This window comes from Euprymna scolopes, chromosome 35 (genome assembly GCF_053919585.1).
Source record: "Euprymna scolopes isolate OS-2025 chromosome 35, ASM5391958v1, whole genome shotgun sequence".
Taxonomy (NCBI): domain Eukaryota; kingdom Metazoa; phylum Mollusca; class Cephalopoda; order Sepiida; family Sepiolidae; genus Euprymna; species Euprymna scolopes.
In genome coordinates this window covers 53,329,831-53,474,009 of record NC_136516.1, presented here as the reverse complement: position 1 = coordinate 53,474,009, position 144,179 = coordinate 53,329,831, and positions in this window count along the sequence as shown.

The window sequence follows — 144,179 nt, the reverse complement described above, 5'->3', positions numbered from 1 at the left end:
AAAAAATTCTAACGATAAGTGTTAGATGGAATAGATTCTGATTTAGAAAACAGCAAATCTTCAGAAACATTGCACCTGAAGTGTCGGGATCTAAGGATAAAAACACAAGAAGGAGTAAAATTAATTCTTCGTAGAGTTTTGCATCAGTTTTATGTCATATTACGAGGCTGACAATTAATACATACTAACACTAAACCTTATGTCTAGAATCATTATTCTAATTTTGATCAGCATCTTTTTGTATGATGTAATTCTTGAAAAGCTCCCGTGGTCACCAATGGGAATTAAAATGTAGGGATGTTGCTATTCTTGAATAATATGAGTGGATCATATTCAGGGCAAATCTGAAATATTTTAATTTTCAAACTGCATGCGGCGTAAATAGTTGAGATACATATAAAAAACTCAAATTTCGTAAATATATTTATAAATTACTATTTAATACTTATTGTTAAACTTGCACTGAATTTTGGCGATTGAGTTAATTCCCTTTTTACCTTTACTTATGTTGAATTAAACTAAATTAAACGAAATATACACCTTAGATCTCGTAACTGTGTTTGAAAATTCAAAATGATCGGTTAATTAGTTTTGAGTGAATCCTGTACATATAAATATATAAACATATATATATATATATATATATATATATATATATATATATATATATGTATGTATATATATATATATATATATATATATATAGAGAGAGAGAGAGAGAGAGAGATATGTATATATATGTTTATATAGACGTATAGGTAGGTGTGTGTAATATTATTATTATTATTATTATTATTATTATTATTATTATTATTTTTAAAATAAAATTATCCACTGACACGTGTTTCGTCGTCTACGACTCACCAGAGTGGCTGAATCATGCGATATATATATATATGTATATATATATATATATATATATATATATATATATATGTGTGTGTGTGTGTGTGTGTGTGTGTGTGTTAATGGTTTCCATATATATATATATATATGTGTGTGTGTGTGTGTGTGTGTATGTGTGCGTGCGTATGTGGTTGTATATGAGCGTATGTCTATTATTTAAAACCAATGCATTAAAAAGTGTCCTGGGTGTACTTGGGTTTCATCGATCTAACCAGTGATTTGTGTTTTTTTTTCTGCTTTCTCATAGTGTTCACTTAACGAACGATACTGAAGAATCGGTCTGCCACTGTAAGTCGATTAATATAACACACGCGCTATGGTTAGTTCGACGAAACCACTGTAACGGATAAGTTTTGAACGAAATATTTTATATTACCTCTTGTACAATAGATCACTATTTTAAACTAATGTATATGTGTGTGAACATCATGTTTCCATAAGGTCAGAAGTTTAGGTCAACCGATGATGCCCATTATTTGACTGAAACAATAACTTTATTATTGTCGTGACCATGTAATTTGTTTACCCAAAATGAAAGAAAAACATATTTGCTCTTTACATTGAGCACTCTCAGTAACCTCGTTAAATTCATTGCTTATGTGATTTTAAATACGTTTAACCTGGAATAATTATATCTATCTCTGTCTTTTTTCTGTCTGTCTGTTTGTTTATCTGTTTTCATATATATATATATATATATATATATATATATATATATATATATATATATATATATATATATATAGAGAGAGAGAGAGAGAGAGAGAGAGAGAGAGACGTTGTTTGTTTTGCTTTTAGCGATATGTGTTGAATGAATTCAATTATTTACGAAAGTGCATTTTTTTTTACCTAAATGCGTGTTGGGAATAATTTTCCCTTTAACCAATTTAGTACACCCACATGGGGAGCGGTATGTACACCATTTTAAAAATATAATTATCCACTGACACGTGTTTCGTCGCCCACAACCCACCAGAGATGCCGAATCCAGCGAGTCTGGCCGTGGGGTCCCGATTTCGAGTCTCGCTGGATTCGGCCATTCTGGTGGGTCGTGGACGACGAAACACGTGTCAGTTGATAATTATATTTAAAAAATGGTATATATATACATATATATATATATATATATATATATATATATATATATATATATATATATATATATATATATATTAATATTTACAATTGGGAATACAAATTCCATAAATTAAAAAAAGAATATGACAAATTTATTATTTGACAAGAGAAACGCAAATTTATTGTATTCCTTATCGAATAATAAAGTTGTCGAAAATATTTTAAGGTTTATTGAATTTAATTCTAAATTTTAACTTATAATATTGCTCTTTTCGTATATTGAGCTTCGATATGTGAATTGGATTTCTTTAGAAGTATTTTACAAATACTTATATGCCCTTTAATTTTACAGTATTATACAAGCTGTAATCTGAAAATATTTCAAAATTTCACATGCACATGCGCACATACATTTTTATACATTAAATTTTAACGTTTTCTTATCTATCGGACGATGGCTCAAAGTATAACAACTAAAGCTGGAGCGCTAAATCCTTTAGTTTCGATTCTAACCGATGGCAATCAAGTTTGTGATTTTTTTTTTTAACTTTTGGGTACAATATAATAATCAATAGAGTATTGTTTCTATGATTAGGAAAGCTGAATGAATTAATTGTCATATTTAAGCTGCATGAATTAAAATATCATATTTAAGCGTATTTTTCACCGAGATACACCTCGAGGGAGGGCATTACTATATATTGGGTACAATAGAAAATTGGATTAATTATAATAACGAAATCCTAAGAAATTAAAATATCATATGCGTATTTTACGATCGGGCAACGCAAGGTCGCCTGTTAATATGTAAATGAAGAACGAACACACACACACACACACACACACACACATATATATTTTGTCAATAACGAGATTATTAATGCATGATTGGGAAACACATTGTAAATTAAATTCATGTTTCGAATCTCTCTCGGTATATTTACATATATATATATGTATATATATATATATATATATTATATATATATATATTATATATATACACGCACACACACATATTTAAATATGTGTATATGTATATAATATGTATAAATGTATATGCATGCATATGTTCATATATATGTATATATTTATATAAAGACATGTATATATGTATATATATTCTACGTATATAAATGTGTATATCTGCATATGTATGTCTACTATGTATATATATATATATTAAAAAATATACATATATATATGTGTGTGTGTGTGTGTGTGTGTGTTTGTGTGTCTAGACGTGGTCTGTGGTTCACTATTACATTGAAACTTACCTGATTAGTCAGCAGTAGTGACTTATCAATCATATGCCATTAACCTTAAAATGTATAATTACAAAGTCTATAATATATGTGTACATTTTGCATTAGCGATTGCTTAGAGATAACAGTCAGATATACCTCAAAGTTACATGTTGAAACAAGGGCTTTTTGGCTATGAAGAAGTGTATTATCTGTTCCGATACCACGCTCTATCTTTTCTGCCCTTCGTTAGAAATATAGAAATCTTTCTAAACTGAAACCATTTTTATTTTTGTCTCGATCCTGAGTGCTCCATTTCTAGGAAGTTGGATTATCTCTCATTAAAAAAAAAACAAAAAAAAAAAACAGTAAAATAAAAAAAAACAAAAAAAAAACATGCCTTTGTGGAGAAGCAAATAAATTATAACCATCTATACACGTAATTTCCTTTTTTTTTCAGTGTATGTGTGTTTGTATGACTCTCTCTTTCTCTCTCTCTCTCTCCGTGCTTCTCTCTCTCTCTCTCTCTCTCTCTTTCTGTTTGTTTATATCTGTCAATCTAGTCTGTTTATCTTTAAGTTTCTAGCTCTCCTCCCTCATCTTTATTCTCTTCCCAGCACTTTCAGTCTATCTATCTATCTATCTATCTATCTATCTATCTATCTATCTACCTACCTACCTATCTATCTATCTACCTACTTACCTACCTACCTACATATCTATCTATCTATTAGTTAATTTCTTTCTATTAATTCTTAGCAATCTATCTATCGATCGATCTATCGATCTATCATTTCGTTCATATCTCTCAATATATATTTATACTTTCCATACCACTCCCCGCCCCATCTCTAAATGTTTTTACAGCAATTGGTCAAGTTATGTGTCCCCACCCACAAAGAACACTTACATTACGCCCGCTCGCACCAATAATATAGATTTATGCGCGAGCAGACATACAGGCAAATGTCGATCCGATTCCGTTTCCATTGTGAGAGACAAGCCTCGATAGGCAGATACCATTAGGCCCTCCCCTTCCACGCGTTCACCATTCCATATTTGCAGATGAATTTACTCCCCGACCCTTCTTTTTTATTATGACGTCAGGAAATCCTCCTCTCTCTTTCTTTTCTAAACATCTGATTCTATTCTGTCTCCCTTTTAATCTGTTAGCCTCTCTTTAAACTGTTTGTCTCTCTAGAAAAGCCCCCCCGTCTCTCTCATTTTGGCCTTGCTATGATACTTTCTGTTTGATATATGTTTATCCTTGATACAGAATGTTCTGTCTTTCTTTTTCTATCGCTTAGTTGCGCTTTCTTTTTCTCTCTCTTCGTTTCTAAATGTCTGCCTTCATCCACATCTTTTACTCTCACTTTAACTGCTACTCCTATAAATATCAAACTCTTTCTTCTCACCATCTATATCTCTGTCTTTGTTATTCTCTGGTTAACATATTTTACATATTACAGAATATTTCTTTCTCATTCGCCTTCTTAGTCTCTCTCTCCCTCTTTCTCCATCTTCCCTCCATCTTTCCTTATCTTCATCTATGAAATACTGTTACTATCCTCTACATAAAAGTATAGACATTACTCTTTAATCTTATGATTTAGTCCCTACCCTTTCTAATTTAGTCATCTGTTCATAGTTACTTGCTTCCCCACAAGGGCATGTCAGACACAAGTCAGTTTTAATACTAGGAAAATATAGCATCCCATAAGGGGCACTCTGGGGTGAAGCAAAATTAAAAATTGCTCAGTAGAATTTTTCCTTCACTGAAAAAGACAGAATAAACTAAGTGCAATATCAAAACACTTTGTTCTGATCAAATTGCTTAACTGTTGGACCATTTCATCTCTTTCTTTACGCTCTCTGTCTCTTTGCTCCTTCTCTTTTTGGACTTCTTCATCACCATTTATCACCCCCTTTTTATATCTGCTGTGTTATTTCTTGTAAGTATTGTCTTATCCCCCTCTCTCTCTCTCTTGTCTCATCCCCCTCTCTCTCTGTCTCTGTCTCTGTCTGTCTGTCTGTCTGTCTCTCTCTCTCTCTCTCTATATATATATATATATATCATACACACATTCTCTTTTATTTCTCTTTCTCTCTTTATTATGCCGTTTCCTAGTCCACTGGAACGAACTCACACAAAGTTCCTTATATATATATGTGTGTGTGTGTTTGTGTGAGTTCGTTCCCAATGGACTAGGAAACGGCTTAACCGATTTTTTAAAAGTTTTGTACGAAGGCACTTTATGTGTCTGGGAGTGTTCTTATGTAGGCTTCGTATCGGAATACATCCGATAAGTATTGAAAATCTATAATCGAAAATATCCGATTAAAGAGGGACGTCCGATTTTGATGAATAGTGACACTTTTATACAACCTAACATCACAAACACATTTGAGAAATTTTATCACCACACAAGAAGACCAATCTATAAAATCAATTGTACATTCTTTTATAATACAGGGGTGCGTTCGAAATGAACGTTATATTAACCAAATTGTGAACAAATAAACAGACATGAATACGAATTTATATATATATATATATATATATATATATATATATATATATATATATATATATATATATATATATATAGTTAATGTTTCTAGCGAGAGAATTGTTTTAAGTGTTCTATTTAAAATTGTTATTTAATAGATTTTAAACAATAATTATATTGATAACATATTTAATCAAATTTATTTGGAATTATTATTCCAACATCGATCCTTTTAAAATCTTTGTTTTAGAGTTATTTGCCCCTTCGGAATATAAACAAACAAAAAAACTATCACTAAATAAAATAATTTGGTAATCTCAATAAATTTCTAGCTTAAAAAAATAGTTCAGTGTAGATAGAAAAATGTTTGGCTTTGATTGTTTTTTAAATATTTAAAAAAACACTTACGAAAACTGTAGAAAAGATTTCATGTGTTTTTTTTTATTCTATAAACGGCTATACAGAAATCGGTAGATTTTTGACGATATGACCCACTTAAAAAATAAAGATCTACTTTTTTGGGGCCTAATACGTTAAAATAGACTTTATAAATAATATGAAAGACATTTTGTAAAGAAAGAAAAGTAACATTGTAGGGAGGGGGATCATTTTTCCATATTAATTTTTGGCCACCAAGCGTTTAACGAGATATGTCACCCCTAGCATTTTTCCAAATTTGGCGATTGAGGGGGGGGCGACAAAATATGACAAATACAATTTCTTTTTTTTGTTTTGTTTTTTGGTGGTGGGGTGCGGGAATTACATTTAAAACATAAAATAACGATAAATTTAATTAATTTTTATGAGACCACTTTGTACTGTGACCTAACAATTTCATAAACAAAACGAACCCCAAAATATGACAAATTATATGGGGTAGGGCATTACAATGACGAAAAATTTCATTTGATTGTTTTTGGAATTAATTTTTGGTAGATCTACATTTTTTTTAGGGGTTCTGCCTACTTGACTTTTTTTCTTTTTTTTTTTTTTTGTAATCGCACGGGCATTCGCTGATATTTTTATTGAAAAAAAAATTGTAATGATTTATTTTTAATTATTTATTTTTTGGGAGGGGAAGTTTTCTTTCCGGTGCTCAATATCCGGAGAACAGTTTCTTCTCTTTGTATCCCTTCTGCGAAAATATCTGGTGGAGAGGTATCACATACTTCTTTTTTGGGGCGATTACATTTACATGTTTTTATCCGTTCTTTTATGTTTGGAATTGTTGTGGGTGTATCCACGTTGCCAATGATGGTGTGTTCCAAACGGAACTTCATGTCAACCCAGACAACGCCAGGTACCCATGCTAGTATATATATATATATATATATATATATATATATATATATATTACTAAAATTCTCAGTTGCACTTTCGCCAAGCGATTTCATGCCTCGCTCGTAAAAGTTCGGAGCCCATTTTGTCAATGGCATCTCTGTCGCTAAAAAATCTAAAATTTACGGACCCATCTCCTAACTGTGCTGTCATTAACTGTTTCCGCTTCGTAAACTATTAATAGGTGCTTGTTAATGTTAATCAGTTCAATGTTTACTGCATGGAGAAAATTTAATTACGTATCTCTGTCCATGACAGAAGTTGTTTTTTATTATTATTAATATCTGCAGCAGAAAGATAAAACTTTCATGTCTTGAATGCATACGTACTGTCAGCATAACGCAATTTGGCAATCCTGCCCGATTCATTTGGGGGGAATAAAAATAGGCGGTATAGCTTTTAGAACACCCGTCCTACCTTATTAATATTTATATACATATATAATTAAATATTTAATATTATTATTCTCTTATACCCACAGAAACTAGTGTACCATGCTTACGCAATCATCAGTTTTGGTCATAAGATTCGAATTAAGCAAAGAAACCACCTCTTTAGCCCCAAACTATTGCTACAGGAATGAAGAGAATTAAAAACTATTAAACACCGAATCCGGTCGAATATATTAGTCAATCTAGAGTGTTTGAAGGCGCGAAAGTCGAAAAGATTGCATAAACGCTAGTTTATTGCCTTTTAATTAATATTTCGCAGATAATGCCCATCCTTAAATAATCTTAAAGGAGGCTTGATAATTATAATTAAACAATGTTTATTCTTTATATCTGCAGACACTAGTGATTCATGCTTACGCAGTCATTAGTGTAAAAGGTTTTAATGTTTGGCGATTCGAATCTTACTACGAAGCCACCTTTTGCTCCGTTTTCTTAGTTTTTATATTAGGTTCACCAAACAATTACCACTGGAATGAAGAGAATTTCAAAAAAGTATTAAATACTGACTTCTATATATACTCGCACGCCGTCCAGTGTTGTCCGACCATTAAAAAGAAACGCTTAAATATAATATATTTTACGTTATGCAGATTTCGTACTTATTAATATAGAACCAATTTAATATAAAGTACTATTCCTGTCTGTTGTTTGTTTGTTCACAACTTGATTAATATATATAAAAACTAGCATTTTAGCCGGCTTTGGCCGGGTGTTTTGAGGTGTACGCTTAGCAAAACAAAAAAAAGTCAATTTTTTTTTAATTTGACCCCTATTATGACCCCTTAAAATTTATAGTTTCGGGCTCAAATCACTTTATTAAGTTAGATCCAGGTTCAAGGAACCTATATCTAAAATTTCAAGTGTCTAGACCCAAAATTGTCGGAGGAGTTTGGTAGAGTTCTTAAAGGTCAAATCGTTGAAATTTGACCCCTTAAAAGCAAAATTTCTGGCTGACACCCGTCACATCGATTTTCCCAAATCTCAGTACCCGGTATTTCAAATTTCGAGTCTATAGACTAAAAATTGACAGAGTTATTGCGTAGGGAAATGTACACAGACAGACAGACAGACAGACACGTTCACTTTTATAGATATATAGATAGACTGCAATTTCGATACTGAAAACATATTGTATTCATTTTTATTCTCCCATGATGTATATATATATATATTTATTTTTTTATTTTTTTGCAAAGAAAATGTAAACCATTTAAGAAAGGAGTTTAGTAGAAACTTTCCGCACACACAGAGACAAGGACACTTTATATATATATATATATATATATATATATATATATATATATATATATATATATATATATATATATATATATATATATACTAGCAAAAGTACCCGTCGTTGACTGGGTTCAAAAACAGCCTACAGAAAATGGACTCTGATTTATGAAAGGTTATGAAATGGAAGGATTGTAAAGAGATAACATCGAATTTGAGGGTATCAAAACCAAAGCAAAATGTGATGAAAGTAAAAATAAAATTGATAAACCCTATAATTTATTATACCATATATGTTCACACTGAAACACTTATCACAATATTCTGTGGATCTATATTAAAAAAAAAACTTGTTAAACTTTGTGACATATTTCCATTCTATGGAGGTCAGGTGCGAACGAACACTCCATAATTTTATCATACCATATTTCTTAAAACTGAAACATAATTATCAAAGTATACTTACGCAGATAGATATGAAAAGTCTTTATTAAAGTTTGTGCCTATTTCCATTCTATGGAGGCCAGGCGCGAACGCAGACCCCACAATTTTATTATACCATCCCTATTTAAGTTAAAACATACTTATCAAAGTATTCTTATGTACAACTATATCAAAAACACTTGTAAACGTTTTTTTTTTTAATTTTTAAATTTTTTATTTCCATACTTTGTGGACCAGGCGCGAACACAGACCCTACAATTTTAATGAACCACCGTTCTTCCAGATCAAACATACCCATTCCTGTTTCTCGATACATCTTCTATAATTATATGTAATCAGTTTTATAAAATAGTCAACCATATAGGAGCCTATTCGTGACCACACACACACACACACACACACACACACACACACACACACACACACACACACACACACACACATTCAGCTTTATATATATATATAGCCTGTTTAAATCACCGTTAAATGTCCATATAAAGGTAAAATTATTAAAGACAATGCAGCAGCGTAACGGATGAACACGGATGGAATCCAATTAAGACTTATAACAGTGGAATTAATTTTCAACTTTGAGAGTTTTATGAAAATATTTTTATTAAAACCCTAAATGTAGGTCCCACACGAAATATATTTCGTGAAAAAATCCCTGTTCTTAGATGTGTCTACAACCAAAATTCAAACGTGCATAAACGTTGCCAGTGGGGAAAGTATTTTTCATTGATCATTCTTCTATTTACATCAAAATGGATTTTTTAAATTGCATTTTCACCCCCAAAAAGACACAGTACCATTTTGATGTAGGGGCTATTGTCTAGAACATAATTTGTAGGGGTACTATGTCGGGAGCTGAGCAGCAAGATGTCTGTTTGCATTACACATGGAATTCTACATGTCAGTACAGTTGTGGAAACAGAAACCCCGGAAGGGAATTCCAAAGTATAGCAGTCCTAGAAAAGAGACTATTACAGTAGAACGCTCTCTTACATCTAGGGATTCTACTGTGTAGTGGGTTAGGGTTTTGCTGCTTGTTGAATTTGCCGAGGGTATTTACGTCGAAGTTGTATAATGACCTGTAGTTCGTTGAAGTATCTATCATTAAAATACATGTAAAATATGTAGAGGGATGCAACATTTCGTCGATGGGACAGAGGTTGAAGCCTAGGATCTATTAAGTTGGCGAACCTTTTTCGAACCCTGTCTAAGAGGGAAAAACTGGCAGCAGATGCATCGGTCCAAATGTGGCAGCAATACTCCATACATAGGCAAATAGTGGCCTTGTAAATGTATAGGATACTATCAGGCATAACTGATCATTTTTATTTGAATCAATACAACATAATCTTATTTATAAAACTCACTATGTCTGTCTGTCTGCATATGTTCAAACTCTATCTTTTCCGGAACTAAAAGTCGCAGAGCGGAGCCAGGCGCCTCAAATTATTGGACTTTTTCAGCCCGTTTTTGTATGGGTCTTTAACTAGTTTACATAGTTTTTAAGGGTTCAAAATTGTAAAAATCGTTATACATTTAGTACATTCATCTTAATTTATTTTTAATCAGTTCTCTCCCGTTAGCGATGTCTTTTCTTTTATTGAAAATGTGCCGGATCGCAGAAGCATTTTAGAAAAAAATAAAAAATAAAGAATATAAAAAAACAAAACAAAAAAAAACAACAACAGATAAATAGAGATGCAAAAACAATTTTCTTTTCTTTTTTTTTTTCATGAGTTGAGATAGTTATTAATTTTGGATGTAAAATCCTTAATCAGATATTAAAAGAGTTCAGTTTTTTTTTTTGCTACGTTTTTTGCCTCAGATGTAAAAAGTTTGTGTTTGAAAATGCAATGATTGTTTTGATACGTAGGCAAAACATTTTCCTATTTGTGCTCAAGCGTTTTTTTTGTGATTTTGGGAGGGAGGGGGGTTCTGGCTTTATTTTCACCAGGTTGACATCTGTTTTTTTTTTAAAAGGTCCAATCTACGCAAAAGTGAATTGATTTCTTTAACATGACGGTTTTATTTAAAAAATGAATAAATGCTTTCCAACATTATCAAAATAAAAATATAAGAAATGAACTTTTGAAATTTGGTATATAGGGTATTCAGACATTGAATAATGTTTAATCGATTTCATTCATGAAAAAAAAAAAGGCTGGTCAAATTGAAAAGTTAATACTTGGGGGTCGTTGGATTTTATCTGTTTGTTAACTGTTTCACGATATTTGAAAACACTTTTTAAAGATCTTGGCAAGCTAATCTAATGGGTATTTGTACTTGACTAACTGTCTTTATGTTTTAGTTTCGATCTCAGCTCGAGTGCTTTTGTCTACTTACAAGAAATGAACTGTCTAGAAAAAACACAATACTCGCATGCACATGTCGCTTTCTTTCCATTTATTTTACTTAATTGTACGTGAAATGAATTTAATGTTACGTTTAATACCGAGCAACACCGGGTACATCTTTTTTTCTACAAAAATGAGAATGTGCATGAGGACAATTATCAACCTATATACTCAACGAATATTCGATCTAAAGACTTGAAATTGTGTATATAGGGTATTCAGACATGTGGCAAAATTTTTAATCGGTTTTCATCCAGAAAAAAAGTGCTGTTACGAGGTCAACATGGAAAAATTGGTACTTGGCGGTAATCGGATTTTATCTGTTTGTCAACTGTTCAACAACTGCGCATGTGCAAATCGATCACATGACAGCTCTCTTGTGTTAAGAATAAGTAGGTTTGAAAATAATCTTAAAGAACGTGACAGGCTTGCCTAATGGTTATTGTAACTGATTCACTGTCAGGTTTTGGTTTCGATCTCGGTTCGAGTTTTTTTTTTTTTTACATACCAGAGAAAACATAATACTCGCATGCACATATCTTAATTTCTACATGAATTAAAATATAATATTATATTCATGCGTATTCCACGACCGGGCAACGCTGGGTGGTGTGTTAGTAATAAATAAATTAATAAATGCGTGAGTGTTAGTTTGGTTTTATGACTTCAGGTTCAAATGACCAGCTACAACAGGAATTGGAATGCACTATACTAAAGCCCGATTGTCAGAGCTGGTGAATTTCAAAAATTAAATCTGGACGTGAAGACACTTTAGAAGAACTGTATGCTATACAATTCTGTTTTAAAGTTAGAAAAATGCCACACAAATATATGGAATGCTTCTTGCATGAATCGATCATCAGTTTTCAGTGGCATAAGAGATTCAAGGAAGGTAGGGAGTCTGTTAGGCTGTTGAAAGGTGGGGGAGGAATAAGGAATCAGAACACCAGAGTTGTTTGGTCAAATAAAGATGTCCGTGGATAAGGACCGTCGTTTGTCTATAGGGTCAATAAGTACACTGTTTTATGTCAGTGTGGGAACTGTACACACAATTATTTGCGAGAAACTGAAAATGCGAAAGATTTACGCAAAGTTTATCTAAAGAGTGCTCAGAGAAGATGAGACTATTTGGCCAAGATGGGCATCAAGACATTTCCTCACCCTCCCTATAGTCCAGACTTGCTCCTTATGATTTTGGTTACTACTTAAGATCCAGGAAACCCTTGGAGGCTATCGTTATGCAACAATTGAGGAGATGAAAGGGGCTATAACGAGGGTCATTGACACGCTTACACAAGAGAATTTCTATGGAGCCTTCCAGAAGCTGTTGTAACGGTAAAATAGATGCATTGCAGCTGGAGGAGATTACTTCGAAGTGGAAGTTTCATGTGTGTACTATAAATAAAAGTAGCCATACGAAAAAAAGTCTAGAAACTTATTTAAAGAACTTCGGATCTATCTATCTATCTAGCTAGCTAGCTTGCTAGCTATTTGTTTTAATTCAGTTTAATGGGGGAAGCGAAAGATATTTGTGAAATTTTAAAATAGGAATGAGACATCAAAGCATGTTTCCCACATTTTAAGTTCTATGAAGTATTACACACGCACACACACACATATGTATATATATATATATATATATATATATATATATATATATATATATATATATATATGCACAATTAAAATCTATTTCCAACAATATTTTAGCGAACTAAATGGATTGTTTGTTTAGAAATTTACACCGGTTATTTCACACACACACACACACACACACATACACACACATACACATACACACACACACACACACACACACATATATATATATATATATATACGTACACATGTGGTTTGTGTTCGTGTATGTTATTTATTTTAAAGAAATATAATTAAATTAATTTTTTCGAAGTATTATTAGCATGCTTACTTATATATGTAACAAATCGATGTAGCACTTTTCATAAAAATAACTTTGGATATTTTCCTCAAAAAACACACATAAATTAAATTCATAAATGATTATATTTGACGAACATACGAACACACACACACAGCACACACGCGCGCATGCGCACCAATCACATAAATATATAATATTTTCTATAAAAAAATAAACATACACTGCGTGAGCATAAACCTTTTTAAGCACATTCAGTTACATGCACATGTTTTATTTTCATCGATATATGTATTTTTTTCACTCTTTCTCTTTTATGAATTTACACATGCGTATTCATAGGCATACACACACAAGCATGACATACGCTTATAACTATTAACACATAAACAAATACGTAAATAAGGGGTACTTTTAAACACACACACACACACACCCTACCCCTCTATCGCTATTTATATAGAACTAACTATATGTATATGGTTATATTTATTTATAAGATTAATTCTGAAACAAAATAATCGATTATTATTAATATTGGAACACAGCCGCTATGCGTAATGGTAAGTAATGTAGGTTATATTAAGTTTTATTTAGTTTTGTTCAAAGAGGACAAAAACATGGTGAAAATCCAACGTGAAAACCTAAGATTTATGTGAAAATTTTAATATAAGGCATTAGACACCAACATTTTAATGCTTTTAAAGGTAATAATATCGACACAACTTCCCATTAAAAAAGTTAAATATTCCAAATCTGCATGAAATATTATCCAATCATTAGCCACACATTAAAATGTCTTAATTTTAATGTCTTTTGAAGTGCCCTAATTCCCAATTAAGCTTAAGCATTTAATTTGAGTAGCTTTGCAAACAAAATCATGCTATGGATTTTGATCAAAATTGGAATAAGTATTCTAGTTTACTTTTTTTATTTTAATCTTCATAAAATGATTCAACTCGTCTTTTCTAGGAATTAATTTACCCGTCATGAGACAGATATTCTTCTTCATATATATATATATATATATATATATATATATATATATATATATATATATACATATATATATATATATATATATATATATATATATATATATGTATATGTGTGTGTGTGTGTGTGTGTTAATCATTTACTTGAACCGTATTCGGTTTGTATTTACCAATTGTAATCAATTAACAATATTTCTCATAAATAAAGTTTGTTATAATAAAAAAGATATTTTCTTGTATAAATTTTGTAAATTAACAAAAAGTCGAGGCTCAATGAATACCTTTTTATTGAGCTCTAGAGCATATATAGTGTAGTTTAAATATAATTCTCCAAGTTCCAAATTTTCAGTTTTCTCAGTCATGTATAAATCTTCGAAAGGTACCCAGTACAATATTGTTTCGTATTTCGACCAGTGTTCAAAATTATGTTATTACTGCATATTTAGTCACATACTTATCATAAAAAAACCTACAAAAAACACCATTATGGACAAATTAAATGATTTATGTAACACTCTGCTGTTTCTTCTCAGTTACGAAGCCTATGGTCATGCTGAATTTATTTTAACTTCTCTTCTTAATTTCTACTAATATATATATATATATATATATGTATATATATATGTATATATATATATATATATATATATATATATATATATATATATATATATATATATATAGTAGTAAAACTTTCCGTGATGCATTAGTTCCAAACTACTACCAGTATTCTACTTTGATTTATTCTAAAATTGATAATTTATTTGATATACCCCTTGCATATATATATATATATATATATATATATATATATATATAGAGAGAGAGAGAGAGAGAGAGAGAGAGAGAGAGAGACAGAGAGAGGGGGGGGAGAGAGACAGAGAGAGAGGGAGAGAGGATAGAAAGAGAAAGAGAGTGAGTGAGAGAGAAAAGAGAGAGAGAGAGAAAGGGAGGAGAAAGAAAGAAATACGGAGAGAGGATATAGGCTATATATATCCCCTCTCTGTATAAATTTACTGTCCTCATGGCTCATCAGTATATCTTTTTTCTCACTAACAACACATTTTCGTTTCAATTTAACTGATGTTCCTTGAACATTGATGAAAATTTGTAGAACGATTTTTAGTAATTTATGGATATTCATTAAACTAATTCTGTTAGTTAACATAAGTTTATTAGGTCATTATACTTGCAAAATTGTTCTTTGACCTTAGCGCGTTGAGAGATTAGCATGTATGAATAAAGGAGTAACTAATTGGTATTTTTTTATTATTTCAACTACTATTCTCATCTTGAGTATAATTCTCACGTTTCGGTCGATGTAACCTTCGATTGTCGTCGAGAAATCTTCCTGTCAAAATCGAGAATGTTCTCATCCCGTCAGCCATTACCGGGTAGACGTCTTAAGTAATTCACAATTGTATTCGTAGTACTGCCTACACTGAGAATTGAACTTTAACTCTTTCAAATATTGTCACTACTTATTGTAGACTGTATTTTCTTCATAATTAAAAAAAAAATGCCTAAAATACATGGAAATGAGAAGAATCGTTGTTTAATTAGAAAGTACACATTTTTGTATTTGTTACATATACACAAATGGGAATGTCTATATTTCAATATGCCGGTGCTAAATCGTTGTTCGTAAAGAAATAGGAAGGTCCCTTATATTCTTAAATCACACGATTCAAAATAATTTACTTCCTGTGCATCTAATTAATGGAAATTAGAAGAGAAAAGTTACCTTTTATTAGCGTAAGGAATGTATAGTTTACCGTTTATTATAAACATACATAATTAATTATATGATAGCCGAAGTATGAAGAGAAACTTGTGAAATGATTATTTGTTATAAAAGACTCCAGCTCTGCTAAGGTCAGGAAAATGTGTTCACCTTAACATTATTCGTATGCTGCTAAAGTATTATAAGAAAAAAAAACAAAACAAAACAAAAACCAAAAATCAAAAGCAACAAAGAACCACAATTATATTCCTTCAATTAAGTATAGTAAACAAAAAATGAAAAGCATAAAAAATGGGTTGCTTTTAAGGTCTATGCATCGTGATTAAAGCAATTTTGAAATGAATATGCGCCACTTAAATTTATTAGAAACTGAGAAATTTTGTGATACACACATTTGATGAATATGCAAATGCAGACATAAAATAATACATCCCTGATTATCCCATCTACCCGGAAACTGTATTAAAGTTTAAAAAATAATTTGAATGATTTATCACACACACACACACACACACACACACACACACACACACACACACACACACACACACACACACACAAACACACGAATATATATATATATATATATATATATATATATATATATATATATTCTTGGGAGTTTTTTTAACCTTTAAAACTATATAAAAAAGCTTATTTAATTGTTATATATTTTATCATTCGTTGGAAAACTATTTAGCCAGTAAGTTGTTTAATCACCCGCAATCACTGCATGAACTTGCTCTCTCGAATTCACAATAGTCCTAATGTTTTTTTAAGGGATCATCAGTTGTTTACCATGAAACACTGTTTCGGGGATTTCAAAACAAAACAGTATAATAAATAATGGCTCCCCAGCAGTGTTGATCAAACACCACCTCCTATAATCAAAAGAACAAAAAATGGTACTTGTGCATAATTTGAACCAGACGTAACTCAACGTCCGATCGGAGTTGATCGGAACACGACGTTAACCGCCGAGCTTAACGCCGAGCGTAACAAACGCTGCTAAAATAAAATGAAGGAAACGTAAATATAATAATTTTTACAGAAGAAATAAGCAAAACAAAAAATAAACCAAGCAACACCGACATACACTAACACGTTTTTTGTTGTATTTTTTGTAATATAAGAAGTTTTTTTTTACTGTAATTTGTTTTTTGTTTTTTTTGTCCAACGCAAAAGTTCAAAACAAACCAGATAAGCAAAGAGTTTTTTTTGTGTGTGTAGCAATTAAAGAAACTTTTTTCTCAAGAAAAAGATTAATAAATTATGTTTTTGTTTTTCGTTAATAGTGGTTCTTAATGTGTGTGGGGGGGTCTATTCCGAAAGCCGTTCTTAACATGGGGAGATTGGGGAGGGGTGTCTATTCCGAAAGCCGTTATATATATATATATATATATATATATATATATATATATATATATATTATATTATAACACCATTGAATACAACAGAAAAAAATACTGTTGTTTAGAGTTAAAATTTGTGTGAAAAAGAAAAAACAAACAACAAAAAAAAGAAATTTATTTCTTTTGTTTTCATTTAATTTTACTCTATATAAAAAAAAAATCTCGCATTGTTCTTGGCTTTTAATTTTACCTTATTATATATATATATATATATATATATATATATATATATATATATATATATATATATATACACACCTTTTTTGTATAATACGTTTTATACATTACTAATATAGTTTTGGATTTCCTTTATTAATACATTTTGGTTAATTTTGTACGATATAAAAGCATCAGGTTAACGAGCAAATACTGTATTTAACTTTTTAAATGTTTTAGTTTAATCCCCACATTGTTTAATCATCCTTATTACTAAGCTAAAAACTGTGAGAAAAAATCTATAAATTTTAAAGTAACGCGAGCCATTCTCAAAAACTCGGACCTAATGGTTCCATAAAACAAAAAAACAAGGCAGGTACTATCTTTGTGCGGCATACGAACTATTTGAAAGGGGCAAAAGTTTCTTTTATTAAATATTTTATAAACAAAAACACCATCCTCAATTTTTATATCTAAATCCAAAAATATAGCTTGTGTTACTCTCTGTTTACAATTTACTTGTAACACCTTTGAATATATTGGATGTTTATTTTTTTTTCAAATTATTCGTTATCGTTTATAGATACAGAAAAAAGTATATAGAATGTATTAATAAAGGTCGTCAAAAATGTCCTACAACTATGATAACTATATGTTCTGCATATATCATTTTGGTCTCCTGATTTATAGGAGAAGACCTATGTTTTCAGTGGCGTCCGTGCTTCCGTGCGTCTGTGCGTCTGTGCGTCTGTTAGTTCGTACTATTGGAAGATAACCGTCCATTAGTTTTTCCTGAAATTTTGCCACAAATTGCATTTCATTAAATAGATGTGCACGGTAAAAAAAAAATTCACAGAAATTACAGTTGAGTCCCCAGAGGCTCAAAAAAGGTCAAAAATGCCCCCAAAATGACCAAAAATGACACATTTTTCCCATAACATTTGATCCATCCATTAGATTTTTTTAAAACTTGGCCAACATGTGGAGCCCATTGTTATTAATAGAAATCCAGTGTAGGTGACTCTGGTAAAATTCTGGTTCGCGTCCCCGGGGACTTTCAGTGCTAAAAACACCTCTTTTTGTGTCTCTTTTTCCATATTTCTAAACAAAAACTTGACTTGTCTGACTATATAGTGTTTTTTTCACGGTGGTCCAAACAAATATACATGTGTTAAGGCCTAGAACTGCACCGTTATCTATTTACACTGTGATTCGGCGTTCTCAGGGGCTCAAAAAAGGTCACAAATGCCCCAAAATGGCCAAATTACACTTTTTGCCCATAGCGTTTGATTCATCAATAAGCTTTTCCTGAAACTTGGCTAAAATGTGGAGGCTATTGTTCTTGATATAAATTCAGTATGGGTGACCCTGGCAAAATTCTTGTTTGCATCCCTCTGGGACTTTTAGGGCTAAAAGAAAACATGCCTTTTTGAGCTCTTTTTTCATATTACTAAGAACTTGATATATATACCTATATAGTAGTTTTCCATGGTGCTGAATTCAAATATACATGTCTTAAGGCGTGAAACTGCATCGTTTATCCGTTTTCACTGCGATTCAGTGTTCCAGGAGCTCAAAAAAGAATCACAAATGCGCCAAAAATTGCAAACAAATGACACTTTTTACCCTATAACTTTTGCTCCATGCATTAGATTTTTCTGAAACTTGGCGAAAATGTGAAGGCAACGTTGGCCCTTCATACTTCTCACATGCATCATTTTTTCACTATTTTTTGTGGCATCATGTAGCACAAGAGGGGGAGCACGCACGTGCGGCTTGTTTTATTTGTGACGACATATATATATATATATATATATATATATATTTGTTATCCACATAAAGTACTGTTTCGTTGTATCACAACTTATCAGTGCAGCTAGACAAACACCATTTCCCAGCCAGGGATCGAACCTACAACCGTCGCTTTGACAATCGACAGCTCTAACCATCGGGCTACGGATCAGTGCCGTACATATCTCCCCTCGAGTGTGTATTAAGTCCACGCTCGCCCGTCGCAGAAAGTGCTCCAGTCTATGTAAATAAAGATTTGCCCCAAATCGTGCAGGATCTAACACTATTGAAATGTCCGTAGTTTGAAGTAATATTTTGTTTCCTGTTAGAAAATAACTTCCTTTAATAAGATGACTTATAAGTATTTTTAAAATGCCTTTGGAAACATTAGTTTTGCTGTTTTCATTTTTACACCAGATGGCTTTAGAGTTTTAAAAGTCTATATATTTACCTTTACAATCTTCAAACGCTAGATCTACAGTATCATTTGATTCTTTTATAAGTTTTTCGTGAGGAATTTTAGTGTATAACGTACTAAAATGATAAGTCGTTATAGATTTTGCTTTTATTAAAGAATTAATGTTATCAAATTTTCTTTTCTGGTGGAAATTACTTATTTGACTTATAATTAATTTAGATATAGCTTTAATTATTTGCCGCTTTATCATATATATATATATATATATATATATATATATGTATGTATATATGTATGTATGTATGTATGTATGTATGTATGTATGTATGGTCGATTTTGTTGACTGGATTTGTATTTCCAGATCAGCTGTAGTTAATAACTACGCATAAAATTTAATGCAAATTTGGTATATATGAATATTCAAATAGGAGAGTGTACGCATATAATGCTCCCTAAAATTTCGTTTGAAAAAAAACTTACATTTAATGACAATTATTAATTGGTACCTGATATTTGTTGTCATAATTTCACATAAATCCAGTGTATCTCATTTTAATAAGGGTTTCCGGTCCCTTTTTGCCAATTTGCATTAAACTAAGTATATCCTACATTATCCACCCTTGCATTTAGCAACTGTATTCCAAATTTAATAATGATTGGTTAATTATTTCAGAAGTTCATCCTATATTTAGAAACGTATAAACATGTACCTATCTTGTGATATTCATCTTGCAGAACTAAAGATAATGTATCTTTACTTATTATCTTTATCAATACCATTTATACTCTTGCCCAGTAACCTCTAAATCAAAATGAAGAAAAATTAAACATCAGAAGCTTCTACAAATGCTAAATATCTTATTATTTATAAGTATAAAACATAGAAAACATTTATTTAATTAATAACAAGAAATAAAAGTTAATTAATATGTCTTTCCTCAAAACTTTTGAAAGGCTTCTAGGTCTGATCTTTACTCCTGATCTGAAATGGAACAAATTCCATTTCGGTTGTTGGAAAAATGATGGGGTCGTTCTACCGCTTCAGTAGATATCTCACTGCTGATGCAACTATCTACCGGCATAAGAGCCAGGTACGTCCAAGGATGGAGTACTGTTGCCACATCTGAACAGGAACTCCTAGAAGCAGCTTATCTCGCCTTGACAGAGTTCAAAATAGACTTCGTAGCCTAGTGGGGAATGCTCTTTTCTCCTCCCTGTAATCTCTTTCCCACAGTAAAAACGTTGGTCCCCCTGTTCTGACTTTCGCAAAAAACACTCGTTTAGTTGAAATCACTGTCAATAAGTTTATACACTCTTTCTCTGTGCCTAAACCTGAACGTTGATTCAATGAACAAAGCATCTTTCTTAGAAATGCACGACAGTGGAATTCTGTTCCGTTTTCCTGCTTTCCAACTCACTACACTATGGTTGTCTTCAAGTCGAACGTGAACAATTTCTTGATGAGCCATCACCTTAAATAATCCAATGTACCAAATTTCCACTACGAACGATTACTACGACATGTTCCTTTTGGCTACTGTACACACAAAGGCTTTTGTAAGAAAAATAAAATTCGAATCTTCGTAAAAAAGTGGAAAAATGGTTACTTTTGATAATTAATTTAACCCATCCTAGGACAAGTATTATTCTTATATATATATATATATATATATATATATATATATATATATATATATATATATATATATATAATTAAAGATAATAATTTTTTATACCTAGAGATATTATTTTTTCATGCTTTCGCAATCATCAGTGCAAGAAGCGACGATTGCCGCTGGTCGTAGGATACGAACGCAGCCACAAAGCCACTTTCCATTAGCAAGAAATGTTATTTCTAGACAATCGTTAACCGCCATGAGAATTAAGAAAAAATTTAACATTTATAAAGCCAAATACAGGCATTTGATTTAGATTTATAAAGCCAATACAGGCATTTGATTTAGATTGAGACGATCTAAAGCGATCGAGCAAACGGAAATCGCGATCGCGCACACCACACTGCGTTTTATTTCCCAGACAGTGCTGTAATTTTAAGAACTTACTTATTATAGGCATGAAATAATTATAAATTATTAATAAATAATAATTTTTTTACCGACATGCATTAGTGTATCATGCTTTCGCAATCATCATTGAAGAAAGTGATGACTGCCGTCGCTGTCCGAAAGATTAAAACCCCGCCACAAAGCCAGATTTGATTCCATTATATATATATATATATATATATATATATATATATATATATATATATATATATATATATGTATATATATATATATATGTATGTGTGTGTGTGTGTGTGTGTGTGTGTTATTATATACTCCTATAGATTTGGGATTTTTGTGTATTGAAATTTATAACAAAACCCCTTTTTTCTATTTTTTAAAAAAGAAAATGCAACTTTGTTAAACATGGGTCGTGGAATTGCATTCATCTGCAAAAGATCTTGCGAATTTGCTTATTCTTTTAAACATTCATTATAATTAATTCCCTATTAGTTTTTTTTCAGTTTTCTTATGGTTAACATTAACGTGCAATTATATTAATGTGGATATTCTCTATGATATATACTTGCGTAATATTTGCGTAAATACAACTCTTTCTCTATTAATAATTATGCATGAGAATATATATATATATATATATATATATATATATATACATATAATTATATATATGTGTGTGTGTGTTTTAAAAAGTTTGCCTACTAAAATCCTATGTCAGTTTTAGGTCTGCTGACATGAAACTTAATATATAGGGTATTCAAATCCATGTATAATTTTATATTTAAGTTTTAGCCGGGGAAAATCGGGGTAAAAGTGTGAATATTTAATCAATGGAATTGACAGGTGATGGTCGAACGATGGAATTACGAATATGCATGCGTAACGTAATAGCAATTAGTCCTGGTTTTAATTGTTAGCTTTGCAGCAAACATGTTTTCATAACTCGGTTGTATGCGTGTTATGTTTTGTGTTCCATACAAAAAGTGTATGGAATTTGCATAAATTTTAAAAGAGTATTCCTACGTAATATTTACAGAGGAAGACAATGGAACTGTTACTAAATTTCTAGGTGCACCTTTAAGAAGACTATGAAGGCATAACGGCATAAAAAAATTAAAATATATCTTATTTTTATGAAATTTTAATTATCGCAATACAATTTTTTGGGAAAGCATTCAAAGTATCCTAAATTTGTAATTTGGCCCTTGACTGAAATCAATTATGCAGCTCGAACCTTCTTTAAAACTTAAAATATATCCTATATCATATTTATCAAATTCACAGTAAAAGATAACGAAAGTATTCCCAAATTTCTACGTAATCTTCTATGTATTCTCGAGGCACACCAAATGTTTCTTCGGTCCTCGATATGACCTAAAACTATATCCAATGGTGATGCCCCACCTTGCGGGCTTTCGGGAGTGTGGAGCCACCCTTTAATTGCCATTACTCTCAGGTCCACTCTGACCCGGAGTGGTAGTACCTGTTAGGGTCCCAACTATGGGTTAAATAGAATCTGACTTAAAAAAAAAATATACTCCATTAAAAATCGTTCCTCAAAATAACTAGAATCGGCATTAAATAACCTGAAAAAGGTTGATAGCCGTAAAACAAAAACAACCAACCAACCAACCAACCAAATGTTTCTGAAGGATTATTAATAATCTCTCTGAATTTCAAATAAAATCCTTGAACCCCGGTCTATTCCTGTAATTTCCAAATTATTAAAAAATAAAGTAAACATTAAACCATTTTCATAAATGTAAAGACCTAACGGATGCCACGCGATAAGTTCACACTTTTTTGATTAAAATGTAATACACACATCCAAGGAATTTAACTAAGTTAAATAATGAGTATATGAACTCATAGTGTTCCAAAATCTAGGTGTTTGTGAACAAGCTAACAAGCAGACATACAAACATAAAGTATAACTTTATATATAGACGTGTATTCACTATGCCTTTTGTAAACAGTGTACGTAACATGGCATTCAAAAACGAAATGGCTGAATTCAAGTTGGGTTATTTACGTCAAATTCAACGACTGCCAGTTTTCAGAACAATAAACTTTCCCGCTCGAAAATTGAAAAGAGTGCAAAAAAATATTTCGCCGACTGTTTTTGAAACTATATTTCTTTTGTACTTTCGAGCGTTATTTAGCCATTCGAAATGACCATTATCGAATTGTGCAAATTTACCTGCCATTTAAGTTGTCATTAACGTCCTTAGCGCAAAATACCAGGTGAGCTCTAATGGAATTGGCGCGTAAGCTTTCAGTTTTCCGCCGCGCCTTTTTTTTTTCTTCTTCTTCAAAAGCCGCGTTTGGAAACAAGGTAATGAAATTTTCTAGAAATAGAAATACAACGAAAAGAGTGAGGAAGAGTGAGAAGGAGAGAGAGAAAGAGAGAGATAGAGAGAAAGAGAGAGAGAGAGAGAGAAATGAGTGAGAGGGGGTGTAAAGGGCATTTGCGTGCGTTTAGTTTAAGGTAAGGTGTGTATGGAGGAGGGGTAAAGGGAGAGGAGAAAAGATAGAAACGCAGAATGTAATGAAGGTGCAAAATAAAGGGCGGGAGATGAAAAGAAAGATGAAAAGATGTCGGCTATTCGGGCTGGAGCATTTGCATCTGTCATAAAGAGATAGTTTTGAGATTACTTGCGCTTGTTCGTCCCTTTTATAAACCCTTTATAATAATAATAATAATAATAATAATAATAATAATAATAAAGAAGACTTAATGTTCATTTTCTCTTTATTTTGGTAGTAGTATTAAGCCGAGAGGTCGGCTCCTTATAAAGAGAAAAACGGTATATGTCCGATATTTTTGACGGTTGTTATAAAGACTGAAATTGATGTGTGTTTGCCTGGTTGACGTGAACTTACAATATAGAAACTTTGTCACATACTTGAGAACATTATTTCGTAAGTTTAATTTGAAAATTTAAAAATTTAGTTAATTTTAAAAATTAAACTTAGGAAATAATGATGTTCTGTTTATCCGCCCCATTACGAGTAAACATAACACTGTTGTCCAATTCCGATTATCAAAATTACAATATCTATCAATAAACAATAACGATGCTAAATCTGATTTATTATACACTTATTTCAGTTTTTTTACCAAAATTCATTGCATTATTTGGATTCAAGCAAATGTCGAATGTACAAAGCTGATGCTTAAGGGATCTTAAGAAGGAATTAAAATCAGTTTGCATGTAGTGTCCAATGACTACGAATCAAATCGAAGTCAAACCTTAAATATTTTAATTTGAAAATAAAAGGTGTACATATCATGCCCTCTAAAACTGTTTAAAATCTTCTAAAGAAACTGGAATTCGAGGAATATGCATTAAATAATGTCTAATAGATATTATTCAAATGAGACAAATAATTGAAGGCGATTATATTTTCGCAAAGAGATATGCCATCTCTTTAATCCCTCCCTTGCATGAGACTAAATTAACTTAAATATAGCCTACATTAAATATTTTACGCATAGCATCTATATTCCCCAGTTTTTATGACAAGTTATATTAGTTTAGGAGTAAATCCTACACGTACAGTATATGAATAGAGCTATGTAAACTTAGTGATAGATTCTTTACATTCCCTGACGCAAATGTCTCTCTCTCCTTCTCTCTCTCGCTCTGTCTGTCTGTCTGTCTGCCCCCCTCTCTCTCTCTCTCTCTCTCTCTCTATATATATATATATATATATATATATATATATATATATATATATATATATATACCAGGTTAAATGTACTCAAGAGTGATAACTAATGAATTTAACGAGGTTATTAAGAGTGCTCAATAAAAGAAGGCCAATATATATTTTTATTAATATAAACACATTTACATGGTCGTGAGAATGGACATGCTAATATTTGGGACAAATGCTCGGTTAAACGCAGAAGTTCTCGTCCGGCGACTTAATAAATTGTGAGTTTCCACATAAGAAACCAGTTCTCAAATGTCGAGACACTATTTCTTACAAATCATTGCGTTTAGTATGATTGCATTCATGTTTAAACATATATACATTTTCCAATGGTGTTGAACCCGTTAGAAAGCTACAGCTTCGTGTAATCATTATAATCCAAGTGAATAGGCACAGATGTTTATTTATATTTTTGCGGTCAGATATTAAATCATCCTAACTTCCAGTTAATTAGCCGCCGTATGGATTATTGGCGACTGATTAACCTCTATATAATTAACAGATTATCTACTTTGTAATTCGTGGAGACTAAATATTAGGCTTAATCCGTATTTTACTTAGATTCAACGTGTCAAACTTATTTTTAGTAATAAGTACTAAACGATCTTGCAAACACACACACACACACACATATATATATATACATATATACATATGCATACATATCCAATATTATATATATATATATATATATATATACAAAGGGAGAGAGAGATGAAAGGAGAACAAAGCAAGGTACATGTCCATCAACGTTTCGTCTTTATTGTCAGATTCTTCTGAATGAATAAATTAAGGAAAATAAAATACCAGTACAATGTCTGAAAATATATTTGTTGTGATAAGTATAATTTTGTTGTGAGAAGGGTAAGATTTATTTGTTAAACGTCATATAGCCGTTGGTAAATTTTAAAAAGATGTGATGTAATTTATATACTTCTATTTGACTTCACACAAGAAAAATAGTAAAATTTATTTCAAATAAAACGCGACAGACACTTCTTGAATCAGCGCTCATCGCAAATTCAACCACAATTAAACAACGTGAAAGTTTCTCTAATTTATCACCATTAATAAATAAAATCATATTAAAAGAACATAATTGTAGAAACAGGTTTCTCCCTCAAACCATAGAAAAAACACCTCCTACAATGATTAATAGATATAATCAGTCAATAAATTCCACAACAAAAGTACACTCAGTTCATTACAGTTAACCTCCATATTTATACTAAAATAAATATATAAATTACATCACATATTTTTAAATATATTAACGACTATATAACGCAAAAGAACGTCTTACACCCTTTACAACGCAATAATTGTTTTGATTTTCCTAAGACTTTTTCCGTTCTAAAATAAAACAAAGTCATTGTTTTCAAAATAAGTATAATTTCAACGAGATTTTTCGTTCTGAAATAGAACAAAGTTATACATTCCACAACAAATATATTTTCAACTATTGTACTCGATATTTTATTTTCTTCAATTTATTAATCCAGATGAAGTCCGATCATTAAAGACGAAACGTTGATGGATATATAATTGGTTTGCTCCTTTTTCATCTCTCCATCTCGTCAAAATACTATTTCTATTATTTTCATCATATCTCTGTCTCTCTTTCGCTGTCACTCCCTCTTTCTCTTTATATATATATATATATATATATATATATATATATATATATATATATATATATATATATATATATATAAAATAAAAAGCACGGATTTCCGAAACGATCGTACAGATAATTGACTTTGTTGTTGTTCCTTCTTATGAAACTGATTTTTAATTTAATTAAATTTTGATTTTTAAATTTTAAAATTTTTTTAAAATTTTTAAATTATAAATCACATTATTTAATATTGAATTAGCTCTAGGACATTTAACTATCGAGCTTATTATATATCTAAATTACAACGAGCATTTCCTGTATTTTAATTAAACTAGTAATTTCACTATTACATTAAAATACACTTAGCTCTTTAGACTATTATTCTAATCTCCTTTAAATTATATATATATATATATATATATATATATATATATATATATATATATATATATATATATATATACTCGTAGCCAAATTGAATATGGGTTCGATGGGGCAAACGAAAATACATAAAAATTGCAGGCTTTTTATAAGATTATAATACTATTCTAAGGTTAAATTTTATGAAAATTGTTAAAAAAGAACCTGTATTCAAAACCAATAAAATATGCCTAAATTTGCCTAAATTTGCCTACGTTTGTATGTTTAGTGTCCTGGCGGGCATATTTAGTTTTATTGCTTCGGTTGACTTTCCTGTGGCCTTGCTAAGTCACTAATATTTTCATTGAGAAAGAAAGTCATTAAATTCGAATGTTTTTATTTAATATCAATATTTTGCTTCTTCCTATGATATATTCATATATAACTTGTTTAATACATAAAATATATATTCAACTTCTGTTAATATGCATATATGTACACGCATGCAAATATAAATATATAAACACTTCTTGACATATATACTAACGCATTATATTTTTTGTATAATTTTAAATATATATCGCATTATATTTATATATGTATATGTAAATGATTGCGCTATAAAAATATTCATATATCTATCTATATATCTATAAAAGTGAAGGTGTCTGTGTATCTGTGTATCTGTGTGTCTGTGTACATTTCTCTACGCAATAACTCTGTCAATTTTTAGTCTACAGACTCGAAATTTGATATACAGGTTACTGAGATTTGGGAAAATCGATGTGATCGGTTTTTGGCCAGAAATTTGGTGATTAAGGGGTCAAAGTTCAACGATTTGACCTTTGAGGACTCTACCAAGCTCCTCCGACAAGTTTGGGTCTACGCACTTCAAATTTTAGATATAGGTTCCTTGGACATGGATCTAACTTAATAACAAAATATATATAAATTTTAAGGGGTTATAATAGGGGTCAAAGTTAAAAAACAATTGACCTCTGCGGTCTCTTCCAAATTACTCAAACAATTTCTGGTCTAAATATTTGAAATTTTACATAAAGGATATTCAGAGATAGGGCAAGCTTTTTCATTAGTTTGGATCGAAATTTGAAGTTGCCAATATATAAATGTATGTATGTATGTTTGCATGTTTGCCTTAAACTTTCAATAGAGGCGACGGATTTTACATAGATCAGTATCGTTTTAAAGTTCGATCTTTCATACGACAAATATCGAAAAATTGGCTAAAAACATTAATATCTTCCCCTTCAACTAGGCACTTTTCTACAGGGGGTGAATCACTTTTTTCACCGATATTTTTGAAAGTTATCCTCTCCTTTAGATTGTCTAGCCTAAATTTTAAAAAATGTCGCTTCCGGTTTGGCGGTGGTCGTAACAGCATAAACGTTAGGTTTTACCCCGTTCTTTTCCTCCTTTGTGGTACGGGTTCGAGCCTGCCTTCCTACTACAACTTTTATTTTTGCTCAACATTAGTATATATATATATATATATATATATATATATATATATATATATATATATATATATTAGTTGCATGGCAAAGAAACCGGAGGGACAACAGAATCAACAAAACTAAAGCTGACTTGCTAAGACAAAATGTATGCAAATTTTGGCATATTTTATTGATTTGAAAATATAGGTTCTTTTACCAATTGTCATAAAATTTTAACCATCAAATAGTATTATGATCTTCAAAAAGCCAGCAAATTTTTATGTATTTTCGTTCCAAAGAACTAGAGATATGAGCATTTAAATATTTAATATGGCCCAGAGCGTGGAGATATCTATCTATATATCTATCTATCTATTTGTCTATCTAACTATATATATACATACATATATATATATATATATACATATATATATATATATATATATATATATATATATATATATATATACTATAGTTTCAAATGAAATTAAATAACAGCAAGGGAAGACTTAATTCTAAATATTTCTTATATGATGTAGCTCCCCCACTTCGGTTTCATACATAAAGTAAATTTCACAGTGTATAAAAATTAGTTGATACTGGAGATATTCATAATTGTGCCCTTTTTTCAAAAGAAAGATATATAACCTATGAGGAATATTTTAAATATTGTTTCCCCTTGCTGTTATCTCAGATTATTTGAAACCATAGCCACAAGTTTTAGTCTCCCCTCCATCAAAGCAAAAGGTTTTGCGGATATATATATATATATATATATATTAAGTTTTTTATATTAAAATATACATGTGTTTTATTAAGTATTTTATATATTAAAATATACAAATGTTTTGTTAAGTTTTTTATATTAAAATATACAAGTGTTTTGTTAAGTTTTTATATTAAAATATACATGTGTTTTATTAAGTTTTTTTTATATTAAAATATACAAATGTTTTGTTAAGTTTTTTATATCAAAATATACAAGTGTTTTATTAATTTTTTTTTTATATTAAAATATACAAATGTTTTGTTAAGTTTTTTATATCAAAATATACAAGTGTTTTATTAAGTTTTTTTATATTAAATACAGAAGTGTTTTATAATGTTTTTTATATTAAAATATACAAGTTTTTTATTAAGTTTTTTTATTAAAATATACAGGTGTTTTATTGAATTTTGTATATTAAAATATACAAGTGTTTTATTAACATTTTTATATTAAAATATACAAGTGCTTTATTAAGTTTTTTTATATAAAAATATACAAGTGTTTTATTAAGTTTTTTATATAAAAATATACAAGTGTTTTATTAAGTTTTTTATATTAAAATATACAAGTGTTTTATTAAGTTTTTTATATTAAAATATACAAGTGTTTTATTAAGTTTTTTATATTAAAATATAAAATGTTTTATTACGTCTTTTTATATTAAAATATACAAGTGTTTTATTAAGTCTTTTTTATATTAAAATATACAAGTGTTTTATTAAGTTTTTTAATATTAAAATATACAAGTGTGTAATTAAGACTTTTTTATATTAAAATATACAAGTGTTTTATTAAGTTTTTTAATATTAAAATATACAAGTGTTTTATTAAGTTTTTTATATTAAAATATACAAGTGTCTTATTAAGTTTTTTAATATTAAAATATACAAGTGTTTAATTAAGACTTTTTATATTAAAATATACAAGTGTTTTATTACGTCTTTTTATATTAAAATATGCAGGTGTTTTATTAAGTTTTTTAACATTAAAATATACAAGTGTTTTATTAACTTGTTTATATTATAATATACAAGGGTTTATTAAGTTTTTTAATATTAAAATATGCAAGTGTTTTATTAAGTTTTTTTTATTAAAATATACATGTGTTTTATTAAGTCTTTTCATATTAAAATATACAAATGTTTTATTACGTCTTTTTATATAAAAATATACAAGTGTTTTATTAAGTTTTTTATATTAAAATATACAAGTGTTTTATTAAGTTTTTTATATTAAAATATACAAGTGTTTTATTAAGTCTTTTTTATATTAAAATATACAAGTGTTTTATTAAGTTTTTTATATTAAAATATACAAGGAAGTGGAATAAAAGCATTGATTAAACCAGGTTTAGTGAAATAATAGTACAACACACTTTTCTGTTTTAATTTCGGTCTGTGTGTGTCTCGACAGAAACGTTTAAGAATCTAAATAAAAAGTAAAAGTTCATTAACTCGTAAAATGTATAAAACAGTATGGATTTATACTGCCAGGACGAACATAAGAAGTTCTTATTTACTACCATACCCCATTACTAACAATTTAATATTGCTAAACCTCATGTCTAGAATCTTTATCTAAATTTTAAACTAAATACAGCGCACGTTTGAGTCCTTTATACCTTGCAACTATGTTCTAACATTCATAATGATCGATTTTTAAAGAATGAATCCGGTATATATAAATACGTAAAAATATAAACGTATCTTATTTTATGAACTTATATAAATATATAAAATATCTCATTGGTATATTTATATTTGCAGGGAGACCCGACGTTGTCCGGGATTGAATGAGAATCAACAAATGTGTCACACTACTATATTTAATTGTCATAGAAATCGGTGAAACCGTCGGTTTTTCAATCAAATCGATTACTTGCCTGCTCTAGTTGGGGACCCATCGCGGTGCATCAGGAGGGAGCTTCACATGCCTTCCTGCAGTGACATAATCCACAATACATTGTAGTTTACATTGTATTGTAAAGAGGCGACTGTTGATTTTATAAAAAAAATGTTATATACTGGCTTGAATTAAAGTTTAAAAGTCAAGTACCATATTTCAATTGGGTTCTAAACAGACACATTCATTTCGAACGCGCACCTTTCACATATAAAACCCACTATTGCTTTTATATGCCGGACTTTTCTACTTGTGTGCTGATAATATCTTGAATTATAGTTTAAAATGCAACAGTCAAGTATCATGGTTCACTTGTTCTCTAAACAAAAACATTCATTTCGAACACGCCCTTGTCATATCAAACAAAACTTCTGGTGATTATACATGCCAAGCCTTTCTGCTTAGTCGATAATAAAATTTCTCAAATGCAGTTGTGATGTAAGGTTGTATAAGGTGTTTACGTAAGTTAAAATCGTCCGTTTCTCCTTTCATCGGATTTTTTCGATTATCGATCATCGATATTTCTCGAAGACATTCCGATACCAAACCTATCTAACAACACTACCATGTACATAAAGTACATTTGCATTTATTGCATTTATGCATTTATGCATTTATTGCATTTATGCATTTATTACATTTATGCATTTATTGCATTTATGCATTTATTACATTTATGCATTTATTGCATTTATGCATTTATTGCATTTATTGCATTTATGTATTTATTGCTTTTATGCATTTATTGCTTTCATGCATTTATGCATTTATGTATTTATTACATTTAATGCTTTTATGCATTTATTGAATTTATGCACTTATTGCTTTTATTGTATTTATGCAGTTATTGCATTTATGCATTTATTGCATTTATTACATTTATGCATTTATTGCATTTATGCATTTATTACATTTATGCATTTATTACATTTATTACATTTATGCATTTATTGCATTTATGCATTTATTGCATTCATGCATTTATGCATGTATTGCAGTTATTGCTTTCATGCATTTATGCATTTATGTATTTATTGCTTTAATGCATTTATTGAATTTATGCATTTATTGCCTTTATTGTATTTATGCATTTATTGCATCTATTATATTTATGCATTTATTGCATTTATTACATTTATGCATTTATTGCATTTATGCATTCATTGCATTTATTGCATTTATGTATTTATTGCTTTTATGCATTTATTGCTTTCATGCATTTAATCATTTATGTATTTATTACATTTATTGCTTTTATTGTATTTATGTATTTATTGAATTTATGTATTTATTGAATTTATCGTATTTATGCATTTATTGCATTTATTACATTTATGCATTTATTGCATTTATGTATTTATACTATTTATTACGTTAATTACATTTATGTATTTATTGCATTTATTACATTTATGCATTTATTGCATTTATGCATTTATTACATTTATTACATTTATTGCATGTATGCATTTATTGCATTTATGCATTTATTACATTTATGCATTTATTACATTTATGCATTTATTGCATTTATGCATTTATTACATTTATGCATTTATTGCATTTCTGCATTTATTGCATTTCTGCATTTATTGCATTTATTACATTTATGCATTTTTTGCATTTATGTATTTATTGCATTTATGCATTTCTTACATTTATGCATATATTGCATTTATGCATTTATGCCTTTATTGCATTTATTGCTTTTATGAATTTATGCATTCATGCATTTATTTATTTATTGCATTCATTGCTATTATGTATTTATTGAATTTATGCATTTATCGCTTTTATTCTATTTATGCATTTATTGCATTTATTGTATTTATGCATTTATTGCATTTATGCATTTATGCATCAATGTATTTATTGCATTTATGCATGTATTCCATTTATTGCATTTATGCATTGTTTTGCATTTATTACATTTATTACCTTTATTGCATTTATGAATTTATTGCATTTATGCATTTATTACATTATGCATTTATTACATTCATGCATTTATTGCATTTATGCATTTATTGCATTTATTGCATTTATGCATTCATGCATTTATTACATTCATGCATTTATTGCATTTATGCATTTATTGCATTTATTGCATTTATGCATTCATGCATTTATTACATTTATGCATTTATTACATTCATTACATTTATGCATTTATTACATTCATTACATTTATGCATTTATTACAGTTATGAATTTATTGCATTTATTACATTTATTGCATTCATGCATTCATTGCATTCATGCATTTATTGCATTTATTATACTGATGCATTTATTACATTCATTATATTTATTACATTTATGAATTTATTACATTTATTACATTTCATTTATGTATTTATTGCGTTTATTACATCTATGCATTTATTACATTTATTACGTTTATGCATTTATTGCATTTATTACATTTATTGCATTTATGCATTTATTACATTTATTACATTTATGCATTTATTGCATTTATTACATTTATTGCATTTATGCATTTATTGCATTTATGCATTTATTGCATTTATTTCATTTATGCATTTATTACATTCATGCATTTATTACATTTATGCATATATTGCATTTATGCATTTATGCATTTACTGCATTTATTGTATTTATTTATTTATTGCATTCATTGCTTTTATGCATTTATTCAATTTATGCACTTATTGCTTTTATTGTATTTATGCATTTATTGTATTTATGCATTTATTGCATTTATGCATTTATTGCATTTATGCATTTTTTGCATTTATTACATTTATGCATTTATTGCATTTATGCATGTATTTCATTTATTGCATTTATGCATTTTTTTCATTTATTGCATTTATTGCTTGTATTGCATTTATTATATTTATGCATTTATTGCATTTATTGCATTTATTTCTTTTATTGTATTTATTACATTTATGCATTTATTGTATTTATGCATTTATTGTATTTATGCATTTATTGCATTCATGCATTTATTGCATTTATGCATTAATGTATTTATTGCATTTATTGTATTTATGCATTTATTGCATTTATGCATTTACTGCATTTATTTTATTTATGCATTTATTGTATTTATGCATTTATTGCATTTATTGTATTTATTCATTCATGCATTTATTGCATTTATTATATTTATTGCATTTATGCATTTATTGTATTTATTGCATCTTTTGCATTTATGCATTTATTGCATTTATTGCTTTTATTGCATTTATTATATTTATGCATTTATTGCATTTATGCATTTATTGCATTTATTTCTTTTATTGTATTTATTGCATTTATGCATTTATTACATTTATGCATTCATTGCATTTATGCATTTTTTGCATTTATGCATTTATTGCATTTATTGTATTTATGCATTTATTGCATTTATTTTATTTATGCATTTATTGAATTTATGCATTTATTGCATTTATTGTATTTATTGCATTTATGCATTTATTGTATTTATTGCATTTATGCATTTATTGTATTTATTGCATTTTTTGCATAACTGCCTATTAGAAAAGTGAGTAAATGTAACCCAATACTCGTTAATATTTTTAGTTAGAATAGTTTTTTTTCTTTATGGAAATTGCTCCAGACAAGGCATGAAAGTACTTTATTTAAGGAGCTAAGAAATATTACTTCAAAGCCAAACACTAACCACCAATATGTGTTAGATGGATAAATTTCAACCCAGAAATAAGCAATTCTTCCCGCTTTGTCAGAAATATCGCTCATGGAGCATGAGGACTGAAGAAGAAAATAAGGAAAGCGAAAGTTACGATGCTACCAAAACTATACCTTAAGGTCCATCTTAATCTCTCACTCATTATGCTTAATAATAAAAAAGAAAAACTAAAACAAAAAAAATTTCCGATACAATTAGTTCAAATAATATCTTCGGTATTTATTGCACGGCTTTTTGTAAGAACCATGTGCAATTAAAAGATATTCCTTAGTCGTGAATATCTTGTGTTAGAATAGCTTCATAAAAAAACGTATTTCCCAATACAGCCAAACGTTTAATTGTTAAGGTAGAAAGAGATGACGTGCGCGCTCGTGCGTCAAGACGTGTCTGCGTATTTGTACATGTGAGTGTTTCTCTATTTTTGATACAAATAGTTTTGTAATATTTTTTGGCAATATTTACACGTTTGTCATCAAAATATGACAAAAACATATAATTCGTTAGTGTTCGGAATAATTATATTGAATCATAGAATTGCGTCATTAATAAAATTCTTTCGGATATAAATTATTTTTGCATTTCTGATGACCTAGACAATAAATACATACTATGGAATGTTTTTGTATTCAGAGTGAATGAGTTGTTTCCGAATTTATTTCAGATGATGAGGCTTGTCTGACTTTATATTTGCTTTCAAAGTTACGTTGTTTTTAATGATGTTTCTTAATGAAATAGAAACTATTGTGAATTGAAACAAAAAACAATTCATTTCTGATGATCCAAAAGAAAAAAAATACCAATCTTGATTAATAAATAGATTTATGTTCTCTATTAGTTGTGCCGATTTTTTGTGTAACTCTAACAGTGCTCATCCGGGGTAAGCCTGCACTGATGATTCCCGAAAAGATGAAACACTAGTGTCTGTAGGTATTTAATAATTATTATTGTAAATAATAATGTCAGCCCCTTTAAGAAACTTGTTTCTTATCGTTGAGCACTTTCAATTGAAATAAAGTCGGTGAACTTAGCTAATACGCGCAGATCGTTATATAATGATAAGATCACTTTGACCGACGTTAAAAGCATTTAATAAGAATAAATGTTTAATTTCAACTGAATATCTCACGCTTTGCGGTAGCCTAATGGTTCAGTTTCTTGCTAATGAAGCCAGACATGACTTCTGTTGCCGGCGTTCGAGTCTCTCGACTGACGTTAATCGTGACACCCTGCACTGATGATTCCCGAAAGGATGAAACACTAGTGTCTGTAAGTATTTAATAATTATTATAGCAAATAATATATATACACACATATATATATATATATATATATATATATATATATATATATATATTGTCTCAAAAATGTTCAAATTTTACTCATAATTCAAATAACGATAAACCTTTAATTGATAACATGCAGTTAACTGGAGTAGTTCCTTATAGAGAACACAAATGTAATTGAAGAAGTATGTTCGATAAATGTTTAAATTGATGAACATTATTGTTCAAACAACACTGATAGCAATTAAAGTGTGAGTTCATTTTTAAATCACCCATATATATGTGTGTGCGTGCGTGTTTGTGTACATATATATATACATATATATATATATATATATATATATATATATAGCGAGAGAGGGAAAGAGAGAGAGATTCATATAGTTAGATTCTATTTTTTATTATTGCAAAAGGGCGTTATGTGGAGTAAAAGAAACCTACCAATTTAAAGTTGCGCGTTTAAGCTTGAGAAACTAATAAACAGTCGTACCAGCGGTTAGAGTCGTATGTACCTCGAATGAGATGCGTACATTCAGTCTGTGTATTTAGCGTTGAAATTGATAGGTTTTTATAGAAGAGTCCGCAATTCCAATGACCCCTTCTCCAAAACAGACACAATGTGTAAATATTACTTTCGAAGGCGAATGGAATTCACGCGTGTTATTGATTATTTGCATGAAGCAAAATCGTTTCCTGTACCACGGAGAGTGCTCAGCTGAACTCTAATCTTTGGTGCCTAGCATACCTGAAATGTCCACGGATAGAGATATTTTGCCAGATTTTCCAGCCTGTGGCAAATATTACCGTGGGGTTGCTTCTCTTCTGATCATAACTTAGTCATCTTCAAATCGCATATCAACAAATTCGTGCTAATAAAACCCCCATAAATAACCACACACAGTTCATACAATTAATTAATATTAATATTCAAATAATGTACATCAATTAGTTCCGGCTAATTTACTCTAGCCTGTATGAATACTGAGTCAGATATCTAAAATAACATATACTCATATAGATAAATGTCCATTATTCCGTGATGCGTTCGAAGTTGGCGTTTATTCTGATTTAATACACCCGAGCCTTAACCCAAACTCTAACCTAACAAGAGGCATTATAGACAGGACTCACAAAATAAGTCAACAGGATTGCAGAACAAAATGCGCGTTAGTGGTGAGAGTATATTTCGCTGAAATTATTTCTGCTATAGTGGCGGACTAATCTACAAATATTCAAATTTTTATTTACAGTTTTATTGCAATACAATAAAGGCAAGACAGAACGAAAGACCGATCGAGATGCAATAACGTATATAAAATTGCAAGAAAATTAATTTTTTATTTCTTAATCAAAACAAAAGCAAAAACAAAAAATCTTAACCCTAACTCTAATACTTCTCGCTAACGAATCAGTTGTCGTCAAATTTTTCGATGGTAAAAAGATTTATTCAAATTAATTCTGTTCCAACCAATTAAATGTAAATTATTAACCTGTCCTCTTAATATATATATATATATATATATATATATATATATATATATATGCATACGTATCGCGCATATATATATGTGTATATATGTATATATATATACGTGAATATATGCATATAAAAATACATATATATACCCATATAATTATACAGATGTACATGTAGACACAAATACATAAATAAACATATATATTTACATACATATATACGCATGTGCATATATGTATTTACATATATATTTCTGTATTTATTACAGAGTGATGTATAAAGAGAGACACACATATATGTGTGTGTATTTTTAATATAGGAACTTTACACACACATACACCCACATATATATATATATATATATATATATATATATATATATATGCATATAAGCTTGTACACCTATATATGCTTATATATATATATGTATATATATATATATGTATGTATGTATGTATGCACAATAAATATGTGTGTGTGCATGTATTAAACATATTTACTCAAATTAATTTTATTCTAGGAATTAAACAAAGATAATAAACCCGTCTTCTAGTTTATATATATATATATATATATATATATATATATATATATATATATATATATATATAACTAGAGGAGAGGGTAATAACTTATGTTTAATTCTTCAGAATTTGAATAAATCTGTTTGATAAATGCACACACACACACGCATAAATATATATCCCTGTGCACTCTGGATTTGAAATACATCATACCTCCCTTCCCTCATCTTTGTAAGAAGGGTAAAATAATGACGCGAGCCATTTATCTTCATCTAATTTAAATGATCGACAAATCATTTATGCTTTTTGAACAATAGTCCACACACAGTTGATGCAACACAAGGCGGCATTTCACTACGCTGGTTTGATCCGAGCTTGCTACACACCCACCATATTTGCGCTTGTCCGAAGCGATTGATACAAAATCCTGCGTCACGAATGATTTAACTCGATGCGTTGATTTATTTTCATGTGATCAAAACGAAGTTTGATTGATTATGACACAGCTGAAAATCACTCTGCAACTGATCATTATGAAATTTTATAAATCATTTTTGATAATACTCTTTTATCAGTCGTAAATGACTAAGATGACTGTCTTTTTTCGGACAAAATAATTTAATCCACGAAAAAATATACATCCGAATAACATTTTAGATCAACATATTATTTATTGTCACTTAAATATAAACACTTAACCAAAATTAGCTTTGTTTCAATGGCATTTATACATATATTATCTCTCCACACGTTTTTTAATATTATATGTACGCACACTCGACCGACGTAAATATACATTCAGACATGTTCAATGAAAAATGACGTCATGCCTGAAGTCCTAGCAAACATGATCTGCCGATCAGTCTGTTGATAATGAATGAAGTTCTTTTTTACAAAAAAAAACCCAACATATTATAAAATTTAAAACAATACAGTAAACATATTTAATAGTTAACGGCCTATCCTGCCTTGACAGAGTACAAAATAGACTTCGTGGCTTAGTGGGGGATGACTTTTTCTCTTCCCTGCAATCTCTCTCCCACAGAAGAGACGTTGTGAGCCTGTCTTTGTTTTATCGTTACTTCCATGGCATGTGCTCGTCTGAGCTCCAATCCCTGCCCCCCCTTGCCAATTTTTCATGATAAACACCAGTCTAGCTGAAACATCTGTCAAAACTTTTCCCCACTCTTTATCTGTGCCAAAACCAAAACGTAGATTCCATGAACAAAGCTTCTTTCGTAGAAGTGCACGACAGTGGCACTATCTTCCGTCTGCCTGTTTCCCACCTGACTACAACTTGGATGTTTTCAAGTCCAACATAAACAAATTCCTGGTGAATTTCCTTAAGTAAGATACTTTATCAAATCTCCAATACTAACGATTACTATGATACTATCCCACTGATTACTGTACACGCAATAACCCCTATCCCCGAGTGGCTTCCGTGCCTTGATAAATGGTGACTTCCATGTAAAAAAAAAGTATAAAAAGGAAAATAAGGAACACGCTTTATACTGAAACTTAATTTATTCAATACTAATTTAAAAAAATAAAAACAAGAATTCAAAAGAAAATGTTGCGTGTTTATGCGTAAAAAAGAAATACAATTTCGTTGTTTCATGGATTTTAAAGAATAAAATGCGTTTATTGTTTACTAGCCTGTGTGCCAGCCTTGTCCCGGTGTTTGAAAGTCTGTGTTGAACAAAATGTGGTAGTAGGCAGGCAGGCAGACTCGAACCCGTACCGAAAGGAACGTAAAAAAAAATGACATCTTTGCCGTTGCGTCCATTGCCATATCGGAAGTGGCGTAGGTTTAAATAAGGGGATGATTTTCGAAAATATCGGTGAAAAAAGCGACCCCTCCTTGTAGAAAAGTGTCCAGTTGAGAGTGAAGGAATTAATGTTTGCAACCAATTTTTCGATATTTGTCGTCCGATGGGCCGAGCTTCAAGACGATACCGATCTAGTGAAAACAGTAGCCTCTGTGGACAGTTTTAGGCAGACATACATACATATATACATACATACATACATTGAAACAGACAGGTTAGATTTATATAATAGATTTAAAAATTGCATTTAAATATAGAAGGGAACACGATTCGATTTTTACTGAAACTGAACTTAATTCAAAATAAATGAAAAAGGGATTACGCATGTAAAATGACATAAGTTTGAAGCTGGAGCCAATCAAATACTTTGAAACCTAAATTATGAATTTAGGTAATAAACCATTATAAAACAAATAAAAATTGATTTCTTATAAATCAAAACGAATGATAAATAATAAACTTATTTAATGTCATTAGTTTATGAATTTAACTAAACTGCTCAGATGACTCATGTTGCACTAAGAATAGAAATTAGAAGATTAATTTTTATGCAAAAATTACATTTTTAAGTTTTGATATGCGGTTTTCTACGTCCATTTTTTGTCATATTTTCCATCAGAAACTTTAGAGCACACGGTGTATACTGAACTTATTCAATATTTATTTTAAAGAAAAGTAAAAAAAAAAAACGATTAATTCAAATGAGAAAGTTGTGTGGTGTCAACAACATTCTGTATATATATATATATATATATATATATATATATATATATATACATACATTTCGTTGTTTCGTGGATTTTGAAGACTAAAATTCGTTTATTATTTACTTAAAAATTGCATTTAAAATATAAAACACGATTTGATTCATACTGAAACTGAAATTTATTCAGTGTAAGTTATAAAAACAAGAATTGTGGATGTAAATTACGCATATTATTAGATAATTACGTATAATGTAAGACAAAATCAAATACAGCAATGAATTTATGGAACAAAACAAACAATTTAAAATCAAACGAAAATAATCGTTAAATACCTAAACAAACAATAAACAGTTGTATTAATTGAAATTGATTTAAATCCAGAAAAATAATTTAAACATAAGTTACTAATACAAAAGTATTTTTTGATCACACTTATTTTAAAAATTCGTCGGATCATTTTAAGAATGGGTTTCGAAATAATAACGGTCCATATATATATAAAACAATTAAAGAAATGTGTAAGTGCTATAAAAATTGTTGATGCAAAGAAATTAAAAACTATTTTGAAATAAAAATATAAACACTTTTAGTTTACACAGTTCTCTTATGGTTGTGTTTCTTGACTTATGTTTTGAAACGGCATAATCACGCTGACACACCGGCTCTCATCAGATCACCAAATGTAAGCAACGTTGAGCCTGGTTAGTACCAGATGGGTGACCATTTGGGAATTCTTAGCGCTGTGTATGTTTTCCGCTTATCTAAGTATTGTTTCCAGTCATACTGAACCTTAACTTGCCACTGGTATTGAACAATGTCGAGCCAGGATAGGTGTGGTTGGACATTGTGCAACTCTTGCCATAAAAAATTTTATGCGCAGCACCTTTATAGCGGGTGTTCATAGTCTGTCAGGACTGAAGGAAGCCATGCTTGTGAGTGAGCATAAATATTACTTTTTAAAAATATTATTATACAAAAAACTTCCTAACAGTAAGAATAAACTTGAAACTTTCTCATTGAATAAAGTGGTACTGGCTCAGCTTTCTTCTTCATGAGATCATACCATCTCTGGGGCACCCGAGTTGAGCCTACCAGCAAGGTTAAAATTTGAAGTGAGCAGTACCATATCCACAGACAGCTTACAGTATCCAACCTCTGCCTAATGAGCATTTCGGTGGCTACCTTAATGGGCACCCTAGTCTTGCTTGCCAGTGTGTCTGATATCCAGTGGTATGCAAGTAAGTCATATAGCCACACAAGGCAAACAATACATTAAAAAGAAAGAAATGAACTTTTAATATTTATTGTAATGTAGCAGTCGAAACTAAACGTTTGCAACGATTAACTTTCAGTATCGAATATCAAACGCATATCACCATCAAATATATAAATAATACCGTGAACAATATTGGTTATTAGAGAAAAGATCGGAAGAGAACCTCATGTAAAAATTATTTATTTGACAGTTTAAAAAATTAAAAACAAAAACAAACGATTTTGAACTTTCGGACTTGATATTCACTTTTCTGGATTTTTATGAGAAAATATACAGTTAAAAGAAAAATAATGCAACATTATATTTACTGTATTATATACAAAATAAAAGGATTGTAAAACAATCACATTTAAAAATTATTCGAAACCTGGTGACTTTTTAACTTCAAATTAACTTCACGTATGATGTAGTAATTGAAGAAATATTAAACTTCATAATAGTTTCTTTGCAAAAATACCTCTTTAATTGCTGATTTTTTTTTTGAGTAAAAATAAAACAGTTCATGCACATATTATTGGAAAAAACAATAAAAAAATGTATAAAAAACAGTTCATAAATATTTATTAATATTTTTATAACAGTGATATTACTAACACCTGATGTTTAATAAAAAAAAACAGTACATCAATATATTTTTTATTATAAAGCTTATAACTTTGTAAGAAAATTACAGAAAAAGTGAAAAGACTGAAAAAAATTCTATTATTACATTTGCTTTAAAATGTTGGTCATCTATACCTTAAAATCTGTCTGACGTCACTTCCGCCAAATCGTCTTGCAAAAAAGAAGTGCGAATCTTAAGGCAAGCCGCCATACTTATAAAGCAATGTGGTATTGTGGTGACTGATCCGTATTAATTCGTAACTGTGCATCGAACGGATACCATAATACTTAGTTCGCTGAACGTTATAAAAAATAATAAAATATCGTAAAATATGAATTTTTTTTATTATGTATATAAAATCTAGTGAAGATAATCACAAATGTATAGTGAGGGTATAATTAGGTTTATTGTTGTAACGATTCAGAGAAATCTACCTATCTATATTTTTTTCATTTTAATATACTTTCACACGAATGTAACACACACAAACACACACACACACACACACACACAAACACACACACACACACACACACACACACACACACACACACACACATATATATATATATATATATATATATTCTGCATCCATTTACGTAATTGTTATAAATATTTTATACGCACTATTCCATTAGCTAGCTATAACATATACTGACCAAACTGGTCACATGTAGTCTAGAACACACACACACACACACACACACACACACACACACACACACACACACACACACACACACACACAAACACACACGCACACACACATGCATATATATATATGTGTGTGTGTGTGTGTGTGTGCGCGTGTGAATATATGAGTGCATTTGTAATTCCCCTTAACGAAAATAATCCTGACTCACCCAATTAGCAGAACATTCTTACCTTCTTTTTAAAGGTCTCGAAATGCCAGCAGGTTTTAAACTTTTATAGCTTCTTTACTCAGACTGCTGTCTTTAGAGTTCCCTGCCTGTTCCTAGTTTCCAGACCGTACCAATATGCAGAAATGTTAATGTATCATAAACAAACATCTTGCTTTAAACTCTCGAATAATGTAGTAGTTTATAAATTTGGGCCATATCACAGCAGCAATTTCCTGTGATATATTCATAATATTTTTGTATGAAATATATGGATACTGTAAAGAACACAGATGCATTTCCTTTACTAGATGTCCTCTGCGCATGTAAACCTATAGAAGTACTTGGTAATTTTTTAATTCTTATTTATTTTTATGCATTGCTATTTAGTATTCCTTTGTTGGATTAACCCTTTATTATCATGGCGTGTGTGTTTTTAATTTCTAGTTGGAAGTGGAGTGCTGTGAAACTTATTCCATCAATTCTTTTCTAATAAAAAATGCGAATAAAAAATCGATTCGCAAATTAAAAAAAAACGTAAAACTTGAGAAATGCTCCTTGTGAAAGGAGTGACAAAAAATGATTGAAATGAATTAATTGGATTAGAAATTTAAAAACCATTTTGTTTGGTTATTTTTTTTCCTTTTTATTTTACCATTTTTATTCATTAAGTTTTTTGTTTGTTTCTTCCATTCTTCTTGTAATTCTATCGATTAGTTTTCCTTATTTTCTTTCATTTTTTTATTTTCTACTCTTTCCTTCTATAAATTGTTTAGTTTCCTTTGTATTTTCGTTTTCGTCTTTTTTTCTTTCTTTAATTTTCCTTACACGATCTATTATTCTGTTAGTCGATTTTTTCATTCCTTTTTTATATAATTTGCTTTCATTTTTATTCTACAAATTTGTTCTTTTCTTTTTTCTTTTGTTCATCCTACCATTGCCCTGTTTCGTTCTTATACGATTTTCCCTTCCTTTTTTTTCCTTCTTTCATTCCGTGTAAGTTATTTTTATTTGGAGTTTTCTTTTGGATTTTTCTTTCTTCATTTTATTCTTATTTATTTACTATTCCTCTTTCTTTCTTTCCCTTTTTGCTTCTTGTTGCCTTTCCCCACTTTACTTTCTTATACTCTTGTTTTTACTTCCTTTTCCTATTCTTTAGTGTCTTTATTTCTTTGTTTTCCTTTGGTATTGCTTTCAATTTGCTTTCTTTCTTCCTTTAATCGTTTTCTTTTCCATTTACTTTTCCTCTTTCTCCCTTATTTATGAACGTTGTCGTTTTTCTTTAATCGTTTTCTTTGTGCTTTATTTTCCATTTTACTTTGCTTATCTTTCTTACAGGCTTTCATTTTTTCTTAGCTTTTTCTCTTTGCTTTTTTCTCTATTTTTGTTCTTTATTTAATCATCCTTTCCTTTTTCTCTTTTTTCGTTCTCTCTAATTATTTACAGCCTTAATTTTTCCGCTTTCTTTCTTTAAGCACTTTTCTTTTTCATTTCCCTTCTTTCCTTTACTTGTTATTTTCATTATATTAATCAGTTTATATTTTTCCCTCTCTTTTTTACTCTCTTCATTCACATTAGTTCATATCCTGAACCATTTTCCGATTCTTTAAATTTCATAGAAAAAAACAAAACAATTATCTTTCCATCTTCCCCAGTCGTCCCCATTCTTACCAACTGTGTGTTGATTGATTTGCTAAAATTATGATCGTCCCTTTTCATTAGATAATGACATTGGAGGAGCGAAACAGCTGTAAATACAAAATGATTGAAATATCTGCGTTTTTCTTGACAATTTTGGGGGTGAAATTATCAACAAAAAAATTAGAAATTCAAAGAGAAAAACACGGAAAATGAATTGTAAAAAATCAATTAAGCAAAGGAAAAAAATTAAATTAACAAATGAATAAAACAAACAACTGAGAAATTACAGACTATTAAAAATCCCAACAGAACAGACGGGCAAACACATAATACAAAAAAAAAACAAAAAAAAAACAACAAAAAAACAAAATAAAGCAAAAAAACAAACAAACAAAAAACACACACAATAAAACACAACAAATAAATAATTCTTAACCTGTTCGGTTTTGATTAAAAAACAAGGTCGTGTGACTGTGTAATAAAGATGCAGATAATAATTGATAATAGATAGATTAAACTTGCAGACATATAATCGGCCATGCGGTGTTCAAACCTGAATCTCTTTTCTAGCATAGTAGAGTGTTCACTAACGAGAGTGACCGAGGTTCAAATCTCGATCGAGTTTTATCAAAGAATTTATGGCCGCATGCTAAACACACAGTGTTATGAGGTGAAAAATCAAGGATTAGTTGCGTAACCCTGGAAATCAACTAGTGCCATCGTCTCCAATTAGGTGCAGTAGTATATGAAAAGAGAGCCTTCGGGTTGCCTACGACTATGGTCGACCACTTTTTTTTTTTACTTCTTTCAAGAAAAGTATCACCCCTAGAATTGGTGACAAAAATTAACAATCCTTTCTGCAATCAAACCATATTTGATACAAATAAACTTCTATCTATTTCTTTCTTATCCACAACGCTCTTTTTATGTGACCTATTTTCAACTACGTCCGCTCATTAAAGCAACTTTACCACACAAAAATAGATTCCTTTCTAAAAAGTGATTGTAACAAATAAAGAAGTAACAAGGGAAGTGAACTGAGAGTAGTCACAAAGGCCGATTAAAAGATTGAACACATTGCTCTCTCCCCTGCTCTATAAGGCATGTAAGGCAATGAAAAAAATACCACATTTTTAATTCGATGCTCCACATATTAACGCACTTATTATGCATTAATGTCTGTTCTTAACTCTTTGCAAACAAACATTTCAAATTATGAACATCAAAAACTCATTCGAGTAACTTTCAGATCTTGTACTTTTTTAACTACAAGGTGTACCAGAAATACTCTGCACACTTTCAACTGTCAATTACATGTTTCTAATGCAATTTTCGTTTACGGTGATTTCACTTGTGATTTATCCACAAACAATATAAAACGTATCGTTCTTTTAATGTAGAATTGTGTTTAAAGAATGGTCATCTGCAACTGAATCACTGAATTGCGAGTTAATTACATGACAGATCAAAATTATGTTTACGATAGGAAACCAATACTTGGTCTTGCTTATGTCAGAGTAACATTTTCAACACTTAAAAGAAATGGACCTGGAAGAACTTGACAACTCGAACTCCAGACTCTGTGAGGCTTTACGTTACGTAGCCTGTTAGACGTTGAGTTATCTTTATGATTCTCTGATTCAACAGTCTAAAACAATCTATACAATAATATTTTATATGAATTAAATATTGATCTAAAATGGAATTAACGGATTCCATGTTATATCGTGAGACAGTTCTTCAAACCGATCATGTAAGTATTCTTCAAGTGATGAAAAATTACAGAAATTGTATTGTACATAGGGGCCACTATTTACAGAATATAATTAAAAGAACACAAAATAAGCCAAACTAAGATCATAGTTTGATAAACATTAACTTTATTTTTTCATAAATCAGGTTTCTTCTTGTACCAACTTTTCCAAAGTGGACAACATTTCTGTCATAGCTTGTATATAAATATGTACTGTGTTTCTACTATAAACGATGTCCTGCTGTGAAGTAAGCCACACTAAACGGCCTAATATGAAGATGGGGACGCAAATTTACGTCAACACATAAGAACATCTAAAACCTGATTGCTTTTATTGAAATATATTTACTTGCAGAATTTTTTTAAAATATAATAAATTAAGAGAAAAAAAATGTTTATTTACCGAAAATATTGATATTGCCAAAAAAACTTTGTTTTCAGTCTAGGTGAGACCGTTTAGTGCAGAACTCTTTCAAAGCAGGAAGTTGTTTTCCTGAATATGGCCTGAATATGGCCTGTACGGTGTTGTTTCATCCTGTGTTTACAGTATTCCTGTCTCTTCTTAGGAGTTAGATCCATTTTACATTCATACTTTTAAGCGTTAGTTTTCGTACACACCCAGAACATCTCTAATATTCATGCCAGGAATTAAGCCATACACTTTGATAAGTCTTTATTGATTGAAAAAGGTATTTGAATATTTTGTTTCTCACTTAATATAAATTACTTTTTTGTTTATTAATTCTAGTAAATAATATTTGTTGTTACTTTTGAATTTATTAATTTCCTTTTATTTTTTTTCGGACGGATCATACTTTTTAACTATCTTTCCAATTCAAACCGTAAATTGATTTTACACCATTAATTCGTTATTAAATTCCGTTACATATATCAACTGGTAGTTCTCCAAAACGTCTGTTTAATTTCAGTTTTAGAATTATTTAACACTTTTCCCAATTTCTTACATGTAATCGATTAATTGAACACAAATCACTACTTATTCATCAACAAGAAAAAGGGAGAGAAAATACTATTAATACGATATCAATAATGAAAATATTAATACGATATCAATATTGAAAATATTAAAACGATATCAATAATAAATTCTATTATATATTTTACTTAATAGTTTCCAAAAATTACTCTGTAATTCTCTTTTTATAATTATTTGATTCCCTTTCTAAATAATTTTTGTATACGATTAGTTGAACACAAGTCACTAGTTAATATACAGAGAGAGCGAGAAAGACAGAGAAACGAGATAGAGGGGGAGAAAGAGAGAATGAAAGAGAAATGGGGAGAAAAACTAAGAAGAGAGAAACAAAAGGAGTGAGAGAGAGAAATACATAATTATAGGGACCAAATAAATAGAAGAGAGCCGAGAGAGGGAATTAAAGTATTTTTTTCTAATTTTCCATTGATCCAAATTAAAAAAAATAAATAAATGGATGAAAACAAAACATACAATCATTCAAAAAGTATAATCACAATTAAGACTGAGACGGGGAAGACAAGCACTCATTTGTTATTTTTTAAATATTTTTTTCATTTATTTCGCGTTAAAACGTATAAACAGAATAAATGTAAAATGCTCTCCCTATTCGTCATTTCGACTAATATATTTGTCTTTTCTTTAAACTTTTGTGGGGATGAGTGTTAAAAAAAAAATGATGAAGATGGCTCGCGTTTTTTCTTTCAATTCCATTTTAAGCGTGTTCTCAAATAGTTATGGAAGGTATTGTCGCTCTATTTGTAACGCTTACATTTTTGTTGCACTAAAATATATTGAATTTATTCAAACATTTATGTTGTAATATTTGCATCATTCAGATTATCACTCGTCTCTTCGACCAATGTAGTTTTCGATCTTCTTCAGGTGCATCTTTCCGAACTTAGTAACTTTCTATTCGAACTCCGCAATATTTATGTCAAAGTCGAGAACCTGTACGAATTTTCGAACTGAATTCTTTATTTCATCTATCCAATACATAATCCTTATTATATCCACCCTGATGGGATAGGAGTGTTCATTAATTAGTATGTTACTCTTAGTTACTTTCTGCTGTAGTAACAATTTAGTGAATGGAGGAGGTGCCATCAGTCAAAATGTCATGAAAATACCAACTAACACGACAATAATGGTTCCAATAAACAATCCCGATATAAAATTCCAAAACATTTTCTGAAAATGCGATTGAAATATAACTATGACTGTTTTAAAAAGTACATCACAAATCTTATAGAAAGTAAAACGTGCAAATAGTTCTAAAATGGGACTAATGTTTTGATTAGATCGACTAAACATTTTATTTTATTATGCTTTAGTTTTAAGTTTTTTTTTTGATCTGTAATAACATTCTTTTTAGTCTATCACACACGTCAGTTTGAAATGATATTTGCATTGGTCTGTCATCTATGTCTGAAATAACATTTTGCTAGTCTGTCACGCTGAAGTCTGCAATAACATACTAATTTATCTGTCATCCATAATTTTTCAAATAGATTTTTTATTGGCCACGTTTAAGCCTGAATTATCGTTTTCGTCGGGCTAGCGCCATTATGGCTGCAATTCATTAGTCTGTCACGTTCGAATTAAATTTTTTTTATTACATTGCCACTTTGGTGTAGGGGCTACAATCAGGGACATAAGCTACTGGGGTACTATGTAGGGAGTTGGGTAGCAAGATGTCGGTTCTTCGTTCTGTCATTCATAATATTTTAAATAGCATTTTCATTGGTCTGTCACGTTTACCTCTGATATGCCATTTTTTCGGCCTGTCACGCTTATTTCTGAAATAACATTTTCTTTGGTCCTTGGAACTTTTTAATTGTGTCGTTACAGTTCAAACTTCTCGGACCTACACGTTTTCTGTTACCGTCAAACAGGAAAAAACAAATAAAAAAAGGGCAGAAATAAAAATCCGACTTAGCATTTTTTGTAATGGAAAATGCAATGAATTTATTCGTGGTTCCTTCAAAACAACTCATTTCATTATTTTCCAAAGCCTTTGGCACACACGTGTGATTTTTAAAAGTCTCTGTTGCCGCCACCTCACGATGGCGCTAGCCAGCGCTTTTCGTCCTCGGCTTTCACACGTCCACCTGTTTTTCGTGTACTTTTCTTTTCTTGTGACTCAACCTTGCGCACACCTGCTAATTTGCATGCCTGGTTTAACGGCTGTTGCTGCTCATATCTTCGCTAGCCAGAGATCTATCGGTTGCTGGTGATCCTCTTAGACGCGCTCATATGCGCTCTGTTACAACTTTTCAGTTGGCAATACAATGTTCATCTATGTGTCATGATTGTCTGAAATAATACGTTCATTGGTCTGTCATGTTCAAGTTTGAAATACAATTTTCGTCAGTTTGTCACATTCAAGTCAGAGGTAACAGTTTTGTTGGTAATTATACTTAAGTTGTTTTAAACTAGGAAATCGTCAGTTATCAAAGCCGAAAGCCCACCCGAGGATAAGCGTTAATTAAGTATCAAACTGACGATTAGGAAACACCGCGATATTTATTAATTGTGTTGGTGATTCTGTAAAATTGAATTATTTACCAGCAGCTCCACGGTATTGTGTTCCACAGACGGCCAGTTATAGGAAGGAAATAGAAGATCCATTTAGTTTTACGTGGAAAAAGAGAAGGAGAGATAGAGGAAAACTATCGACAATGGTTTAACATGAAAATGTTTTGTTACGAATGTTTACAGGGGAGACTCAATCGAGCACCTGTTATAAAAATCGGCATATAGTAAAGAAAGACTAGCAATATCTCTTCTATGAGAAAGAGTAAAGAGGAGAAAAGATTATCACGTTCTATAGTTCGTTATAGTTCTGTTTTTTGTAAAAGCAGAAATGGCTTCCATACATATTTTTCATTTAAATTTAACAGTTTTGTTGGCCCTTACACTTAAGTCGCATACATATTTTCTATTTAAGTTTGATCCGACATGCTGAAGTTTGAAATGCCATTTTCGTTGCCATGTTTACGTTTTAATATGCAGAATGAATGGTGCATCTAAGGAGTAGACAGATTCGTGTTTGTTAATTCTTAATACGATTGAAACTTCTTAAGAAACAATGTCGAATCTTTCGCCTAATTCTTCCTTTATTTAATTAAAAATGGGGAAGATATAGAAGATTATGAAAACAACGGCACATTTCTCTTGTAATCCCGGATGGTTCAGAAAATAAAGAGACTGGTTCTAATTGGATCTATGTCAATCGGCAAATCCATTTTATCCCATAAAAAGAAACATGGAAATGATCTTTAATAGGCACTAATCAAGACGAATCGCTAATTACATTTCCTTCTCCATTAGCGTTATTTATGCGACCACCTCCTACCTATGCAACAAATCAAAAATTCAGCTTGTAACTAGAAGAAAGTTATTGTTGTTGTCTTCTATACGTGTTAATTGTCTACTCCATTTTCTAATATGTCATATATCTATCTATCTATCTATCTATCTATCGATCTATCTATCTATCTATCTATCTATCTATCTATCGAGCTATCTATCTATCTATCTATCTATCTATCTATCTAGCTAGCTAGCTAGCTAGCTCTCATTTTCTCTCTCATTCTCTCTATTTTTATATAGGGTTAGGTCGTTAAAAATCATTCACTCGAATCTAAGAGGAAATGTTGTGCAAATTCAGTTGTTTATAGTATATGTTGGTGTTTTAGGGTGTTTATACAACCGCTTTAGTGGCTTCTTTTTTAGAGTTAACAGTAAAACATACAAATCACAATTTAAAATAATGCTTTTATTTAACAAACCTTTTCTGGTCGATTGTTGTGACGAGAATTTACTTAGTGAACATCTACCTCGCTGATGTATGTGTTTGTGCTGACTGTAGGTGCGGTAGATCGCTCAAAGGCAAGTGTGTGGCTGACAATGAATATTTTCCCATGATTTGACAACGTAATTCTTTTCTGTAATGATCAAACTCCGTTCGAAAACTTCGGGTAAGGTTCACTAACTCTAAAATTAATTTCGGTAGAATTTTATTTTCAAATACGTAGTTTTTAAACTTCTATTGACCAACATTAATATTATATTTGAAACCGTTATTTTATTTTTTTTTTGTTTATCATGCATTTCAATGTAAGGGGCTCGTAGTTCCGCTTTTTCGTATTAAAGAAAAGGGTGAAGATCTCTTAACACCTTGCATCTGATGACCTACATTGCCACAAATTCGAAAGCCTTTGAAGCAGCCGTTTTTCCAGGCACTAACAAAAAGGTGGTATTGTCAGTGGTCTGCAAACGATATCTATGTAATATCCTCGTTATATGCCAACACTCGGGACCTACGTTGTATGCAGACAGTCGCAAAGAAATGAAGAGAAGGGAAGAATTCGACAGACACTTATTTACAGGTACTTTTAGAATAACGCATTGTTTCTTAATCAAACGTCTTCTCGTACTCCAATGTGCAGAAGAAGACTTTGCCGTGTCGAACACGTGGTATTCTATCTTTGTCCGGCCATGTTTAGGAAGCGTCTCGGATCATGTGTGTAACATGTCAATTTCTGTCCTTCTCAGACTACGTTTGTCTTTTTTATCATATTTTTCTTTTCGTCTTCCTCGCTCTCACAACTCGCTCATTTGCATACGTTCGCTGATGTACAACTTCTGCTTCTGCCATACGCGCGTCTGAGCTCTGTTATATCTAAACAGGCTCGGACATACGCTCAGATTGGCCCCAAAAAGAATTGATAAGTGATTCAGTAAATTCCTGATGAGGGAAAAAAGAGAAAAGCTGAGCTTGAACTGGAAGCAAGCAACCAAGCGAGATTTGGTCACTGCAGGAAGAATCTGGAGGGACGTTGTGGATCTGGCTTAATTACAAAAAATAAAACGAGTGTTTATTTTGATTGCCTGCTGTTTCAAAAGATGTATTTTTAATGTTTTAAAGTTATTGAAATTAGTCTTCCTATGTGGTATATTTATTTTTGATTATTTAAATCGCATCGATACATGTACTGTTGTCATTGATTAAAAGAAATAACAGTTTATACACGAGAAAGAAAGACTAGTAATGTCGTAACTAATTAGTTAACTATCTTATTCAACGTAATTTGGTAGATACCGCCAACAGATATCTTAGGAGGCATTTCGCTTTCAGTAATTACAAAATTATTAGCGACCTGTCTCGCACAACGTCTAATTAGTAGACTGTTGTAAAAGCTCTTTTCAACCGCGATGTCTGTATTTTAATTTACTTAACCTATTACAACATAGCGAACATTCGTCACTACTTCGTGTTATTTTTCATGCGAACTGATTTATTTTCCAAACTTCATGTTACTTCCATCTGTACTTGGTTCTACCTTTGTCAAGTTTTACACTAGCTCTTGAATTGGAAACCATATTTAATTTCAGAAGAGTTTCCGATGAGTAGTTATTCTGCACGAGTCCTGGATATGAAGAATTCTCAGTAGGCAGCTGTTCTCTACAGGTTCCAGACTTTATAATTTTGCAGCTAAAGAGCAAAATATTCTTCTCGTGTTGGCACGAAAAAATTATGTGCTGGAATGCTAAAAAATTTAATTTTAATGGAGCAATTCTGGTTTCTGATTGGTTGATAGCAGAACGTGAATTAATTTAATTCGTCAGTTTCTATCAGCAGCGTTTAAAAATAGAATCTCCCAACTTTGAGCGAGCATATCCCATTAAATATAAAAATATTGCAACACTAGTTGAAGTAATTGCTATCATTCATTAATAAATTCTAGAATGCGATGTTGCTCACTGCAGCACGTTTTGCTATATAAGACCATCTGCAAATCAAACAAAAGATCTTCCACTTCCTCCAACTTTTCTTCCATCTAAGTTCTGTATGTCCGCCAAATGTACATAGGTGAATTCTGTATAAGATCCATTTTCTAATCAGTGCTCTATGTTTATTATACGAGTACCAATAAAGTTAATAATAATGCAAACAACCGTTCATCGTCTGATCTGCAGATTCGCAGAGTTAGATATTAAATTAATTAAATCCTCGCATTTAAATAGTTTCGATCTCACTTTGAGGTTTATTGCGCAGCTGTATTTGTCATAAACAACTTAATGGATTTGCTTGGGCGTTGTCAATGATAAGCTCATATACATTTAAGACACGGTATCTGATAGTGTAACCGTTTCCCAATGGGGAAAAAAAGAAATCCATACCGGCAAAACAGGACCCAGTTTCTTGCACCGACATAGAAATACATATTGTCTAAATGGAACTTATTTTTAACATGTCGATGACTTCATCTATCTTGGCAGTAAACTTGTAGAGGAAAAGTATGTAATAGATTGTTTCCCCATGGAAATAAAGATATAGAGAGACAAGGATAGAGAACATCGTCCTATTCTCTGAAAACGAGGTTACAGGGAAATGAAGAGATTACTCCATTGTTTTGTCAAGTACGATCACAGGGGAGATAATGCATGCTTTGTTTATTTAATAGAATAAAATAAGTAAAACAAAAAATAAAATAAATAAGTTAAGTAAAACAGAAAAAAATCTACTGATCGCTTTTGTGTCAATCTTTTTCCAAGTATAATTATGACATTTTGATTAAAGCTTATTTCACAAAACGGAGCGAAAGAAGAAGAAAAATAACGACGACAACAACAACAACAACAACAACAACAATAATAATAGTAATAATAACAATAATAATACTAATAACAATAATAATACTAATAACAAAAATAATAATAATAACAATAATAATAACAACAACAATACTAATATTAATTACAATAATAATAATAATAACAATAATAATAACAATAATAATAATAACAATAATAATACTAATAACAATAATAATAATAATGACAATAATAATAATAATAATAATGATATTAATAATAACAATAATAACAATAATAATAACAACAATAATAACAACAACAATAATAATAATAATAGTAATAATAACAACACTAACAATAATAATGATACTAATTACGATAATAATAACAACAACAACAATAATAACAATAATAATAATAACAATAATAATAACAATAATAATAACAACAACAATAATAATATCAACAATAACAATAATAATAATAACAATAATAATAATGACAATAATAATAATGATAATAATAATAATCACAACAATAATAATAATAACAACATCCCCCACCCCTCTTACCCTTACCCTATACTGACCTACGACCTGGCATTAAACTCATGACAGGAGCCCAAATAGGGAAGTTTAGCACGCTCGTGACAGAAAACTCTTTTAAAGAAACCAACGAAATATAAGTTTACGTCTTAAAAAAAAAAAGTTAAATGTTACTTCGAATTTATTTAAGAAAACAGTCTTTGTTTCGATATAAACGCATAATTCTGTTTGTCAATGCAGATTTAATGAAAATCCTCTAAAAATGAATGCAAAAATAACCAGACGGGCACTGGCGAATTATCTAGTTAAATGTTAGTTCGAATTTATAACAGAAACCAGTCCTTTTACTGACACAGACGTAGAAATTTGCCCCGTCTCTAAACGAGGGAATTAAATACTACCACAGCGATCAGGAAAATTGCCTTCCTCTTTTCCCATCAAGCATTTTCAGCGGCTAAGCAGTATTGTGTAAGGTAGACCTATCTTTCAACACCCTCTTTCAGAGCATTACTTTAGACTTGGAATACTTAGTTGGAATTTCAATTTTTTTATTTTATTTTATTTTAGTTATTATTTTATCTATTTTTTATATATTTATTTATTTTATTTATTTTACTTATTTATTTATTTTTTGTTCATGTCCCATATGTGTGTGTGGTAGTGCACGATAACTCTTGCATACATGGGGGCTTTACACTATTCCTGCGTCAGAACCACAGGTAAAACTATTCTGGGCTCGGTGCTGCCACAAACACCAAAATATGAAAAAATGTCAATTACAAATCATCCAAACTATGGGACCCAGAAGAAAGATCTGGGTGACATGATCGGCAGGTGCTCCGTCGGTTGGGAACTTGGTCGTCATCCTACGAATGTTGGCCAACTTTCTAGTTTCAGAAACTCAAATAACATGGACGCTGAACAGGTAAGTATAACCTCTAATTTCAGGGAACATAACGATACCGAACAAACACAGCACAGCCATGATAACCATCAAAATGAAAAAAAAAAAAACGACGAAAGAAATGAACAAAAAAAGAGAATAGACTCGTAATGGAATGCTATTATAGAAGTTATCCTAAATATAGATATGTAGGTTATCGGAAACAAATGAAAGAACAATGGGACCTATGCAGTGACTACCATACGACACAACAAAGAATTGCGGACCAAGCAAGACTGATATTCAAGAAAGGTTGGCTCTCTAAACTAGAACTAACAGAAATTCAGCAAAAAATAAATGATGAAACTGAACAAGAAGAATCCCCCAACGGAACCGCACGTAGAGAAACCCCACAAGGTGAAGTCTCACAAGTAAAAACACCAAAGGTCGAGGACCAACAAAGAACGAAGTCCACAAACGTGGAAACGAGAACAATGAAACAGAACTAAGAGAGGATGAAGCAAATGAAAAAAAATAAAATAATACAGCTGATGAACGAGGAAAAAACAAAGCTCCCATCGTTAAGGAACCAAGAGCAGAAGAAACTAAAAACAGAAACAGAGAAGGTTAACTCGCACACATCCCAACAAATACAATCACATACTTAAACAACCTCATTTACGCAGGCACCAAAATGGTAAGTATGAATCTCAAATCAGAAAAACAACCGGGGACAAGCGGACCGGCAAAATCTGGATGGGAAATAAGACTAGAAACTCAAATACACAAACATAAAAAAGAAACCAAAATGATCAACACGAAGAAAGCAATGTGGAGAAAACGGAATATTGGAAATGTAAATGGCAGGGAGAGGCTAAACAAGAAACATGAAGAAATGGACCAAAAATAAAAGCAAAAGAAGCGAGATTGAGACGATATAGATATAAATCTGAACAATGCAAACAAAACAGAACATTTGAAACTAATGAAAGCCAATTCTACCAAAATGTGAACGGAGAAAAAACAAAAAAACAGAACAACCAAATCCGACAGAAACAAAGCTCTACTGGAGTAAAATATGGGAAGAGCGATGAGATCACAATAAAAATGCCGAATGGCCGAAAGACATTAAAGAAGAGTTACAAAAAATAGAAGAAGGAACAGCGAATGAATTCAGCAAGGAAATCCTAAAGAAAACCATAGGAAAAATGGCAAACTGGAGAGCACCAGGGCACGACGGTATACATGCATACTGGTTCAAAAAATTCATAACCTTACACGAAAGGCTAGGCCAAAACCTGAGATGTATACAGGAAGCAAGCGTTCCAGACTGGATGACAAAAGGTAGAACTACACTGCTACAGAAAGATACGGAGAAAGGAACCGTCCCTAGCAACTATAGGCCAATCACGTGCTTACCAACTATGTGGAAGATACTCACAGCACAACTGAGGGAACAAAACCACCACTCCCTGAATAACCGTGGACTCATCCCCGAGGAGCAGAAAGGATGCCAAAAAGGAAAAAGAGGAACATGGCCTGCTATATATAGATCAAAAGATCCTAAAGGAGGAGAAAGAATTTAGCCATGGCATGGATCGACTACAAAAAAGCGTACGACAGGATCCCCCATACATGGATAACAGAATGCCTAAAAATGTATAAAATACCAAGAGGGATCACCAATGTAATAGAAAATGCAATAAAAACATGGAGACTGGAATTGACAGCTGATGGACAACACATAACAGAAATTAACATACAAAGAGGCATCTTCCAAGGAGACTCACTATCACCACTACTGTTCGCCATAGCCATGATGCCCTTGAACAGTATTCTTAGAACGTGCCCAGCCGGATGCAAGTTCTCCAATAGAGAGGAAAAAATGAACCACCTGATGTACATGGACGATTTGAAACTTTTTGCAAGGACCGAAAAGGAGCTAGATACAGTAATTAACACTACCAGGATCTTCAACCAAGATATCCAAATGAAATTTGGAATAGAAAAGTGCGCACAACTAGTTATAAGAAAGGGAAAACTGGAAACGACATTAGGCATGGAACTACTCAACCAAACAGAAATGAGGGCACTAGGGGAACAAGACGACTATAAATACTTGGGAATTCTGGAAGCGGACACCATCAGAAGAACAGAAATCAAAGAGAAAATTAGAAAGGAATACCTCAGGAGAACAACAAAACTCCTGGAAACGAAATTATATTGCAGAAACCTAATAAAAGGTATAAATACATGGGCAGTATCACAAGTAAGATACTCTGGACCGTTTATAGGGTGGACAAAAGAAGAACTGAGACAACTCTACCAGAAAACCAGGAAACTCATGACTATGAGTAATGCACTACACCCAAAGGACGATATTGACAGGCTCTACGTGAAAAGGAAAGACGGCGGGAGAGGACTGATCTGTATAGAAGACATAGAAAAATACATAATGCAAAACACTGAAAGGATAATTATGGCAGCGAGAGACACTGAACCCCCCCCCCCCCAACAAAACAGAAAACAGAGAGATAAATGATAAATCGAGAAAAGAAAAGTGGGAAGAGAAACAACTCCACGGATTCATAAGAATGACAAAAGATGAGAATAACGAAAACACCTGGACATGGATGCGAAAAGGACATATAAACCGAGAAACTGAATCACTAATAACTGCAGCATAAGATAACTCATAACCAACCATATCAAAGCAAGAATCGATAAAACACAAAGAGACGAAACGATAAACCATATAGTAAGTGAATGCAGCAAACTTGCCCAAAAGGAATACAAAAACAGGCATGACCAAGTGAGAGGGCGGTGCACTGCGAATTGTGTAAAGGACTGCATTTTGAGCATACAGACAAATGGTACAAGCATAAACACGCAACAACACTCGAAAACGAGAACCACAAAATCCTATGAGACATGGACATACAGACGGACAAACCCATCCAAGCAAGAAGACCAGATGTCGTAATAATTAACAAGAAAGAAAAATCCTATCAAATCGTAGACTTTGCTGTCCCAGCTGACCATAGGGTGAGTATGAAAGAAAAGGAGAAACGAAGCAAATACACAGAGCTAGCCAGAGAGTTAAAAGGGATTTGGATGATAATAGTAGGGGCACTAGGAACAATTTCGAAAAACTTCGAAAAAAGAATAGCAGAAATTGGAATCAGAGGAATAACTGCAAAAGTACAACGACTAACGATAATGAAAACGACTGAAATATTAAGGAAAACCCTTGAATGCGGAGAATAATACAATACAATATAACGAATAAGCGTTACAGGGAATGAAGAACACCGAAACTGCATATCATAGTTCTATACCCTCATCATGCATCCCCCCATAGTTTCATCACCGTTCCCCCAATAGAAAAGTGACACCAAAGAGCTGAGGAGGGTCAAGAAGGACTGAAAGACCGAGGAAAGAGTGCTGGACAAGCGCAACGAGAACTGGGACCTCGTGGAGGCTTAGTGCCACTCAAATTCCAGTATAAACCAATGGCCACTGCCGGCGGGAAATCAATGGTAAGAAGCTGTTGCGATGATGCAAATTCATTTACAAATGCTATCGAAGGAGATAGAGAGAACTGGGCGTCTGGGGAGACTTGTTGTCATCCAGCCTCCAGAGAACACCACAGGTTTCCACTCAGATCGTTTGTTGACTTGTGTGAAAGCTCCATGTGAGCCAATAATAGTAGTAGTAATAATAATAATAATAATAATAATAATAATAATAATAATAATAATGATGATGATGATGATGATGATGATGGTGGTGGTGGTGGTGGTGGTGGTGGTGGTGGTGGTGGTGGTGATGATGATGATGATGATGATGATGCGAAATAATGTAATGTATTTTACAAGGAAGTTTTCTCATGTCGTTCTTCTTTTCTTTATTGATTATATATAATAATTATTTGTTTGCTAAAATATTAATCACTTTTATATAGAGGAAATTATGAAAAATGTATAACATTTCTGAAAATATAAACAATAATTACGTAGTACATTTACTAATAAAACAATCGCAATGATTGATGTAATAACGATAAACACACACGATTAATGAAATTTCAATATGTGTGATGCTTTAGTGATTTTAGGTTATTACGATTATTACGATTATTACGATAGGGATATAAGAAAAAAGACAAGATTCTTCTACTTGGAATGCCTCGTGTCTAATTATCTAAATTTTATTTCCATCTAAAGCATAATGACAATGACAGACCAAACAAAATGTTATTTATAGCATTAACATCGAAAGACAAAACGAAAATGCTATTTAAAACACCCACAATAACCTAACTAATGCGCTATTTAAAGCGTAAGCGTCACACACAAACGAAAATGCTATTTCAAATTTACCTATAACAAGCCAAACAAAGAAATCTAACTATGATAGACCAATGAAAAATGCAATTATAAACAATTTATAATTGCAATAGTTAACCAACAAATATATAAATGTATAAACTATGTTCGCTTTTTAATCTGACCTAATTCAAATTACGATGCACAAAACTGCTTAAAAACACATGGCTTGATACACATTAACGGATGGAAGTAAGCCAGGTCACGATAATATATTTTATTCCGAAAACAGAATCGAATTCTCTGATAAAAAAAGATCATTGCAAATCAGCACGGTATCTTTCTATTGCATTCTGTCAGCAAGCAATATGACATGGATGACTAGGACGTTGGAGTTTCAGTGTCAGTGGGAACAAAACGTGTATATTTGCCAGGTAATACAATCTCTATTTATATTAACAATATATTTAGTGGATAATACAAATAAGTACTTTATTCATGTAAAAGCATCTTCATTTGACTCATGTTTAATGTTAACGTATATTTTATGTTTTATCTTTATTGTTATCATGATATTTAACACAGATTATCATTAAAGACGGCTCACTGACGACAACAACCAGCGGTATTCCCTGGAATCTGGATGAAAACAAGTCTCCCCAGATATCCAGTATTTTCAAAGTCTTTCGAAAAACTTTGCAAATGAATTTGCATCATCGCAACAGCCACTTTCCATCTCGCTGGCAATGACCATTGGTTATCACTGGAATTTAGGTTGCCATAAGCGACACCAAGATTTCAGTTCTCTTCGCATTCATCCAGTGGAAATGTGTGTATTGCTTTCCCTCCTTGGTCTTTCCATCCTCCTCGGTTCGTATTATTTCGAAGTACTGTAACAGCATTTAAGAATACACTTAAATATAAAAACAAGCATTTATTTCGTAAGAATTCGCAAAAACCAATAAAAAATAAATTAAGTGTGTGCGATTTGTTGCATTAAGGTTCGCCAGTCTCGGAAGTTTAAACTTCGAATTGATTATGTAACTACTAAAACTAGCAAAAATACCCACGATACGCGCTGGAATTTGCTGTTCGCTCGGGTATCCGCTTGATGCTATAAGAGCAATTATTGCTTAAGCTGTTTAAAAAAATTTTAGCTACCACCTAAGGTGACTGAAAAGCAAATTGATTATGTGACAGTATACACTTATATTGTTACGCATAGAAATTGAAACAATTACAAAGAATCACAATGGTTAGCGGTGGTTTACTATCACAAAATCATTTTTATCAAAGATATAACAAAGATACTCGCACTTCGCACGGGATTTTACTGTTAACTATGGTACCTGCTTCGGGGGCACCATTGCAAAGAGTGGATGTTGTAAGAGCAACCATTGTTGGCCGGTGCTATGGTAGCGGCCCCCGGAAAGATGGCGAACCCCAACTTGGCATGAACAATCCCTAGGTGGAAGGTTTATGAAGAGCAAACAAAATATGACTTTAATCTTTGACCTTAACCTTGAAAACGGTGTGCGCAATCCTTAGGTCGGAGACCATCATTATTTCAAGTTTGGTGAGTATTTGTTCAGTGGGGTGAGCTGTAGGAAAGTATATATACACAGGCTAATATATATATATATATATATATATATATATATATATATATATATATATATATATATATGTGTGTGTATGTGTGTGTGTGTGTGAATAGAGTGGTTTTAAGGCAATACTAATGCAGTTTGTAGGAAACACCGTGGACACGAGTAAAAAATATGACAACAAATAAAAGCTACAATAATTCCCAATGATACGTAATATTCCTCACTACCCGTCAGTATGAAAGCCTTCTAGACATTTTCCTCACAACTTCCCCTGAGCTATGTTCATGTTCCGTTCTATCTCCTTTGGGATCTTCCGACCACTCAGTTGTATCAGTGAAGATAAAAATGAAATGTAATTAGTCCTCAGACGTACCTCTCCAACGTACAGTATATCATTACCCTATTGCTGATTGGGATAGCTTCCGTACATTTATATTAGATCTAGCTCTGCATTCCATGTTTAAAAAGAATGTGTCCTCTATAGTATCAGATCTGACCGAATAGTTAATCGTCGGTATATACCGATTCATGCCATCGAAAAAATTCCAATAAAAACCTAAAGCCAGCGACGGTTCTCTCCAGAAGGTGCTGTTGCCATCGCGCACAGAAATCACTTTTTCCATAGCTACCAACGTGAAAGCTACTTTCAGGACTGCAGCAACCACTGTAAAAGAGTAATGAAAAATGTAGTCCGTTAATTCCAAAGTAGCTGAGCAGCGGCTTGGTTCCCACCAGTTTTAGCAAATAGCAAACAGGACCTTGAACAGAAGCTTGCGTTCTATCCCAACCATCATCAATGGCCCTGAGGTCATCTCGTCAGCATCAGACAAGGCCAAATTATTTGCCAAGAACTTTGCAGCTAATTCTACCCTATGCGACGAAGGCCATCAACTCACTATGCAACATACAAATATATGTGCGTGAGGTCGGCCGGCTAATCAAGAACCTTGATTCCAGTAAAGCATTCCAATTATAGGTCATCCTCCTCTCATGGTAAAATCAAAAGTGAATGTCTTTGATAGCAGTGAGGTAATGTGATCCAATCTGTATTTTGAGTAATACACATCACACCGTAATATTCCGAAGTAGGCATTTTCCTGAATTTTTCTTAGTTTATGAAATGAGTCCGGTAAATAAATTATGTCCGGTGGATCTGTTTAATAATAAATAAATAATAATAAATCTCTTTAATAATAAATAAATAATTATAAAAATAATGCCAATAAAGACATTCACTTCGGATTTTACCATGCAATTTGGATGTGAATTTCTATATTCTTTTCATTAACTTCCCTTACTCTATGATATTTAAATACTTAAAAACTTTTAATTGTGATTTTCCATGTCTCACTGACTTTAGCAAATAAGGTGTAAACCATTATAACTATTTGCTAATATTTTCTTCTCTGAAGAGATGGTAGACATCGAAATCCTATAGGATAAGGAGTTATAATATTTCAAATATATTCTTTGTCTTACATAGAATAATAAAATCTTTTGATTTGAAATTTAGCCATTTCACGTCATAAATTTAAAAATTTTATTGAATGACTAAAATATGATATATATATATATATATGTATATATATATGTACTAAATATGAATGTATAAGAGACGTTGAACTTGATCAGTACTAAATAGGTTACCATGTGGGAATATCACGTGCTGCATGTGCTCTCCGTTTACCCCGGCATTACTTTTAGTCGTTGTAGATGTCGCTTTGCAACTGGATTAAAACAGTGTAGATTCAGGAAAAATGTTGTTAGATTTGCGCAACCAATTCTCCACAATTGCATATGTAATAATACTTTACAGGGAATATCCATTGTCTCTCATGTGTTAGTACATATGCATAGTGCTTAGTGAAAACTCTTGATCATGTTTAGATGTGTGTGTGTGCGTGCGTGTCTGGCCACGAATAGGCTCATATATAGTTGACTATTTTAAAAAACTGATTACATATAATGATAGAAGATGTATCGACACACAGAAATGGGTATGTTTGATCTGGTAGAACGGTGGTTCATTAAAATTGTGGGGTCTGCGTTCGCGTCTGGTCCACAAAGTATGGAAATAAAAATAAAAAAAATTAAAAAAAAAACGTTTACAAGTGTTTTTGATATAGATGTACATAATAATACTTTGATAAGTATGTTTTAACTTTAATAAGGATGATATAATAAAATTGTGGGATCTGCGTTCGCGCCTGGCCTCCATAAAATGGAAATAGGAACACACTTTAATAAAGACTTTTCATATCTATCTGCGTAAGTATACTTTGATAATTATGTTTCAGTTTGAAGAAATATGGTATAATAAAATTATGGGGTGTTCGTTCGCGCCTGACCTCCATAGAATGGAAATATGTCACAAAGTTTAACAAGGGTTTTTAATATAGATCGACAGAATATTGTGATAAGTGTTTCAGTGTGAACAGGTATGGTATAATAAATTATGGGGTTTATCTATTTTATTTTTACTTTCATCATATTTTGCTTTGGTTTTTATACCCCCAAATTCGAAGCTATCTCTTTACATCCTCTCCTTTTCATAACCTATCATACTTTCATAAATCAGAGTCCATTTTCTATAGGCTGTTTTTGAACCTAGTCAACGACGGGTACTTTTGCTAGTATATATATATGTATATATATATATATATATATATATATATCACACACACACACGCACACACATACATACATACATATATATATATATATATATATATATATATATATATATATATATATATATATATACTAAGTTTCCGGACTCCACGTTTTCTTCAAATAAGAATAAAACTTTTTAAAACGTATTCGTATTCGGATTAAACAAAGATGTCTGTATGAAACTCCCGGATAAAACATAAGAGAAACCATTATTCAAAATAAACGATCATTGCAGATATAATATTTTTATTCTCACGTCACAATCTATCTGTTTGTGACGTAGACAAACGCGTTTTTTAGTGGGGTGTTAGGGTCGAACTTTGATGGCAAGTTTAATGGCGACTTAATCCGTTGACCACTGCATTGCCTTCGCTCGCTCTGTTGTCAAATGTTCCACCGATGTTTTGCCGGATCCTCATTAGTGCTATGATTATAGTCATTAGACTTTTTCTACCCATCTTTATCATTGCTAGATACAGGAAGGGGATTTACGTTTGCCATTTTCATTTATGGAGGCCACCGTAGAGACATAAATATCTCGTTGAAAGAAGAAGAGCACAGGTCATAAGATAGATGGCGGTGCAACGCGTTGGGAAGGTCAGCTATTAGAGAGGTTAAGTCTGGCGCGGAAAAGCATGGGTCCGGATGGTGTGTTTGGAAATGGGAAGCAAGGACGTTGGGTGCAGTGTTTTGGTTGGGGTGCAGTAGACAAGGACAACGAAGACAGAATGACAGAAAATATTTAATTGAGATACAGCGCGATAGGAATGGGCAGTTCTGATCATATAATCCTTCAAGATATTTTCAGAAATTGACGGACTGCACTTTTGAGGTGCGTCCTCTTACAGCTAAAACAAGCCCCGTCCGTTGGCCGTTCGTTTACGCGGAACGCAGGTATTGAATAGACACATTTGATTTTAGATACGTCCAAAACTCCCTCTTACGTTCATTACCGTTAAGATGGGATTCAGTTAGGAATAGAATATTAATAGACGCTTAAGTTTGAAATAGCATTTCAGTGTTCTGTAATGCTTGAATATTGATAGTATGTTGTTAGTTTGTCAGGCTTAAATTTGAAATAGAAATTACAGAAATCATAATTAAATGACATTATAGAAATTAGTACGCCAAATAACGATATATGTGTTTTCTCCAAAATAAATAATTTATTTATCTTAAAGAATAAACAATATTTCGAGTTATAAAAAGTCTTTCCCAGGGCGTTATTTGACTTTCTCATTTCCATAATATAATTCAAATACGAAACGATGTTTTGACTTTCTCATTTCCATAATATAATTCAAATACGAAACGATGTTTTGACTTTCTCATTTCCATAATATAATTCAAATACGAAACGGTGTTTTCCAATTGGAAATATTCTTCTTATACATGACTCATGTTTAAATGCGAAGTTACATTTGGAGAAGCTATTTTGTCTGCTATGTTCAAGCTTGAAATAGTATTTTCGTCAGCCTCTCGCGTTTAAGCATTTCTAATATTTTTTCCTCTCTGTTATATTAAAATCTGAAATAGTATTTTCATCGACCTATCAAGCTTAAGCGTTAATATCATTTTATTTTGTCTGTCACGATCAATTCTGAAATAATATTATCTCCATCTTCTCACGCTTAAGCATTAATCGCGTGTTTTATTCTTTTTTTTAAGTTAAATATAAAATGATATTTGTGTCTTTTGTTTTTGAAATAACATTTGCTTATAAAGTCCGAAGATATGAACAGTATCTTAAAAAAATTCGATTACAATTAATGTATAGACGATATATGTATATAGATATTTAAAACATTAAGAACGTTTTAGAGTTTAAATCAATTTAGTATTACATAGCAATAGATGAAAAAGATGTTTTAATACTTTTTATATCTTGATAGATATCAAAACGTACATGGCGACATCAACTAATACGCTACTACCGATTCCTTTTACTAAAATCGCGATGATTCAAGCATATGTACAGATTCCAAACGTTTTTTCTTCAGATTATATGCAACATGCTAAAAATGTTTAACTCCGAATGGTTTGTCATTCAGTTATATTAAAAATATAACAGATAAGGAGCTTTATCAGCTATACATAATTTATATCGCATTTTATTCATACATTCGAACTAATCATTTGTTACATTTATTTGATTTGTGACGTCACAAAATACATTTTCATTCGTCTCTAATTCTATTTTCTCATCTGTCACGTTTAAATGAAAAATATAATTTCCTTTAGTATGCCGCACTTAAATTAAATGTACGCACTTTCTTTAGTGTGTACGGTTTACATTGTTGAAACTACTTTCATTCGTTTGTAGGCATGATTTCCAAAATATTTCATTTGATTTCTCAAAGATACATTTGGAATAGTATTTGCAACGATTTGTTACATTTGTGTTTTAAATAGAAAATTCATTAATGTATTCTTATTCTGAAATCGCATTGTCGTTTACCTGTTATGCATGAGTTTGAAAGCATATTTTTCTGGTTTATCACAGGTTCCACATAGTATTTTGGCTGGTCTATCGTGCGTAAGCATAACACAAAGTTTTCTTTAGTCTCTCATTCTTAAAGGTTATATAATATATATATATATATTTTTATCTGTGACAGAAAATTTTTGAAATGCATTTTTTGGTCATCTTTACATTTGAATTAGCATTTACTTTTATGTGTAACTTTTACATTTTAAAGAACATCTGTGATTGATAATTTTTAAAAATTATTTTGTTTGATATGACAGCTTTAAATTTGAACTAACATATGAAAAAAACATTTTATTTTGCGCTGTCACGGTTTAGTTTAATTTTTTACAGTTTTTGAGGGCGGAAAAATACTGCAACATTACCAATGATTTAACCATAATCATCTGTTTTACTAGTTTTGCATAGGAATTACAAAATATCCGATAAATTCTTTGATTTTAATACATAAAGTAATTTTCAGAGTGTATAAGGGTTATTTCATACCGGAGATATTCATAATTGTACACTCTTTCTGAAATAGGGGCGATATAACATATGAGAAATATTTGGAATCAAGTCTCTTCTTTGCTGTTATTTCAGATAATTTGAAACTATAGAAGCAAGTTTTAGTTTCTCCTCCATCAAGGCCAGAGGTTTCGAACATATATATATATATATATATATATATATATATATATATATATATATATATATATATATATATATATGCAGGGTCAGTCAAATCAAACTAACCTGCTCAGTTCGTAACTTGTGAGTTATGCGGCTTGTTTTGTAGGAGCAGACTTGGTCTTGTGCCACACATGCGGCGAAAACATTGAAAGCAGAGTAAAACAGGGTGGATTTATGGCCCTACTTCGTCGAATACGACGAGAGCGTCTATCATACATACACGCACGCGCACACATACACTCGCAGATACACACACACACACACATATATATACATATATATATATACATATATATGTGTGTGTGTGTGTGCGTGTGTGTGTGTGTTGGGCGAGTGATTATGCTGTTTTTTTTTTCTCCCATATTAGGTGACATTTATGGCAAGACAGATGTTATGTTGCTATGGATTCATTGGTGCTGAAACACTCAGTGTCCGGCCTTTCAAATGTTTTCTACTTTGTTGTAAAATGTTGACAGCACTAAGACCAAATGGCTCGCATACAAGGAGTCCAAATAATGATAATAATACGCTTCAATGAAAATATGTCTTGCTGCTTCCCGTAAAGATGATGTTTTCTTCTTCGCCTTATTTTTTATCCTATCCGAATATCATCCTTTTCTTCTTCATTTTTTTGTCCGGCATTATTTTCTTTGTTAACACTCGACCATCCCCTAATCCATCCCTATCTTCTTCTTACCTATTTAAAAGGTTTCCTCCGCCTACTATTCTTCCCAACCCTGTTATCAACTATTCGAGCTCTCCCAAGCCGAACTCGCTCCTTGATATGACCTTAACTTACATCCGCTGGGGAGGATCAACTTTGGGTGATTTTGGGAATGTAGAATGGCGCGTTAGTTTCCATCACTCCCTGTTCCAATCCAACCTTAAGTGGTAGTACCTGACAGGGTTTCATTAATAGGTTAAACGTAACCTATCCTTTGCAAAACATATACCTGGAAATCAAATAAATTGTAGATATTTTTAGGTAATAAGAACGCGAGTCATTAAATGTTTTACGGGCATTACTGAATCAACATTAAATAACTCAAAGGGGGTGGATACGTCTTAAATGCATCCAATTCTTGTTTCCCTCTCTTTTTTAAAATTGGTAATACTAAGTTAACAGGCATCATCACCATCACCATCGCAGTTGGCATCATCATCATCATCGTCATCATCATCATCATCGTATTCATCATCGTCGTAATCATCATCTTTATCATTGTTGTGGTTGTCATCACGACGACGACGACGACGACGACGACGACGACGACGACGACGACGACGACGACGACAACAACAACAACAACAACATAATAATTATCAGTATCTATATCGTCACCATGATCATCATCAGAATCCGGAGTAACATCATAATAATCAGCATCATGATCATAGGTCAGTATAATAATCAACCTCCTTCTCCTCCTCTGCATCATCATAATCATCATTGCTTCATTTTTATTATCAGATTTGGAATTAGTTGTCTTATGTCCGTCTACACGCATCAAGAAATAACTATATGATTGTTGTTCAGAAAGTACTAAAGGAATAAAAGTACGTTCTCATCCTCCCATCACCCACATTTTTTTTTCGTTTTAATATATTTATGAACCTTTATATCGTTCTGCTTTTTTGCTTGCCAACGCCTCCCTCGTATTGGGCGAGACTGAATCTATAATTAGACTTCCTTACCGTTTGTCTCATTTCGTTTTGATTTGGCAATTATTTCTTTATTTCTCGAGTGCATGATTTAACAGAAAGTTGCTTTTTTTAGTATGGAGTTTCAGAAAACATGGAAACTCTGCATTAGGACAAAATAAAATTTTGCTCACTGTAGAAAGATTTCTCAGTTTAGAAGGACTTCATTGCCCGAGGACCGAACAAACGCAGTGTAATATAAGATCAAATACTACATAAAAGGCTAAATCGTGTTTTTAGTTTTTCGCTCACATTTACAACTATAACATCAGGAAAGATATAGTTATGTATTGTTAACATATCTTCATGCATCCAAAGATTGAAAGTGTTGCAAGAATCTAGATCAAATAAAATAATACACATTAAGAGAAAATCACATGGGAGAGGAGCCACTAAAATCATTTTTATTGAGTGATCAGTCTGAAGGGAACTTCTGTGGTTTACAAAATTTTTATAATCTCTTTTTAACAAGGAAGAGACAAGAGGAAGCCTAATAATCTGCAGTTGTCGATGTATAATAAAATCAATATTGATAAAATGAAAACAACAAAAGACTTTGAAAAGCAGAACCAAATACTGTTAATGGTTTTAATTGCTTAAACTATTGCAGAAACTATTTCACAAAAAAGTTAGGTCTAATCTACAAACTGCCACTACTTCTACAATTAATATTTCGACTACGAATAGTCACTATTGCTAAACGTGTCATTCACAACACGGCTACAATGCCGGCTTTTCTCCACGTTAAAAAACGACCCTGGTGTCTAACTCTGTCTCGTGGGGAGGCATAGTAAATAGGTACAATGCCGGCTTTTCTAGAGTCGATCCATCTCTGATTTTAATTACAATTTCTTCTAATTTTTTCTGTAATTGTCACAATAGTTTCTACTGCTTTTACAATTATTAGCATTGCAGTAATTTTCTTCATTTTCATATTCCTTTCAAATTCACGTTTCGTGTTTTTGTTAGTTGTTTTTTCTACTTTATTAATCTCGTTAAACCAGTTCTATTTGTTTTTGGATTACTTTTAGGTTAGTTTATTGCATTCACTCATCAATATTTCGTATCTTTGTCCACAGGGTTATCATTGACCGTTTTTCCTGGTGTTTACTAAGGTAGCTTTTATGTAGTTTGTTCTAATTGCGCCTGTAGACAGCGATTTCGTTTTATTCATCTATTATTCTTTTTCCTAAGATGTCCACGTGTTTCTGTGTGCCATTTCTGTGATCAGTCAGAGGAATTGTACATATAGCTGCCTCCCTTCCCATTTCTTATTCTCAATATTTTGTGCCGTATTTCGCTGTTTTCTGCACTATTTCCCTTGGCGTTGCTTTTTGACATCGATAAGCAACAACTCTTAATTTTACATATTTTAATCATGTTGGTACATTGTTCACGCAATGTTAAATACTTACCTGGCATCGCTCTCCTTTCTTTTCTGCATAAAATCACTCAGTATGAGCCTTTGGGTGCAACGTGTTGTGCACGGTCGTTAGTTTTATGGTCAATCAATAAATCCAAGTATTTGATCTTTTCTTTTGTACAGAAAGGTCGAAAGCATTTCTTACAATTAATACTGTCAACGCAGTAGACATTTTATTAGATTTTTGATACATGATTTCATTTCCAGAAGCTTTATTGTTTCTCACAGAAATTAATTTTTTACTCCATTTTCCGTATCTAGTAACCTGTGTTCCTTTCCAAAATGCATCGGTATTTTTAGGTCTTGCTTTCATCGAGTTTATTATTAGACAAGCGCCAAGAAAACTAGAGTCAAGTGAAATAATGCCGAGCGATGGTGAGTGTATTTGCGCCTAAATACATACAAAAAGAGAAAGAGAGAGAGAGAGGAGGAGGAAGAGAGGTAGAACGAGAAAGGGAGAGAAAGAGAGAGAGAGAGGGGAAACACACGCACACACACACACGCACACACACAGACACACACACACACATATATATATATATATATATATAACTAGCAGGACCCGTGAACTAAACTACGGTTGATGTTGGTGGCCACTGAATCCCTCCAAAATAGAGGACACTATCGGGCATTGTTTTCCAGTGACAGCTAGTGGAAACCAGTGTCTGTGATTGTCAGCACTGCTGGTTACTGGCGATTCGTGCTGATTTGGGGCGATAATCTGCAGGTACTGGCTGATTCTAAAAAAAAAACATTATTACGTACTTATTTGCCATGTGCAAATCAGTATAACGTAAAAATACAATAAATGGTCTATTTAAATGATAATAATATAAAGTAAAAAAAAGAAGTTTTCGAAGTAAGGAATTCTCACTGTATATTAACTCCTTGGAGTGATCAAAATCAGTGGTAGATAACTACCTTCTACCAATGACAGTATCATTCAAGACAGCAATCGGTTTTCTTCTCGGTATACTACAAGAATTTTTTTCTCTAAAAGTAGCTCTAGCACACCTTCTTACTGGTCAATTTTTAGAGCATCCATTGTCTACATTAAGACTATGAAGGAAAAAGTAGTTCTGGCCTGTCCGTTTGTTGTTCAATGTTCCTCTTCTTTTTGGAGATTGGGGGGAAGCAAAGTTTCCACAAACAGGTTTACAATAAGTTCCAGTTTTTCGTCATCATTTTTAACTTGTAAGGTGATAGAACAGAATAATTATAAAGCACCTTCTCTTCTGCGTGTGAAAAATGTATTTTCTAAATAATCCCGCTATAATTCCAGCAAAACAATAACGTATAAGAAGCAAAAACTTAAAGATAACGCCTGTGAGATTCGGACAGAAAAAGATGATTAAATCAAGTCTACCCTGAACCATTCCACGCCATAGAAAAAAAAAATGACTGCGTTCTTAAAAAAAAAAAAAAAACTATAAAAGTTGCAACCTTTATAGTTTCTTTTGAAGAGTTCAGTCTTTTCTTTTTCTATGGCGTTGAATAGGTCAGGATCGTCTGACGATGTCTCATTGATTGAAACAGATTGCTGTTTGTAGCGCCCAAATATAACTGTTTACCCTCGAATAAATTATATATATATATATAAGATTTAATTTATAACAACAGGTAAAAATATCCGGTGAATGTCTAATGTGCTTATATAATATTACTCAGTAATAAATAGAATTATTTATTTATACTAATAAATAGCTAACCGTCCGGCGTTACCCGGTCGTACAGTCGTAAACATAATATTTTAATTTATGCAGATTGCGTAAGTATTATTACAGAATCAATTTTTTAATGATTATTATATATTACGAGGATTAATTTACTTGGGTAACTAATTTGCAAAAAAAAAAAAAAAAAGGAAATAATTATGATAATGTCGTTCATCAAATTCCGTCCGTGTTTGTTAATAATATCAGATCATCTAATATTTGTGCTGGGCGATGAATGCCCTGGAAAAGTCGCTTCTGATTAATGTTTAGTTTGAAAATATACAAACGAAAAATGATTTGCGACTATTTTAAATGCTACCTTTTCTTTCATCATAAATTGAACTCATTAATAAGAAAAAAAAATCACATAAAATGGTGAGGTACACCTGGGTTTGAACAGTGAAGCATTCGATCTGAAGTGGAATGCTTTACCACTGAACTATATCTCCAGATGACAACAAATTTGTTTTTTAAGAATAAATGGTTTGGCACGATTTTATTATTATTTTATTATTTCCCTTGTAACGTAAAATATTCTCCTGTAAGAATTTTTCTCTTACACAGAGAACAAAAACTATTTTTAAGATCGGATTTTTTCGATTTTCGATACTTGTCGGATGAATTTCTCTGCAAAACATATCTTAGAACACTGGCAGATAAATAAAGTACTTTCATGTGAAATTTACAAAATATAGGTTCAGCCATTTCAGAACGTGTAAGGAATGAACTCACACATACGCAAAGTGACTCTTATATAATATTAACGATTTTATTTACGCAAACATAGAAAACCCATATTTCCATTTGTAATGTTTAGATCTTAGCTTTTATGAGCAACGCCTTTGAACATTTTATGTTTCTTAATACATTGTAAAAATAAAACTATGAGATAATAAATTGTCACTAACGTCTAATGCGATCATCTGTGCAAATAAATAGAGCTTTAGGCATTCGAACAATATCGATCATTCGCAATATTTGGATTCATCGTGTTACACAGCAGGGGACTCATATTGGGGACATATATAACGGGCATGCATAACGGGGTACATCTAATACACGAATGACGATGGTGATTACAATTCTGATGGGTGACATATATATTACATCATGACGACGAATGTGACAATTCTTGGAGATTTCATATTAATATGAAAACAAGTTCTTAAACCAGAGGAGGGGGCACATTTCTGTTGATGGAGGATGGGGACATATAATCTTAGAAGAGATTACAATGTTCGTTATAAGATGATGATAAAATACATCTACCTTTTCTGTTGTAAGGAATGACGACACGAGACAAACAGTTACAAACATAGTTGGTGTCTTTATTCTTCAATCGGCCGATCGTTGATGTAAGGAATTCAAACTTGGATCTACATGGTTTACTCTTCTACCCATCGCCTCTAAGGGGCTCCCACTTTCCAGCTGACTTTCTCTCATCAACTCTTGATTCATCAACTTTAACTCATCAATTATTGGCTGATCTACTGACTTCTAACTTCGAACCCTTAGATTCCTATATTGAGACATCTTTGTTTATGACGTCAGAAGTGTGGTTTTCAAACGTGACTAATTTTCACATGGTTTTACATATGCTAGTCCAAACACACTTTTGGCAAACAAAAGACTCCTCAATTCTAAGTCAAACGTATTTAATATTCAAATGTCTAAAAGTATGGACAATCGACTCTTTTTCCGACATAAACAATATTTAACTATTTTTAATAGAATAAATAATGGACTTAATTTCTAACATTCCATTTCGGTCGATGTAACCTCCAACCTTTTCAGGTGTATCTTGTCGAACACTGGAATTTTTCTGTCGAATTCGGGGATTTGGATGAAATTTAAATACACCTAAAAATAGTCGGAGGTTACATCGACCGAAACGTTGTAAAAATCTCACTGAAGATGAGAACAGAAGTCCGATGAATTCAAATAATACGTATAACCAATCCTCATCTAAAAAATTCAGAAACGTCAAATATTGATTGTAATTTCACTTAGCTACTAAGCAACAGCCAAAATAACGGAATGGCTAGAATCGCCGACTGTTGTCTAGGCGGTCGATTTTCGACCCTATCTTCAGGCAGATGCTTGTCTAGCTACACAGAAGAGCTGTAATACATCGAAACAGTCTATCGATAATCATATGTATATATATACATATACATGTATATATACATATATATGTGCGTGTATGTGTGCGTATATGTGTGTGTATGGACTTAAAAATTGAATTCTTTCTTTATGTTTATTTTTATACAACTATATAGTTTCAATCAAGCTACAACTGTCAATTCACAATTTTAATTTCTCTCTTTCAACAGATATAAAACTCTCCATTTCTCATGGTTAAGATGGTGCAAATTACACTAGCTTCTCTTTCCCGTCGTCTCAGATATTTTGATGTATTGTTAATTCATTCTGGGGAGGGTACTTAACTTCAAGACTCAGTCAAACGGATGTTTAATGCATAAGAAACAATTTGACAGCTACATATGATGTCGCCGAAGTCGTGAAGGCGACGACCTACGTGAATCTGTGAGATCCCGAACCGGTCAGATATTTTCGATTTCTACTCCTCAGATTTACATTTATAATCGAGACATGGCTCGGAACTTATATTTTTAACTGAAATTTGACTAATCGTCGGCGTTCTTGTAACATGATTGAAATATCTTGAACCATTCTGTGGTTATTGTGTTCTGAACAACCGCGCGTTCATATTTCGCACAATAAATGTTTTGGGTTACATTCAATATGTTAGGGTCTACTTCAAACCTATACAGCATGCAAGAATATGAGATTGTGCAACAAGCGGATCCTTGCTGCATTTGAATCACACCGTGAGTGCAAGAATGCGCAACTAGTCAACGCACATGTTACTATCAACTACGACGGATAGTTTTGGACTGCTATTTTAATATTTCGTTTTAATGTTTCGACCGATGCAACACCGAAATTTTTTTTGATGGATAGCTTTCACATCTTGAATTACTCCAATCACCTAATCTGCAAACACTGATAAACATTTTGCCACCACTTGTAAAATATGTATTGTTTGCATTCTTCGGACTATTATTTGATGCTATTCTCATAGCGTTTCAGCCTATGTAATTCTGAACTTTTTCAAATGTCTGTTTTCAACTCGGGAATCTTCATGACGAATTATTTAATCTATGCATACAGTCGTCCACTCAGACGTTATGAAGATACAAAATTGACAAGAATCTTTAAAACAAACCTTAAAAAATGGCTCATGAGAATATAAGGCGCACAGCAATTTATCATCTATTGGTGAGTTCATACGATCATATCTCACAACGTTTAAGCCGATGCAACTTCCTTCATTTTTTCAGGTGAATTTTGTCTAATTAGGAAATCTTTATATCGTATTGTAAATATGTTTTGAAATAATATTGTCCAAAGATATTCAAGTTAAAACCTTCAAATAAAAAAGCAAGCCAGACAGCAACAACTTCTATTGGAGCAGTGGGATGCAACTCTTACATACGGTCGATTAATAATTAATTATACCTACATAAATTTAGGAAATAACGTAAGGATTTTAGTCAAAGGCCATTCATTTGGCTCTATCTATTCATTTGTGGTCCACATGCGTTTAAAATGTAATATTTAATATCTAAAATTTGTAAGTCAAATACATACTGCACATCAAATAGTGTTATGATATATAATCCGTGTCGAGTCATTTTTTTTATCTGAGGAGAGGAATTAAATACAGCCACATCTAATTTAATATTCTGAAAATGCGGATGATTGGTTATATATTAACTTTCCCTCCATAGCTAAAAATCGGCTGGGGATTGCAAACCTAAACACTATTTACGATACAGTCAATGAGTTTAAAATTATTTTAAATGTTAAATGTTTTTAAATATAGGTAACTAAGTAAAATAAAGCGTTTTCGACAAGTTTCTCAACGGTAATTTCTTTAAAATAATTTGTGTCTTTATTAGAATGACTACACCTTGATTCTCTCAGAAGCGCCAAGGTAACATTTATACAAAACCAGATTCGGTCAATTCATGGAGTATTGTTGCGACATCTGAACTGGTGTTTCTACCACTAATGTATCACTCTTAGATATAGTCCAAAAAAGGATCTCCAACCTAATCTATCCCGCACTATCGGCCGAGATGTATTCACTGCCTCATCACCGTAATGCTGCATCCTCTGTCTGTGTTAGTAGTAGTTTAATGGAATGAGCTTTTTGATGAACTTGAAGCACTTGTGACCCCTCGACATACATACACTCGCATCAAAATTACATCCATTCAATATTGAAGTTCCTAGATGTCGGAAATATTCTATTTTAATAATTTCTTCCCTTTGACTGCTAATATTTGGAATTCCCTCCCTCTTTCCTGCTTTCCCGACTGTAATAACCGGCAGAAGTATATATGTAATGTGAACAGCAATCTTGCTGTTCAATTTCTCACAATCCTTTGCTAGACATGATCCGAGATAATAGCCTCTACGCCAGTATTTAGCACAGAAAAGAGTTTAAAAACCATCGGAGAAAGACATGTTTGTTAGGTTCAGTCATTCCGGCAATCATCTGTTTATTTCTTGGAACTTTATTATCCGTTTTGTGGATGCTTCAGCAACATCCATCCAGATATTCTATCGTAAAGTAAATACAGATAAAACAAATGCGGTATGTTTTAAATCAAATTTATTTAATGCAAACCCAAAAGAGGCTCGCTCCCAGTTGGATTACGGGTGCAAAAATGTGTACATAAACCCTGTGTCGCTTTAGTGCAGGTCAATATATTTTTTAAATTTTGAAATTGCTATAAAACACAGAGACGTGAAATTTGCTACACTGGGGGAGCATAACAAAGCGCCTTATTTCTTTGATTTTTGTAGAATTTGAACAAATATTTTGACAATTCTGCTAATTTTTCTATTGTCTAATAAGTTTAAGTGTGTATCAGTTTATTGCAAGTCTCGCAAAATACATAGAAGAGATCGATTGCCAACTAGTGAAAACGATCGTATTTTTGCAGGTCGTGCAGAAGATATATCTCTCGTAGATTTAGCCAAGGAGCTTGGAATAGATTGAAGAACATCGTCTTCAGTCGTTGAAAATCCAAACATCGAACTAAGGAAGATCAAAAACACAAGAAAGTTTCTGCTCGTGATGTTAGAAAAATTCACCGTCAATTAATCAAGCAGCCGGGTAGAAACAGCGCTGCTCTATTTGACAAAACTCAAGGCTGGAATACCTTCCTTGTCCAAATAGATACACTGCAATGTCTTAAACGAAATTGCAAGAAACATTAAGCCCATAGCAAGACCTGTTTTTAACTACTCATAAGAAACACTTTTGGGCTCAGAAATATATGAAAACCAGATTTGAAAATGTTCTTTTCACTGATGAGTCCAGAGCAATCCTTGATGGATCAGATGGTGAGCCAAAGTTGGAGTTCTCTTGAACTCCCTACCCCTCCTCGACTCCGTCGTCAAAAAGGAGGTGGAGGTATCATATTTTTTGTTGGAATAATCTGCGATGAACAAATTGGACCATTTCGAGTGCCAGAAGGTGTCAGCCATATTTTATGTTTAAATGAGCATTTACTATGATGGCTTGGTGACATTCCATTGGACCATTTCACCGCAAATTGATTTTTATGCACAGCAATGCGCCATTCTACTCAGCCAAGGCTACAACATCTTATCTTAAGTTATTAGACATAAGTGGAGAAAATTTGATGACATGGCCACCTTGTTCTCCAGATATAAACCCAATTGAGCAGCTCTGGTCAGTAATAAAGATGAAAGTTTTTGAAGGATTCCAATTTTCGTCGAAGGATAAATTTTGGAGGAAGATTTTAGAAGTTTATTATAGCATAACATCATCTCAAATCCACCAATTGACATCATCAGTTGACAAGAGGCTATTCAAAGTGATTTTGAAGCATGGGAGTTATATTGATAAATAAATATTTCTCTAAACAAAATAATGTGAAATCCTTGTTTTTGGTTAATATTGGATATGTTCTTTATTTCATATAAATAGAAATATGAAGTTATTATATTGTTTTATTACTGAGAAGATATTTTTAGACATTTGCAATGAAATGATACAAACTTAAAATTACTAGAAAATAGAAAAATTAGCATAACTTTCAAAATATTTGTTCAGATTCCACAGAGATCAGGCAAATAAGGCATCTTGTTAAGCTCCCCCAGTGTACCAAATGTCACTTTTCTGTGTTTCATAGCAATTTCAAAATTTAAGAAATATTGACTTGCAATAAAGCGATACACAGGGTTCAAGTTGAATGCAGTTCAAAACACATGTCCGTATTCGAATGAAGAAGTTGAGAATATACTTTGTATTATTTTCATATGTTCGTGTATTCAACTAATCAAGAAAGAGGAATACTGGAGAATCCTCTTGTGTTTCGACTTTTATAGTTCGCGTTTATGTTTCCCTAGCTGGGCGAAAAGAAAGGTATCTAGGTCTCCTTTTATGATATACGTGCCTAAAAGTCTATGCATGATCCTAGGATTCACCGTAGAATACACTTTTTTTAAGTTTTGTGAATTGTTCATGGCAACATCTCAGAATTTCGGTGATCAATTACCGAATTAAACTTCGTTGCGCGTTAATCTGTGCAATGATCACATTACAGATAAGTAAAGAATACATTTCATAGTTTGGTTACTTTTCACACTAGCAGTATGGCATTCACATCACACACAGCATAAATCCAAACACAGCATATCTTACATAATTTTAGTTTAATGCATAATGCATAATATCCAAAATACCTTTGTGAACTTTCTGGATGCACAATTCTTTCGTTTACATGATTTAGATTCACATATATCCGTATGAAACATATTCGAAACATATTTTTAAAATCCAAACAGATATTGGAAATGCAGTTTTGCTAATATTTTCATTATTACCTAAAGGAGGTCTACATCTCTTTTGAGCTTATCACTCTACTGCTCGGAAGATCTACCACAAGTTATTTGAACCAAAAATTCATTTAATGCTATTTATATTCTCTGCTTCAATAATCTTCCATCTTTTAATCTTTTCAAAAGGAACTTTTAAACTACGGCGGATCTGATCAGTAGAGAGCTTTGAAGCCTAACACAAACTACTATACCTGGCTCGGTATATGTTACTTTCTTGAACTCTCCTGGCGACGTGGCCAACCCAATGTGTCACCATACCGAAAACGTTGATACTTTCGACTACAGTTTGTCCTGCTTCGATCACATATACTCGTTATCAGAAACCTACACAGAGGAATACTGTAAAACGTTTGGCCAACATTGCTATAAGCTTCAGTGTTGATCCACTGTAACATTCTCTATAGCTATTGATAGTCTAACATTAATATGGGCGAAGATTTAAGATGGCGAACGTTTAACGTCTCTTTTCATTTGCGCCCGCGAGCCGCACTTTTGTCGCTGCCACGAACGTAACAACGTTGTTCATACTTCTCTGACGTTTTGACAGAAAACACTGGCTTTTTGACCCTGTTATGGCGGCAATAGAGGAAGAAAAGGTCAATTGCTTATTGATACAAGTAGAGGGGGCGGCTTTTTGATTATGGAGAAATAACGGGGGCCAGTGGGCAAGGTTTATTGTTCGTCTGTTTCATAAAAGGATGGTTTAGTGATATGGAAGCGAAAAGGCGCTCGGAGAGGAGGAAATGAGGGTCGACGGAGAGGAATGGGGCCAAGAAGGAAAAAAGAAGAAGAATACAACGAAAAAAGCGGCGACAAAGAAGAAAAAGAAGAAGAAGAAGTAAAAGAATGAGAAGAAAGCATCGAAACGAATCAAGGAAGAGTTACTTCCACTTTGCTCTAAACAACGCAAGATGAAGATAATATTGACTACGATGGTGAGGGGGTCTTTTGGGTGTATATTGGGAAACGTGGCAGGAAAAAACCAGTGAAATAGACAGCCCTGGAGGAGGATGACCGATGAAGGGTTATTATTGGGGGAGGGGGCAGCTTTCTTTACGAAGAACGGGGTAAGGGTCCTGCTTCGAATGAAGCTAAATATAGAAGACGTATAAATGTTGCATTTTATCGGCCCCTGTATCAGTTTAACTGACGTACAAGCGCGAGGATTGCACATCACGTCTAAGCAAGAAAGGAAAGTTTGCGTGTGTGTTATCTGTGTTAGGAACGTCTGCAAGCGTGTTTGTTCATCGTAGTAAACAGGATTCTATACGCACTTTAAAACTTGTTCCAGTAATACAACGCTCTTCGTTTCCCGCGAGTAAACGTAAAGATTGGCATGGAACTTTTTCTCTCTGCTTGTTTTAATCATTCACTTCATGTGGTACCAATCGAAACTATTATTTTCAAATCGCTAGGAGTCCTTACACAAGTCATTATTTGTGATTGCTCACGGATAATGACCGGTGGTATTCCTTGTAGTCTAAGTGACAACAAGTCTCTTCAGATGTAAAACGATCATATGAGTCTTAGTTACTGTCCACGCATTTTGTATAATCATTGCACATTATTTTGCGTTATCGCTACCCTTGCTTATCATTGGTTTCTTACTGGCAACGACGTGTGTTTTTTTTTTTCTGGGATTTGGGTCGCAATAAGCTTCACTTAAGTACCACTACTCTCAGCACCATCTCAGCGGAAGTTTAGCTAGTATTTTTCCTCCTCAGTCTTTCGATCTCACTTGATTTCTTACGACTATTTGATGTGTTATCAGCCGAGATGGTGCTGACAATTTTTAGAAGGGAAGTTTATGGGAAAGAGAAAAGATACTTATACTTATAGCATTAGATAAATATCAATGTTTTGTCCCCATTTTCAGGAGACTTCTTCATGATAAAATGACTCAGGAAAATGAAGTTAAAACCATGATAAGCCAAAGGATTTCTTTAAAGGTGATCAGTTATAATGTGAGGAATATATATATATATATATATATATATATATATATAATTTATGAAAATTAATTATTTTGTAGTTTCAGTTCCGTTTGTTTCATTTGTGGCATTCTTTATGATTTTATTATCATTCCATTTGCACTTCCATATGACTTTTTAGCGTTCACAGTAAACTTACAATTTTACAATTTCAATTTTTCTTGGCCCCATGTCATGATCCACTATTTCTTTTATTTCTGTTGTAGTTTCCACATGGTCTGCCAAAGTTTGCAGCTTATGTGGGTTCGTTTTCACATTCGAGGGGTTTCCTTAATATGTTAGCTGTTTTCATCATTGCTAATCGTTTTATTTTCTCAACTTTCCCCTGATTCTAAGTTTACCCATTTTTTTTCGAGGTTTTCGGGATTATTCCTAGTGCTACAACGATTGCTCGTGACATCTGGACTTTTTTAATGCTCCAAATCCCTTTCAACTGTTTAGCCAGTCCCGTATATTTGATTCACTTCTCCATGATGTCCACACTGTGATCTGCTAACACAGCGAAATCTACGATCTGGCACGATTTTTCAAGTTATTTTTTCTTAAAGATACAACATTAAAAGAAATAGACACGCAAGTACTTACTCATTTTAAAATACTGTTCTTTTATTGGGAACACCGTGTGTACAATTGTTTTAACAACCGTTGTTGTCATACAGTTATATACAGTTCATCAATTATAATTTTGAACAAATGGGCTCCATCAGCGCGTAGAAAAAAACAATTAAAAAAAAAAAAGCTTGACAGTCCCCGAATAGGCCTTTTCTTATTTACAAGCAGGTATTTATATTTTATCCACACACACATATACATATATATATATATATATATATATATATATATATATATATATATATATTAGCATTTAAGCCCGGGTGTTTCGAAGTGTGTGTTGAGCAAAAAAATAAGAAGTTGTAGTAGAAAGGCAGGCTGGAATCCGTACAACGAAGGAGGAAGAGAACGGAAAAACATGACGTCTTTGCTGTTACGACCACCGTTAAACCGGAAGTGACGTAGGTTAAAATTAAGACTAGACAATCGAAAAGAAGGTATGACTTTCGAAAATATCGGCGAGAAAAGCGACCCTTTCCTGTTGAAAAGTTCGCAGTTGAGGGTGAAGAAATTAATGTTTTTATCCACTTTTTCGGTATTTGTCGTCAAAGTTTTGAAACTTTGACCTCTATTATGACCCCTTAACATTTATTGTTTTATGCTCAAATCAAGTTTGATCCATGTCCAAAAAAACCTATATCTAAAATTTCAAGTTTTTTTACCCAAAATTGACGGAGGAGTTTGGTAGATTTTTCAAAGGTCAAATCGTTGAACATTGACCCTTTAACAACCAAATTTCTGGCCGAAAATGGATGACAAAGATTTTCCCAAATCGCAGTACCTTGTATATCAAGAAAATATATAGAAAAAACGTTTATTTTTATGCTATAAATACTTCTAACAATTAAACACTATCAAGCTTAAACAAATATTTTATTCATTGCATTTTACAATTAAATGCGTTTTTAAGTTCTCAAAATTGAAACTTCTGCGGTTGTCTGCTAAAACGGTCTTATACTGGGAAAAAATTCGTTCCACGTCGCATGAGACTACTGGGGCATATTTCAAGCTGGCCATTTCTTTGGCACTTAAACTTTTAAATGATCTATTTCATCTAAATTTCCTTCGTTTTCAAAAGCCTTCCCACGAATAAGTGCATCGAGACGTTTTAAAGTAGCAAAACCTTTGTTCTTTGAAATGACATTCTTCAGCTTTTTACGAAATTGGGAGTCATCCATCTCCTCAAGTGTCATTTCGACCTCTCTAATTAATTCAATAGATTTTGAAAGACTCAGCCCTTTAGTCTCCAACTTTGCAATATGTTTTGTTAAAATGGAAAAACTGTTGGCGATAAAGCCGAGATCAAATGGCAGTATTCCTCATCCAACAGTTTTTTGGACTCCAATATACTTTGGGCCTCTGTTGAATCTAGAGACATTATGACAGGAGTAATTTCGGGCAAATGTTTGGCGTAATAATGCGCTGCATCTAACCATGTACCCCATCTTGATACAATGGGACTCGGTGGAAGGGGCACTCCTGGGGCTAGTTCCCTGAACTTTTCGATCCGATTGGGTGCTTTTAAAAATATACTTTTTACAGTTGAAATCAGTTTATTTACTTTTGGGTGCGCCTGCCTGACTAATTCCGCAACCCTGTGCAAGCCATGGGCTAAACAAGTAACGTGCACCATTTTCGGGTATAAAACCTGAAGAGCATTCATAGCTTTGGACATATATGCAGCTGCATCAGTGGTTACAAGGAGCACATTATTATAAAGGACTTGCTGCGGCCACAAAAACTGCAACGAATCGTTAAAAAAAGCAGCAATTGTAGAATGATTAACTTTTGGCAGACATGCAATAGTTCCCAAATAGCACTTGCTGCGTTCCTCTTCTACCCCAAGAATGCCAAACAAAAAGCAAGCAATAAAACGCTGCTCTACATCAGTGGTTTCATCAATCGAGACCCACAGTTTCATTCCAGCAGCTTTTTCTCTGAGTGACTTCACTTTTGCTTCGTACACTTCACTAACGTAATATTTTCTTAGTGTAGTCTGATTTGGAATATTTCTATGTGTGTACCTATGAAGAAAGTCTTTGAACACATTATTGCTCAGTTTATGAAACGGAATATCCGCTGCAATCAACGCTTTGCATAAGTCAGCGTTGAACAAATTATTCGTACTGGCTCCTAAATCAGTTGCTGCAGTAGGAACTTCGCCTAACGTTGCCGTGTAGGTCTTTTTTGCCAGATGTGCGTTGGTTTTTAAATGCTGGTTTATTAGAGATTTTTTACAACTTTTGATTTGTAAAAATAAAAATCAATTATTTAATGGTAATATATACATTTAAAGGAAGGGTGGAAAAAGTTATTTGAAGCCGATTAACATTTATTAATTAACGTAAAAAGTAGATAAAATAAATTGTAAATTTCGACTTTTAATCAAAGTTTAATACAGCTAGATTTACCGTTATAGAATTTCAAAAACAAAACTGCTATAACAACGCCAATCTATTAGTCAACTATATTGCAAATTTTATGTATTAAAGTTTGTTCCCACCTGGATATTGCAGTATTTGCAGGTTAAGCAATTGCCAGTTAACTGGTAATCTTCAAATTCATCGGCATATCTTGTCATCCGTTCAGCAGGAGTGCTAATTATTTTCGGCATTTTTTGTTTAGTTTTTTTAGATATTGTAAATCCGTCCTGGGTACTAACACGCTTTGAGTATCTGCAAGGACGAGATGTCTGTTCATATTTATATATATGCCTATAATATCACTCTTTTTCAACAGACCAACTTTTAGACCCTTTTTTATGTAAATTCACATCTGTTAGGGTTATACCACGTTTAATTCATCTAAAAAAATGAATAAATTAAAAACTCTTATCCAAATCTTTTTTTTCAGCATATTTTTGGCAAAACGAAACTTATTCCATAAATATTTTGCATATTCTTTTTTTAAAAAGCATATTCTTTTTTTTAAGGAACGTGCTTTTTATCAAAAGAATATTCTCTAACCCAATATATGTAAAGAATTGTTTTTTTATTAAAGAATATTCTTGACATTGCCCTACTCATTAATGTATATACTGTTTATATACTATGAACAATTGAACACTCTATGGAACTTAAATATTTTATTTATTGCATTTTATAATTAAATTAGTCTTTAAATTATCAAAATTAAAGCTTCTTTGGTTGTCCGCTAAAATAGCCTTATAATGAAAAAAAAACTCGTTCCAATCGTAGGAGATTACTGGACCATATTTAAACCTGGCTATTTTTTTCGATACAAATTGTAGTTACAATCCTTTGAACACTACGGGGCCAATATATCGGCCCTGGAGACCTAGGGCAAAAAGGATACGCGGATATTTCGTCCCTAATATAATCCTCTAATATAATGGCTCTCATTAGGAACCAAAGGTTATTGTAAATTCACAACTAAAAAGGTTTTACCATGTTTAATTTAATTTATATAAAAAAGAAAACTTCGTAAAATTAAGACTCGTATGCAAATATTTTTATTTCAACATATTTTTGGCACAACTTATTCCATAAATATTTTGCATATTCTTTTTTTTTAAGAGAATAGGCTTTTTGTTAAAGGAATATTCTTAAAAAAAAAGAATATGCTTTTTGTTAAAAGAATATTCTCTAATGAAATATATGCAAAAGCATATGCTTGTCACAGCCCTAGTAATTGCTATCTCAGTTAATTTAATTACATATACACATATAAGCTATAAATATATATATATATATATATATATATATATATATACATACATATATATATATGTGTGTAGGCATATATAGTGATTTACAGTTATGAGGGTTTTTTGAAGCATGAAAAACGATGTTATTTTTTGTATTTAATATTTTTATTGTTATTTTTATATTTCAAGCGGACCTCCGCTCTTGGTCAAAAATGTATCGAAATGAAAAAGAAAACCGTTGAAAGAATTGCAGATTTGTAGTGTGGACAGCGTTCATTCCTAGCAAAGTTCACGAAAAGTTCACGTGAATTATTTTAGCCGTTTGTGGAAGAAGATTGTACTTTTTAATGTTTTTTGTAAATGTTGCAACATAAAAGCATTTAATTGAGACAGCAAAAATGAGACGCAATTGATTTCAATATGTATAATGGAGTAGAAATGAATTTGTTAAACGGTAAAAATAATGTAATTATTAGTCATGAATAATAATAATAATAAAACTACTGAAGAGGGCAGAGTTAGAGACAATGTCGGCTTTTATAATAGTGAGTAAATTCCGTCTCTCCCTCAATAAAGATGGGACGAACATAGATAAATAAATAAATAAATAAATGAATAATAATAATAATAATAATAATAATAATAATAATAATAATAATAATACTAATAATAATAATAACAATAGTACATAATTAAATGAGAATACAAATAGTATCGGACCTGAAGGAAAATTTTCTCAGCCCCGAAGGAATTTTCATACACAGACCGAGGATAATATCAGAGCAGGTACTTAAATGTATGTGCTTTTGGCTCGAAAGTCACTCTGTGTGTATTGATAATGATGACAATATTTATAAAATATTAATAATAATAATAATAATAAAAATAATAATAATAATATAAATAATATTTATATTTAGACCATAGATCAATAGTAGCTTTTACATAAAAACATGTGCATAAGTGTACATATATATATATATATATATATATATATATATATATATATATATATGCATGCACAATTAACACCCATATATACGCATACATACTAATACATAGTCATATTCAACGACCATATGGATATAATACATGCACCTCCTATACATATAATGCATATATAAATAATAATATTTATAAACAGATATGCACGCATGCACACACATACACGCATATATATCCATACACATGTATTTGCATACAATGACATGTACAGGTCCAGGCATGCATACGTGCACCTATACGCATACATATATGCATGCACACATACCCATATACGCACATGTACACAAATACAATATATACACTTAAACACATACATAAATATATATATATACATACATATAGAATATACAAATACACATACACATAAATACACACATATATATATATATGTATATGCATACATATACCAATATATAAGCATACAACAAAATACAAGAGCATGTAAGGCAGCACAAAGATGTGCACATCAACATAATTATGCATTACATGCGCAGGAATGTATATACACATATACACACACGCACACACACACGCACATATATATATAAACAATATACAACCATATATATACAGATATATGTATTCACATTCCCATATAAACACATACATACATATATAGGTGCATATGCACATACTTATATAGTCAAACACAAATATCAATTACTATTTAAAGACATGTATAAAATAAAGTGAGTGAATAAGTAGGGATATGAAATTAACGATGTAAACATAGATGTAAATATATATATATATATATATATATATATATATATATATATATATATATATATATATATATAGGAAAATGGTGCAGATAGAAGTTTAGGTATAACCAAAATAATAGTAGTAATAATGATGATGATGATAATAATAATAATAATAATAATAATAATGACATTAATAATAAAAATAATAATGAAGATAAATAAAGTAATAATAAGAATAACAAGAGAATAATGCATGTGTTAGCTATAAAACGAAAAGATGTAATATACATATTGAAATCAATATAGAACAAGAACAGGTTAATACATGCGAATAAGTATATATGTATGAGTAAGTGATTGTGTTACTTAATTATTTTTTGAAGTATTTGTAGAATTTAAGTTGGCCAAGGTCTGTGTTTAAGACATGTCGTATGAGTGTGTAGTTGGATGATCCATTTCTTTTTGTTTTCGTATTTTTGTTGGTGGGAAATTTGAGTCTATTAGAAGGCATCTAACATTGTCTATAGTGTGTCCAGGTAAATTGGAGTGGTTTGCTAGTGGGATGGGGAATTTTTGTCTTATTGTCGCCTTATGATTGTTTAGGCAGATTCGAAAACGTGTCAGAGTTTCGCCAATATATACTCCATTATTGCAAATGGAGCAGTATATGTAATATATCACATTAGAACTGTCACATGTTAGACGCGGCGGTTTTATGTGAGTGTTATATTCAGGTATATTGAATAGTGATGTGGTATTTAGGTGTATGCATATAAGGCATCGCGGTTTATTGCATCTATAATTGCCATTTTGTTGTGTGTCCTATGTGCGTTTGCAGGTGAGTATGGCTGAGAGATTGGGTGGTTGTTTGATCGCATTAATTGGTGGACGGTGAAATATAGACTTAATAGTGGGGTTATTTTTTTTAGGTGCGTTGTAATTTTATGCATGTGTTGGCCGTGGTTGAAAACCATTGGGATGCGTTTGTTAATGTTTTTTTTTGTTTGTACTGGAGACGACGGGATCTGTCAATTTTATTAGTTTTTTATGGCTTGTTTAATATACTTAATGGGATATTGATTATTGATGAATTTTTGCGTAAGCTTTGTGATATGGTGTATGTAGTCTAGGGAGTCGGAGCAGAAGCGTTTTATTCGTATGCAGTAACTGTAAATGATAGATTGAGGAATGTCTGATTGTCAGTGGGTTTAAAATAGAGGGACGTATATAGTCTATTGTTATGGGATATGATAGTGGCGTCCAAGAATGGGATGGAGTTGTATGAGCGTTTCATGGTAAATGCTATATTGTTATGTGTATTATTGATGTATTCGTGGAAATTCTTTAGGTTGGTTAGTCCATGTGGCCATATGAAACATATATCATCAATGTATCGGCAATAATGGGACGGTTTGAGGGGGAACTTTTCAACGAGTTTGGTTTCTAGCATATGCATAAAAATATTGGCATAGCTAGGGCCCATTTTTGTGCCCAAGGCGGCTCCTTTTATTTGAAGATAATTTTGATTGTTAAATTTAAAATAGTCATGTGTGAGGATGAAAATTATAAGCTTACAAATGTCTTCTATAGGCATATATATATATATATATATATATATATATATATATATATATATATATATATATATATGTGTGTGTGTGTGTGTGTGTGTGTGTGTGTGTGTGTGTGTATAGTCTAGAGAAGGTGTGAATAAAAAGAGGTAGAAATAAAAATAAAGAATGCAGTTTAAATTACCGGAAAAAAAGAAACTTAATTAAACCTATCGCAGATTTAGCACCTACATAATCTGACTTCTAAAAAGTTTATAATCTAAAAAAGAATTCATTTGTATAAGGATGATGAAAAAAACCTGAACTAAAATTGTTAAATAGACTTAGCACTTGCATAAGCCGATTTTTCAACAGTCTCCAATTATAAAAAGAATTTAACTATATAAGGATGAAAGGAGAAAATCTTAACTGAAATGTTGTAAATAGAAAACGGGTATCCTCAGCTGCTTACCATGTAGCTGTTTCAGAGATTTAAAAACAAGACAGCCGTTAAGCACATGGCTCTCCAGTGGATAATTCCACTTCCCCAATAAGAAAATGTAGAATAATACGGTTACTATTCATACTAATATAAAAAATATTTAAAAAAAATAATAAGTAAGTTATAAGATCTATTCCGCGAATATGTTAACTAGCATATAAATGTTATGAGAATAAAAATGCATAAAAGCTTTGGTACCAGAAAGGCAAATAGATAAGAGGAAGGAAGCCGAGCCACACATATCTAAAAACCTTATATATAGTCTAAAGAAGCTTTAAAAAAATTGTAAAAATAAACAATGCAATTTAAATTCCTGGAGGAAAAAAAAGAAACTGAATTTAACCTATCGCAGACTAAGCATCTACATAATGTGCCTTCTAAAACGTTTATAATTACAAAAGAGAATTCATTTATAAAGGATGGAAAAAAAGCCTTAACTAAAATTGTTAAATGGAAATAGACACATCACTATCATAAGCCGATTTTTCAAAAGTGTTCAATTATAGAAGAGAATTTAACTATATATATATATATGATTTTGTGGTAAACAAATTACATGGTTATTAGGTATATTCTTTCTGATTATTTGATAGTGCCTGCTTCCAGAACTTCAAAATATATGCAGGTGTCTTGTTCGGCTTGTCTCTCCATCTCTACTTGGTTGCACAGTGTCATACATTTTATTTCTCTCAGTGTATCTTTTATAAGTATTTTATTCGCATATCCTGCCTGAAATTCTGGTTGCGTTTATTCGCGGCCCTTGTTCTATTTCACTGTTTGCAGAAAGTTTCAAATCGTCCATATTATTATTATTGGCTCAGAAAGAGCTTTCACACAGGACATCAGACATCTCTTTCTGAATATAACCTGTTGTGTTCCCTGGAAGCTGAGATTTCCAGTAATCTCCACCTTTTTCGATAATATTAGCAAATAAATCTGCATTATGGAAATATTAGCAAATAAATTTGCATTATCGCAACAGCTACGTGTCATTGATTTCCCGTTCGCAGCGGCTATTCTTGTATTCCTTTTGGGACAGTTTACTACATTCATTTTCTATATGGTCTATTATTATTATTATTATTATTATTATTATTATTATTATTATTATTATTATTGATACACGAGGCCATTAATTTAACTTTAAATCCAACAAAACGTAAGAATTATAACTCACTACTGCTAGTAATAATAATAATAATAATAATAATAATAATAATAATATATATATATATATATATATATATATATATATATATATATATATATATAGGTATATGTGTGTCAGGTCATGTCATATGCTACTGGTATCATGTAACCCAGTACTACCTGTCTCATGGTCGGGTCACTGGCGACTAAACTGGTTCCCCTGCCAGACTTGTTTGGTGAGGAGGGTGGCTAGTCTCCCTGAAGGATTAAAAACAAGACCGTCCAAAGGGCGAATGGACCCTTTTTCGGGGTCAACGGCCAACTAGCACCATGTGTGTTTGTGTGTATGTATATGTGTTGGGGTGGAAAGGGTTCCAGTAAGCCGTGGTGAATGCAACCTTTCTAGGAGAGGCAAATCTCTGATTAAAAAATAACCATAAAGCGGGAGACTAGTACCTGCATTAAGCTGGTCTGCAGTTTAACTTGTTGCTGGCGATCTCTTTCTTGCTTGCTGCTAGATCTCAACATTTTGAATCGAGAAAGAGACTTAGCTGTCGTACAAAGCTAAGACTCTGTAACATCATCTGTGTATATATAACCCCTCAGGCATTTGTCTATAAAAATGGTCCTGTGGTGATGGAAGATATTTTTGGGCTCACGTGTCTGAGGGAGTGGCATTCGCATGACGACGTTTCAATCATCATTATCATATATATATATATATATATATATATATATATATATATATATATATATGCGGCATAATCGCGTTGGCACAACAGTTTTCGTCAAATCACCGAAGTTAAGCAACGTTGAGCCTGGTTATTATCAGATGGGCGACAATTTGGGAATTCTATGCGCTGTATGCGCTCTTCACTTATCTTCGCATTTGTTTCCAGTCATCCTGTACTTCACTTGCCACTGGTATTAAACAATGTTGTCTCAGGAGAGGTATGGTTGGAGATTCCGCACCTCCTGCCACAAAAATTTCACGCGCAAGCAACACTTCGTGGGTAGCCATAGTCTGTCCAATATTGAAGGAGCCTGCATATATATGTATATATATGTATGTATATGTATATACATATATATGTATATATATGCATATATAAATGTACGCATGTATATATATATATATATCTATATATTTATGTATATATATATGTATATATATATGCTTGTATGCATATATATATATATGTGTATATATATATGTATGTATAGACATCTGTATAGATGTATACATAAGCCTGAAAAATCCTAGAGTGGATGAAACGCGGAATAGTCAATGTAGCTTAATCGCCATACATATTTTATAACTTACTATATATATATATATATATATATATATATATATATATATATATATATATATATATATATATATATACATATATATATATATGAACTGTTGTTTTTAAACTTGTTTTTATATTTGAACTGTTGTTTCCGCTTGGTTCTTTTTAGAAAAGTTGCCTACTTTATTGAAGATGCCGAAAGCAGAAGATGTAAAGATGAACTCTACTGACATGTCACATCAAATCGTCGGCCATTTTGTCTTGCAGGCAACCAACTGGTCCCTCTGTTCCGGCCAGCAAAATCTACTTCCTGTCTTGTCTCTCCTCTGCTCGTCTATTCACGCCGTCTGCCTTTTCATTCGAATGTCACTCCATTTAATTTCTCCGCACACTCCTCGTCCTTTGTTTCCCCTTGGTTTTGTCATGTTTTTTGGACATGTTCTTTTTCCATTTTCTTGATTACTGTTTTTAGTTGACTTTAAAAACCTTTATGAAATTTCAATTATTTTTATCTTTGAATTTTTTGTCTGCCATTCAAAATTTTTATTTGTCACAATATCTTTTATTTATAAGGCTTTCTTTGTTTTCGTCTCAGTTTTCTGTAATAACGACTAATATTTTTTGTATATTTGTAAATGGGACTTATAATTAAAAGAATTTAATATACATATATATATATATACATATATACATATATACATATATATGGATATACATATTTATATATATAAAGGTTATACTAAAACATACTATATATATATATATATATATATATATATATATATATATATATACATAGCAAACTCTTATGTTGAAATGAAGTCGAGAATATTTTGTATAAATGTTTTTTGTTTTAAGTACAAAAAAGGAGAGGAAAATACTTAACATAATAATGCTCTGGAGGCTTCCTTAATTATATTTAATGCTTTTAGTAGCGCTCATCAGACCCTCTATTTTTATTTCCATTGAGTACTTAAATAATTTCTCTTGGAAAGAATGGATGAGAAAATTGGCTTTAATAGTGCTCTGAAAGTTTCTTTACTAGAAAAGTTCCAAATATACTAGATAAAGCATGCTCCAAAGTGCTTTATAACCAGGATTGAGCTAATAGTATCCATATGTGAGTTTTTTAAACTTAAAAAAAAACAAGCTATTTCTCTTCTTAAGAGAACCTTCACACACACACACACACACACACACACACACACACACACACACACATATATATATATATATAAATAAATATATATGTGAAGGTACTCTTTAAGAAGAGAAATAGCTTGTTTTATATATATATATATGTATATATATATATATATATATGTATATATATATATATATATATATATATATATATATATGTTATCACTTTTCACTCAGATTTGTTTGTATAGACGTTATCACTTTTCCCATAGTTTTTATATATAAACGTACGTTATCACCTTTCAAGCGTATTTATATTCACACACTAGCATGGGTGCCCGGCGTTGCCCGGGTGTTTGGAGGTGTATGCTGAGCAAAAAAAAGGGGGTAATTTTTTAAACTTTGACCCCTATTATGACCCCTGAAAATTTATTGTTTTGGGCTCAAATCAAGTTATTAAGTTAGATTCATGTCCACGGAAGCTATATCTAAAATTTAAAGTGTGTAGACCCAAAATTGTCGGAGAAGTTTGGTAGAGTTCTCAAAGCTCAAATCGTTGAACTTTGACCCCTTAATCGCCAAATTTCTGGCTAAAAACCGATCTCATAGATTTTTCCAAATCTCAGTACCCTGTATATCAAATTTCGAGTCTGTAGACTAAAAATTGACAGAGTTATTTCGTAGGGAAATGTACACAGACACACACACACACACACACACACACACACACACTTTAACTTTTATAGATATATAGATTTAAAATTTGAGTCTGACAGAATGACAAAATTATATTGCAAACCGATATATTAAACAAACGAACTTCAAAGAGACAAATGAACACATAAGTAAAAACAATTTGTATTAGAAAACATTTATTATTCCACGTCTTTTTTTTACAGACCTGACGACTGAGGTTCGCTCTTAATAAAAATTGTTTTTTATAGTCTTAATTTTGACTTCCTTTTTCATAAAAAACTAAAAAAAAAATCAAGAAAGAAAAGAAATTTAATTTTATTTTTTCATTAATTTCTTTCTGTGCAAAGCAATTCTTTCAAACTTACTCTGTTTCCAAAATGTTTTTATTTTATTCCCCTCTCCCTTCATTCATTTTCCTCCGCATCCTGGCAAGATTACTGTACACATAGATTCGAAAAAATAGTCAAAAACAAATATATAAATAAATGTTATCAAAGGCAAGATAAGTTACTTTTCTACCTAACTGGATATCTTTTTTGTGTTTTTATTCAATGTAATATATTTATTCAGCTCGAAAAACATACAGTGTTTACCGATGTGTTGGAAAATTCAAGATGGCGTCTCACACCCTCTTTAACACCGTAAGTTTGGGAAAAGGTGTTATAAAAAAAAAACTATACAAAATACTATTAAAAACCCGCCGAATATATGTCAACCTATGTCACGGTAACATATATTGAGCGAGTTTTTAACAGTATTTTAACAGGGCACATCGTAAAAACTGACCCATTAATTTTCCTGAAGTAAAAACTATATAGTTTTTAAACTTTTAAAACTGTACATTATAAAAAGAAAACTGTTCGAGTGATTTTTTTTTTTTTTTTTTTACATGGGTGTCACCACTTATCAAGGCCCAGAGGCCACTCAAGGATAAGGGTTAATAGGTATACATTAGTCATTGTGATTTTAGCATAGTAAACAGTGGGAATTTTGTAACTTGGATTACTTGAAAAAGAAAACTGTTCGAATGATTGAAAATGAAAACAAAATAACAATGTAAATATATTGATAAGAAAAAAACAAAAACAAACGAAGTTTCCGTTTCAGGAACCCGAGTTTAATTTTATGTCGTAATCATTCAACTCGTTAGCGGTTTTATTCAGCGATTAGGGATAACCATACGACATATCTAATTACCAAAGCGATTTTTTTTTAATTTTATTTTTTTATTAAAACTAAACCTGTTTAGTTTTAATGAACCAATTTTTTTAAAGCCAACACTTTAGTTATTTTGAGAGCGTGCAACTGCACCCGAAAGGTTGATTAGGAAACTCCAAATCCTTTTATGACTCGGAAAAAAGGGCTTTTTATCGGCTTAAATGATAAACTAATGTTAAATATTAGTATTTGCCATCGATTCTGAAATAAAATGAAATCCTGACATTGTGATCATTTTTGCAGGTGTTATGTGCCAAATATTGAAATAAGAATGTTTAAATTCAATTATTGTAATTTAAGTCTTTAATTTTAAAGTCGATTTTATTTATAAAATATCTTTTTAGAAATCAATCTCAAAAACAATCTGAACAATAAATCTCTTTTGTTATGGCTAAGTTTTTGTCAAGGGTAGAAATTATAATAGACAAGTATTCATCCATGATGACATTTTACCGATTTCCTGGTTTACAGGTATTCTTGCTAAATTTCTTCGAAAGAATTGACATAAACAATACTTCAACTAAATACGTATATTTCATGCAATAATGACTTTTATTTCTTCTGACTTTTCCTAAACTAAACATAAAACATCGGTTAGGGTTAGTTTAACATTCTGTAAAAGTACCTTCCGTTTTTTTGTTTTTTGTTTTTTTTTTTTGTACTTCTGCAGAGAAGGTAAAAAACCGATAAAAACTGGATATATTTTTCGTGTTTTTATTCAATTTAACATGTTTATTCAGCTCGAAAAGAATACAGTGTTTACCGATGTGTTGGAAAATTCAAGATGGCGTCTCACACATTCTTTAACACCGTAAGTTTGGGAAAAGGTGTTATAAATAAAAAACTATACAAAATACTATTAAAAACCCGCCGAATATATGTCAACCTATGTCACGGTAACATATATTGAGCGAGTTTTTAACAGTATTTTAACCGGTTTTTTTTATTTATTACACCTTTTTCCAAACTTACCGTGTTAAAGAGAGAATCGGCCGCCATCTTGAATTTTCCAATACATCGGTAAACACTGTATGCTTTTCGAGCTGATTAAACATGTTAAATTGAATAAAAACACGAAAAATTTGCCTTTGATAACATTTATTTGTTATATATTTGTTTTTTGGCAACTTATTCGAATCTAATTTAAGACCACGAGTGAAATGAGAAAAAGAAGTCAGCGGGTTTGGTTGCCATAACAACGTGACGGTAGTGAACGTGTGTGTGTGCGTGTGTGCGCGTATTTCGTGTAGTTTAGTTTCGCATAATAGTTTCGTATTTTTTTAATTTGTAAATAACAAGTTATTAAAAAATTAAACCCTTCCAAGATGGACAATAAATAACGCCATAATATTTTATGGTAAAGGTAAGAGCGTAGAAACGATTGTTTTTTAGGAGATGTGATTATTGGATTAACCAATCAGAAATCGTCTGTGGCACACACATCTCTGTTTTTATAGATATATAGATAGATAGATAGATAGATAGATAAGTTCCTACATAAGTTATCACTTTTCACACATATTATATTCGTGTATACGTTATCCCTTTTCACACCCATTTATTTTGGACGTACATTATCATCTTTCACTCATATATCATATTTGTACGTACGTTTTTTTTTCTTTTACATACACCCTTATGATCGGACATATTTTACTAGATCACATTCAAATCACGTTTTTCTGAACAACCTAAAATTCAAATAATAACATTTTAAAAAAATATGTCCGTTTAATATTTTGCACGCTAAAGAAAACAAAAGAAAAAGAAAACATAAAAGAAAACAGGAAAAAGAAAAGAAAGAGAAAAAGAAGAATTTTCTTTTATATATTTATTTAATATATTTGAACTGTTCATCGTGTCCTGTATAAAATATTTTTATTCTGTTAGTTTTAAACTCTTTTAGGTCCCAAACAGAACCTATTCTAAATCAACTAGTTTGAGTGAGATAATCTTGCAAGCAATTTCAAAAATTAAAAAAACTATTTTATTCTATATTAATATTTAACCTAATTTTTCACATTATATATATCGTATACAATGTTTATATTCTTTCACCTCCCTATTTAATATGGGTAAATGAGATTGTCTTTTACAAAGTCCACAGAAACCTATTATACATAAATTTTATTATAAAACATTATTTTAACAGATAAGACAATTTTATTAAATTTAAATTCTTACTTTATTAGTATTTTTTGAATATTTTATATTAATTACAAATTTTAATATCAAAACTTTCCCATTTTTGTTCCAAATTTAAAATTTAAAAACCAATCGCAATATCAAATAACAATTCTATTTAATTTATATTAAAATATACTTAGAATTTTAACATTTTAATGTAGTTTTTCTTTGGGGGGGGGTTAAATTCTTATCTAGCCTAAGGGATTAGAATTTTAACATTTTAATGTAGTTTTTCTTGGGGGGGGTTAAATTCTTATCTAGCCTAAGGGATTAGAATTTTAACATTTTAATGTAGTTTTTCTTTAGGGGGGGTGTAAATTCTTATCTAGCCTAAGGGATTAGAATTTTAACATTTTAATGTAGTTTTTCTTTGGGGGGGGGGTTAAATTCTTATCTAGCCTAAGGGATTAGAATTTTAACATTTTAATGTAGTTTTTCTTTGGGGGGGGGTTAAATTCTTATCTAGCCTAAGGGATTAGAATTTAAACATTTTAATGTAGTTTTTCTTTGGTGGGGGGGGTAAATTCTTATCTAGCCTAAGGGATTAGAATTTTAACATTTTAATGTAGTTTTTCTTTGGGGGTGGGGGTTAAATTCTTATCTAGCCTAAGGGATTAGAATTTTAACATTTTAATGTAGTTTTTCTTTGGAGGGGGGTTAAATTCTTATCTAGCCTAAGGGATTAGAATTTTAAAATTGTAATGTAGTTTTTCTTTGGGGGGGTTAAATTCTTATCTAGCCTAAGGGATTAGAATTTAAACATTTTAATGTAGTTTTTCTTTGGTGGGGGGGGGGTAAATTCTTATCTAGCCTAAGGGATTAGAATTTTAACATTTTAATGTAGTTTTTCTTTGGGGGGGGGGTTAAATTCTTATCTAGCCTAAGGGATTAGAATTTAAACATTTTAATGTAGTTTTTCTTTGGTGGGGGGGGTAAATTCTTATCTAGCCTAAGGGATTAGAATTTTAACATTTTAATGTAGTTTTTCTTTGGGGGGGGTTAAATTCTTATCTAGCCTAAGGGATTAGAATTTAAACATTTTAATGTAGTTTTTCTTTGGTGGGGGGGGGGTAAATTCTTATCTAGCCTAAGGGATTAGAATTTTAACATTTTAATGTAGTTTTTCTTTGGGGGGGGGTTAAATTCTTATCTAGCCTAAGGGATTAGAATTTAAACATTTTAATGTAGTTTTTCTTTGGTGGGGGGGGGTAAATTCTTATCTAGCCTAAGGGATTAGAATTTTAACATTTTAATGTAGTTTTTCTTTGGGGGGGGGGTTAAATTCTTATCTAGCCTAAGGGATTAGAATTTAAACATTTTAATGTAGTTTTTCTTTGGAGGGGGGTTAAATTCTTATCTAGCCTAAGGGATTAGAATTTTAAAATTGTAATGTAGTTTTTCTTTGGGGGGGTTAAATTCTTATCTAGCCTAAGGGATTAGAATTTTAACATTTTAATGTAGTTTTTCTTTGGGGGTGGGGTTAAATTCTTATCTAGCCTAAGGGATTAGAATTTTAACATTTTAATGTAGTTTTTCTTTGGTGGGGGGGGTAAATTCTTATCTAGCCTAAGGGATTAGAATTTTAACATTTTAATGTAGTTTTTCTTTGGTGGGGGGGGTAAATTCTTATCTAGCCTAAGGGATTAGAATTTTAACATTTTAATGTAGTTTTTCTTTGGGGGTGGGGGTTAAATTCTTATCTAGCCTAAGGGATTAGAATTTTAACATTTTAATGTAGTTTTTCTTTGGAGGGGGGTTAAATTCTTATCTAGCCTAAGGGATTAGAATTTTAAAATTGTAATGTAGTTTTTCTTTGGGGGGGTTAAATTCTTATCTAGCCTAAGGGATTAGAATTTAAACATTTTAATGTAGTTTTTCTTTGGTGGGGGGGGGTAAATTCTTATCTAGCCTAAGGGATTAGAATTTTAACATTTTAATGTAGTTTTTCTTTGGGGGGGGGTTAAATTCTTATCTAGCCTAAGGGATTAGAATTTAAACATTTTAATGTAGTTTTTCTTTGGTGGGGGGGGTAAATTCTTATCTAGCCTAAGGGATTAGAATTTTAACATTTTAATGTAGTTTTTCTTTGGGGGGGGTTAAATTCTTATCTAGCCTAAGGGATTAGAATTTAAACATTTTAATGTAGTTTTTCTTTGGTGGGGGGGGGTAAATTCTTATCTATCCTAAGGGATTAGAATTTTAACATTTTAATGTAGTTTTTCTTTGGGGGGGGGTTAAATTCTTATCTAGCCTAAGGGATTAGAATTTAAACATTTTAATGTAGTTTTTCTTTGGTGGGGGGGGGTAAATTCTTATCTAGCCTAAGGGATTAGAATTTTAACATTTTAATGTAGTTTTTCTTTGGGGGGGGGGTTAAATTCTTATCTAGCCTAAGGGATTAGAATTTAAACATTTTAATGTAGTTTTTCTTTGGAGGGGGGTTAAATTCTTATCTAGCCTAAGGGATTAGAATTTTAAAATTGTAATGTAGTTTTTCTTTGGGGGGGTTAAATTCTTATCTAGCCTAAGGGATTAGAATTTTAACATTTTAATGTAGTTTTTCTTTGGGGGTGGGGTTAAATTCTTATCTAGCCTAAGGGATTAGAATTTTAACATTTTAATGTAGTTTTTCTTTGGTGGGGGGGGGGTAAATTCTTATCTAGCCTAAGGGATTAGAATTTTAACATTTTAATGTAGTTTTTCTTTGGGGGGGGGGTTAAATTCTTATCTAGCCTAAGGGATTAGAATTTTAACATTTTAATGTAGTTTTTCTTTGGGGGTGGGGGTTAAATTCTTATCTAGCCTAAGGGATTAGAATTTTAACAATTTAATGTAGTTTTTCTTTGGGGGGGGGGGTTAAATTCTTATCTAGCCTAAGGGATTAGAATTTTAACATTTTAATGTAGTTTTTCTTTGGGGGGGGGTTAAATTCTTATCTAGCCTAAGGGATTAGAATTTTAACAATTTAATGTAGTTTTTCTTTGGGGGGGGGTTAAATTCTTATCTAGCCTAAGGGATTAGAATTTTAACATTTTAATGTAGTTTTTCTTTGGGGGGGGGTTAAATTCTTATCTAGCCTAAGGGATTAGAATTTTAACATTTTAATGTAGTTTTTCTTTGGGGGGGGGTTAAATTCTTATCTAGCCTAAGGGATTAGAATTTTAACATTTTAATGTAGTTTTTCTTTGGGGGTGGGGGTTAAATTCTTATCTAGCCTAAGGGATTAGAATTTTAACATTTTAATGTAGTTTTTCTTTGGAGGGGGGTTAAATTCTTATCTAGCCTAAGGGATTAGAATTTTAACATTTTAATGTAGTTTTTCTTTGGGGGGGGGGTAAAATCTTTATCTAGCCTAAGGGATTAGAATTTTAACATTTTAATGTAGTTTTTCTTTGGGGGGGGGTTAAATTCTTATCTAGCCTAAGGGATTAGAATTTTAACATTTTAATGTAGTTTTTCTTTGGGGGGGGTTAAATTCTTATCTAGCCTAAGCGATTAGAATTTTAACATTTTAATGTAGTTTTTCTTTAATGGGGGTTAAATTCTTATCTAGCCTAAGGGATTAGAATTTTAACATTTTAATGTAGTTTTTCTTTGGGGGTGGGGGTTAAATTCTTATCTAGCCTAAGGGATTAGAATTTTAACATTTTAATGTAGTTTTTCTTTGGGGGGGTTACATTCTTATCTAGCCTAAGGGATTAGAATTTTAACATTTTTATGTAGATTTTCTTTGGGGGGGGGTTAAATTCTTATCTAGCCTAAGGGATTAGAATTTTAACATTTTAATGTAGTTTTTCTTTGGGGGGGGGTTAAATTCTTATCTAGCCTAAGGGATTAGAATTTTAACATTTTAATGTAGTTTTTCTTTGGGGGTGGGGGTTAAATTCTTATCTAGCCTAAGGGATTAGAATTTTAACAATTTAATGTAGTTTTTCTTTGGGGGGGGGGGGTTAAATTCTTATCTAGCCTAAGGGATTAGAATTTTAACATTTTAATGTAGTTTTTCTTTGGGGGGGGGTTAAATTCTTATCTAGCCTAAGGGATTAGAATTTTAACAATTTAATGTAGTTTTTCTTTGGGGGGGGTTAAATTCTTATCTAGCCTAAGGGATTAGAATTTTAACATTTTAATGTAGTTTTTCTTTGGGGGGGGGTTAAATTCTTATCTAGCCTAAGGGATTAGAATTTTAACATTTTAATGTAGTTTTTCTTTGGGGGGGGGGTTAAATTCTTATCTAGCCTAAGGGATTAGAATTTTAACATTTTAATGTAGTTTTTCTTTGGGGGTGGGGGTTAAATTCTTATCTAGCCTAAGGGATTAGAATTTTAACATTTTAATGTAGTTTTTCTTTGGAGGGGGGTTAAATTCTTATCTAGCCTAAGGGATTAGAATTTTAACATTTTAATGTAGTTTTTCTTTGGGGGGGGGTAAAATCTTTATCTAGCCTAAGGGATTAGAATTTTAACATTTTAATGTAGTTTTTCTTTGGGGGGGGGGTTAAATTCTTATCTAGCCTAAGGGATTAGAATTTTAACATTTTAATGTAGTTTTTCTTTGGGGGGGGTTAAATTCTTATCTAGCCTAAGCGATTAGAATTTTAACATTTTAATGTAGTTTTTCTTTAATGGGGGTTAAATTCTTATCTAGCCTAAGGGATTAGAATTTTAACATTTTAATGTAGTTTTTCTTTGGGGGTGGGGGTTAAATTCTTATCTAGCCTAAGGGATTAGAATTTTAACATTTTAATGTAGTTTTTCTTTGGGGGGGGTTACATTCTTATCTAGCCTAAGGGATTAGAATTTTAACATTTTTATGTAGATTTTCTTTGGGGGGGGGGTTAAATTCTTATCTAGCCTAAGGGATTAGAATTTTAACATTTTAATGTAGTTTTTCTTTGGGTGGGGGTTAAATTCTTATCTAGCCTAAGGGATTAAAATTTTAACATTTTAATGTAGTTTTTCTTTGGGGGGGTTAAATTCTTATCTAGCCTAAGGGATTAGAATTTTAACATTTTAATGTAGTTTTTCTTTGGGGGGGTTACATTCTTATCTAGCCTAAGGGATTAGAATTTTAACATTTTTATGTAGTTTTTCTTTGGGGGGGGTTAAATTCTTATCTAGCCTAAGGGATTAGAATTTTAACATTTTAATGTAGTTTTTCTTTGGGTGGGGGTTAAATTCTTATCTAGCCTAAGGGATTAGAATTTTAACATTTTAATGTAGTTTTTCTTTGGGGGGGTTAAGTTCTTATCTAGCCTAAGGGATTAGAATTTTAACATTTTAATGTAGTTTTTCTTTGGGGGGGGTTAAATTCTTATCTAGCCTAAGGGATTAGAATTTTAACATTTTAATGTAGCTTTTCTTTGGGGGGGGGTTAAATTCTTATCTAGCCTTTAGGGATAAGAATTTTAACATTTTAATGTAGTTTTTCTTGGGGGGGGGGTTAAATTCTTATCTAGCCTGTAGGGATTAGAATTTTAACATTTTAATGTAGTTTTTCTTTGGGGGGGGGGGTTAAATTCTTATCTAGCCTTTAGGGATTAGAATTTTAACATTTTAATGTAGTTTTTCTTTGGGGGGGGGGTTAAATGCTTATCTAGCCTTTAGGGATTAGAATTTTAACATTTTAATGTAGTTTTTCTTTGGGGGGGGGTTAAATTCTTATCTAGCCTAAGGGATTAGAATTTTAACATTTTAATGTAGTTTTTCTTTGGGGGGGTTAAATTCTTATCTAGCCTAAGGTATTAGAATTTTAACATTTTAATGTAGTTTTTCTTTGGGGGGGGGGTTAAATGCTTATCTAGCCTAAGGGATTAGAATTTTAACATTTTAATGTAGTTTTTCTTTGGGGGGGGTTAAATTCTTATCTAGCCTAAGGGATTAGAATTTTAACATTTTAATGTAGTTTTTCTTTGGGGGGGGTTAAGTTCTTATCTAGCCTAAGGGATTAGAATTTTAACATTTTAATGTAGTTTTTCTTTGGGGGGGGTTAAATTCTTATCTAGTCTAAGGGATTAGAATTTTAACATTTTAATGTAGTTTTTCTTTGGGGGGGTTTAATTCTTATCTAGCCTAAGGTATTAGAATTTTAACATTTTAATGTAGTTTTTCTTCGGGGGTGGGGGTTAAATTCTTATCTAGCCTAAGGGATTAGAATTTTAACATTTTAATGTAGTTTTTCTTGGGGGGGGGTTAAATTCTTATCTAGCCTAAGGGATTAGAATTTTAACATTTTAATGTAGTTTTTCTTTGGGGGTGGGGGTTTAATTCTTATCTAGCCTAAGGGATTAGAATTTTAACATTTTAATGTAGTTTTTCTTTGGGGGTGCGGGTTAAATTCTTATCTAGCCTAAGGGATTAGAATTTTAACATTTTAATGTAGTTTTTCTTTGGGGGGGGGTTAAGTTCTTATCTAGCCTAAGGGATTAGAATACTCTTACAATCAGATTTATTTATTTTCCAATATAATGACTTAAATCATTTTAAATTAAAATAAATAATATATAAATATAAATTTTATAAAATGTAAATTATAAGATATAAGAATAAAATAAAAATATAATAAAATAAAATTAAAATAAATAAAAATAAATGCAAATGAATTGTAAAAAAAACTATATAATAATAAAAATATATCAATTATACAAAAATATATAAAAATATATATACTTTTTTTTTAAATTCTTTTTTTTTACTGTCCTAGTTTATAAAGAGTGCTCTCGTTTTCGGGGATTCGCTCTGCACATTTAAACGGCTTATTCCTGGGTCGTGAAGTGACTATAGAATATGGTATTTTTCCACATTGTAAAGTGATCACTGTTTTAATGTTGGGGAGTATGATGGTTTGTGTTCAATTTTCTCCATTTAATGATTAATAATGCTCCCACACGCGGGTTGCTAAGGCTGTTTTAATCCTTGTTAGAAAAGATGAAATATATTGGAAAAAAGACACAAAAACAGCATACACAAAGAGCAACCGTCGTAGTAAGTAACGCCAAATAAGTGTCGGACTACGAAAATACAATGAACACACAGAGAGTCATAATTCTCAGTTAATTTATACAGTTCGGAATAGTTCATTTTTAGTGCATGGATGCGTCCTCACAACACTTATCGCCATCAGATTTTTATAAATATAATCGCGTCCGGTAAATATACAGAGCCTATAGAGTTTTTTTTATCTCTCCTAAAGTTGCTACGTTGCTAAGGACACGGACTGACAACGTCAGTTTTCCAAGTTCGAATTCAGTTTGTTTTACAGAAGCACTTTGGATTATGATGTTGACAACCTGCACGTTGTCCGATGTACGTAAGGTTAAGGTCTGCACGTTGAGGCATGTCTAGACACGTCGGATTACGCTAGACATCGTCTTAGGTTAAGTTTATATTAGGTGCAGTCTCCACATTGACTTTCTATCAAGACATACGTCAAAGTCAGTAGAATTAGGTTAAGGTTAGGTTAGTGTAAGGATCTTAGTCTGAACGTTGTTGATAAATCCTCATGTTTTGACGTACAAAGTACAAACTAAACGCCACCATGAAATGCATCGCGGAATGATGAACGCTTATTAGTGTGACTTTATGTGGCTGCAGAAATATAAGGTATTCAATTCATATTATTTGGATTCTTGGACTATTGTTCGCATCCTGAGTGTCATTTTCACAGTGTATCAGTCAATGTAACCTTCTCCAGGTGTACCTTGTCGAACTCGGGAATGTTTCCGTCAGAATCCGAGGATTTAAACGGAACTTCGAAAGGAACGCTTTATTTACTTCACGGGGATACCATGCTTTTGTTCCGTCAGCCTTGACTGAATAGAGGTCCTAAGTAATTCGTTATTGTATTTTTTCGGTCGTACACATTGAGAATTGAACCTTCAACCTTCAGGAAAATATCACTTTTACAATTTATTTTCCCAAGTACTCTAGCCACTGCTCCATTAGTCCTCGTGAAATCTGAAAACGTGGAAACAATTCTACTTATGCAAATATTTCATGGCATGAGTAAATCCCATCGTCTCCATAAAGTAATACTTTTCTTTACTGCAACCCATGTATTGTATTATGTTGGGTAGCGGGTGTATTTCTTTACGCAATGTTCTTCTGTATAACATCCAAGCAGATTTCCACGGTTATGGTGCAATAGTAACGTTTCTTTCATTTTTTTTCTGAACCTACCAAACCAGAATTGACAATGCTCCCCTCCGTAAATCGAACATTTTCTCATAATTATAGGACGATGGCAACCTCGTAGTGTCATATCTCTGCCGCATAGAACTCCGATTCTTAACAGGGCTTCACATGACAAGCAGATTTGCAATGAAGCGATATTAAGACCGCAACCGACTAACATGGCTCTGATGAAAATCAAGGAGAGATTGACATTAGGCTCAGTCATCTAATGGCCGTTCCTGTATTTGTGTGTAGTAAGTAATCGCGCCTGAAATCGCGACTCCATTGCTATATTGTTTTTTCTTCATTCTAATATTTAAATCCTTCCTTATTTCGAATCTAACTGTTGAGTTTTACTAATATCGGCGTCGGTCGTAAAATCTACAATTTTGCTGAGTAGCGAATAGCTGCGACCAACGAGAGAGACTTATGTAGACCAAGCAATTCTAAGACACGGTTTTCGCAAGTTTTATGTAGAAGTCTGCCTCGGTTCAAACAAAGAAAATCACTGACAAAATGGTATAAGCATAGAACACACGATATTAAATAAAGTTAAATCTATTTGATAAAAATAACAAAGTATAGTAAGCCATGTAAAGAGAAATGAGAAAGTTATTTATATTTAAAAAGTCTAACCATTTGTGCAAGGTTGTTCTAAACTTTAATACGGTAGTTATCGTGACGGCCTCATCTCGATGAATAAGTTCTTAAATCAATTACATTCGTCTACAAATTCAGATAGAAGAACAGTACAATAAACATTACTTGTTCAAAATAATAAAACAGAAGGGATTATGAAAAGAAAAATATTACGAAAAGGAATGTAAGCATATCAGCCCTGTTATAGTGTTGTTTCTATATTCATTCTAGGATATTAGTCTTGGCATTTCATAAGTGATTATTCTGACAAAGAGAGAAAGAATTGCTGTTTCCTGTGAAACTATGAAATCTAACACTTATAGTTGACAAGTTTTGACCTTGAAGTAGTATTTTCAGCTCATTACATCAAATCAATTTATGCTTTGCATGGGGCGATTTCGATAATAATAATGATGAGGGTTTAAAGACTAATTAAACCAACTTACTATTTCTACTATAAATGGAGGGAAACTATTGGTTATTATATTCCTAAAAGCATAGTCCGTAACTGACCTGAATACATTTAATAGCATTTCATAAAACTTTACATCAATCATACAATCACTAGGACATCGGCACAATATAAAAATGCCATTATCACGCTTGGCTTCAAAAAGGGTCCAGGGAAGATATGGAAGCATGTTTTATTGATAAAATCTAACGTGATTTTCCGATGTTGCACCGGAACATGGACAACAATATATAAAAGTTAAACGTATGTGTACTATTTTTCTTTAAATATTCTTCCTCTATTTACCTTCCCCTATTTCTCCCTTCTCTAACTCCTCGTCATATATATATATATATATATATATATATATATATATATATATATATATATATATATATATATATATATATATATATACAAAACCCATTAAAAAGCAGTAATTAGCAAGTCAGACAACCTGCGCCATCTGTATTGAATTCGGACTATTTTAATTGTTTCTTTAAGTAATCAGAAATAATACTATTTTTCATATTAATTACGGAATAATTATGTAATATGGATATTAGTACAATAACTGGAGAATCATACTATTTTGTCATTTTATGATTCGTCAGTGTTCGCACTAATATTACCGAATTTTATCTTTATACGCACGCACGCGTGCACACACACAGACATATATATATATATATATATATATATATATACATATATATATATATATATCTATATATATATATATATATATATTATCCGGCGGAGATGCACCTCCGAATAAAGTCCCCTGATTTATTGGTGACAAGATGGTACTCCACAAAGGTATCCCATCAACTTACTGCAAGATGTCTTTCTGAATCTGCATGTTAAGCACAAGTTTATCGCAGCGAATTGTGATATCTAAAGTGTGTGTGACACGAAGTTGTGCCTCGTGGATCACCTAAAATATTACGTAGCTGGGACTCGCCTTATCCTAATAAGCAGAATGTATACTCGTATTCGACTTTTGCCAACGACGATATATACATATATATATATATATATATATATATATATATATATATTTATATATATATGTGTGTGTATGCATGTATGTATGTGTGTGTATTTATGTGTGTCTGTGTGTGTTTGCGCGCGTGCGTATGCGTGTGCGTACGTATGCACGTTTGTATGTATATACATATAAGAATAACTATGTCGCTACATTCCATGTTCCAAACACTTATTTTCTTACGAAACAGTTTTTTTAGCATTTTTACGGGTCTGTTTCGTTACTCAGAAACAATCATTTATTGTGTTAATACGAATGTTCTCATCTGTATACTCATTGGAAAACGAAATTTTGTTGCGTAGAAATAAAAATGCCTGATAATATAATGTCGAAAAGAAAAATACATAGAAGACCTAGCAATGCGTGTGTATTTAGGTAGCCTTATTATATATATATATATATATATATATATATATATATAACTACTTCATTTATTCACATAAATTTAATAGATTTATGCGTAAACGTAAAGTATTTACTTCAAAAGTGCTCAATACGTAGGTAGAGCTAGTTAGTAATTTATAAAATATATATGGCGAGTAAGCTACACTGAATATTCTGCGTTTCATCCAACTATAGGATTCATCAGGCTTATGCGCGAATTCTGTGGTTGCCTCTTGTTTTTATATATGTTGAGGATTTCTAGTTGGCCAATCAGCTTTTAGTATCCACCGCGCCCCTTCCTATCAGCCAATGGGCATGCATTTTATCAAACAAAGCATCTGTTTTAGAACTAGGTTAGTGGTTTTAGGTAGACGGTTTCCTTTTCTTTTTTTATACATATAAATATACCTATGTGTACACACATACATGCACACACACATACACACATATATATATATATATATACATATATATATACATATATATATACATATATGTGTGTGATCGTTTATGTATATTCATGTTTATTTAATTTATTTATTTGCTTGTTTTCTATTGTTATTGTTAGTTTTAAAGTTTTTTTGTATTGCTACCATAGAGTAAGTTTTATTTTGTGAACACGGTTGTTTGCTATTTCCCGCCTACAGTTTAATAGATTTTGAGGTTCTTTAAAGTACAGGATAGAAAATTTTTAGAGGTAGAAAGGATAGAAGAAAAGAGTTTTAAACAAACAATATAAGACATTTACTTTGAAAAAAAAATATAGAAGAACCCAACACTAGAAAACAAAGAAACAATAACAATACATTAGTAATAAAAATTTATTATATGAATGAAATACTTCAAAATATAAAACCGCGAAAATCATTATTAGACACTAAGAAAGCAACAAACACGACATGATCAATTTTTAAACTATTGTATTTAAAAACTGCAAAAACCCAAAATGGAGTCCTAGAAAATCTCCCAACTTAACTAAAAAAATGTCTAAGATAAAGAAAGTCAAAAACAAAACCCCGAACAAAAAAAAGCCCAACTTCTAAAAACGTAGAAATCAAAACATAAAACAAGTCGTCTCAAGTTCCATGATTAATGTTGCAACCCAAGTCGCGCACACATGTCAATTGCCAAAAGGTAAATATCAGATGGGCTCGACTTGTTTGCAGAGAGGCCACTTGAGATACGAGCCGGACCAAGCGGTGGATCCCTCGCTGCAGTCACCCAAATGCTGGAACACGATCGACGGACACAGAACCGGCCTGCGTGACCGGTCGGCAACAACCACTTGTTAAGAGCCAGAGAAGAAGTAAACATCGCAAAAGTACTTCAGCATAATACATACTTGCACTTGTTTGCAAAGTGTTTATGGCTAAAAGTTGGCCGCAGTTCATAATCATAGTTCAGGTTTGTCGAGCTTGTTTTTACATTTCCACTTCTCATTGAATCTAGCATCAGTGCATACAGGCAGACCCCATACTTCTATTGTGATTAAGAATGCCATTCTATCACACATTACCAAAAGAGTGTGACACACCCTCAATCCCTCAAAATAATCGTCCAGTCTATAATAAAAAACAATGTGTATTTCTCAATATATATATATATATATATATATATATATATGTATATATGTATATGTATATATATATGGTAAGTAGTAAAAACCTGAAAAAGTGCTCAATACTATTGTAGAGCAAAAAATATCTTTTTTATTACCGTTTTTATCTGCTTAGTTTCACGTTTCCACTATCACAATCTCTTAACAATCGGGTAATTTTACCAGACCTAGGCTAAATACGTAAGTAGAGCTAGGTAGTAAGTTTAGAAAATAAATATGGTAATTACACTACACAGAAGTTTCCGCATTTCATCTTCGTGAGAATCCGTAAAGCTATTGCATGGGATCGATGTTACTTCGTGTTTTTAAATATTCCCGTGGTACTGTGGTTTCTAGTCCAGAATCTGATTGGCTGCTTAGGACACCCAGTACCACATTTATATATAAACACCAATTCCATATAATAGCCTGACGAATCCTCACTAGGATGAAACACGTAAAATTCTGTGTTACTTATTTATCATATATATTGCGATATAATATACGTAATATATATATATATATATATATATATATATATATATATATATATATATATATATACATTGAATTAACAGACAAACTGTTTAGAAAACAACATTTTAAGTTGCAAGCATTTTACTATTTAGTGAAAATATTTCTCATTAATTTCGGATGAAATCATTCTTTCACAGAGAATGAAAGATTTCGTTACTTTTATTTCTCCTGCAAGTAAAAAAATGTATATTTATATATATTTTTAACCTTTATATATTGTTAATTTTCAATAAATAAGAATGTAAATATATAAAGTACTAATCATAGTAGAGGTGATAAGTAGTCAATTGGACCAGTCCTGATCTTATAAGTACAAGACTGGTAAATTAAAAAATATATCAATTTTGAATTTGGAAACGGCTGAATCTCACACGTAAGAAATTCATTTTTATATCCCCGAAACATTGTTTCATGGTAAACAACTGATGATGCCTTAAATTGCCATTAGTATTAGAAAGTTGATGCAGTGATTGCAGGTTATTAAATGACTTACTGACTAAATAGTTTTCTTACAAATGATAAAAAAATAAAATTAAATAGTTTAAAAAACTTCCAAGATTATATATATACGGACGTATATATATATAAAATCCCCAAGGTTGACATAATAAAAACGTATTGAGCACTTTTTACCTGTTTTTTTTTACTAAATATACGTCATAATATATGTATGTATATATATATATATACATATATATATATATGTATGTATATATATTAGGACGTATATTTGGTAAAAAAAAAAACAAGTAAAACGTGCTCAATACGTTTTTATTATGTCAACCTTGGGGATTTTCGCAAATTAAAACTTTTGACTTAGATTATCTGACGAGATCGGCAGGTTAATTTTATTGTTCAGTCGACTGAAACAACTTGTAATGATTTTAGCAAAAATCCTCGAGATAGAAATAATAAAAATATATTATTATTGTTATATTATTATTTCCGGTTTATACAGACCTAATATTATATATTAGATATATATTATATATACGATACATGTTGACACACTAGTCTTTGTAAGATGACCGCAGTTAAGACATCATGAACTTGATCTGTGTTAAGATGGTTGACAGTTTGGAAAGGCTGGGTTTTGTACATGCTCTCCGCTTCCCTTGGCATTGTTTCCAGCCGTATTTGAATTTTTCTTGCCACTGGAACCATGTCGTGACAAATAATGAGGGCATGGTTTACGATTGCGCCATTCTGCCTTCACGATTAAACGAACAGTCACTCTTATAGAGTGTATTCATTGTCAAGTCAGCGGACGTCACGATAATATATATATATATATATATTATATATATGTATATATATAAATATATATATATATGTGTGTGTGTGTGTGTGTTTGCGCGCGTATGTGTGCGTGTGAATGAAGCGCTATTTAAAACCAAAAGCAGCACACGTTATTTTGAAATTACTTGTGACAGACCGGCTGAGAGGTATTATCAGAATTTTACAAGTGCTTGGACGCATCTCTTTAATATGCGGCTATTCAATCTAAGCGTTTAGCGGTGCAATTTCTTGAAAGACCGACCCACACAAGATCTCATGTAGACACAGTTAAAAAACGAAAACGGAAACTTAAATGAAATGCTTGGCAAATTCGTCAACACGTTTCAAGTCGTGTTTCTTAAAATGCAAAGGGACTAGAATCAGAAGGAACAAATATTTAATGACACCGAAACACATAAAACATAGATACAAAGTGGATATAAAGACGAGGATTCTGTTAGCAGTCACGGCGATCTGGCAACTAAAAGAACCGGTGTTCCGATTGAATATTTATTAATGAAATAAAAGCAATTGAAATGTGCAATAAAACTGAGTGGCTTTAATGAAATACAAAGTCTATGGCAGTCAGACTAAACATGGCTTCATTTTATGTTTCGAACTTATTGTGAAGCCATCATTAAAACGAGGCTTCGCTTTTCCAGCACTTCCGGTTTATATTTTACTAGCTTAATTTAAAAAAAATCTTGTTCTATTATATTTCATGTAAATTTTATTGTTAGTTTTTTGTTCTTTTCCTCTTCCTAATCGTCATCAGCATCATCATCATTATTATCATCATCATCATCATCATCATCATCATCATCATCATCATCATGGGCATCGTTATATTTTTTATAATTCTCTTGCTATCTCCTTAATGTTCTGCTTGGCGTTAATTATTATTGCCAATTCTCTAACAAAGTCTTAATCCGATTCCTTGCTCCTTAATCTTCTACTACTACTACTACTACTACTACTACTACTACTACTACTACTACTACTACTACGTTTTATTTTTCACCCTATATTCCGCTCATGTCCGTTTTCTTTTGTTTTTCCTCTTTATCCTACTCCTGTTTAGTTTATTAGTTATTAGTTTTTGTTTATTAGTTATTAGTTTATAAGTTATTAGTTTAAAAAGCCATGCATAATTCACAAAGAGATGTTAGAAATTGAAGAAAGAGATGGGCAGTAATTTGTCATATGTTGCTCAATACACGCTAGTCCCTCTATTCAGTTAGGAACTACTCTGTCTAAATCTACCTGTATTTCTACATTTACCGTTATTTCTACATTTACTTTATTTCTACATCTACCGTTATTTCTACATCTACCTGTATTTCTACATCTACCTGCATTTCTAAATTTATTGTATTTCTACATTAACCTGTATTTCTACATTTACCTGTATTTCTACATTTACTGTATTTCTACATTTACCTGTATTTCTACATTTACCTGTATTTCTACATCTACCTGTATTTCTACATTTACCTGTATTTCTACATCTACCTGTATTTCTATATTTACCTGTATTTCTACATTTACCTGTATTTCTATATTTACTTGTATTTCAACATTTACCCGTGTTTCAACATTTACCTGTATTTCTACATTTACCTGTATTTCTATATCTACCTGTATTTCTTCATTTACTTTATTTCTACATTTACTGTATTTCTACATCTACCTGTATTTCTTCATTTACTTTATTTCTACATTTACTGTATTTCTGCATCTACCTGTATCTATACATTTACCTGTATTTCAACATTTATCTGTATTTCTATATTTACTGATATTTCTATATTTACCTATATTTCTACATCTTCCTGTATTTCTACATTTACCTGTATTTCTACATTTACCTGTATTTCTACATTTATCTGTATTTATACATTTACTGTATTTCTACATTGACTGTATTTCTACATTTACTGTATTTCTACATTTATCTGTATTTCTACATTTACTGTATTTCTACATTGACTGTATTTCTACATTTACTGTATTTCTATATTTACCTGTATTTCTACATTTACCTTTATTTCTACATTTACTGTATTTCTACATTTACCTATATTTCTACATCTACCTGTATTTCTACATCTACCTGTATTTCTACATTTACCTGTATTTCTACATCTACATGTATTTCTATATTTACTGTATTTCTACATTTACCTGTATTTCTACATTTATCTGTATTTATACATTTACTGTATTTCTACATTTACTGTATTTCTACATTTACTGCATTTCTATATTTACCTGTATTTATACATTTACTGTATTTCTACATTTACTGTATTTCTACATTTACTGCATTTCTATATTTACCTGTATTTATACATTTACCTGTATTTCTACATTTACTGTATTTCTACATTTACTGTATTTCTATATTTACCTGTATTTCTACATTTACCTTTATTTCTACATTTACTGTATTTCTACATTTACCTATATTTCTACATCTACCTGTATTTCTACATCTACCTGTATTTCTAAATCTACCTGTATTTCTACATCTACCTGTATTTCTATATTTACTGTATTTCTACATTTACCTGTATTTCTACATTTATCTGTATTTATACATTTACTGTATTTCTACATTTACTGTATTTCTACATTTACTGCATTTCTATATTTACCTGTATTTATACATTTACCTGTATTTCTACATTTATCTGTATTTCTATATTAACCTGTATTTCTACATTTACTGTATTTCTATATTTACTGTATTTCTACATTTACTGTATTTCTATATTTACCTATATTTCTACATTTACTGTATTTCCACATCTACCTTTATTTCTACATCTACCTGTATTTCTATATTTACCCGTATTTCTATATTTACCTGTATTTCTACATTTATCAGGATTTCTACATTTACTGTATTTCTACATTTACTGTATTTCTACATTTACTGTATTTCTATATTTACCTGTATTTCTACATTTACCTGTATTTCTACATTTACTGTATTTCTACATTTACCTGTATTTCTACATTTACCTGTATTTCTACATCTACCTGTATTTCTATATTAACCTGTATTTCTACATTTACCTGTATTTCTACATTTACCTGTATTTCTACATCCACCTGTATTTCTATATTAACCTGTATTTCTACATTTGCTGTATTTCTACATTTACTGTATTTCTACATTTACTGTATTTCTATATTTACCTGTATTTCTACATTTACTGTATTTCTACATCTACCTGTATTTCTACATCTACCTGTATTTCTACATTTACTGTATTTCTACATTTATCTGTATTTCTACATTTATCTGTATTTCTATATTTACTGTATTTCTACATTTACCTGTATTTCTACATTTATCTGTATTTCTATATTTACCTGTATTTCTATATTTACCTGTATTTCTACATTTATCTGTATTTCTACATTTACTGTATTTCTACATTTACTGTATTTCTATATTTACCTGTATTTCTACATTTATCTGTATTTCTACATTTATCTGTATTTCTATATTAACCAGTATTTCTACATTTACCTGTATTTCTATATTAACCTGTATTTCTACATCTACCTGTATTTCTATATTTACTGTATTTCTACATCTACGTGTATATTTACATGCACTTTCTTTCCTTTGTTAGTGGGTAACCCGGGCAATTTAATTTAATATCGGGGAGAAACTCCATGATCAAGAAAAAAAACGTTTTGATGACGTGTTTTTTTAATTTTTTTACGACGCCATATAAACCAATACACGAGTTTGATAAACACAAAAAACAAGTATTCCAGCAAATGAAATGTTAGAGCGTTATGCTGCCGGTGATCGGTTGATGACAGGGAAGGCAGTGTTAAATTAACCCGTTGTCACCGTCCATTTTGGTTAAACTTTAGGGGGTTCTGTGGTTGACGTATAGAGGTGGAGCGTCTTAACATTAAAAACTGTTGACATTGAAACAATAAGACTCATAAAATACCAATGATTGTTGGTTGTGTTCAAGTCTAAAGTAAATAAGTTCTTGATGAGCCGTTCCATATAAGCTATTAAATTTACCAAATTTTCATTACTAATGATTACTATATTGACCAATTTCTACTGTACACTCTTTAACCCTTATCCTTGAGTGGCCTCTGGGCCTTGATAATGTGGTGATGCCTTTGTAAAAAAAAAAAAAAAAAAAAACATAACACTTTGGTTCTTTAGTCGAATGTAATCTTTAAAAATGCATTCGTCCAAAACAAGTCATATTGCTACTCAAGCGCATGACCTACAATGATTTATAGGAGCTACCCTGGGAGTAAAAAAAATCTGGGAGCAACGTGTTTAAATGTCTACATAAATATGTAGACAGGAAACGAGCTTTCCGAGGACGTTTTGGAATTAGCAACCCTTACTTACAGAGGATGAAAACGAAATTATTAAGAGATGCAAAACAAAACGGATTTAGAAAAGATCAGGTTGGCCCTTTTGAGGTTTCTATGCCCCCCACGGATTCGGCTGATATGACTGATCTAGTGGGATTATATGTCTTGTATAATTTAACTAAGGACATTGAGAGAGAAAATACAGGCTTATATAGAGACGATGAACTTATGATTATAAAAGACTCAAATGGACCTTAATGTAAAAAAATGAGAATATAATCCTTAAGGAATTCAGAATAATTAATTAAAAGTAGAAATAGTATTACGTACCAAAACAGTTAATCATTTAAGATGTAACTCTAGATTAAAATAAAACAAAATACATGCACCTTACAAAAAAGATAATACCGACAATATATGTAAATCCACATTCAAATCGACCAAAATCTATATATAGAAAAGCGAAAATGTATGTATGTATGTTTGTGTGTCTGCTAAAAACTTTGGACCGATGGAACAAAAATTCACAAATTTGGTATCATATTAAAGCCCCACCCTCCGGACGACAGATATCGAAAGATTAGCCAAAAAGGACCCTCAGAAGTTCGTCAACTGATCGATTTTCTGCAGGGGGGGGGGCAAAAAGTGACATTTTAATGTTAAACATTACATATTTTTAAATCGATTTATAACTGCCCCCAAAAATACGGGCGTCAACTCTTCTACATAAAGTATACACGGGACAGTTTATTTTGGGTCAATTTGTATTTAAAACCCGCTGAATCATGTCACGTGACCTTGACGTCAGCAAGCTCTAATGGCAGTCTGAATTTAAAATTTAAAAATGTTGTTATCGGTAAAAAAAAATAACCCTCACACAAGCTAAACTATGAACTTCTACACTATGACAACGTTACCAGTCATTAGCACATTAAAAATAGTTATATACGATAGTTAAACGAAAAATAACAAGCCAAAAATGTGAAGTAAAAAAAAATACGCTTACAAAAAACATTAACGATCGAAGTTTTACAAAAAAAAAACCCAGCAAGACGCCATTTTCTTTTTTAGTAACAGTCTTTAGAGTAAGGAAGACGAAGTGTGTGAGAGAGAGAGAGAGAGAGAAAGAGAGAGACACATACATACACAAACGCAAACAGAGATAGAGAGACAGACAGATAGAGAGACAGATAGACAGAGAGATGTCTAGACAGGAAACGAAATACGTAATTTAATAAACGCTAATGTGAAGTAAAACAAGAAAACTAAAATACTGCTACGTCATCTCGTAACGCTCCCGCGATGACCTCGTTTAGTGGCTATCTGTCAATCAAACCTCTTTCATTCGCTTTATAAGCCTTATTTTAACACTATAATCAATTCCTCTTACTCTTAGCCTACACGGTTAAGTGGTTGGAGTTTGTTTCACCTCCGCGTCAAGGCTCCCGGGTTCAATCCAGCCTCACGACCAAAGCTATTTTTTTCTTTTACATCTTTAGACACGCAGGCAACGTTTCTTTATTTTTTTTACTTTGCTTATTCTTTAGTTTACTCCACCCCTATACACACAGCGGTTTTTTTTGCTGTTTTTTTTTTTGGTTTTTGTTTTTCCGATTTTTTAACATCGTTTCAGGGTTATTACTTATCCCCCCATACACACACCTACAAACACCCGGGCAACGCCGGGTAACCCTCGCTAGTCTATAATAAAACACATCCTTAATTCCATCAGTAAAATAATAAGCAAAAATTCCTCAAGTGTAGACATTTTGTAACTCGCAAAAAACTGTGCTATGATAAAGCACTAAAAAATAGTGGTTACAAAAAATACAAAACGGGAATATAGTCAGCCTACATCTAATACCAAGACAAATAGGAATAAAAGAAGGGAAATTATATGGTTCACCCTCCCGTTTGATTTAAATATCCAAACTTACTTGGGAAAAATCCTTAATCTAATAAAGCAACACATCCACCCAATAATATTCTCAATAAAATCATCAATAAAATACGATATAAATAAGCTATTGCTTTAGGGAAGATTTACAGAAAATAATAAAGAAACATATTATGAAGATTCTTAATAATACGTCAGAACTAAATAAAAATAGCATCACTAAATCTTGTAATTGCAGAAAAAAAACACGAATGCCCATTGAGTGGAAATTGCTTAGTAACCTCGGTAATTTACAGAGCGAAAATATCCACACAAAAGCAACCTAATAATAGTAAGTACTATATTGGTGTGGAAGGGAATACATTCAAGGAATTGTTCAGATGTCACAAAAGTTCCTAAGAAAATCCCAAGAGAAAAATTAATACATCATATTGAGGATACTATGAATAACTTACTAGAAAAAAATTTAATACTAACCATACAATAGAATATCCTGAAAAAAGTAAAAAAATGTTATTCTCTTCGCCCTCTATGTTATCTTTTTCTTACGGAAAAAATATTTATCATAAAGTTTAAAGAGAGAGAGATAAGTTACTCAATAAAAGATTAGAAACTTCCATAAACTGCATACATCATAAAGAAGATTTTTTTTAGTAACCGTAATATTACTTCATGGTTTAATTTAATTATATTATAAACAATCTATAAACTTATTAAAACTAGAAATTATATATATATATATATATATATATATATATATATATATATACAATACTGTTTCGCTGTTTCACAGCTCATCAGTGCGACTAGACTGGCAACTGCCTAAAGCTAAGATCTAAACCCGATCGCCCAAATGACAGTCAAGTCTTCTCACCATTGCGCTATACGGCTGCTGCTGTGTGGGTAATAAATTAACGAATGAATTATATATATAAATATATATATATATATATATATATATATATATATATATATATACTTAACGCACCCATTTAGTTAAATATCCCAATTGATTAACCCAACCACTAACAACCAGGTAAGCCTAAAATATCAATTACCTACTTACATTCTCAATAAACTAAATGCTAAAACTTTTATGTTTTTGTTTCTTCTTACATGTTTCTGTAGTGCTACTTTTTTTTCTCATTATATTGATTTAAATAGTTAACCATTATTATTCCCTAATATATATTGAGACACGACTCGCAACAACCTGAAAATTCCCAACAATATAATTTAATGAATGATTCTCTCAAATATACACAACGACTTAAAGAAAATAAATGTGTATTTTTATAAAAGATAAATTAAGTCCCCAAAAGAATCGTAGGATTTTATTTAGAGAAGACTATCAAGCGAAAGAGATTACATGTGATTTTAGGTGACATTCAAAAACATATTTAAAACCTCTGTAAAAGGATCTAGATAAAGATAAATAGATACATAATTACATAAATAAATACAAATAAATAAATGTAATAAAATAACAGATGATAAAATAAAAAAGTAAATAAAAATAATGAAAAAATATAAAAATAAAAATAAAACAAAAAATAAATGCAGAAATAAACAAATAAATAAAAATTTAAAACACAATATACATGTGTATATACCTTTATATATGTATGGATATTTGTATATATGTATATATATATAACTAAAAGTTAATATAAATACTATATAATAAGTTTCATAAATAAATATATAAATTACTCAGATACACATTTAAAACACTGATTTTATAGTCCTAGAAAACACTTATAAAAAAAATGAAGTCTGATTTAGCATCTTACAAAAGGATCTGATCTTTTAAAAAACTTAGCGTAAAATTAAAAGCAATTAAAAATAAATAAATAAATAAATAAAAACTTAAACGACCAACTTCGAGGTTTATGGACAGAAAATATGACCTAATTTCGGTGAAACTTTTTTACGATCTACACAATCTCAAATGGTCTGAAATATGAAATATCGTTTGCTGGCGCCCTCTTTGTCATTCCTCACTTTTATTCAACTATTTTAATCTTTACTACCTCCAGTTTTACCTTTCCTTTCTTCCTTTCTCTTCTCCTAAATGAATTTACAAACCCCTCCCTCTAGTTTAAGAGAAACTATTTCCTGCTGACTGAAGACAGGAGAAATATTAAACTTCTATTTAACTTTAAGATGAAAGTCATTAAGATGAATGAAAATGATCCTTCGTGCTTATATTTCGACATAATAATCATACAGGACTTGACATACAGTAAAGCTAAACGACTACGCAAATCATAGCTGTGAGAATCACATTTCTGCTGGACTGCTTCATTGCTAATTAAAACACGGTCATCTTTAAATACAATTTAAACAAATTCCTGTCTTAAACCGCACATAAGCAATCAAACTCAGTCCATAAATACCTTTTTAAAATAGATTAGTGTGTAAGTGAACATTATAGACCCAAAATGGATTCGGACCCTGGGTGCCGAATTAATAGTTAATGTCTGTAATGATTATGACATTTCACATATCTATCTTATATTAAGCTTTTATTGGGCTTTGGTGTCCCAACTTTACAGAAATTCAGCATCCTAGGGTTTAAATAACAAACATCGATTACTTAATGTACAAATATAAAGTGGTTGACTATAGTCGAGGACGGCCCAAAAGCTACTTTTTATTGACTACTACATGATTCCCTTAGAAGAATTGTCTAACTTGCCCTTGATCCACGCTTTATAATACGGGGTGTTCAAGCAAGGTAATATCACTTTGTATTTTTTAGTCTTTGGTGTGACTCAAACGTAGATTGAACCATAGCCTTCAAATCAATTAGCGAACACTAACTTGAATCTGCCAAATAGGCCAGTGTAAACGATTATTTTAACACGTTGTTGTTTTATTCATGAGTTGGGGATAGAAATTGCGCTTTAATAAATGTTCTTACAGTATTAGTGTATAAATGACCAGGATATGATTTGAACTCTGCATAACAGATTACCATAGGTTGCAAAAGTATAAGTCGTGTCAATCCATCAAGATAACTCATATCAAGAAACGTATACAGAAAAATACAATCTTCCATCCTCTGTATAACGTTAAAGCTTTTGTCGCACTAGTTGTGAGATTAAAAAGCCACTTTTCGATTTGCTCTATTTATTTAACTCCTCTACAAGAAATTAGATGCAAGATTAGGTTTGGTTTTGAAAAAGATAGGGCCTACAAAAACGTCCAAGCAGCTCCGACGGCATTCATCAATAAAGGCGCATCAGCAATAAGTGAGCCCCATATTTTAGATTATAAGTTAAACATGAAAGGATTGGCCTCTTAACACTAACCTCGATTATACAGGAAAAACATCTATTTAAATTGTATCAGTTAAGTGTTTTTACTATGAGAGAATACCAGCTTTATAATATCTTTAGTTGTTGATATGCTAGCGACGCTATGAAGGTAAATAATAATAATAATAATAATAATAATAATAATAATAATAATAATGATAATAATAATAATAATAATAATAATAATAATAATAATAATAATAATCACATATCTCGTAATAAAAAAACTTAAATTAATTCAGTATCCATCTTTTAGATGTTTTCTTATTTGACAATTGTTTTTATTGCTTAGCACGGGGTGCAAAGTGTTATAGCACGCACGCATGCATACACAAGTGAGTGCGCTCCAACAAAACAATTAAGTTTATTGATAAAACAGTAATTTCATTAAGCAATTTAATTCCATCACAATGCATTTCGTTTCTTCCATGTCAATCTTTATACATAGAAAAACAAAGTTCACGGACTTAAAAATCCAAAAATAAAGAAAAAAAGGAAGATGGGTTAGCAGGAATAGATTAGTTTATTCATACTTCCCGGGTAACGCCAGGACGGGTTGGCTAGTTTAAAATAAAATTGATTGAAAATAAAAGGAAAAAAAGGAAATCAGAATGATATCTTTTGTTTATGTATGTGTCTGAATTTAAACACGGGGCATCAGATAGGGTCGTTTTAAGGCAACGCTGTGGCTGGGTTAAGATGGGCGTTAGAGTAGTGTGCGTGGGGTGGGCAAACGTCAACAGTGAAAAAAAAAAGATTGCCCTCGACACGTTGATATATTATATCACACCGGACAATAACGCGTAACAATCTGAGAATTAAAGGAAACGAAATACAAAAATAAAAACTAAACTTGAATAAAAAGGAAGAGAATCCAAGAAAAATGTTCAAGATTAGGAGGTTTTTGTCCCTATTATCAGAACAATATTTCTTCTCGGTGTGTGGCAGACAGGAAGTCAATCAGGCAGAGGGTATGAAAGCGAGGAAGAGATGCGCAAGCTTGTTACCTTTAACTATCTTCGACGTCCCGTTCGTTCGTAGTAACTCCTAGTAAGCACCACCGCACCTTCCACTACCCGACCACAGTATCATTCCCCACCCTGACACCACCACTGCCACACCCGGATGCGTTCAGCCCCTCTCGCCATATATTAATGAAAAGTTATGGCCTAAAAACTGGTCTTTCCCGTTTAATGAAGATGTTAAGGAACGATATTGTTTCACGGGGGTGAAAATTGGTGGCATTTGCATTCGCGAATTAAACATGGCCACGTGTGTGTGGGTGGCGGAGTAGAAAGTTGTGATTCTTATTTCTTTCCGCGATTAAGATTAATGATTATTTAAAAAATTAACCCGTAAACCTCATATTAACGCAAAGAGACAAGGAAAGCAAAAAAGAGAAACAATCGAACTATAATGGTACCCATGAGAGGGCATACCTTCGCTACGGTTTATTCATTCATTCACTCATAGCGGAATAAGCTAAATCTCAAATTTACTAGATATGTACAACGAACAAATTAAGCATGTTTAAACCAATATTGTTCAATAAGAAAAGATTAATAAAACATATTTTCATCTAATTTATGGTCAAACACGCGTATGAAACGTCAACGGTCCTGCTGAAACAAGAGAACACCATTTTTCTAAATTCTTAAAAATACGTAAAGGAAATGTTTGAATTAACAGAGTGTGTAGAGGGAGAGGGGATTGCATAGATAGCTAAGGTTATATACACATATCACCCCTTTATGGCATTATAAACGCACGTTATATAACCATCAATGGCATGTGTTTTTACATGTCGTATGTATAAAATATCTATTTATAAACCCATCACTGTTCGTTTCTTAGAAAGAGTATTCACAGCAATGTTTGTTACATGCATGAATAAGATTTCACTTCTTTGTCATGGGTGTATTTGACATACTGCATATCAACGTATTAAGGCGTGTGTGTATACAATACACAACTTCAATAAACTAGACGCGTACAATTATCCGAGAATGTCCTTTAACATACTAGTCTTAACGGACTACTGTTTTCAATCCAAGTAGACTTTCGTTGACAGTAATAACTTTATGCGTGCGTAGCGCACAGGAGTATACCTTGCGTTACACTCGTTCTTTTGTTCGCCAGGAGTTAGCACTTAACACGAAGACGTTGAAATTCCAACTTGGTTGCATGCGCGGCAACATCAAAACAACTTCTTGTTACTGGTTATAAGTGTCTTTATTTTCGGATGCGTGTCAGGTAAGTCTTTGAGGAAAAATTCTACACATTGCCGTCAATTACGTTACGGAATCGTCCGATGTCTCCACTATCCGATTATAACTCTCTGAGTCTAACTCTCTGATATTCGTTACTATACCTAATATCTCTTCTTTCGACCTTCATCTACGAGGTGGCTTAAAAAGTTTCCAGACTTTATGTACATCTAAAAGTGTTCTAAGCGCTTGAAAATTAAATATGTTATTGCTAACCTACTTATGAAATGACTGAGCAATGTGTATGATTTCAGGTTCAAATAAATACAGCTGGAATTGAAATGCACCCCACTAAAGCCTGATTGTCACAGCTGGTAAATGTTAAAAATGCAATCTGGACGCGAAGACACTTTATAAGCACAAGATGCAATAACATTTTGTTTTAAACTTAGAAAAATGCAACAGAAACATATGCGATACTTTAAACTGCTTTTTAGCAGTCTTGCATAAATCGAGCATCATTTTTTGAGTGTCATAAGAGATTCAAGGAAGGCAGGGAGTCTGTGAGGGATGATGAGAGGTGTGGGAGAAGTAAAGAAGTCAGAACACCAGAACTGATTATTCAAATAAAGAATTTTATGTATACGGACCTTGGTGTGTCTATAGAGACAATAAGTGCACACTTTGATGTCAGTGTGGGAACTGTAAACACAATTATTCACGAAGAACTGGTGATGATGGAGATTTGCGCGAAATTGGTCCCAAGGGTGCTCAGAAGAAAGATATTGTCATGACAGCAGGGGGTGATCGAGCTGATCAATTCAGATTCGGCATTTGTTGATGCTCTGGTACCCTGTGATGAAAGCTGGATCTACTGCTATGACTTAGATACCAAGAGACAGAGTTCCGAGTGGAAGCATGTTGACTCTCCTTGAGCTAAGAAGGCCAGACAGAGCAAATCCACCCAGAAACTTAGGTTGGCCCCTTTTTTGACAGCACGGATATGATCAACATGCACTGGGTTTCTATTGAGAAAACAGTCAACAAGGAATACTATGTTGAGTTTTTAAGCGAATTCAGGAAGAAATCCGTCGGAAGAGACCAACATTCTTCAAATCGGGTCAGTGACATTCCCGCCAGGACAATGCACCAGTTTACAACTCCATCATTGTCGCAGACTAGTTGACCAAGATGAACATCAAGACTCTATAGTCTAGATCTTGCTCACTGTGCTTTTTGATTATTCCATAAGCTCAAGGAAAACCTTAGAGGCTATAGTCATGAGACAATTGAAGAGATGAAAAATGGTTGTGACTAAGGTCATTGACATTCTCACTTAGGATAACTTTATGGGGCCTTAAGAAGTTGTTGCAATAGTAAGCCAAGTGCAGTGTGGCTGGAGGAGATTACTTCGAACGGGACTAGAGCTTCATACGAAAATGTCTGTAAACTTATTGAAGGCATCTCGTATATTACTGTTCAGAAACTCCAATTGTATGACTTTTTTCTGCTTCCAAATGAGGCCAATGTTATTGTTTACTGTTTTAAATTCCTCTTGTCACATATTTATCTCTTTGTATCCAAAACTGGCATTCGAACGTCCTTTTTGTTTCGCTATGAAAACTGCATATTTAATCTAGCTAACATATTCGATTCTTCGTTACCACAGCGCCCTAATCTGAAACCATAAGTGAGATACGAGTGATGTGTTCGGTTAATTACAACATATATCTAAAAAGAAGTCAGATTTGTCCTTTGGAACGCTACTCAACGCTACAATCAATAAAATATTGTTACTTGGCATTTTGGTCAATATCAAAGTGTAGTATCTGTTCCTTAGATGCTGCACACCCATTTCTTGTTCTCTCTCGGTGAAAGAGCAGTCCTTTACGACTGAGACACTTTTTTATTTTTGTACCTTTTCTCCACAATACAATCCCATATATATATATATATATATATATATATATATATATATATATATATATTTATATATATATATATATATATATATATATATGATTATGCAAAGTCACTAGTATCGTTATTACTGAGTATATTAAGAATGGTTATTACTGAGTATATTAAGAAGTTCGTTTTAATAATTTTTAATATAAAAAGTACGCTTTTAATATCAATGTCAGAGCGAGAACACTCAACTTTCTAGATATATAGAATATATATATACACACATGTACACACATACACCCCCATATATATATATACCTATGTGTGTGTATGTGTGTATGTGTGTGTGCGTGTGTGTGTATGAAAGAAATAAATGACGGAAATCTATATGCCAAATTTCGTGATGTTGACCATCTTACCGTTTAAATAAGTTGACATGCACAATTCTGGACAGCACCTGTTTTATAGCGCAAAAGATGCCGTAAAAAGATAATTGCGACTTCCCTCTCACTTTTTGGATTCTTTAATCATGTCTATGTCCCTTTATTTTCTTTTATAATTGATAAGTGCCTTTTCTTCTAATAAATTCGAGAATTGATATAGAATATGCATGAATGATTTCGCGCTACGAACCAGGTACTGTCAGGAATTGTGCATGCCGACCTTTTTCAAGGAATCAACGGTAAGATGGTCAACATCTTGTACTTTTAGATATAGACTTATATCATTTATTTGTGATATGCTTTGTAGTTAAATCGAGCTTCATAATTTAAAGGATTGGTAGAAATAATATTAATAATAATAATAATAATAATAATAATAATAATAATAATAATAATATATATATATATATATATATATATATATATATATATATATATATATATATACTAGCAGAAGTACCCGTCGTTGACTGGGTTAAAACAGCCTACAGAAAATGGACTGTGATTGATGAAAATATGATAGGTTATGGAAAAGATGGGGTTGTAAAGAGATAGGTTTTGATACTCAAAAAGTTTATCCTAAGCAAAATACGATGAAAATCGATAATAATAATAAAACATTTTACCCTAAGAAAATATGATGAAAGTATATAAGATAATTTTCGCGAAAATATATATTTTTAGATCAACTTTGTTTCCATTCGTAGCCAAAGGTGACCAACAAAATAATGTTTCCTTACAAAGAGAAAATGATATATATATATAATAATATAAATATACAAGAAATAAATGTTACCATATTCAATAAAAGTTACTTTTATGGTAGAAAAGTTCATTGGTTTGTATTTTTAAGTAGTTTGTAAAAAAATTATTGTTTTAATTCACGAACCGGTTTAAAAAAAATCCAAATGGCAGCGACTTTGAAATGGTGAGCCCCGTTTTAAATTTGAAGAAGGGACACCTTCGCATTCTGTGTTAACAATTTAAGAGAGTTCCGTCAACATAAGGCATATTTATAAACCTACTTTATTGTTTTCCGTTATTTTGTGCTTGAGGAATATTCGATTATGGCATGTGTAGTTTATATAAAAATTCATTTAAGTAGTTATCGCCTCAACTTTCGTTTTAATTTTTGTTCGCTGAAATTATTTCAAGTAAAGACCATTAAAAGCTATTGCAAAACAACAAAAAAACATGAACTGAACTTTTATTGACTATGGTAACATTTATTTCTTGTATATTTTTTTCGGGTAGTCGTTTGTTGGCTTTTCTGCTAAACATTCTTACTAAATAATATTGACGAAATATCGAAAAACAAAGAAACAAAAACAGTTTTGAAAAATAATGAAGCTTTATTTATTTAGTAAAATAATCCAAAACAGCAAAATGGGATATTAAAAAAAAAGTAAACGCGTAATTATTTAGTTTTATGAAGTAAAGAATCGATATAAATATGAATAAAAAGAAAATGGCGCCCTTTTCAAGCGGAACAGTTTCGTTTCAGTTTTACAGTATTGAACGGTGTAGTATTGTGCCGTCGGATTCAGGGTTGTACTATTGTAATGTAACGAACACGCAGAAAGGGTTGTAATCAACTGAATTCCTTTTAGTACACTGACAAAAAAGCCATATAAATGAAAATAAAAAGGTTATGTAAATGTATTTAAAAAGACACGTAATCACGTGTGCAGGACTGATCCTTCTTTTGACACGATAACAAGTAACGTTCTTATTTTTTATTATTTATCTATTTATCTACAGTCGAAAGAGTACCACGTGCAAGTGGAGAAGGAAAAAACATAGTTATGCAAATTTTGTGTTTAGAATTGTCTAAAGTTCCGACTTTTTTTGGCTTTCACTTTAATAAGAACGTGAATTTATGAGGTGAATTTATTCGACACAATATGATTCAACACACAAAAATAAATAAAAGTTTACGTGAAATAAGATTAAAGTTAAGGTGTTATTGTGGACCTTCACCCCTTTTAAAAAACCTTATTAAACTTTGTGACATATTTACATTCTATGGAGGTCAGGCGCAAACGAACACCCAATAATTTTATTATACCATATTTCTTTAAACTGAAACATAATTATCAAAGTATACTTACGCAAATAGATATGAAAAGTTTTTATTAAAGTTTGTGCCATATTTCCATGTAGTACAGGTGCGAACGCAACCCCACAATTTTATTATACCATCCCTATTTAAGTTGAAACATACTTATCAAAGTATTCTTGTGTACATCTATATCAAAAACCCTTGTAAACGTTTTTTTTTTCATTTTTTATTTCCATATTTTGGGGGACCAGACGCGAACGCAGTCCCCATAATTTTTATGAACCACCGTTCTGCCAGATCAAACATACCCAATCCTGATCCTCGATACATCTTCTATCATTATATGTAATCAGGTTTTTAGGAGCCTATTCGTGACCACACACACACACACACACACACACACACACACACACACACACACACACACACACACGGAGACGTTCAGCTTTATGTTATATATATATATATATATATATATATATATATATATATATATATAAGAGAAAATATGTTGTTCTATGGTGAGCTCTTTCTTGGAAAAAGACCCCAAGCAACCTAAATAGATCGAGCGAAGCTCACGAGAGTATGTAGGCAATGCCAAACTCTGCCGCCCAATCATGGAGATCTTTGGATCTGTCAGGTGTGTGAGATATATATATATATATATATATATATATATATATATATATATATATATATATATATATATATATATATAACCCTTGGAAAACAAATGTTGATTAATTTAATATTAGAATTGATAGAATACTCATTAAATAACAAATTACCAGCACGTGGACAGCATCACAGATTTATTAGTCGGATGCCCGGTATAATTTTGGAATCAAGTTTATGGCTGGTATAACATTGCCACCAGTAGTGCGCTGCATCTACCAAATACACTCACATGTTCTAGGTCTTTCACTTTGTTTAGAATTACTCTCACGCTCTGATAATGCAGATACCTTTTCTTTTTGTGAACTAAATTTACGATATATTAAGGGTTTAAAAATGTCTATTTCTTCAGTGTATTATTCAGGCATTTTAATCACAATAACTGTGTTTATTATCAGTAATTAGTTTACATTGATAATATTGAAAAATACAAAATTTCAACTAATAATCGTGTTATGATTAAATAACGTAAGTCTTCAAATATCTTATGCGCGCTTTATATATAATGCGTACACATGCAACTAGTGAGAAATCAACTAAAAATTGTAGTCTTTATACGGAAATGATTTACTTTGCAATGCTATCAACTGTTGCCTCACGGGACACGTCCGAGAACCAAACAGAAAATATGACTTTAGTAATCGGAAGTGGAAGAAGAAACGAGATCTGATATGATCAAGAAAGAAATGTGGAGGCTTTTTTTTTAATTTGAACTCTGAAGTTATTTGCTTTTTTGTCTTTGTTTTTGTTCACTGATCAATACTTTACTTGTCTGATATAATTAATTGGTGCCACGAATCCTCCTAAACTCACCACAGAATTAATGCGGTTTAAATTTCCCGCTTTTTCAGTTGGTTCTAACTCGTCCCTTAATTACTGCCATGTGACTTTAACAAAAATAGATATTTTAATTTGTTATATATATATATATATATATATATATATATATATATATATATATATATATATATATATATATATATGTATATATATATATATATCGCTAATTTCCAGTCTCGCTAGATTCAGCCACTCTGATGAGTCGTAGACGACGAAACACGTGTCAGTGGATAATCATATTTTCAAAACAATATATATATCTATATATATCTCTCTATATATATCTATATCTTTCTATATATATATATATATATATATATATATATATATATATATATATATATATATATATATATATATAACATTTTCTTGTACAATAGCATTGCTTCTAACAAAACTTTAATCAGATGATGACTCTGGGTTCAGGCATACTTTCGCGACTGGAGCATGATTATCACTTGTGAAGATCGCCACAACATTATCCAACGATACTACCAGACTTTGTTGAAATATCGTCACTCTATGGCCTTTTCCTGATTTTTTTCTTTGTGTATTTTTTCTTGTTTGACGGAGAATAGTAAATACTGTGGTTTTGCCATTATTTCTGAAACATTGTTCATGTAGATTACACTGGCCAACATATGTTTTGGTTTTCTAAGGTTTCTAAGCATATTATTTAGACTAATTTAGGGATGCTGGTTTTGAAAATTATATTTTTCTGATCAGATCAATTTGCTATTTTATCCACTTTTTTATTTTCAAACTAGGTGTTCATCCTTCCTATTTTGTAACCCATTTTCGCCCTTTAAGTTACTATGAACTAAACTTTTTAATTTTCTCTTCCAGTTGGTTTAACTTCCTTTTTGCAACAACTGCCCACATGCCTTTTTCGTCTTTATCCGATTCCATCCCCGGCATCAACGGATGTTTTATTCATTTCTTCTTCTGGACAATATGTTTGCTTATTTTGTAATTCAACGTGGTATTCATTTTCCATTTCTTTACTAACTTATTCGATCTTTCGATTACTTTAAATCCTTCGTTTATTATTTTTTTACTTTCTCATTTCTTCTACCTCGGTTATTACTTTTTTCGCTTTTTATACCTGCGGATTCAGAGTAGTTACGTTTTGGAAAAGTTTATATAACTTTGACGATGTGTACAGTAAGAGTGTTTCTATATACATTCTAACATACATGATTACAATTATAGGTTGTTATTGTGATTTATGTTAATTGATTATGACATCACAATCCTTATAGTAAAAGTCAAATTTGCTATATAATGAGGCACGTAATTGGTAAGAAGATAGGCATTGAATAGTAAATAGGCCTAATGATTGTGGCATGTTTTTGTTGATTTCTGGGTCAAATTAAGGTTTATTTCCTTAATATTAGGAAGTCAGACAGGAAATAATTATGCTGCATTATTTATCTTCTATATGTTTAGTTCTATCGTGAAGTGAAAACCATTTCGATGACTGCTATTTCTGTGCAGTCAAAGCGAAGGGAATCAACAGGAAGAACAGAAATTCGTTGGTTTATCCAAAACCTCTAGTCTGCAATTAGGTCAATTCCACAATGCAACGAAACTCTTGCTCTGGTGTTTAAAGGTTTGCTCGAATTGGAATTGCCTGGTTCTAAAGAAAACTAAGCCTCTGTTTTGGCCAAAGACAGCAGTGAAACCATTTTCTAGATGTCAGTTTTCCCGTTTCTTCACTACCACAGCTTTTCTTTTCAAGGAGAACTTAATGATCTGACTAGAGACCTGACTATGACCTTTTAAAAAATCTTTGGAACTTTTTACTTCAAGATTCAAAGAAAAAATCTATTTCAGGCTCGAACTTTCATAACCTCATACAGAAGACGCAATATTGAATTCCTTGCAGATTCCACACAGGAAACCGAAATAGTATATTGCAATGACGTTGCCGGCCTGCTATTGCAGCGTAGTGTCGAACAGTATTATTCTCAAGATTGGCGCCTGTTTAAAGACAATTCCAAAATAAGTATCGAATGTGTTCTTTTTTCATAATTTCAACTTTTATGCATCTATTCCTCTATGCCAATTTAACTACACTCAAAGAAAATATGAACTCAAATTTGTTCTTGAAAAGATTTCATACATACAGCACCAATGGGTCATTTGTGTCAATGTGAAAATGGTTGGGATTCTCCTCGGACTGCTAGGTGGCTAAACAAAATTCCCTTGCTCCTTGTGTTTGTGGGGTAGCAAGTCAAGAACAGAGTACTAGATAAAAAACGATTGATCTATGCGATTGATTCCTTACTCTCGCAATGTTATGGCGTTTTTGGTGGGGATACCAAAATTGTGTTTCCTCCCTTTTTCATAAAGCTCTGCATCATGAAACAGTTTGTGAAGGCCCTTGAGAACGATGGCGACTATTTAAAATATATTTGAATAAAATTTCCAGGCTTAACCATAGAGAAATTAAAAGCTTGAATTTTTTGATGGACCCAGATTATAAGTTTAATGAATTACACACATTTCTGTAATTTTATTAATCTTGCTGAATTGGGCACCTAGACGGCGTTTACAAATGTAGTAAAATTCTTCTTAGAAAAAATATAAACGCCAAACTAGAAAGAACTTTTTAAAAAATTACTCCATCAACTGGGTACAAATATGAGCATCAAGTAACATTTTTTTCCAAGGCTATCTTGCTCGTTTTCCAGAAAATCTAGGAGATGTGAGTGACTTCCATCAAGACATCAGCGACATGGAAGTTCGCTATCAAGGTCGTTGGGATACCACCATGCTTGCAGACTATTGTTGGTCTATAAAGCGCGATGATGCCGGAACCCTCCTCTTCTAGAAATTCAGTAAAAAGTCAATTCATAGATGATGATGTCTTAGCTTAGCATTTTTTTACAAGTTTAAGCTTTAATTGTGAATATCTTGGTGTAATTTCATGAATACGTATCTTCAAGTTACATAAAAATAGTTTCTTCAAGTTACCTGGTTTTATTGTAACTATCGGCTTCCTACAGAGGGGGGGGTGTATACCATAGCAGAAAAGGTAGATCTGAGAGAAAAAGTGACAGCATTTCTGGAATCGGCGCCTCAAATTATGCAAAAAAACAAAACAAAAAAAAACAAAAAAACAGATGAAACATCTTAGGCACCAGGAGAAATTTTCTTTTGGTTGCTAGTGTTTTCACATCTTTCAAACTTGGGCTGATGTGCCCAATCAATATTTTTTACAGATGAAACCGTAAATCTAACTATGAAATTTTTTTTTTTAAATAAACAGACTATACGACGATCCCCACATGCTAATCTGTTAACATTGTTTCAGTTGAAAATACAAGTTGGCGTTCCAAGTCGAATTCAAGGTATCCGTCCGTGCAATTACCAAACAATGACGATCTTTACCTATGCATAAACACAAACACATGCATAAACACACCCACGCATATATATATATATATATATATATATATATATATATATATATATATATATATATATTCTTCCACTTAAAATCAAATACTAAAAACTTACTATTAATTTGCATAACTAAAGTATCTTTTTATAACTTCATAACACACATTTACACCCAAGATGGAACTCGAGGGCAGGACGAAGCACTTCCCAAAAGAATTATAAAAAGGAAAACGAAACCCAAAGATAATCGATGCACAACTGTTCTATCGAAATTACGGTAGAAAAATCGTCGGAAAACCAAGAGCTGGACGATTACTGGACATTTTGTTTTAAAGTGAAATAAAGTTATCTATAATGAAGAAGTCAAATGGATAAAATATGTTGTTAAAAGCAACGAAAACAATACAGAAATGTGAGCGCCAGAACTAACGGGTGGAATTATAAAACAAATCCTGGATGATTCCAGACTTACAAAAAAATCATAGACAACCTACCCTGTTTCTGTTTTAAGCAACTTACATCTGTTCATAATCATTACAGTAGTCGCTTCATCAGACTATTGCAGAGTGAATAAGCTACACCAATATGGTTGTTAAAATGTGATACACACACGAGCCAAACAAGTGTAAGACAACCCTCTAGTAAGTACAAACTAACTGCTATTTTATCATAAAATACAAGCTCTGCATGGACTGTTTGTAGACAGAATCGGTCAACAGCCCCCGGAGCATACCTGACAAAAAGAATAAGTATGGTACAGGAGGAAGTATTCAGACACCAAAGATCAGCTGTTGGTTAATAAAACTATGCTTGAGGGCGGTAGAAAGAGGCAGAGGAGCCTTAGTATGGCTTGGATTGATTACTAAAAAGGCATATGAATGTGTACCCTACATATGGCTACTGTGCTGACTTGAATTATATAAAATCCCGACATCAATCAAGCTAACCATGATTATCCATATAAAAATGTGGCTAACGACCATAAGTTTAAGCTACACTAATGAAACTGTAACGATCACTGACGTCATGCCCCGAAGGACATTCCTTTCTTCAGTTGCCTGGTGAGAGATTCGCTAAGGAAATTACTCAATAAGAGCCGTAGCCCCTACAATCTGAGCCATAGCCGACAACAAAATCCAAATAATATAGTCACCCACCTGCTATTCATGGATAAGATCAAGCTGTATGCAGCTCTGATGCTGACGTAAGTCGACTCCAGCACATTGTACATACGTTCACCAATGATATTAGAATGGAGTTTGGTCTCGACAAATGTGCTAAATGCCCTAGTAGAGAGGAGAAACAGGACACGTGCAGCTTGATGAAGATATTGTCATCAAGAACCTAGACAAGCAGGTAAAATACAAATACATTGGCATAGAAGAGAAGGATTCAATTCAGCATGCCAAGATATACGCCGTGTAAGGGAAATCTGTGAAATAGAGTTTACAAACAAAAACAAGATAACTGCTATTAGCTAACTAGCTATACAGCTTTGACATTGGTGAGCGGCCACAAAGGAACATTAACAGATCAGACACTAAAACGCGGAAAATGCTGCCACTGCACAGATTAACACAGAAAAACCAGCACCTGTCTAGGCGGTACCTGCCCAGAGGAGCGAGAGATATAGGTCTCTCAGAAATTAACCATGGGTATCGTACCACTATTGTGAGCATCGGGTAAAATAATCAGCTTCAAAAATCCAAACCTCTCGATGGTATATAAACATCACGAAACCAGAGCCAACAAAACCGCATCTATGAAGAAACTGATCAAACATTTCAGACAAGCTGTCTGAAAAATACTAGACGTAAGTAACAGAATGACATCTCATGGTGATCTTATTAGCACATCTACCATTTAATATTTTTTTATTTAAAAAATTTCTCAGTGGCGTCTCTATTATTATCTGTATTGTTAAAGGGAATATCCGTTCTAAGATGTGTAAAATTAATTCTCCCGAACACAACAGTTTTCACCATTTCGATATTTCTTACGAGGATTAAAGTCAAGATATAATGCTACTAAACGGTATGTCTACAATCCTTATTCAAAATCTATCTAATGATTTTGATTCATAAAATGTCTACAATGCTTCAGTTAGCAGTTTTTATGGTAACTGAAATCGAGGAAATTCTGTTTCATTGCTGTTTAATATAACTATGTATCAAATTTAATGCAAATCGAACATATTTATATTTTAACGTTATAGGTTGTTTCCATATTATTCAACTCCTTATGTAACGTTACACACGTGTGAACGTGAAGTAACCGTCGCAAGAAACAATAGACAAGGAATGAATTCGACTCACTCTTTTCCCAGTGAAACAACAGACATTTATTTACAGGTACTTTCTAGAATGAGGCCTTGTCTGTTGTTCAAAAGTCTTATCGCACTCCAATGTGCTTATCAAGGCTCTGACGTGTCGGACATGTGGTACTCTGTCTTTGTCCGGTCATGTTTATGACGCGTCTATACTTTTCACTCTCGAGCCACCTTTGTAACAAGTCTATGTCTCTTCAACATCAATGTTCTACGGTTCTCCTTTTTTTCTTTCTTTCTTACACACGGCTTGGTCATTCGCATACAGCTGCTGCTGTTGCTGCTCTCATACGCGCGTCCGTGCTTCGTTACGTTTAAAATACTAAAAAAAAAAATGCAGATGTTTGTAAAACTGTTGACATATAATTTTTGGTTACAATGAAAAGCTTAGCTCCTAAAATAACTGCCCAATTTTATCAACTGTTTTATCTAATAATAATAATAATAATAATAATAATAATAATAATAATAATAATAATAATAATAATAATAATAATAATAATAATAATAATAGTCTGATATTAGTTTGTTGTCTGATATTTGTGTCTTTCTTTTTATCAACTACTATTATTTTTACTTGATAGTTACAAAACATTCTCCTGCTTAACTTGACCAACTTTAAATCTGGTTGACAACTATATTAATTTTTTTATCAACCTTATTTATTATTTTTAATGGATCAATTTTATTTCATACATAAATATTAAAAAAAACAGAAATCCGACAAAACTCAGAAAACATGTTATTTGCAAAAATAAATATCAATGAAAAAAATCTTATGTGCTAAAATTATTATTTAGAACCAAATTCTTAACATGAGGCATGAGAGAATTTTATAACTATTCTCTGCTTTCATCTAACGTTTAATAAAATAAAGATACCGTAAAAATTTAATTTAACCTGAAAATTATATCTAAAAAAAAAAACAGCCCGGTCCATATAAGTACTCAAATAAAAACGGCGGGTTAGTTTGGCCCAACACCGCTAGGTAAATCGGATATAACATTTCGATAAAATCTGGCAGTCATTTTGGGAGCTAACCGCTTCAATATAACTGCATTTTCTTTACTAAATGGAGAGCTCTAAAGAATATGCGTTTTTTGTTATAATTTATTGTTATTACTATTTAGTTCCAGTTTTTCTCTTGCTTTTTTTCTGTTGTCATTTTATTCGAGAAATGGTCGAGTTTATCATTAGCCGGACCATTTCCGAAGATAACAAGGAGTGGGAGAAAACCCGATTGAAATTGGGAAGAAGAAAAATGGTAACAAAGTAACAGCGTCACAAATTACGAAGGAAAGAGTCACTCCTCCCCACCATCGCCTCGACGAAAATTTACAACAAAATATCACAAATCAGAAAAAAAAAAAAAAAATTACAGCCCAAACCGTTTCCACACCGGCCATTCGTCTCTGCAGACATTCTTCACCTCCAATCGAAATTGAAGAATACTAATCACAAATCTTTTGAAATAAAAACGCCAATGATTTTTTGCAAGTTTCTTTATTTTATGACTTTTTGGAATGTGAGGAGTGCAGGTCTTGAGGCCGTATATATACATTGTGCCAATCACTTTGTCCTATATTAAAACCCAAAACAAGAACATATTCATTTACATATATCATCTACTTCTATCTTTTTTTTCTTTTTTCATTAGTTCTTGATTAGCATAATGGATGATATCGCAGACTATGGGAATCGACTGCCTCAGAATATCCACGACTCTTATCATTGTGCGCCATTGGCTATTTAACAAGAAGCAACGTTTGATATTTGATTCTACATCGCGCCTGTTCTGTCTCTGCCTAGTTGATATATAATCCTTCAAAACTAAGGCAACTTTTATATTTACCCCAATCAATTTTTTCATCTATGTATCAGTTTAAATCCTTTCATAACATTATTCATCATTTTGCCGGCTAAGTATTTTTATCAACAGATATCAAACTATTTCTCTAATGACCTGCTCTCTCTCTCCCTCTCTCTCTCTCTCTCTCTCTCACACACACACACACACACTTGATTGTTGGTTCTGTGCAGTTCATTCTCCCAGGCTTTACGTTCTCTTTGACAAGCGGTTTGTTTATTGCTAATCGTCTGAAGCTCCCCTACCGGAGAATGCCGGCGGGGATGTCCAGGAACTTTTTTTCAGGTCAGGATGCTCTTCTTGGGAGGTGTTGACTTTCTGGCACTAGTGTAACAATTCTTGTATTGAAATAGAACTAAATACCAATAAGAGCAATTAAAGATAAAATGAAAATCTTGTACAATGATTTAAATGGAGACTTTTGCATTTCATACATTTACGTCACTTTCCTCGAATCACTTCTATTTCCATTTGCACCTGCTCCTATCTATTAAATATATAGTTGTATTTATAAACATATCGTAACAAAAAACAAGTGTATTTAATTAAATAAAAAATATATTTAAGGATAATGTCGTATAATAGTCTGTTCTTAAAAATGATTGTTTTTAATTTTAAAGTCACAATTAAGTAAATGAATATAAAGAGTAATAGGTGTTCGACAGAGTTCTAATTCCTGCTGAGCACCTACTACTATCATTGGCCCCTTCAAGACATTCACAGCAAGAACTTGTCTTCCTTAAACACGCAAATAACTTTCTTTTCTTCGTATATGTATCATGAGAATTTCCATGAACAAAGTTTTTTTTATTACACACCATTTATCTATTGAACATATTACCAAAGAATTGTTTCTCTGCCGACTACCTTACAGACGAAAAAATATTCAGTTGTTCTTTTAAATAATCAAATTTTGTGCATTCTATTAATTTCTTTTCAATACTCTCATATTATTTACATGATTCGACTAAACAATTGATCTTTACCCTTGAGTGACCTTTGAATCAGTAAAAAAATCTTACACACACATTAAAAACGACCTTGTATCACATTTGCTTTCTTAGGCAAGCAAATAAATGTATAATGTTATAAAACTACGACATATAACACACATTCTACAAACCAATACAAGGAAACACACACGCACACATACACACACACACGCGCACACACGTCCCTACGCATTCATTTGACCAAGTAGCAACGTGCCCCTAACTTCCACTGGAGTAATAAAAAATAAATAAAGTAATAAAATGGAGAAACAAGAAAAGAGAGGGAAAAGCAAAATAAAGCAGTGACTAAGGTTGGATCAAATACTGACTTTTAACAATTGAAATACAAATACAAAAACTTTCGTTTAGGTTACCAGAAATACAAATACAAATACTTTTATTCCTAAGTCTAAAAATACAAATAAAAATACTTTTATTCCTCAATCTCAAAATACAAATAAAAATACAATAACTGATTTAAACAAAAACAAATATAAGTACTTTTTTTTTCAAAGTAATATAGAAATCTGAAAATATGCAAAAAAAAGAAGAAAAGAAAAGAAATATTTCCTTCAAAATTTGACATCTACATTACATTCTATATCATGTCCGCATTGCATTTTATTATCATTAGAGTTCTGAAAGTCTCTTTCTCTCTCTCTCTCTCTCTCTCTCTCTCTCTCTCAAATATAAATACAAATACAAAATACTATTTTCCTGGATGCCATAATACAAATACAAATTACTTTTTCTTGTGATGTTAAAATACAAATACAAATACAATTACATTAAAATTATATTTAAATACAATTGAAATACAAATACAATTGTATTTGATCCAACCCTAGCAGTGACCATGGTCTGACTCCCAATAAGCAAGGGTAGGGTTGGAACACACCCGTGAAGACCTTTAGAATCATTTACAGACTTTTCTGCCGCTCGGAAACATGTCACCAAAATGGACTACGAAAATACTCTTATACATTTTAAACACATCTTAAATATATTTTAGATATTTTACATTTTGACTGCTTTCTGAAGAGGACGCTTCACAGAACGTCTGAAACGCGTTAAAAACTATTTAAATGATTTAAAAACATTATTACAATGATCTAAATATGATACCTTTTTAAATAAAAAATCAAAACACGGAATAATAAAATAATGTTAAAATATACATACCAATTGTTGGTGACCTTTCTCATTTAAGTATACATTTTTCTCTCGTTGTAATCTCTCAACCCATTATATATATATATATATATATATATATATATATATATATATATATATATATATATATATATATATATATATATGATATATATACACTAGCCAGATCATTGATTTTTTTCACAGTTTTAATACTTTTATTATCATCGAAATCGTTCAAATCGCGTATTTGTAAATCAAATCGATTTATTGTCTGCTCTAATTTGGCATTCACCGCAGTGCATTAAGGCCAGCTTCACATTCCTTGCCGCAGTGTCCACAATACATTGCAGTCTACATTGCACTGTAGAGAATTTACTGTTTATTATACAATTTTTTATAATATAATATAATATTTTTTTAATAATTATATAATATAATAATTTTGTTATATGATAGTATTAATTTAATTTTATTAAATTAAGTTAAAAATGCAAAAGTCACGTATCATTAATCAGCGGCGCTATAAACTAAAACATGCCTTTTGAACGCGCCTCTGTCTTATCAAAGTACCTACTGTTTATTTTAAACACCATGTCCTGCACATGCGGTGATAAATCTTCTTTAATTCATAGAAATCTAGAAGTAAGATTGCTGATCCTGACGATCTAGGAGACATGGTCGAAATTTAACAGTCTGTCTGGAAATAGGATATAAAAAATTGTGTGTGATGCTACTAGCTACGTCTGTGCAACTAAACAAATTTAGCTTATAACTCTGGTGGACATTAAATGCTGCAAACCACCCGAATATTTCAGCGCTAAATGAAGCCAATCCACGCTCTCCTATTTCCTGTAACCATTTTAAAATGTCTGGATATCTATCAATTCGCCGTACGCACTCAGACAGCACATGCGCGGACTTGAAGTTTATATTTGTAACAAGTCAGATTTTCGTTTTATATTCTTCTTTTATCTATTCCAGTGAACCTGTCAAAGAAAGAGAGAGAGGGGGGGAGAGAGAGTGAGTGAGAAAGAGTATGAAAGAGAGGGAACGAGAGAGAGAGAGAGAGAGAGAGAGAGAGAGAGAGAGAAAGAGAGGTGGAGAGAGAGAGGTGGAGAGGATGATGGATTTTAAAAAGAAAGAAATGAAGTCTACTTTTTTACATTTTTATTTATTTATCCGAATAGCAAAGCAAGTACTAGTTCATTCTTTGTAGAAAACTGGTTACTAGTCGTGAAAGTAAAGAAATTAAAGTAGAAGGAGATGTAGAAGACAGGATGGGGATGAAAACAAAGAAGAGAAAACAGGTAAATGGATAAAACAGTAGTAGCAGTAGTAATGTATTAGTGGTAGTAGTAGTAGTAATACTAGCAGTAGTAATGTAGTAGTGGTAGTAGTAGTAGTAGTAGATATAGTATAATTAACTCCGCAATAATTAAATGCAAGAAGAAGAAGTCGAATAATAAGGTGGCAGGAAGAAAAGGAAGAGGATAAAGAAAAGGAAGGAGGAGGAGGAAAGAAAGCGACAGGATGATGTTTCAAAATTAAAAGTAGTTGGGGTGATGTAAGGGGGCGGATGAAGGAGGAAAGGAAGAATTAGATAAATAAAAGAAAATATCCACACCACCCACACGCGTAGCACTTAAGGTGATAAGAAAAAAAATGACTTGAATAAGGTAAGAATTAAAAACAGATGACCTGACACAATATTAATCTTAATAAAAACGAAAAAAAAAAAAATAAAATAAAATATTAAACAAATTAAAAGACAAAAAATTTGAAATTTTAGAATTATAAATAAATAAATAAATAAATAAATAATAATAATAATAATAATAATAATAATAATAATAATAATAATAATAATAATAATAAACGGCATGTGGAAATTTGAGGAAGAAGAAATGGAACGGAGGATCGTAGTAAAAACATTAAAATGTAGAAACGAGAAAAACAGACGATAAAAATGGCAGCTTTGGGGTTGAGTTTCGATGAGGGTGTCAAATAGGAATTGACAATTTTTATGCGGGTCTCTCACAACGAAGACGACGACGATAAGCGACATAAGCCAAAAAACATCTTTCTTTTTATTTTTTAGTTCTTTTTTTTGTTTTTATTTGCCCCATTTTTTTTTTGTTTTTTGTTTATGTTTTCGTATGATTATTATTCAACAACATGGCCGCTAACAATTTTCAGGTTTCATAAAATCGTTCGGTTTATTTACGTTTTTTTAAAAAGAAACACAAAAGTCAAGGAAATTTGACTTCATGATGAGAGAAGAGATACACAGTGAGAATGAGGGAGAGAAATTATTACGAACTTGAAAAACAAGAAACAAAGATTGATTAATATCTAAGCTGCAAGGTTTGGCATTAGGTCATAAATGGAACGACACACGCTTTGTTAGATTAAACTTTCCGATTTAGTACAGTGCATTCGTAATTTGAGTACTCATCCCTTAAAAATGGCAAGTACTCATGCAGAATACGGACTGTGCTATTTTCTTAAAATAAGATTTCCAAGTAAAATTCAATTTTTACGGTATCTTTGACTAAATAAATCGTTAAGTGAAAGTGCAGATTAGCTACCAAGCGCACTCCTCGTGTAAAGAATAGGTTTCAAAATAATAGCGTTATTATTTCAGCACGGTCCGGAGTATGCATAATTAAAAAAAGGACACTTACAAAGCAACATTGGTCAGTAATTAGATAGATAGATAGATAGATAGATAGATAAGAAATTTCTAAAAAAGAGCATTGAGTATTCACCTTTATAAATTATATAATACAATTCAAATACGATACGATGTTTTCAAACTATCGTTATTTTTCTTTTTTAAACAAAATATTTAAACCAACCGTGACTAAAACCTTCATGGATTACTATCAACCAGGGATTTTATATTTCTTACTGGACAGACGATTGATCATATATATATATATATATATATATATATATATATATATATATATATATATATATATACTTTTTTATGTAAATACAGTCATATCTTGCTACGATGTGCAGACCGTTTCAATCATATTAGATATCAATGACTCTTGTTGAAATTCAATTATTTTCAATTTTTGGATATCTTTCCATCAATATATATATATAATTTTATGACGTGAAATGGTTAAATTTCAAATCAAAAATTTTTTATTCTTATATACATTTGAAATATTATATCTCCTTATCCTATAGGAATTCGATGTCTACCATCTCTTCATATTAGCAAAAAATTATAATGGTTTACACCCTTATGTTAAAACCAGTAAGACATTGAAAATCACAATTAAAAGTTTTTTTACGCATTTAGATTCCACAGAGTAAGGGAAGTTAATGAAAAGCCAGAAGTATGCAAATTTTCCTGGTAAATAAAATTATTATATAGGTCCGGTGAATCTGTTTATTAAAAATCATATAATTTCTTATATATATTCATAATATTTTAATATAATTATAATATATGAGTTTCAAATTCCACTCAAAAATGACTTCAAATTGTGAATAAAATAACATGAAATATAAAATCATTTATTTGCTCTATCTTGTATATTGAGCAATTTTATTTAGATGGGATTGCCCTGTTAGAATATTACTGCCAATAATATTTTTAATACCTGTAATCACATTTCCATACCAGTTTATTCATTCGATAACTTTATTCTGAAGCACACACACACACACACACACACACACATATATATATATATATATATATATATATATATATATATGAACAAAACATGATGAAGAATTTTTAAATGTCGAAAGCTTGCTTATTTTTATGATAAATAAATATTTTTAGGAAAAAAAGCAAAATTAATGTGCTTTCCAATTTCTAGTTCAATAATATAATATAAAATAATATATATATATAAAATAATGTGCATAAAATAATATATATATATAAAATAATGTGCATAAAATAATATATATATATAAAATAATGTGCATAAAATAATATATATATATAAAATAATGTGCATAAAATAATATATATATATAAAATAATGTGCATAAAATAATATATATATATAAAATAATGTGCATAAAATAATATATATATATAAAATAATGTGCATAAAATAATATATATATATATAAAATAATGTGCATAAAATAATATATATATATAAAATAATGTGCATAAAATAATATATATATATAAAATAATGTGCATAAAATAATATATATATATAAAATAATGTGCATAAAATAATATATATATATAAAATAATGTGCATAAAATAATATATATATATAAAATAATGTGCATAAAATAATATATATATATAAAATAATGTGCATAAAATAATATATATATATAAAATAATGTGCATAAAATAATATATATATATAAAATAATGTGCATAAAATAATATATATATATAAAATAATGTGCATAAAATAATATATATATATATAAAATAATGTGCATAAAATAATATATATATAAAATAATGTGCATAAAATAATATATATATATAAAATAATGTGCATAAAATAATATATATATATAAAATAATGTGCATAAAATAATATATATATATAAAATAATGTGCATAAAATAATATATATATATAAAATAATGTGCATAAAATAATATATATATATAAAATAATGTGCATAAAATAATATATATATATAAAATAATGTGCATAAAATAATATATATATATAAAATAATGTGCATAAAATAATATATATATATAAAATAATGTGCATAAAATAATATATATATATAAAATAATGTGCATAAAATAATATATATATATAAAATAATGTGCA